Here is a 141,156-nt window from a genome sequence, read left to right as displayed (position 1 = left end):
TGGACAATATTTGTCATTGTTTTGTGTTGATAATCGATTTCCAGTAATAAATATATACATACATTTGCATAAAGCAAACATATTTGCCCACTCCCATGTTGTATTAAATACTTGACAAATCTCTCTTTAAGGTACATTTTGAACAGATACAAATTTGAGATTAATCATGATTAAATATTTTAATCGATTGACAGCCCTATACTTTGTTTACAGACTACAGTGTTTGTAGGGTGGGGCAACAGATATACTAGCATAAAGTACAGTATGGACCACTAAAATCAGGTTTACACCACAGGACTGCATATGCATCAATATTTTATGACTTTTGACCTGAAGTTATAGTGAGAAGCCCAAAAAGACATTATTTCTCACACCTCTGATGTCCATTGGTCAGTTTTTATTCAAGCATTAATTATTAATTATTCCTTAATTATTTTTTCCCCGACTTTTTTGTGACAACTTGTGGGCATCATTTAAGTAAATAAGACATATGGTAAATTAAACAAATTATTAAATCAAACTACAGTAGCTATTCCACATGTACATTACAATACTTTATTAATAATAATAAAGAGAGAGCAGGATGTCTGGGTGTTCATCCCCATCCCAGCTGCGCCCTACTGCCTTTATCATAATGAGCACCTGGAGGACACGCCCACCCGCAGCTTCCCAGCGCTCCTATTGGCTGAGCGTTTAAATATTCCGAGAGCTGTCCGGTGATTGGCTCAAATATCGCACAAGTGATTTCATAAAGCAAATCTTTTGGAAGTTGTGTAAAGGGAATAAGTGGGGAAAACCCTTGAGATAACCGCGGCATCCACCGCACAATTAACTGGCTGTCAAACACGGAGGATTTGTCGGAGTTTCGGAGCGTCTCTGCATCTGTGTGTGAGTACCTGAGTGTGAGTTTGCTTGCTGCTGCTGAAGCTGCTGAAGCTGCTGTCTGTCTCCGGCTTCAGGATGACTGTAGAGCTCCGCTGGGATCTGATGCTGATGATGCTGCAGAGAGAGATGATAGAAAGTTCATCTCCGTCCGGATTTCACTGCAACTTTCTGCTCAGAGCAAATCATGATTTAACAGATTAAGACGCTTGATAATCAGTTTTAACAGCCAGATAGCTCAGCACTGTTTTATCATCACCTGCAGTAACTGACAGGGATCAAGTAGTGCTTCACACACACAGTGGGTTCCTTTACAGGGATTCCCTTGTAAATTGTCTATTTATTGCAGCAATTGTCCCTGTTTTAAAACCATTTTTGTCACTGTTGCACATTTTTTTCCTCACAATTTCTTATTTTGAATTAGTTGCTTTTGTACTTATATTCATTTAGAGTTGTGCATTTGATCTATTTCATGTTTGAAAAATACAGAACAGTATCTATAGATAGATATATAGATATTATTATTATCTATATATTTATCTATAGTTATAATGAATAGTAATAGTAAATAATAATAATAATAATATCATATTATTATACATTATCATAAATTCAAAAGTTATTCAGTAACATGCATCATTTTGGTGATAAATTCAAGAGTGTAACTTTCTATAAAAAAACCCTCATACAACTATCAAAATGTTCTATATCAAAAACATAATGTTTAAAATGTTTTAAGCGTTAAGATCATTGTTTTTGTTGTGAAGCATTTGAGGTGTTATTGTGAGTTGTTGCTGTGTGTGTGTGTGTGTGTGTGTGTGTGTGTGTGTGTGTGTGTGTCTTTGCTGGGATGAGGTGTTTTATTGTCAGCTATCCACTGTGGTAAATGATGGATGAACTGGAGCTTAACATTAATGGCAATTGTTGATTGCTCAGAGTGATTTGTTAAGTGTAGTTCACTGGGACTGGTACAGCACTTTGTGTGTGTGTGTGTGTGTCTGTGTGTGTGTGTGTGTGTGCGTGTGTGTGTGTGTGTGTGTTCTGCAGTGAGGGTGTCCTTCACAGAGAAGAGCCTCTGGACGCCTGTGTTTGAAACTGAAGATGTTGCTGGGCTCTTTGTCGCAGTGTTATCAGGATCAGAGCCGGGCTTGAACGCACCAGAAAGCACATGCTGATGTTGCACGCTGTGGTAATGGCCTCTTAATGCCAACATAAATAACCAAATCGAAAAACATTCCTCTGCTTCAAACAACAAGTTTTTTTTTTCCAGGGCTATTTCATGGCTGTTTTACTACAAATTATTTTATTTGACGCTTCCTATTCTTATAGTGCTGTTGACCCTGCAGATGTTACATCCTAAAACCCCAAATGAGTGCATCAATTGTTGAAAAAGTCACATTGCGACTTTACTTGGGCGACTCTAGTGGGGGGTTTTTACTGCAGTGAACGTGGGGCAAAGCGACTATATGTCCTTGAATGGATAATGTAGTACCCCACCATTTTATCAGGCCGGTCCCAACTGGTTTCTATCTGTCCTTTGTCTGCATCCCTCTACTATCCAGTTATTACTTAGTATGGCTGAATTATTGGGAATATTTGACTTTTTCTCTGTTGAACTGAAATATGCTGCATGGGAATAAAGCCCTGTCTAATATTTTATCCTCATTTATATAGACATTAAAGTTCAGCTGCCCACCTGTGACCGTATTATCTAAAAGTAATTGTTTTCTCCAGGTGCATCTTCACATAAAGAATTACTTCAAAAGACCTTTTTCCACAACACTTTTCAAGTTTCCCTGTCGTTGTCTTTTTAATTTATAGCTCTCTTACCCCTATCTAACATGGAGTATATGAGCAAGTCTGTAAAGCTGCCTTCTGTAGTCTGAAACCGCTCGGCCCATTTGTCATTACATCCTGCTCTAATGGGGAGAAACTGCCTCATCCTGAGCTCCCAGTGTTGTTAATTAACCCTTGTTGCTAACAGCCACAGTCTACATCGCTATGCCAGCTCTCCAGCCAGTGTTATCGCTGCGTTGCCTGCCAGCAGGGCTAGCATTAGCCCTGGCCATATTTCTGCAGGTGTCAGCGGAGGTGCTTCCTCTCCCTGCCGACGTGCTTTTAAGAGTATAACTCAAATGGCAATGCAGGGTTTTTATCTTAAATTGAATTGTTGAGGGAGATGTTAAAGAGCCATATATCACCTGGACACTCGGAGAAGAAAGGGAGAATCTGCAAGCAGAGATGGGAACGGCTCAATGGCATTACAGATGGAATGAGCACTATGACGAGGGCCGCGCTCGTAAATCCACGGGCAGAGCAAATCAAGTTGTCAGCTTGTAAATGCCATTCAGTGTGTGTGTGTTGTGTGTGTAAAGTTTTTGCAGAGCTGTTGGTGATGAGCGTTTGATTTTAGCCTTAATGAGGTGACCTCTCTTTCCTTTCTCCCAGTCAGCCACGTTTCTCTTCCCTCTCTCTTCTCAGTTTGAGCGTCAGAAAGCCCACCTCTACCTGCCTGCACTTCACAAGTCGATTGGATCAATTCCTCCACGTTCACGTTTTAGCTACCGACCACTAAAAGGACACTTATACATCACACAGTCCTTTTATCCCCAAAAAAAGGCTTTCCCAATTTAGAGTTGGTCACTGTCTCTGAGGAAACAGCGCCTCAGGTCTGTTATGTCGGTTCATATTGGTTTCCTCCGTGTTCACTTGGCCTCTGGCTAATGCCCTGCTCCGCGTATGGATTTGCTGTCCCGTGATTCCTCAGCCCGTCTGCCTGTGATGGGTTGTTCAGATCTAACCCTGCAGAACGCTGCTGATTGCGGTGGTATATCTTCATCTTTATGTCGGAGTGTAGGAGGAAGCTCTGCCAACGATCCCATCTGATGTTTGCCTCGCGATGGATTTGGGGAATTAGCAACAAGGGCATGTGTTGCAGTTTGCAAGTGTTTGACTTACCGTTTTTATTTGATTCTCATTGGCCTCAGCTGTCAAGAGTGGTGTGTGTGGATTTGTTGTATGGGAATTGTGATGTGCTTACGAGTGAACAGAGTGTGTTTTTCTACAGATGAAAAGAATATTGTTCTACTTTTTAGTTCAGACGTATTATTACTGCACTTTTGTTCTTTGGAAAATGCATTTGAGTAAAAGTGGCAGAGGTTTTTGAAGCAGAAAAAAATGACGGTAGCCTTCCTTAAATTCAGCTGTTGCAAACTGTGTGTTTTCCCCCTTAGGTGAGGATGTTGTTGTGGCTGGTTTTGTTCCTGCCTGCCATCTCCTCGGCTCAGCGATCAGAGCCCATGTTCTCAGCTATAACCAAGACCGTCCTTCCTCCCGACTATGACAACAACCCCACCCAGCTCAACTACGGCGTGGCCGTCACCGATGTGGACGGGGACGGAGACCTGGAGATGTTTGTAGCTGGGTGAGAAAAGGGGGGAGGCAGGTTGTGTAGAACATGCCTTTTGTTACTTAAAGTTAGTTTCATTCAGGCTTCGTGAATCCTAAATCCCTAATATCCCCTTGCTCTCCTCCCAATGTTACAAGCACAGTTCTTTTTTCCATTATTGTATAATTAACTGTTGAGTGATATCTAACTCTAATTCAGGCTGAAATAAAAGTGCACTGCCATTTTCCAAAGCTAAAGGTTGAAGACAAAGGCAAAAAGACTAAAAGACGAGAGATGGTAGGGTGCCCCGAGGCTCACTCAGCTGATGAAAATTGATGTGATTGGATAGAGCGCCATTGATGGGAACAGTTTGGCAAGCCTGCCTCTATCCAGTGAAGCAGCGATGAATTTTCCAATGCTTAACAGAATATAGATGGACCAAAATGACCCTGCTTAATAAATGTCATTTAGCCAAGACACCCGATTCAGCAGGTATCCTGGACAGGAGGGCATCACTAAACCTCTGAGAGGATGTCAATTCATTGGGGATTAGAAGGATCTCAGGATAGAGGCTTTTAGTTTGTAGTACGCTGACCATCAGTGTTTAAGTATAGCATTGTAAAAGTGCATTCCTTTTACATTATTTATTATACAACAGATGAAGGCGGGACAAGTCACGTGAAGTCACTGTGGTCCCACTTTCGTTTGACTATTCACTCATAGTCAGACTGTTAACGGTCAGAACAGAGAAGAGCATTTAAAGTGTTGATAGATCAAATCTTTGTCCTGCTTGTGGCCTCTTTTCTGTGTCACTCTTATTGTTATTAATAGATTATGTCAAACATATCTCCTAGGCAGCCTGGTCTCACTCCCAGGGCGTCCAATAGATGTACTGGCGCCTGGGCAGCAGACCTGTGTGTCTGATACCAACGCACAAGGCAACCATTAGCATCTGTATGATACGCACTGGGCTTTCAACTAACCCTAATGTAAACCCATCTGTGTCATTATTAGACGCAGAGCAAGAAAGTCTGCTAAGGGTGGGAGGGAGTGGTGATGGTGGATGGGTCAAACAAACACAAGACTTACATCCAGGGTACCGACATTCATGTCCTGTGTGAGTTATTTTTACTGACGCTGTTATGTCACGTCACGCTATGTCACTGAGTCACATGAAGTTTCGTCCGTAGCGTAAGTTACGTAACAGACGTACTTATTGCAACCCAAACCACAATCTTTTTTCTAACAACCAAGCCTAAACCCAACCATGACCGCTTCACGACTTTAACCAATGTGTGACAACATTAACCGCAACCGTTTCACAACGTTAACCACGCGCGAACCTTCTGGGTCAAGATACTACGCAGAAGGCTTCTGACCGAGCGGCAAAATATGACAATTAGGGATGAGATCTTGTTGTACTATAGGGCAGAGTTTCAAAAGCTTTTGTAATGTATATCCAAATGTGTATGACATTTAAGAGGTTTTTGGAAACTAATTATATAGGCCAAATTTGATTTTGACTGCGAGCTGTCTCCTGGTGCAATAGAAGGATGATTGATTGAACTGGTATCCTGAAGAAAATCTTGACTGCGCTGTCAAATCCAGGTTATACCGATACCAATTATACAAATCTATATTGATTGTAAAACATGCAGAATGGTGGTTTTAAAGACCCTGAATACTTATTTTCCTTGCCAACTTCTCATTGTAAATGATGCTGTCCTCCATGAACACAAAATGTTCTGCTAAATGTTCTAAAGTTTTGTCTATTTTAATCACCCAAATCTGATCAAACCACACCCACTCAGTCCGGATGTAAGAGATTAGCATATACTCTTAATAAATTATACTTTTTTATTTAGATTGTTGCATATTTAGTCCTAAATATTTAAGTTATAGAGAACTACTTCAGATTATTTCACTGACTTGGCATTTTACTCCTATAGCCTAACATAACTATTTTTTTTTAAAAAAAGGAATAAAACATTAAAATTGATGCGGCAGAACCACAGGTATCATCTTTTTTACCCCATCCGTTCTTCTTTGTCAAAACAATACATTACCCATAATGCAACTCCACTGATTTACATTGTGGTGCAACAGGACTGTTGACAGTTTGTTCGTAGATTCAGAGGGACGGTTATGCTAATAGCGGCTAATGTAGCAGCGGGCTACAGAGGTCTGTAAGCTCACTCTTTTGTAACTCCAACTTCATTTTCAAACTTGTAGTCTTGTTGTGTACTAGGCATTAAACGTTTTGTGCAGTAGTACTCACCAAGACCTGTAAACCTACTTCCCCTTTAAGATTTGAAACTGAATTCTCAGGGGCTTTAAAAATCCATTTTTACAAAATTCTGCACAAGCAGAATCTCGAAAAAGCTCATCTACAAATGAAGAAGCATAAATATTGTTTTCAAGATTTTCAGAAAGTCATGAATTATAGAGCAAAAAAATGTCACTCCATGATTTAGGCCTCAAAATTCCTGCTGACAGTCTCATGTAATGAAGATGTAACAGCTGTGCCCTTGGTGCCTGTTGACAGCTACAACGGCCCAAACCTGGTGCTGAAGTATGACAAGCAGCAGAAAAGGCTCGTCAACATCGCCGTTGACAACCGTAGCTCCCCGTTCTACGCCCTGAGAGACCGCCAAGGCAACGCCATCGGAGTGACAGCGTGTGACATCGACGGGGACGGTCGGGAGGAGATTTATGTCCTCAACACCAATAACGCCTTCTCCGGTACAGTACATGCTTTTTACACTTTCACAAAAATACATTGACAAATGCATTCGCACAGGGGTTGGCCTCTTTTCTTGTACAGAGACAAAGCAGGAGAATGGGTATGCAGATATTAAGCTTATCTCATCTGAGTCTTCATCAGATAACAGATAAGCTTTGTGCTGCTATTAATCAATCTGAGAGCTACAGAGCAGAACACTGTCAAAACTACAACACCTCACCTGTATCATTTTATAAAAATGATAGAGGTCACTTTTCAGCTACAACAACCTCTTGTGTTTCCAATCACCCACGGTTCTTGTGTTGCATAACGCCTCTTTACTCTCCGCACAATCTTTGCCTCTGCTGAACTCTCTCCGCATCAAGGTCGGGCAACGTATTCTGACAAGCTGTTTAAGTTTCGTAACGGACGCTTTGAAGATCTGCTGAACGACGACATTAACGAACACAGAGATGTGGCCAACCGTATGGCTGGGCGCTCAGTGGCCTGTGTGGACAGAAAGGTACTACACGCACACACACACGTATATGCAGATCCACGCCACACACACACAAACTCCCCAGTGTGTCTTCTGCGTACATGCATGGGTGCTTCTGTTTGTTTACCAGTGATAACTCATGCCCTGCCTACGCCGCCCTTCTCAGCATGTGCTATGACAGTTCATTTGGGGGAATGGTGTGCCATTTTCTCTCCTCTGTCCATCGCACCAGTGTAATTACAGAAGCCAGGGCTCGTTTGTTTTATAGAACATCGTACGCGGGGAGGAGTGATGACTGCACACTACTGCTTTGTGCCCGTAGCATTTTCTCTCAGTCTCTTTCCCATTGTTTTCTTCCCTCTTTCCACCTCCTTTACTCCCTTTTTTTCTCTCTCTGACTGACACACTCTCTCTTTGTCTCTTATCTCGCACACACTCATACAGTTCTCACTTCCAATCAGGGGACGGGATAAAGAAAGTAATAGTGGGAAGAGGACAGTAGGGATTACAATAGATTTTTTTCTAACCACAGTCCCATCTCACTGAGCACTGATAGGTTGTGCAGCTGCCAAACCGATTGGAAAGATATCTGCTTTTAATGGCATAATGCTTTTAGAGGAAGCCAAAGCCCTGGTGTGTGTTCTTCCATGCAGACTGGCGGAGAGGACGAATACATTTTCCTATTGCTGAACAAGTTTTATTAAAACAGATTTGGCAGAAGGTTACATAGGCCAAAGCGTGTTGTAGAGTCGGCTCGGTAGCTAACGTGTCCGGTCTTGTTTACTCGTAAATAAAGTGTTATCATTCAGAAAAAAGAGGGATAATTAGTCATCCAACTGTTTCATCCCTCCAAGTCTCCTTGAAAGTGACGTCCCATCGTTAGTCTTATACAAACTGATGAAGGTGACATATTGAGGGGTCTCACTTTGAACTGATGGATCGGTTCACTTTGCACTGGCTGGCAGGATGGAGCCTCTGAAAATAAGTGGATTTTAAAGCCAGAATAATTGAAATACTTTCGATAAAAAGCCCCTTTGAAAGCAAAAATATGAAAATGCTACATTAGAGGTGGTAGCTTATTCAGGCTTCTCAGTGATCGCTGTAAAGTCTGATGTAAAGGCCAGGCAGTCTCGTATCCCCGCGCCTGCATGCACTTTGCAGGCATGCATGTCACACTATTCACAATGCCAATTCCAGTGACAGAAATTAGCCTTGGGTGAAGACTTATTGCAAAATCGTTGACTTTTAAGTTTGTTAAGTAACTGCCAGTGGCCTTCAGGTCTTTCCTTGTAGTTCATTTTGTCAAGTGTGTGTGTGTGTGTGTGTAAATGCAACCCACCCCTCCCACCGCGGCAGGCCATAATGTGACGCTTCATGACATTTACATCAACCAGACTCATTTGCTTTTCTTCGTCTTGTAAAAATACAGTAAAGTTAACGCGAATGGTGGAATGGCGTGTTTGTGTGTGCGTTTGCATATGTGCATGTGTTTGTATTGATTGAAATATGTTAGGCCTGGTGGGAAAGCTCATTGGAATCCAGTGTGTAGTCTATTAGTGTGGTTCCGTCTGTGAGTTTGTGTCTGCAGGGACTCTGACTGATAATGGAGTGTGAAATTAATCTCCAAAGGGAGGCAGAGGAGGGAGTAGGGAGAGAGGCTGAGAGAGAGGGTGTAAAGGGTAGGAAACAGGGTAAAGGGAGATAAAGTGGAAAGAAAAGGTTTGATTGGGGGAAGGTGTGCATAATATTCACGAAGATAGCCGAAGAATAAAAAAAGATGGTTCAAGGATAAATCAGGCATTACAAATAATCTATTTAATCCTGTTTTAGTTTGCTAAAAACTACAGTGCACAACTTTAGATTTGGATTTTTACTCAAAGCAGCAATAATTGAGAGATTTTTTTCAACAATGTATTAAATGACGATGTGAAAACAATGTGACAAATTTGAAAGAGGTCGCTTGTAGTGAAGAAATCATACAGAGAATTATCAAGTGAATCTGCAGGTTTAAATGAAAGAATATATTCATGCCCAGATTTACGTATTCAAGAACCAACACGCTTGAGAGCCACAGATGAGGTAGGGAAGCTGGAAAGTATTGAGAGACAAACTAACACATTATTGAGTTTGGTCTTTGTAAACAATAAGAAAAATATAAATTACTAGTGATCATCTTGCGATGGGATCACACTAACTGTGATGCATAATCGGGCCAGGGGCGTAAAGTGGTGTTGGTGGGGGGTGGGTTGGGGAGGGCAGTGGCACCTTCCCTACTTCCTACCCCCTTACTCCCGGCACCCTTGCTCGGACCACCACCCTCTTTGAACTCGGCCTTGATCTCAACTACACACCTGTAAAGTTTCGTGACTACATCTTGCGCTGTTGTGACGCTATTGCAGTGACAAAATCTGTCCGCAGACAGAAATATGAACATCTGGCAAAGTACTCAAAACCGCCTCTGTGGTAGTTCCCGCTGCAGTAAGTGTCTCCAGGACTATATTTTGCCATGATGACACACACACAGACTCACAAGGTGAAAAGAATACCAGCATCACTGTTGCGGCTGTATAAAAGCCATTGACCTCCATTGTACTGGGGTGGCAGCAGAAATCTAAGAGACTGATACATCAAAAACTTGTGCATGTGTCTAGATACCATGAAAGGGAAGTAAAAAATATGTTTTTTGTTAATTGGGCAAAGTGACCATTTAAAGCAGTAGGCAGGTAGGCAGTTTCTTTTTGGCGTCATTGGGCAAAAATTCCATAATAAACTTTCAGCACATTGTAATCTAGTTTTCTCTCAGAACACTTCTGAGAGAAAACTTCTGCACCTCCTCATGGCTCTATTTTCAGGCATTAAAAAAGAGGAGAGAGAAGAGGAGTCTTTGGCCAAACAGGTCATTTCAGAGAGAGGGCGTTCCTATTGGCTGTTCTACAAATGCAGATGCACATGCACGTCCCTTCATATGGTGAAAGCCTGATTCAACGGCGGAATATCCTGCAGGAAAAGCTACTATTCCAGCATTTGCAACAGCTGCCCACACTGGGATGCAACCCAAAAAAGGAAGACGGACTCATCAAAAGGAGTCTGACAATATCGGCGAAGTGTTTCAGAGACGGAGAGAAAATGTTGCTATTAGTTTAGCCTTCTGCTCACGGCTGCGGCTAGCAACATTTCCTCTCCGTCTCTCTAATAGTGTAGCGTTCTGTGTTACGGTTAGCAGAAGGCTAAACTATTAGCAACATTGTTTCTCTCTGTCTGAAATGCTTCGGCGATAACGTAGCTCGCTTTGAGCCTCGAGTATGTCATCTCAAAGGGCTTTATAGGCCCACAAGTTTGCAAAGAAAACAGGACGGTAGTTCTCATAGAATTAATGCTATAATTGCTGCTCGTACAGGTTACTTCATACAGTAACCTGTACAAGGTGCGTGCATATGCCCGTGCTCGTCTGGTGGGAGGGGCTTTGGACAGAGAGGGGAAAGCTCTCAAAATTCTCAAATTTGTTTTGCCTTTTCCAGAAAATTGTCTACCCTCGGGTACCACTTGAATTATAAATATGTTGAAAGGTTATTATGGAATATTTGCTCAATAATTTGCCCAAAAATAAACTGCCTACCCCAGCTTTAAGGATTTTGCTGAGTCATCAAATTATTTAACAACTCACATTTAGCTACCCATGCCGTTTGTTTGTCATTATGCTAAATATATTAAATATGTAGGTAATAAATGTAAACCTTATTTGTTTTTTCCCCCAGGGTACAGGCCGTTATGCCATCTACATAGCCAACTATGCTAGCGGCAACGTGGGTCCTCATGCTCTCATTGAAATGGATGAGGCAGCGAGTGATCTTTCACAGGGCGTCATTGCCCTCTCCAACGTGGCAGAGCAGGCCGGAGTCAACAAGTTCACTGGTAGGTATGAAGAAATTACAGTGTGTGTGTGTATGTGTGTGTATGTGTGTGAGATGTAGACCGTCATCCAGCACTACTGGACCTTCAGTCTGATTTACACAGACATCTGTAGAAGAGCATGTGCCTGCTGTACCCATGGAGTCTGAAATATAGGACTTCAGTATAGGGGGTGCAGGGAGGGAGGCGAGTAGGGTAGACCTGGAGCGGTGCCAGGTGAGAAAAAAAAAGGAAAAAGCAAGAGATGAAAGAGAACATGATGAGTGTAAGTGTGAGAGAAGAAAGAGAAAGAGAGAGAGAGAGAAGTGTTAGTGGGCTCTTTTGGCCCTGTCAGCTGTTTACTCCAGTCAAAGTCACAGGGAAGCGAAGGCGAAGGGCGACACACACATACATCAGACCGGCTCGGCGGCCCAGAGATGGCATCTATCACAGCCTGCTGTGGTTAACCCAGACTTCTGAAGGTGTGAATACAAGCACGTGGACGTCACTACAGCACGGTGCATTTTATGTGTAATCAGCTCAGTCAGTCTGATCAAAGTGTTACTATAAATGCCAGAAAGGGAGCAGAGACTGTATTTTCTGAAGAAGTTAAATGTTTTTAACGTTGACAGGAAGTTGCTGGTGTTATTTTAGAGATTTGGTCAAAGAATCACTCCTGACCTGATTGGTTTGTAAGGGAATTTAAGTGGCCAGTAAAATCACTGGTGAGAAACGGCCTTCCCTGTCGGACATTTTTAGTCGACAAATCACCCAAAAAGCCAAATCCATCTCAGCAATTTCACATCATCCTCTCTTTAAGGCTCCTGAACATCCCTCTCACATCCCACCAAAGCCTAGCACTGTATTTTATTCATATATGCTTTTGTCTCAAATGTGTTTTTGTTGTTTTTTTAAGCTGCCTTGCGGCAAAAGCTCTGCCTCTTGTGGGAAAATAAAGATCTGAACTGCCATTTAAACTGAATGGATGACCTTGAGAGAGATTTTTTACTTCACAAGCAGCACTGAAATCCATCACCGCACCTCCGCTCACTTCCCTGGCTTGGATCAACACTTCACTTAACCCTGTGATGGATACCTGTTTTGGTTTAGAAGAGGAGAACAATAAATGCCAAAATGAATGATTTCACCGTGATTTGTGTCTTTGATAATAGCGTTGCCTCTTTGATACTTTATTGTAACCACTGAAAAGTCCTTGACGCTGATGTCCAAGTAAATTTTGGAAATGGGAGACGACTTTGCATTTGAGCATAACAGAATCAATCTTCATCATCTGTGGATCTTTTTTACATGCAGGGTGTCATCTAAGCCACCAGAGGGGCAGGGTGAGCCGGCCCAGAATTGCGGTGAATGATGAACAGCGGACGGCTTTGTCATCAAACTGCCGTTAATCAGAACAGAGGGACAGGCGGTGAAGTTGTATATCTAATGGCTACATATCTCCGGAGAGACATTAGGGCTTTATGGCCATAGGGGGCGAGTGATATTTGTCTGGACTGATGGAGCGGGCCAGTAAATCAGGAGCGAGTCCTGACTCACAGCACTGACTCTGCATACTGGAAGGGCAATCAAAGCCCTTTCAACTCCATAATTAGACTCTGCTGGTCTCAGATGAGACACTTTAGGGAGACACTTCACTTTATAGAATGTCATTGGAAAATCCTGGGGTGATATTGAGAGTGTATTGAACATTCACAAAGATCTTTTCATGAGAAAATTACTGTTAGCTTTTGGTTAAGGCAAAAGATTCTCAGCGTGTCGCGTCTTTGTATTTGTTTGTGCCTAGATGTGTTTATCTGTGTGTGTGTGTGTGTGTGTAGCCCATCAGAGTCAGTGTCTGTGTCAGCAGAAAGACCTGCCCTGCTTAGAGGAAATGGCCTGGAAAGACAGTAATGATCTCTCGCCGTTCACTTTCGTTATGGCGCTGATCTCGCTCCCTCTTTTCTCATTGTTGTTTCACCTATGCTGCTTCATTTTATCTTTCTCTAACAGTCTGTTCTCCCCTTTCTACCTGACTAATTCTCTCTTACCGTTGAGCTTCGTCTCTCTGTTTGCGTTTGTGTAGGAGGGAGAGGTGTCGTGGTGGGGCCCATTGTCAGTCAAACCCTGTCCGATGTGTTTTGCGACAACGAGTACGGACCCAACTTCCTGTTCAAGAACAACGGAGATGGAACTTTTACTGATGTGGCGCAGCAGGCTGGTAAGAGGAACAAACAGATCATAGTCTTCAGTCAGTTACATCCTGCAAAAACAATACACAAGGTAGGCTTTAATTTATGATAGAGTGTATCACCATATGCTGTACCTGCAGGTGTGGAGGACCCCATGCAGCATGGCAGAGGGGTTGCTCTGGCAGACTTCAACCGTGACGGCAAGACAGACATCGTGTACGGGAACTGGAATGGACCTCATCGCCTGTATATGCAGCTGAATAACCGCAAACAGAAGTTCAAGGTGGGTCCAATGTCTTTCTGGGTGAATAACAACACTTAATGCACACAAACGCCAATAGTTACACAAAATCGCTTTCTCAGAGGTCTCAGTATGCTTCAAACAAACACGCTGATTTGATGCGTCCCAAGTGTTTATAGGTGTTCTAAATGTTCACACTTGAAGGTAAGATGAGAAGGCTGCCGTCATAGAGAGACGCAAGACAAAATGAACGAAGATATGGGCACATATTTTCGGTTGAACACACAAAAAAGTGATGGAAGTAGTTGTATGAAGAGTGATACTAGAATTACCGCCTCGCAGTTGTACGCCTCCGCCAACCAATCAAGTTGCAGTTTACATCCGTCTGTCAAAAATGTCATCACTTCATCATTTTATCCTGTTAGACATTCGTGTGAAATTGTCGTATGAATTCTTGAGTTATGGCCAGAAACGTGTTTTGTGATGTCAGTCACCTTGACCTTTGACCTCCAAAATCAAATCAGCTCATCCTTGAGTCCAAGTGGACGTTTGTGCCAAATTTGAAGAAATTTGCTCTAGGCATTCCTGAGATATCAAGAGAAAGGGACGAACATAAGGTCACAGTGACCTTGACCTTTGAGCACCAAAGTCTAATCAGTTCATCCTTGAGTCAAGATTTGAAGAAATTCCCTCCAGGAATAGGAGATATCGCGTTCACAAGAATGGACTGAATGGACGGATGGATGGACAAACTGAAAACATAATGCCTCTGTCCACGGCTGTCGCTGGCGCGGAGGCATGAAAAGGGAGCTTCAGAGGAAAGTTCAAACTCTATGAACTTTCATACCGTCGCACACCCGGCCGATTGCTGCGTAGAGCGGGCGTCGTTGTCCGATTGTTGGTTTTGGAAAGTTACAAAAATCATCAGATGCAGCCCCCCCCCCCAGATTCAGACGCCACGAAAAAGGTTTCGGGCGCTATTAAATAATCTGACAAGCACTTTGTTTGAGGCATACTGAGGCCTTTATTAACTGACAAAATGCATATGTTGTCTCATACCTCATGGAGTAGCCAACACTCATTTATAATCCACAGTCTTTGTGTCGAGTGATTCCCCCATCAGGATATCGGGCACTGCAAATGATTTAGAAGCGTTTAGGAGTGAGGTCGTGGTTCTCCCTTCTTCTCTCTCCAGAATCGATGTCTAATGAACAAGCAGCACAAAGACAAGCAAGTCTCACCTATTAACTCTGTGAATCACGAGAGTTATCAATGCTAACGGACGGCTAATGAATTAGCACGAGTCAGCGCTGGCCCCCTCTGGGATTGAGTGGGATTTAAAGACTATAGACAACTCCTGTGAGACAGCCAGCAGTGTGCATGTGTTTTGTGTAGTGCGGTTAATAGCGGCAGGCAGAGACAGAGACGGGCTCTGCTGCGTGTAAATCTGGGGAGGTTTGGTGCTCGGTGATCTATCTGTCAGCAGCTGCGACTGCATCTTTTACCAAAGAGATAAACGTCACACGAGACATCTTCATAGGGGTCAAATAAGGGGTTAATGTGTGATGCTTAGCCCACAGACAATTCCATCAGCGTGACACACACACACACACACAATGCACTCTAATACACACACAGAAGACAAATTGAATTAGCTAGCAGATGTTTTTTTTTAAACCGAGATTGTTAAATCACAAGCCCACAACACATTTAAGACCCCTTCCCCCCCACACAAGCTGACACCCCTACAAGCCGTGTTGACCTTTGGCATGTATAATGAAGCTGTTGTATCACTCCAGTAAACCGCTAATTAAATTGGGCTGAAACAGCAGCTTGCCTGGGTAGTAGAAAGTGCCGATTAGGCCTGTTTGTGCTTTAATTAAAATCCATTGCCGAGGTTTCCATTGCAGTAGGTCTAACACACACACACACACACACATATATTATATGTATTTAAAGAGATGGAAAAGGTTCCATTTTTCAGTTATTGTGTACCAAATCAGAGCAAGAATAATCCATCATTTACTTTATAAGTAAAAATACACACATTTATAATATTATTTATAATATTCATTTAACATAAAAAAAAAATCATTGTTGGCAGAAACTTAATTTTTTTTCTCCCCTCTTATAATGTAAATGTCACGTTTCTGTGCTCCATGTTTGTTTTGGTGAGAGTCCCTTTCTCTTTCCTTATGGCACATCCGTTCATCCACCTTGTAATATAGTAAATGTAGAACTGTCCCTCCCTCCCTTGTGGCCCTCAGTTGGCCATCCCCTCTCCTTCACCTGAGAAGTAGAAGGTCACCGGGAGCCCTCCCCACCCCCGGCTTTATGAGCCTTATAATTAAAACAGGGAGTAAATACTGGAGGGAGTGAAGGGCTGCTCTATAACTCTTCCCCGACTTATCACCGTGTCACTGAAGCGGGGAGATATCCGTTACTTTCTTGTGCAAAAACTCCTCTGCTGAGGAGACTTTTTTTGGGGGGCAGGAGAGCTGCAGTCTTTCTGATGTCAGAGGATGTAAAAAAAAGGGCCTTTGTTCTCATCTTTAGGCTTTGGATGACGCTCTTAGTGAGTGAGCAGATGACAGATCAGCGTCTAACTCAAGGACTAGACACTGATTATCGATGGGCATGTTATGGAGATTGAACTTGTGACCTTCAGGTTATGGAGCAGTCTCTGACTCAGCGAGCATCACTCGTCCACAAGTTGGGCTGAACGCATATAGGAGGATAGCTGTAATAACAACAGGTTCTAGTGAAAGTCCTCTGATCACTAGCGTAGCCAGAATAAAAAAAACTGTAGGTGTGCATCAGAAAAACTGGGTGTGCCACATGATCAAGGGGGCAGACTGAGACAGAATATATATACAATATATATATATATATACAGTATACAGTATATGGCTGGGTGGAAACTCACAATAGTGAAACGCAAATGTCCGAGTGCAAGTGAATGTAAATTAATTTTGTTTAATAATGGTAACTTGTTTTATAAAAGCTAAGACAACTAAAATAACTAAACAATTAGATAACTAAAAATGTATCTGATTTTTGGGTTACACCATTGCCTCTGATGCATGATAGTCTCCGTGTTCTTACACTTGGCAATCAAACATTTTTTCTGTAGATTTTCTGCAAAAATGTAGTACCCTTGAGCAAGACACTTAACCCCTGACAGATCAGACCAACAAAAGACTTCTTGTATCGACAGTAAAGACAAATGTTAGAATCACATTTTCTAGACCTTTAGAATATGCTGTCATCAGCATATAGAGAATCAAAAAGTGTCTGTATGTTTATGATGATGTTGTATTATTACTAAATAACCCTAAACCTTGCTCTAACCCCAAAGCGACAATAATAAATAATTCAATTACAACAGCATTCATTCAAAAAGGTAGAAAAAACAAGCAGTTTAGGTGTTCCATAAGTAAGAGATAATGTAGAACGAGCCAGTCATTATTGTGAAATAAACCCCGACACCACACTTCTTTGTTTTGCATCGCACTGAAGGGGTTTATTTTACAACAAAGACACGCTCGCTGTACATTATTCCGCTTATTACACAGCTACTTACTTAAGAAATCAATAATTTGACACAAAAATGGTCCTCCAGAATCCGACATTAGAACTGCACCCATAGCAACGGTCTGTTATACATAGCAACGGTCCGCTATAAAGAAATAACAGACCGCAGAACGCCGTGATTGACCAATCAGAATCGAGTATTCAACAAAGTCATGTAATAAATGTTCCTAAAATATGTGATGATGAGCGTTGCCATAAAGAAACATTTTGTAATTAATACACCTGCAGAACAGGTCAAGTCTGTGATCACAATTTGGTTATAAAAAGGCATTTTAAGCATTTCCGTTTGGCTTCATGTATGTGTGTGTGTGTTTCACTGATGTACCATGTATTTTTCAGGACATCGCATCCCAGAAGTTTTCTATGCCGTCCCCGGTTCGCACCGTCATGGTTGCTGACTTTGACAATGACAATGAGATGGAGGTCTTCTTCAATAACATCGCCTACAGGGGTCCCTCCGCCAACAGGCTCTTTAGGTACTCCCACTGAAATAACACAAGAAACACACACATGTTATCCAAGTGTGACAGTAAGTTTTAATAGCACTTTGATCATGAGCTTAATGGACTACTCGTGTGTCTTGATTTAATATTCTAAAACTGGTCTTGGAAGCTGAGGAGAATTTAAAATTCCCAGCCAAGGATACTTATCTAATCTGGCATCCCGCCTCCTCCTCCATACATGAATGAATCTTTCATTAAGACAGTTTTAGGTCTCTTTTTGGCTCACGGTTTGGCTTCCTCTCTAGATAATATTAATGAACTCAAAATGCAATATAGGAGATATCAATTGTTAGGACTTAATAGTAGAATAAACCCATCCCGCCTGAATAAAAATCTGATCTGGCATATTTTTCTGAACAGGATGCAGAAGTCATGATGAATGTTGCCAAGAGCTGCTGGGTCAATTCATACTGCATATCAATAATCAGTGCAAGCCCCAGAGATTTCCTGGATCTGAATATTCCCGCAGGCCAGGTCACTGGAGGAGAATTTGTCTTTCTGGACACGACGATGTCCGACAGGGGTCACTGCTCCACAGCCTGTGGCTCTGCTGCTTTTGTCTAGTGTGAAGATGAATCAGCTAATTTAACTCTGCTCTCTGGCACCGAAAAGCTCAAGCGATTGTGCCCAAGCTAATTAGTTCAATACAACTAATCAATATTTAGCTGAGCTGAAGGGTTTAACAGCCAGGATCAGCACATTAGTGCGCTGTAAAATGAAATTATATCTCGAGGAAACTTGGATGTAAAAATGCTTTGTCGCTAAATGTAAAGGCCCTAAAGGTAATGTGCACAATTTCTACCAATAAATGTCATTCTGAGGACCAACGTACTTCATAGAAAGATGACAATTACAATCCGATAAAACAAACACAAACATGATAATGAAAAATCAATAAGTAAATAATAAACAAATAAAAATCAATAATTATTGAACTTTAGAAGGCATATTGTATTATGTATGTGTCAACAAATACTAATAATCATATAAGAAGTGGTTCCCTTTTGTACTAAATACAAAAGGGACACAAAATAAATGTATTTCTGATGTGAAGAGTAAAGAAAATCTGGCACTATCATTTGTCAAGTATTGTTATTGCAGGCATAACTGTAAATAGGAAAGAGGAGGTTAATGAGAGGAACTTACAGTATGTAGAGTAGGGTCTTTTAAATTGTATCTATTTATTTTCCCTTTTGTGTGTCATGTTAGATGACGTTTGAGTCTTTAATACAGCAGCGGAAGAAGTATTGAGATCCTTTAATTAAAGCCTCTGAACGCCCACACAGCTGTTTGTCAGTTATTCTGGCTGATTAGATCTCTGCTCAGGTTGAAGGTGGCCGGAGCTTTGATGGGAATTTATTCGGTCACAAATCTCCATATACCAATAAGAATGATAAAGGTGTAATTTGTCCCGCCCTAAGAGGTGCAACAAAGCTAAGAGGAGACTCGGGAAGATGTCAATCAATTACATTCTATAGACTCCCACACAGTCCTGAGCAGAGGTCTAATTAACTGAAAACACCTGGCTAGGTGTACAGAGCCTTAAAGTAAAAGTGGCAATACCACAAACATATTCCATTACAAGTAAAAGTCACGAGTCAAATTTCTAAAAGTATGAAAGTATTGTCAGCAAAATATATTTAAAGTACAATATCAAAAGCAAACGGTGAATTAGGTGTTATATTATTATATATTACATTATACATTATGTAAGCAACATTTTCACGTTGTAGCTCGTCGATGTGAGCTAATTTCACCTACTTTATGTACTGGTAGTTTACCTTATAACAGTTTATATAAACTGATGTGTTAGGTACCATCTTAATCTGTAGAGTAGCTAGTTGCCAAATAAATATAGTAGGCCTACCTCAAAATTGTAAAGAACTTGAGTAAATGAACTGCTACTTTCCAACACTGGTTCTATATTTATAGTGTTCATGTCTTACAGTGTTTTGAGGGCTATTTGCTGTGATGTTGATTTGATAGGGTGAGCAGGAGAGAGCATGGAGACCCCCAGATAGAAGAGTTGAATGTCGGGGAGGCAGCAGAGCCTGAAGGACGAGGAACCGGTGAGTGCGGCAGAACAAACAGCTGTCTGACAACTATGATATCAAGAAGAAGCCTCATATCTGCTCTTCCAACATCTGGCCATTAGATGGCACCAGAGCTCCACTGGGGTTTCCGCATGTGCTTTATAAAAAAAGAAATAAAAAAAAGACTTGTTCCACATAATTAGTTCTATGACTGTTGAAACATTATGTTTCCCTGCATGAGGATCATAACTGTTATGCAGGCCGTTTCCTGAAGTGTTTAGTTGCATCATTACAGGAGCTGTAGCCACAGACTTTGATGGTGATGGGCGTCTGGAACTGCTGATATCTCACGGTGAGAGTGCAGCACAGCCGCTCTCTGTCTACAAAGTCAACCAGGTGAGTCTTTGTGAGACGTCTTAAAAGCCTGAAAATCATTTTAACGCTCTGTGTAGTGTAATCTTAACCCAAACTCTCCCTTTTCTCATTGTGTCTGTGTCTTTAGGGGACCACAAACGCCTGGCTGCGAGTGATTCCCCGGACCAAGTTTGGTGCTTTCGCCAGAGGAGCTAAAGTGGTGTTGTACACTAAAAAGAGCGGCCCACACACACGGATCATTGACGGTGGCTCAGGGTACCTGTGTGAGATGGAGCCTGTCGCCCACTTTGGCCTTGGTAAGATTTTATTTCAAGTGGGGACTGAACCTGAAACCTCTTAGTGACATCTTCAAATTGCATGTTTTGTTTAACCCACAACCTTAAACCCAATGATATTTAGTTTACAATACAAATATGGGAAAAGCAGCAAATCCTCAAATTATTTGGGTCTCTGAAACCAGCATATTTTTTGCCATTTTTGCTTGATAACAGACTTCCTGTTGTTGATTAAGTCTCTATTGATTGATTAATCGATTAATTGGCTAACCATTTCAGCACTGCTCTTTGCTACAGCTGGGTAAGGGATAGATAGACAAAGAGGAATGGACATCATTACACAGAGTAGAGAGAGAAGGAAAATGAAAGCTCCATGTGGAAAGCATTGTTTTAATACCTGCAGCCTGATTGGACACCCATGGGAGACTACATTGTCTGTGGGAGGGAGCTGGGTGGACAGAAGAGATGGCAAACAGGGGCTGCAGTTGGAAGCCAGCCTGGCTTGTGAGGAACCAGCTCTCTGTCTCCTTGTTCCCCAACAGGAGTGTCAGCTGGTCGTCATACAGGCCTGGTAGCTCAGCCACTGCTGCTTCCTGGCCCTGTTCTGTATCAGGACTGTCCAAACACAGATCAACTCACAACCACACTTGCAAAAAGCATCATTACTGGTACATACATACACTCCACACCACTAAATGAGAGGGTGTCACATGGGTGCAGAACAGGTGAAATATTCTTTGGCTCTCAGGCAGCACACCTGCTGAGCAGATCGCTGTCTGGCAAGGTAACTCCAGATCTGTTTACATTAGAAATGCCACTTTAATTAAGGGCTGCCGAGGCCCTCTGGAGAGGGGCTTTCTCTATGCCTGATTAAAGTAGTTAATGGAGAGAGGAGAGGAGAGTGCCGCTCTGTCTCTCACTGCGTCAGTGAAAAAAGAGAGGAAGGAGAAAGTTTCATGAGCCCTTGAGAATCACTAAAGGACATGTGAATGTTCCTCTGTGTGTGTGTGTTGTGTCTCTACCAGGTAAGGATGTCGCTACTAACGTGGAGGTGTACTGGCCAGACGGTCGCTCAGCGGTCCGACCCCTGGAGCCTTCAGACGTCAACACCGTGATGGAGATCCTCTATCCAAGAGATGAGGAAGAAATCACTCCTACAGTGGAAATAGAGGTACAGGTATAAAACTTAAACCTCATCATCTCAAAGATCGTTAGGCTTTGTAGAATTGGCTCAGGCTCTATGTGCAGAATTGGAGAATGTCCTTCTTTGGCGCTCCCAGCGGTAATGTCAAACAAGTAATTTAAGCATTGCACTGAGATGAACTCCGGGCTTACTTTGTGTGACCTGGTTTGTGCCAATTGAATTGAATATGTCTTTGAGAACAGGAGCACCACTGAAGCACAATAATAACTGATAGGAAAAGTGCTTCATCTGCTTTTTGCCTAATCTTTTGTTGAAGAGAATCCCAGAGTCTAGTTCAAGACCTTGATTATTGCAATTGTGTGCTTATCCATGCATATTTTGACAAGTAATTTGTGTTTAATGAAATTAAGGGGATAAGGGGATAAATTGTGGAGCTGCTCCGTAGATAATGAATGGGAGACTTTTGTGGATCCACAAAATGAGCTTTATTCTGTTGTAGTGTTGTCAGTTATGAAACAGAAAATGAACCCATATACTCAGAACACTCCCCGGGGTGCTCTCATTGTCATCTATAACATCTCTCCCAGTTCATTGTTTATTTTATTTTATTTTTTCGACTGTCTTATACTATAGGAATAACATGTATGAATTTTGAAAATGGGCATTGTTCCCCTTTAATGGCAGCTAATTTTTTCCCCCTACCAGGTTAATCTGGCCATGCACACATTCTCACTGGGATTGTCTATTTTTTCTACAAATATGCTATCACAATAAATTAAAGATGCTACGGTTGGGTGACAAATTAAAGGAAAAACCAACATAAAGTGTCTTAGTAAGGTGTTGGGCCTCTACACACCTCCAGAACAGCTTCTATATTCATTGTCTTAGATTATCAGTAAATCTACCGGAGGGATGAACTGCATTCTTCCAAATAATATTCCCTCATATGGGGTTTTGATGATGGTGGTCCAGAGTGCTGTCTAAACACATCACTCCAATGCATTGCTAGGCAACAGCTTGGGTCCATGTTTACTTCCTGTTAGCTGATGCCATTCAAATACACTGCAACAGGAAATAAACTGGGACTCATTTGGAATGTTTACATTTACAACTATGAACTGGTCTATAGGCTTTCAGTTGTGTTGAGATCTGGTGACTGCGAAGGTCATAGTATATGATTCACATAATTTCCATACTCATCAGACCATTCAGTGACCCCTCGTGTCCTGTGGATGATGAGGGCATTGTCATGCTGAAAGAGAGCACTCCCATCACGATAGAAATGTTTCATTATAGGATAAAGGTGATCACTCAGAATGACTTTGAGTTGATCAGCAATTACCCTTCTCTCTAAGGGCACAAGAGACCCTTTTCAAGGCAGCCGTTTTGACATGTCATTGTAGGGTAAAAGCAGGTGTAATTAATAACATTAATTATGGCCCTGTTCCATTTAGGTGGACAAGGAACCTGGTATTGTGCATGTTGGCTGACTGGAATAGCTTTGGCACTAAATAAAAATGGGACCATAATTAATGGTAGCATCTGCATTAGTTATGCTTCTCCACTCATTTTATCAGGTTTTTCCTTTACTGTATTTGCCACCAGTCCGTATAATCACATTAAAAAACAATCTACACATAGTGGGTTTAAAGGAGTTTTCATTCAAAAACATTCTTGTTTCTAATTGGACTGCCTGTGTCTTACAGTGCGGTCATGGCTTTGCTCTGAATGAGAATGGCCGTTGCACAGGTAAGCTGCAAATACGTATCTGTTGATCACTCTATCTATGCTTGTGTCCTTGTTTGAAATCAAGACAAAATGTGTCTTCCCTTCCCTCGCCTCACTCTCCCTCAGACAAAGATGAGTGTACCCAGTTCCCCACCGTGTGCTCCTCTGACCGCCCTGTCTGCACCAACACCTATGGCAGCTATAAGTGCCGCGCCAAGAGGAGATGCAACCAGGGCTTTGAGCCCAACGATGATGGGTCAGCCTGCGTGGGTGAGTGGTCCTGGCATAGATTTAGCTGGATTACCAAGACCAGGAGAACAAAGGAAGCACTGCCAGAGGGCTGCCTTAATTACTCTGGTTTTGAGTAAAGCCTTAGAGGTGCTAACATTCCTCTGACCGTGTCCCCTCTCTGCACCCCGCTGTCTTGCATGACTAACCCCCCCTTCATGGGAATGAGCTCTCTTTCAGCCATAAAGACGCAGATGTTGGCTAACTTTTCCCTGCCCTCTGTTTCGCCCCTTTCTCTGCAGCCCAGGTGGCTTACTTTGGGGGGACGCGGTCTTCTGGAGAACGCAAGCGTTCGGGTCTGTCTCTCTGGATGCTCCCCGTCTCTGTGCTACCACTCGTCTCTACCCATCTTCAGACTGGACGACTGTAGCCGTCACCGCCTTCTCCCCTTCCTGACTCTCGCCACTGCTACATGGGGATGTACAGAAACTCTTGGAGCGAAACTTTTCACTGAATCTTCTCCTATGTGGATCTCTGCTATCTTTTTCCATCAGTTATTTACAGCCTCGCCCCCCCCTCACCGCTGCTATGTGTCACCTCTTGGCTCCCGGCCCCCTCTGGACTATAAAGAAACACGCAGGGAGCATGCTCGCTGGGAGCTACGGGGTTCAGAACTAACTGTGTCACACCCGCCGAGCCCTCACGTCATCACCTGGCACTTATCTTAGTGGGACCTGAACTGAGGCCAAGTCAATAAGTGGAGCTGCAGCTTATAAACCGCTGCACATACAGTACATCAGACAGATCTACTGGCTCCACAGACCACATTCATTAGAGACACGCTGAGACCCCATCTGTATCTCCACAATACCACTATGTTAATCCTTACAATGCCACTCTCATTCTTAGTATGGGCTCTCTGGGATGCCGAGGAACACCAGGTCTTCACGCTTTAGGTTCTGTGTTTGTGAGTGTGTGTTTGACTGTACTGCGTCCAAAGAGGCAGTCGGGTAGAGGAACATATGCCAGACCATCTGTCTCCGACGGTACGAATAATACAACAGCACAGTGAAGAATATAAACACACGTGTCTGTGTGTGTGAGCACAAGAATAGGCAGGGACAAATTAATTTTTTTTTTAAGTACAGTAGCCCGAAAGTGAAACATAATTTACTTAAGAATTTTTGAATCATTTGCCACATAATGCAGAACTGTAAATCAGTTTACAATATTTACTGCTAATATTAATCCCTATACCCCAATATTAATCTCCATTCAAATAAAATGATGGGCAGGTGACAAGAACATGAAGACAAAAGGATTTTCATAGACAATGATTTTTTCTGAAATAAAATAATGTTCTTGAAAAAAAAAAACTAAAACAAAACTCACCAGTTCATTGTAGTTCTGGTAATGTTTCTTCATGTTTAAGCACAGTAGCTGGAAAGAATACTTGAATCCTTAGTAATTTATTTAACAATTCTTAAATCATTTGCCCCATAACATAATATTTTAAAGGATAAGGCTGGTGATGTGCATACGTTTGTTGTCTTTTGTTTGTCAGTCTCCTTAATTTCTTATAAATTATTTCCTTAAACAGCTGGGCACTGTAGATTTTAGCAAATGTGGCTCAAACAGGAGTTAATTGTGTTTTTGTTAGGAAATATATTCAGCTGCAGATTAGGTTAGTGAGGTCAATTCATTGTTGAATTTGGTCTTTTTAAGAGATTTGTAGACGGTAAGAAAAATCTAAAATACTACCTGATTTATCCTTTAAATTGTGATCATTAACTCACAATATTTAATTTTAATGATAACTTGACACCCTTTTCCATTTAAATAAATATCAAGGCAAAGACACAAAGACAAAAGGAAGAAGGTGTGGCTATTTGGGGGTCCTGTGATTTTCTGAGTTAAATTAAAACAAACCTCACTTGTCCCATCACTGTATGAGGTGATTCTTTTGTGTTGCTGTTTGTTTCATGGTGAAGCCGTAAAATGCACATGGAACAGTTAATTTTTTATTCAACACTACAGACGTCATCTTTGTCTCATTGCCACGTTTCTTGAAACTTTTCAGGAAATTAATAAATATTTTGGCAGAAAAGACGACCCAAAAGTGAAAACATTGTCCTCCAAAAGATGTTAAAAGCATGTTAACTGACAGATTTTTGCTTCCACGTTATTCAGCAATCTCACTGCAGAAACTGCGCAACACAACCATCTTATCCTAGACCGCGACCACTGTCAAAGCAGAGGATAGATTCATCAAGTATTGGCAAGTACAGTCCTCCAGAGTAGAGACTGTGTGTGTGATTCATGGATTTCTCCCTATTCACTCGCTGAGGCAAGTGTTATAATATATATTTTGGAAATATTTGGCCAAAAAACCTCACACATTCCATTAGAGAAACAGCACCAAACTGACATCAGTCCCTGAGCCTGCTAATGAGCTGGACCCAAACCACATGATGCCACCTGTAAATATCCAACATGTCAGGAGAGATTTAGAGAATGAACTTATTTCTCTCTGAGACATTTTTAATGAAAGCTAAGAGGCACCGGAGCATGAAGAACTAATAAACAAACAATGATGGACGTGTTGAAGCAATTAAAATGACTCACCGCGGATCTCTGTTGGATCAACGTCGACGATGTTGTCATGCTCTCTGTGTAAGCCAAAGACTCTGCGGAGGAGAGAGAGAGACCAAAAGGGTTCAGCGAGATCACGTCCACTCAAGTCAAACATCTGAATGTTTGCCCAGAAATGTTCACTAACAAATATGTCAAAGACGTTGCTGTAAAGATGTTATTGCAAGGACAGAACGGAAACTTTTTTGTAGTGTGAATCACACTCTTGGGTCAGACTTGAACTGTTGTGTAAGCTCTCACAGTTTGCATGAACAATAAGATCCACAAATGTTTATCAAAATTGCACGCTTTAAAAGGACATATCGGTGTTTTTAACCCTTTTGTTCACATTCTCCTACTTAGTCTCCAAAAACCAAATAACAATGTAGTCATCTTTTGTCAAAGACATGGTTGTGTGAATCCACTTTGTATCTTTTCTTATACATGTGTTGAAATGGGATGGGGCATTTCAGCTAATTCTGAAGTTTGTAAATCAAGAAAGGATGCCACTGAAGATTGTTGGCTATTGGACAACTCTTAACTGTATGTACATGTAATATGCAACCAAACATACCGTTTACAGCATTTACTGTATCTACTCTGGCCATTCAAACATACAGGGGGTCGGTCTCTGAAATCACAGGTCACTATACAAGACTCAATTCAAGATTTTAAGCTTTTCTGTGTCTAGTGGAAATGGAGTTTATTCAAAATATGAGGCCATGCTGAAGAAAATAAATGAAAACACAGTATTCACATGGATGGATTACTTCGCTCAACCACTTTAGACATGGAAGTACATAGTTTGGGGATAGAGTGGAAGTACATGACTACAGAAAGGTAGAAAAATGACACATGTTTATCAGTAACTACAATAACAGAATTGATACCACTAAGAGCAAGGTAAGCATTTCACTCTGTGATTCTTAAATTGTGTAATGTACCTCAACAGTGTCATTGAATGATGTCTAACGACCTGCAGGATGGATGCTCCGTCTGTGTGTGTGTGTGTGTGTGTGTGTGTGTGTGTGTGTGTGGGTCTGGTATGGTCACTGCCAAGGCATTGTTTGCATCCCAGAGGCTCCAGCTGTGTTTCTTTCTGCTGAAATAAAACCTAGAACACAATGCTCAGTGTGTGTGTTTCAGGGGAGTTTGGACCAGTGTGTGTGTGTGTGTGCTCCATGTGGAAAAAATAATCCAAATGCTTTTTTTTTTGCGTGCTTCAGACCACAAATCACAAAATGTCCCACAAACAGCAATTGCACAATGTACACACACCACAAAGCGTTCACAGAAAATGACAGAAGATCAGATATACATGTTAAGAAAATATTTGTACTGTACGGAAATGACCAGAAAGAAAAGGAGCGGAAGGAGACGAGAAGGAAAAGCTGTATAAACGTGGATGTATACACTGAAGTGGCCATTTCGTTTTAGCTGCAGCCAGAGAGTTTATTTTCTCTTTAGTTTTGTGAAAACGAGCTTGTCCCTGATGCAAACAACCGAACAGGCTTCTGGAGCAGTGTGCAAACTCTTGTCTCCTGTGTCTTCGGGCCAGTGCAGGCCTAATTCTAGTAATGCATTAGGGTTTGTTGCGGCCTGTGATCAAATTAATGCTTCATCATCCCTGCCTATAATTGCCTGAGCACATCTCAAGTCATTTGATTTCAATTTATTTGACTAATTCCACCATGCCGGGACACTAAAACAAGTCAATGACATTACAGATTATGCTACTTCAGCAACCACTTGAGCATGAATGGCATCACACACAACAGCTGGCTGTTAAGTAGGTCATAGGTTATTGTAATTGCTGCTAATTTCAAGCCATTTTTACAACACGTCAAAGATTATTAAATAAGTGATAACACATTCATTCCTTTTCTTTACCTACAGGGTCAACAGAGGCTGGAACAAATCTCAGTATGCAACGGGCAGAAGACAATTCAAGGAAAATTCTTATTTTTGTAGTTGCTATCATTTCCATCCATTAAAATAGCATTGTACTCTCGCTACAACAAAGTCTGATGAAGCTAGAAACATGAGTAGTCAGATGACCCGTACACAAGCAAACAGTTTGGCCATTTTATCTAAACCATCCAAAATGTTGTGAACACTCCCTCATTGCACAGAAAAACGGTGTGCCAACACAAATGTGGCAAATACAGCAGGTCTAAGTAAACCCGGGAAGTCAGTCCAGGGCTCAACAATAAGGCTTGCCCACTTGCCCGGGGAAAGTAAAATGCCACTTCGGGCTAGTAAATCTAGCAACTCACTTGCCCAATCGGGCAAAAAAGAATTAAACACATATTTTTTTCTGATGATGGAAGTAGCTAAGGAGTGAGCCATCTCGCTTCCTTCTCATCTCTGTTGAAAGCTGCACATGCGCAATACCGATCAGGCACTTGCTAGAAAATGGCGGTGGTTAAAGGCAAAGTTTATGAGCTGAAGCACAAGCGAGCATTTCAATTATCCTGGAAACAGGAGTTTAGTTGGGTGGCCTTAGACAATGTCGGCAACACTCCAGATTAATTTACTAAAATAAAGATTAAACATGACAATGCACTTTAGTCTTTTGTTGTTATTTGATAACTGCTAATAAATAAAACCATTTGTATAGGGGCAAGTCAAAATTGACTTTGGGCAAGTAGATTTCTGACTCCAACGTTGAACCCTGCAGTCTGTAATGAATATTTATAGACAGTTTGTGCCAACACAAGAGGTTGTTTTAATCCTGTGTGGTTGTCAGACCCCCGTGTTTATTGCTCTGTTGGACTTCTCTTTACAGATGTTGCTATGTTTCCACATCTCAACAGTTAACTTAGTGACTGCAATGTCAGCCTTTGTCCCTGTTTCATCCCTCTGCGCTCTGCAGGATTTCATGATCAACATTTAAAAGCAGTTAGGAGGGCAGTGACTGACCCAGCACCATTTATTTGCCTTGAGCAACAGATCTAAGAAGAACGACACACAACAACCTCTGTTTCACAATTGACCAAGCTGATCAGAAGTGACATTTTAACTGGAACCACACGTTTCCAGCTTAATGTTGTGTTTTTATGCAGGATTCTGGGCAGCACTTGGGGGAGGTCTGGTGGCAAACACAAGGGCTGTCAATCACACTGAGGTTAAATAAACTGAGTGGATATTCATGCCAAAGCCAACAGGCAGGGCAGCGGTATAGCGGGGAAAAATTAGATTTAAAGGAGAGTCTCCAAAACCGGGCTAAGCACAATAAATCAAGTGTTGCCAAAACACAGAGAGACAAATCCTGCAGTTTCCACCATGTTTTACCTCTTTGTCTCTTCAAAGAGCGACTGTGGAATTTCAAAACTAATTTTGAAAATCAGACAGTACATCCACACACATGTTGTTATGTATCCTGTTGTAACTATACTCCTCATGTACATTTCTGATGTTCCTCAGTCTGGTAAAGACAGTTTGTCTCCTAGCTGTTTGTCCCCTGTGCTGCTGATAGAACAGAGACGCTGTAACAGAGGCCAGAGCCACCGTGGATTAAATGGTAAATGGACTTGCATTTACATAGTGTCTGTCTTGTCTTCTGACCACTCAAAGCGCTTCACACTACATGTCAGCATTCACCAATTCACAGACACATTCATACACTGACGACAGAGGCTTCCCTGCAAGGTGTCAACCCGCCCATCAGGATCTAATCTAAATACTCATTCACACACTGATGGCACAGCCTTCGGGAGCAATTTGGGGTCCCGAAATGGATGTAGTTTAAACGGGTGTAGCGCTACTTCAGTAGTGCTCAATACACAGTGCTTCCGCGCCACTGACATATTACTTCTGGTGTGGATGTGGTGGGGGTTTTCCTTCACCCGAGTATTCACAATTAAATGAATGCAACTTTTAGTAAATTATCTTAATGTATGTTTGATCCCTGTAAATAATAACTCGGTAGTTGAGAAAAATTAATATGCACAGTGAACATCTCAATTCTGAATGTTCTCAACCATCAAATAGGGAGTTGGTTTAATGAAATAAATAAATCTAAATAAAAACAAATAAATAAAATGTATACAGTATACAGTATGTATATATACATTTATATATTTATGCAGATCTTTTGTTTTTATTTATTTCACTATATATATATACAGTATATTTCTGAAGATAAATGATCTTGTTTCACTTTGTTTTGATTTGAATTTTACGTATTCGTAGTTTGGGCCTTTTAAGAACACCAATCTACACACACACACACACACACACACACACACACACACACACACACACACACACACACACTTGTAACATACCACAATAGTAACATTCTAGAACTGAACTTTTAGAATCCAGTCATCTAGTTCTATGTCACAGAACCTTTGACCAGATATTGTTGACAAACCCTGCAAGATAGCAGCAGTTAACTGTCAGTCTCAGTCTATTTTAACTTCACAACAAGTTACAAAGATGTTTCCTCGGGAATCCTATTGTAGAAAGGTTTGTTTTCTAGATATACTAGCACTAGTAATTTTTTCTACTTTTAATGTGACCTTGACCTTATTTCTACTTCACAGTTCACAGTGAGACACTTTCTGTGAAGCCAGTTTATATCATCTGTGTAGATACATTATGTTTTCAACAATTTTCATATTGTTTATTATTACTCACAAGGACGAGGTGGTGAAGGTCAAAGGCCTCAGACAGGAAGAGGAGAGATGGCTCCATGCATACCAACTGAAAAGGGTTGCACCAGATCCTAGAGAGCAGAGCCCAAAGGAAAAGCACCCAAAGATGCAGCGCCACACCACCCCTCTCAAAGACGAGGTGGTGAAGGTCAAAGGCCCCAGACAGGAAGAGGAGAGATGGCTCCATTCACACCAACAGAAAAAAGTTGCACAAGATCCTATAAAGCAGAGCCCAAAGGCAAAGTACCCTGAGATGCAGCGCCACACCATCCCTCATAAGGACGAGGTGGTGAAAGTCAAAGGCCTCAGACAGGAAGAGGAGAGATGGCTCCGTTCACACCGCCAGAAAAAGGTTGCACCAGATCCTAGAGAGCAGAGCCCAAAGGCAAAGCACCCGAAGATGCAGAGCCACACCACCCCTCACAAGGACGAGGTGGTGAAGGTCAAAGGCCTAAGACAGGAAGAGGAGAGATGGCTCCATTCAAACCAACAGAAAAAAGTTGCACCAGAGCCTAGAGAGCAGAGCTCAAAGGCAAAGCACCCAAAGATGCAGCGTCAAACCATCCCTCACAAGGACGAGGTCGTGAAGGTCAAAGGCCTCAGACAGGAAGAGGAGAGATGCCTCCGTTCACACCAACAGAAAAAGGTTGCACCAGATCCTAGAGAGCAGAGCCCAAAGGCAAGGCACCCAAAGATGCAGTGCCACACCACCCCTCGCAAGGACGAGGTGGTGAAGGTCAAAGGCCTCAGACAGGAAGAGGAGAGATTGCTCCGTTCACACCAACAGAAAAAAGTTGCACCAGAGCCTAGTGAGCAGAGCCCAAAGGCAAGGCACTCGAAGATGCAGTGCCACTCCATCCCTCACAAGGACGAGGTGGTGAAGGTCAAAGTCCTCAGACAGGAAGAGGAGAGATGCCTCCGTTCACACCAACAGAAAAAGGTTGCACCAGATCCTGGAGAGCAGAGCCCAAAGGCAAGGCACCCAAAGATGCAGTGCCACACCCCCTATCACAAGGACGAGGTGGTGAAGGTCAAAGGCCTCAGACAGGAAGAGGAGAGATTGCTCCGTTCACACCAACAGAAAAAAGTTGCACCAGAGCCTAGTGAGCAGAGCCCAAAGGCAAGGCACTTGAAGATGCAGTGCCACTCCCCCTATCACAAGGACGAGGTGGTGAAAGTCAAAGGCCTCAGACAGGAAGAGGAGAGATGCCTCCGTTCACACCAACAGAAAAAGGTTGCACCAGATCCTGGAGAGCAGAGCCCAAAGGCAAGGCACCCAAAGATGCAGTGCCACACCCCCTATCACAAGGACGAGGTGGTGAAGGTCAAAGGCCTCAGACAGGAAGAGGAGAGATTGCTCCGTTCACACCAACAGAAAAAAGTTGCACCAGAGCCTAGTGAGCAGAGCCCAAAGGCAAGGCACTTGAAGATGCAGTGCCACTCCCCCTATCACAAGGACGAGGTGGTGAAAGTCAAAGTCCTCAGACAGGAAGAGGAGAGATGCCTCCGTTCACACCAACAGAAAAAGGTTGCACCAGATCCTGGAGAGCAGAGCCCAAAGGCAAGGCACCCAAAGATGCAGTGCCACACCCCCTATCACAAGGACGAGGTGGTGAAGGTCAAAGGCCTCAGACAGGAAGAGGAGAGATTGCTCCGTTCACACCAACAGAAAAAAGTTGCACCAGAGCCTAGTGAGCAGAGCCCAAAGGCAAGGCACTCGAAGATGCAGAGCCACACCACCCCTCACAAGGACGAGGTGGTGAAGGTCAAAGGCCCCAGACAGGAAGAGGAGAGATTGCTCCGTTCACACCAACAGAAAAAGGTTGCACCAGATCCTAGAGAGCAGAACCAAAAGTCAAGGCACCCGCAGATGCAGCCCCACACCACCCCTCACAAGGACGAGGTGGTGAAGGTCAAAGGCCTCAGACAGGAAGAGGAGAGATGCCTCCGTTCACACCAACAGAAAAAGGTTGCACCAGATCCTAGAGAGCAGAGCCCAAAGGCAAGGCACCCGCCGATGCAGCGCCACACCATCCCTTACAAGGACGAGGTGGTGAAGGTTAAAGTCCTCAGACCGGAAGAGAAGAGATGCCTCCGTTCACACCAACAGAAAAAGGTTGCACCAGATCCTAGAGAGCAGAGCCCAAAGGCAAGGCACCCGCAGATGCAGCGCCACACCATCCCTCACAAGGACGAGGTGGTGAAGGTCAAAGTCCTCAGACCGGAAGAGGAGAGATGCCTCCGTTCACACCAACAGAAAAAGGTTGCACCAGATCCTAGAGAGCAGAGCCCAAAGGCAAGGCACCCGCAGATGCAGCGCCACACCATCCCTCACAAGGACGAGGTGGTGAAGGTCAAAGTCTTCAGACCGGAAGAGGAGAGATGCCTCCGTTCACACCAACAGAAAAAGGTTGCACCAGATCCTAGAGAGCAGAGCCCAAAGGCAAGGCACCCGCAGATGCAGCGCCACACCATCCCTCACAAGGACGAGGTGGTGAAGGTCAAAGTCCTCAGACAGGAAGAGGAGAGATGCCTCCGTTCACACCAACAGAAAAAGGTTGCACCAGATCCTAAAGAGCAGAGCCCAAAGGCAAAGCACCCAAAGATGCAGAGCCACACCCCCTATCACAAGGACGAGGTGGTGAAGGTCAAAGGCCTCAGACAGGAAGAGGAGAGATTGCTCGGTTCACACCAACAGAAAAAGGTTGCACCAGATCCTGGAGAGCAGAGCCCAAAGGCAAAGCACCCAAAGATGCAGCGCCAAACCATCCCTCATAAGGACGAGGTGGTGAAGGTCAAAGTCCTCAGACAGGAAGAGGAGAGATGCCTCCGTTCACATCAACAGGAAAAGGTTGCACCCGATCCTGGAGAGCAGAGCCCAAAGGCAAAGTATCCAAAGATGCAATGCCACACCATCCCTCACAAAGACGAGGTGGTGAAGGACAAAGGCCTCAGAGAGGAAGAGGAGAGATGCCTCCGTTCACACCAACAGGAAAAGGTTGCACCCGATCCTGGAGAGCAGAGCCCAAAGGCAAAGCACCCGAAGATGCAATGCCACACCATCCCTCACAAGGACGAGGTGGTGAAGGACAAAGACCTCAGAGAGGAAGAGGAGAGATGCCTCCGTTCACACCAACAGGAAAAGGTTGCACCCGATCCTGGAGAGCAGAGCCCAAAGGCAAAGCACCCGAAGATGCAATGCCACACCATCCCTCACAAGGACGAGGTGGTGAAGGACAAAGACCTCAGAGAGGAAGAGGAGAGATGCCTCCGTTCACACCAACAGGAAAAGGTTGCACCCGATCCTGGAGAGCAGAGCCCAAAGGCAAAGCACCCGAAGATGCAATGCCACACCATCCCTCACAAGGACGAGGTGGTGAAGGACAAAGACCTCAGAGAGGAAGAGGAGAGATGCCTCCGTTCACACCAACAGGAAAAGGTTGCACCCGATCCTGGAGAGCAGAGCCCAAAGGCAAAGCACCCGAAGATGCAATGCCACACCATCCCTCACAAGGACGAGGTGGTGAAGGACAAAGACCTCAGAGAGGAAGAGGAGAGATGCCTCCGTTCACACCAACAGGAAAAGGTTGCACCCGATCCTGGAGAGCAGAGCCCAAAGGCAAAGCATCCAAAGATGCAATGCCACACCATCCCTCACAAAGACGAGGTGGTGAAGGACAAAGGCCTCAGAGAGGAAGAGGAGAGACGGCTGGGGGAAAACAAGACAGGTGTTCAGGCTGTGCCCGAAAAAAAGAAGGGACAAGATGCCGTCTCCCCGACTCAGACCGTCAGACAGCAGCAGATAAAGTTTCTTGGGTTAGTGTCATTTACACACACAAGAAGCAAGGCTGTATCCATCAAATCAAAGTAAAACTACTGGGAGAAAATGAGCCCCAGTTTGAGAACATGTCATTGAATAATTGATGATATTCACGTTCGTCTTGTTATGTTTGTGTGTCAGGTTCCCGAACCCAGCAGTATACTGTTATATAAACTCCACCCTGCAGAGCCTCCTGACATTGGAGGAGTTTGTAAGCGCCTTCAGCTGTCAGGAGGAGGTCTGGAATTCAATGCCTGAAGCTGCACTTCTGAGGTACAGCACCCCTCATACACAACCACTAATTTTATCTTAAAGTTGTACCCTGAACACCAAAATCGTATTGCTACAAAGTCAAGACAATTCCACTGACCCATCTTACCTTCCTCTCCAGATCATTTATGGACATCAAAAAGTGTCACTTTTCCGGGGACACCAGCCATAAAATTGACCTTCTAACTGAACTCAAGAAGACGATTTGGTCTCCGGAGTTCCAGGATCTCGACCAGAAGGTGAATGAGCTGGTTTTATGGTTTGTTGTTTCAACACTTCCTGATAGTTTCCCCTCGGCGTATGAACTCTGTATGATTGTGTGTGTGTGTTTCTGCAGGATGCTCACGAGTTCTTCACCACTGTGCTCGAGCAGATGAGATGCTTGAGCCCAAAGCTTCAGGAGATGGCTGCCAGGTTGGGCACCTCCTACAGCTGTCCAGTGGAAGATAACTTGGTGTTTAAAATGCTTAACACCAGGACCTGCAAAAGGTAAGTACACCGTTATACACATCACACACACACACACACACACACACACATTCATGTGTCTACCAGCATGTCAAAGCAGTGTGCAGCTGTATTAAAACTGTATTGTCCTTATAATGTGTAGGTGCGGCTCAGGATCCTCACGAGAGGAGGAATTTACTAACCTCTCCCTGGATCTGGTGCCTGGAGGCGGAAGCGTGGAGCAGATGCTTGAGGATTACCTGTCGGTAAGAAACACCTCTCCTCAGTCATTCACATTAGAACCGACTGATATTATGTGATCATCTGATGTATGTAGAAACACCACCACTGCTTGTGTCAGTATGTGTATGGATACGTAGTTGTTGTAAATCCAGTATAGAAGTGTAAACATGTTGGTCTTGTGCTGTTCTGCAGGAGAAGGAGTTGAAGTACAAGTGCGAGTGCGGTGGCACCAAGTCAATCCAGCGCCTGTCATTTCTGACCCTGCCAAGGTGAGTGACATCTCATCCATCACATATGACCAAACTCCTGACCACAGCGCTCCGTGGTGATACCGGTTAACCCAGTGGTATCAAACTGGGCTCCACTGACCCAAAGGAGTGACTGTGAAGTATTTAACATAGAAAATACCAATGGAAAGAGTTTGTAACGCCATATTCTTCTCTAACACCTGGTGCTCATATCTTTTCTGTCTGTCTACAGAGTGCTGGTCTTGCATCTAAAGCGCTTCAGGTTCACTCCATCCTTCCAGCTTCGAAAGCTCAATGACCCCGTCAGCCTACTCAGGGATCTGGTGGTGATGTCAGACCAGGTAAAGAAAAACTACTGTATATGACCTGATAGCAAACAGAAGCATCAGACTGGGGCTGTAATAAGTAAATGTGTGGACTGTGTGTGCACTAACTCTGATTAACTGTGTTTCTTCTTAGGCTGGTTGCTGCTACAGTCTGGTCAGCACCATTAATCACCTCGGCTCCACACCAGATAGTGGTAAGATAATCAATTATTTTACTCACATTAAATCAAGAAAAATAATCTTTCTTTCTTTGTTCAACAACTATTTTCTTACATTCTGCTACTTTTAGTCACTGTAGAAAGTCAGACACTAATATAAAATTTCCTGACTTTGATATAAACTAAATCACTGTCTGGTATCAGATCAGTTTTAATGCAGTCAATGCAACAATGCTTCCTCTCCTGTTAGGACACTACATCTGTGACGGCAGGGATCCAGATGTGGGACAGGGGGACCGAACTGACCGCTGGTTCACCTACGATGACGCAGAGGTGACCGAAACAAGCGGCGACTATGTGTGTGACACGCGGAGAAGATCCTCCTACATCCTGACATACAAACGTCATGTAAGAAGAAAACACTGTGACGTGCACTGAAGTGAAATACATCATGGAAATGATGAGGCAGAGACAGAGACAACACGAACACTGACGTTCTTTAAGTCTCCTCAGATAACACTTCAGACTGATTACAGTTGAGCAGAGGGATTTAGAAATCCAACAACGCTGTATTTATTTTAAGTGTGATTCTATTCTCAGGACTAGACGTTGGGACGCTCCTTAAGGCCATTTTGAAAACCCATTGGCAGGAGCAGCCCTGTGTGACAGGGTAAGTGTCCAGCGGTGCGTGACAAGGTAAGTGTCCAGCGGATGTACAACGAGACCACGTCCAGTGAATGGACGGTGAGCGCGTCTCGTGGCCAGGAGCAACAGCAGGTCACCCCCAACCCTCAGGAGGATGGGCTCCCCCCAGAGAGCCTGGTTCCTCCCAAGGTTTCTTCCTCCGTGAAGGAGTTTTTCCTTGCCACAGTTGCCCAAAGTCACAGCATGAGCAATGACGTATAATGCAAATTGGACGTGATGTCAAATACAGATGTGGCTTGCTCTCTGGGGAAGATGGTAAACTGAAATTGAATCATTTAATAAACTTTTTCAGTTCACCATTAAATTAAAATTAAAATTAAATAAATCATTTAAAATTATAGATTTTTTATTTTGTGGTATTTTATTTAGTCTAAGCATTAGTATGAGTATAGTTTCATCAATATGGATTGTTATAGTACCTGCAGACTCTGCAATGAAACAAATGTAAAAGGTAAGTTTGCATGGGTAAATTATACATGTATTGGTTACTCATTCAAATTTTGTTACCAGTGTAGTTATATCAAACAATATGTATCCTCACTGTTTATTAATAAAGGTTGTACACATTGTGTTGCTGCTTTTCTTTAATTTCAACTATGAGCTATTAAACATTTATTCAGTTAAATGTCCAGTGTGTACTATTTCGGGTGATATATTAGCAGAAATGGAATATAATATTCATAACTATGTTTTCATTAGTGTATAATCACCTGAAACTAAGACTCATTTGGTTTTTGTTAGCATAGAATGAGTCCTTCATAGCTACACAGGGAGCGGATCCTCTTCACAGAATCCGCCATGTTGCTCCGCCATGTTTCTACAGTAGCCCAGAACGGACAAACCAAACACTGGCTCTAAAGAGAGACTATGACTTTTTTATTTTCCCTCAAGGCCACTGCGGTAACGTGAGCTGCAGAGCGCAAAACCGTGTTACCGCCAGCCGCCGTCTGACTTCCATTGCTACTAAAGTAGTGTTATTATGGTAAGGATGGCCTCTGAGTGAGGTGAATGGCACTACCACAGTCTTAGAAAGGGAGGAGTGAGCGGAGGGGTACTCAGTTGGTTGCAATCTGCAACCACGCCACTAGATGTTACCAAATCCTACACACTGTCCCTTTAAAGCTACTTTCCATGTTGACTGAACTCAAGTAACAAATAAAACACTTTTAACTGATTGGGTTTTGGACAAGACCTCCATCACAATCTTTGGATGTCAGGCAACACACAGACTGTGATTTTAACAGTTTGAAAGCGAGTGTTTCCAACCAAACAAACCATTTCAAACCAAGAATAGAAGAGGGGAGCTCCCTGTTTTCCCATTGGTACATTCCTACACTGACCTGACATCTCTATAGTGGGCATACTGATCAAATTCACGTTTTCTAGTCAACACATCAAGCTTAGGAAGGAGACAACATAACCGAATGAGAAAGGTGGTGCTTAGGAGATACATATTAAAAAGAAAATCACTAAAGAAGTTACAACAAGTATTCAGGTGCTGTAATGGCTGAGTAAGGTGCTCTGAAATTCAATTCAATCATCGACTCTGGGGAGGGCCAGTGGTGGTGGGGAGATGGTATGATATCTCGACGGGTCTCAGTAGAGGGAGAAGAAATCAAAAATAACTACAACAAAATTAAAGCCTCTTCTACCATTAAAGTAGCCTTACATTAAAAATATATTTACATCACACTTTTGATTAAATTAATAAATGTTCTTACGTGAAACCAACCGTTGCTGCCTGTGTAGTATGTGGGACCAACGAGTTCTCATCCTGTCACATACTGGCGCTTTGTCAGACCCCTCGGTGTCACATTTCACTCGGACTAAACACGTGCTTAATGTTGTGAATTAAACAAAAACACTTGTTTAGGATTAGGCAACAAAACTATGTTTAGGAAAAAACTATATGGTTGTGAAGGAAGTGAAAATGAAACTGAACATTGTGAACACGGGACACGAACGATCAGCTGATTGTAACGTTAAAGTGAAACTCAACGCACGTGACACGCAAGATCTCCTGGATGAAAGCCCTGTGTTGTTGGACCCATCCACCACCCTGCCGCCCCACCGCGTGAGTCTGTTTTGGTCTTTAAACTACGTCATCACACTACCGGTGTACTTTCCCTGAGCGTTTACTGTTTCTGCGAATGGGTTTACATTGTAGTTAATGGAAAGCCTCAGGCATCACATACTGGCGCTAAAGGGTGCGGTGGTATCGAACACCGACAGCCTGCCCGTGAAAAAGTGTCTGTATTTGACGCCCTGGGAATGAGAACGGGCTGGTGGGACTTAAAGCTGCGTTCATGACTAAAAGGATGGATAGTAGAGATTGGAAAGACTCCCATGTGAATGACTTGTGGGCATTCATGTCATCAAGATGGTTGTATAATTACAGATTTGGTTGTGTGACGCTGGCGTGCTTATGTTATCTTTTTGATTGAGGGGGGAGTTATAGGCAGAGCAAGAAGTTTTAAGTGAATTTTTCACCTAGGCCTACATGCCTGTTGATGTGCAGAAGGAACTGTGCAGAATAATTAAGCAAAATGACACGTTTGATGTGCACATAAACACGGGGGGTTCTGTGGGTATATAACAGTCTGATGCTGGTTGCACAAAATGTAACCAGTGGATCTGCTGTGTGTAATTGTGGCTTGACGGCGCGCAACATACTCTGGTTAGACTACAGCGGGGTGCACTGTGCTGGCTCTCTGTGTATACACTTATCTTGAGCGCACAAATTAGAAAATTGAGGCCTCAAGATACAGACTATATTTTTTCTCTCTATAGCCACTCCTGGGCTCCGTAATAATGAGCGGGACAGAACATGATAAACGTCTATGTAATTACCGCCTACTATTGTTATTATTTTAATTGTGGGGAAAACCGGGACAATTTGAAGTGACTGTTGAAAACCGGGACATTTCAGTGTTTTACAGATATTTGTCGAGACTCGGAACACCCAGCTTGAAACAGGCACAATCCTGGACAAACTGGGACGTCTGGTTGCCTTAGTTTGAAGGGTCAGTGTGTGGCTGTTTTTTTTTTTGTGTACAGAATATCTGTGTTTTGAAGCGAGCAGCAGCACTGAATCTCTGTGTTTGTTACATCACAGTGGTTTAATGCACAATCATAACTCACCGTGATCTTGAATTTGGGCATGTGGATAAATGTTTGGTGAGCACAGCCAGAGTTTTGATGTCTCATGAGACTCTGCGGTACACTGCCAGAGTTAACACATTATTCTATTTGACTGAATTCCTGTTGCTTTGTTAGTTTTGTTGTTGAGGTGACTGAACTAAATGTGTATTTGTGTGTGATTCCAGTCACAGATGAGTGTCAAGAGCAGAATATAGGAGTGAACATCCTCCTCTAATGTTGCTACAGGCCTGACTTTTCTCTGATGCCAAGTGCTGCTCATGATGGGCTTCATCTTTGATGCATTACATGCAAGCACACAATTGTAGACTTTACTATAATGACTGCTCTGCGTTTGCCAGGCACCGCTGCCAGTCAAAATATTTCTGGAACACAGAGGCGGCAGTGGGGTTCTGATTTTCTGTCATTTAGAGGAATAAACATTTTAAGCAATCAATACCAGAAAGTGACTTTTTTTTCCCTTCTGGGCGTCCGTGACTCAGACTGAAAAGAAATTGTGGAAAAGGTAAAGCAGGCCACTTTTTTCCTGTTTAGAGAACAAGGAATGAAAGAGCAGGAAGGGCGTGGAGGAAGCAGAACGGACAGAGAAAGTGTCGTGCAGCCAAAGAACGAGGAATTTTAAAACTTGGAAACTCAAAACAATTGCAGCAACAACCTGTAGCAGGAGGTGGGGGAAAAAAAGATTTTCAGCAACAAAGGAGGTCTGTGTAGAGGGAGAGAGTAGCTTGTTAGCGTGAGAGTGACCTTTCCCTACAGGTGTTGAGATGTTTCTTCACTCCTCTGCTGTCTTTGAGAAAATATCAGTTCACTCTCACCGCTCTCTCCACTCCTGTGATCAACACTAAGCCTCAATATCTGCCAGAACGTTATCGCTAATTTCTAGCCTTATGAGCAGGCTATGATAGATCTACTGCACACCTCTTATACACACATGCTCACGGGTACAAAAAGCAGTTTGGACGGTCGCCACTGCAAAAAATGTTCGATGAAACAAATCTGTCCAACCTAATGAAAGTGTGGCGCTTTTTATAAACGATTTCAATCCGATACTCTGAACATAGCCTCCTCTGGAGCAAGTTAGGTGTGCAGCATAAGTTACCATGGCGATCTAGCCAGGTTAAAAGAGAGCCATCTTCATGACACTGAAAACTCTCTCTAACTTTAGGCTTAACATACCTTACCAACCCTTTAATCTTGCTTCGTAGTACAACCCTCTGGTGAATTTAAGACCGCGATCATTCTCTTTTAGTTCTGTTTTGGTCGCCACCAACTCCTGAGGGAAATATGTGTCTCTTAAGCTGCTAAATGCTCCACTACGTTGACCAGCTAGTCAATAACTGTGTCTGCCATTTGGTGCTGAGCAGGTAATGAACAGCAGAGGTTTTCCAACTGTGAGGTGGCATGGATAGAGATATATGAGGCATGGGCCACAATATCAAAAATAATACTCCTTGTCTAAGTCATAACTTAGCCAAAATACTTTTTCATAACTCCAGAACTATTTTTAAGCTTTCGTCAGTATCAAAGTAATCCAGTGATAGTTGTCTGTATGTATCCATTACAAACAGGAAGTGCTGCTGTAACAGCTAATTTGGGATGCTTTTAATGGTGCCACATTAGTGTGTACAGATGATTTTGACCTTTCGTTCTCTACAGTGTAATTAAAACCATCAGTCGCAAGGAGAAATACTCATACACATTTTAACGCTCTCCTTTGGGTTCATTAAAACTTCTACAGGCATCACATTGCCCCCACACTGAACTTAAAGAACTATTATTGTGATGAAGACGGGTTTATTAGTTATGGATAGTTGTGTATTAGTCAAACACCCGTTGCAAAATTCATCATTTGTGTAGTTAAATATTAGAAAAACCCCAAAACTGTTTTTTAAACTCAATCTTTGGTGATCCTTAAGGCTTATTCGTAGAGCATCTAAACTGGAACCAAGTTAGTCAGTCGAACATAGTGTTCGAATCCAAGCCATTCAAATTTCAGTTTTGAGCTTTAGTTATACTGCCTCCTTCAGGACACATTGAAGTAATACTGTAGCTACTGTGCTCATAACACACAGCATTCTGCTGCTTTTCATGTTCACCACATCAGCTTAAAAGGTGATATAACGTCCGTGTTGTGATTTATTTACAACTTGTTCCGCTGCCCCCATGTGGCCAAAACATCTACCTACTTTATCCCAGATGCAGATTTTTTTTTTCACTTGCTTAACAAAAATAAGATTTTAAGACTAAATAACTACATTAAATGGATATGTAGCCAAATCACTTTACATCCAAGCATAGACTGTTGTAATATTTAACCAAGAGTCATACATATACAGAGAGGAACAACCAAAGTCCGGTGGTGGAAAAAGTCTTGCATTAAAATCTTACTTAAAAAAAAGTATATAAGTATTAGCATCAAAATATAGTAGTAATAAAGTACCAAAAGTAAAAGTAGTCATTATGCAGACTGGCCCATTCCAGAATCATATAACATTATATCACTGGATTATAATTAGTGATGCATTAATGTGTATATCACTCATGTCGGCACTGGTAACGGTGTGGCTACTTGTTATATTCTATATATACTGCCGAGCTTAATCCATAATAATACTAATATAAAAATACACAATTAATTTGTTTGTTTTGTATTAATAGTCTGAATCTGTAAAGTAACTAGGAACTAATGTTGTCAAATGAATGTAGTCGAGTAAAAAGTGCAATATTTGGTTTCCAAACTGTAAGGTAGTAGAAGTATAAAGTAGCATAAAATGGAAATACTCAAGTAAAGTACAAGAAAAGCAAAATTGTACTTAAGTACAGTACTTGAGTAAATGTACTTGGTTACAATTATAAATTAGAGGCAGCTGAGGCACATGGCCCAAGAGTTTACCTTCCAGTCCCGACCACCTGGAGATCCAGCCCTCAGGTGACCCGGTCTCATTGTGGCGTTTCCTTCTGTGGACATCCAGAGAAATGTGTGTAAGAGAGACCTTGCGTTACCTCACATGAACTCAGAGCAGAGACATCAACACCGTGTATTGAACCTTGTTAGACGCCAACAGCAGCCTGCTGTCACAATAATTCTCTTCCCATCAACTCCATCAGACACTTTATTCATCTTCTTGGAGACAGTCGAAACTCTTCTCCACAGGCTTTGAATAATAATCAGCTTTGAGAAAATAAATACATGAATCCATTTCAATTAATATGTAAATAATCTGATGTAAACACATAAATAGTATCAAGATAAGATATAAATTCCTCTCTCTCAGCAGCACGACCGAGGGACTGTTGATCGGGGATTTCACTTCTTGTCATCCGGTACTCGCTTTGTTTACACACACATCATGCAGCATTAAACATCAATGCAGTTTTAGTCTCCCCGAGGACTCAAAGCAACTCAAAGAGGCTGGCACAGAGACTCTACACATCATCATTTACATTTTTAGGGAGACATCATATTGCACTGTGAGTAATCTCTCACTTGTAACAACAAAACATACAGTACAGTACTGATGACTCCACGTGTCTGACCGAACTCGCTGCACTCTCAAATACAGTACAAGATAAATATAGGACATGAGGGAATTTACATACAGAAATGGACTATACATCATCACTTGGCCCACAACTTTTATATCTCTGCCTCTCCTCTAGAGACAAGTGCTGGCACAGAGGTTATCTTGATAGTCAGCGTGATAGAGGCTCAAGGATCCAAAGTTTAATCTGCTCCGTGACAATGCACTTATATCTCAAACGCACATCTTTTTTTTTACGAGAATACATTTAATATCATAATCTTCACTCCCTCGGTTGTCTTCATTAATCAAAGAGGTCGTTCTTGAAAGAACAAGCTACATAACGCCTTGTAATATGGCAACGCAGGGCTTCTTTTTCACCTCGGCCTTAAAAGAGAGGGTCCGATTTTTTCTAGTTTACCTTAAAGGGATAGTTTGGGTGTTTTTTGAAGTGGGGTTGTATGAGGTACTTATCCGTAGTCGTGTATTACATGGTGGTCGGTGCGCGCCGAGTTTGGAGAAACAGACAGGAGTACCAGCATGGGAGCACAGCAATATAGTGCTGCGGATGGGGCCGGCAGCAAAACGTATTTTAGCCACCTAAAAGAAAGGCTCACCTAAAAAAAGGAAATATCAGTTAACATGTACATTATATTTAGAATAATTTCACTGCTTTATCTTGCCATCAGACAGTTCTATCCAACAGGGAACTGAACTTAAAGTGAAACTTATCTATGCTCTCTTAAAAGCCACCAGACTCCATTGACAAATACGGTATAGATACGTTTCACTTTCAGTTCAGTTCCCCGTCTGAAAAAAAATTCTAAATATAGCATACATACATATATATATATATTTTTTTAGATGAGCCTTTCTTTTAGGTGGCTAAAATATGTTTTGCTGCTAGCCCCGTCCACAGCACTGTATTGCTTTGCTCCTGTACCGGCACCAACTATGGATAAGTACCTCATACAACCCTACTTCAAAACCCCCAAACTATCCCTTTAATAAACCACTCACACACCCATACAGTATATTCATTGAAAGAGTCAGTGGTTGCTGTAAACATTCCTCCTGTAATTGTTCTTGCTCTTTCAATGTATATATGGCATGGGGGTACTTAAAACAAGACTAAACGTCTGGAGCATTCATCCTCTGGGCACCAAATTTTCATGTCAATCCATCCAATATTTGTTGAGATAATACAATATTATATTCATCTTATAATTATATTCGGTCTGGAAAGTGCCATCTCTAGAGCTGTGAACTTATCCTTTAAGAGCTTTAGCCTTTAAATTTGGCACATTTTAGACTTCCCCCTGAGGATCATCATCACCACCCATCTGTTTACCTCCACAATAATAACATTGTTATTATTACTAAAAATAGCATAAGCTACATTATCAATGCTATTTTGGACAAAGCTAAACGTTATCTTCATTTCACAGAAGACACTACACACACAGCAGCTCACAGCTGTACAGACGATATAGCTGCTCTGACACCTGATGCCCAAATAAGAGAGGATAAAGCATTAAAAACATATCTAGGGACTAATACTGGGCAACAGCGATGTTTTGGAATTAAATAGCATTATGGCATTTCCATCCACTTCTTTACACTTCACAAACTCAGCATGGGTAATCATTGACAAGCATGTACAGTGCAGTTCTTCTCCTGTACAGATCATACACACTCATTGTTTTTTCTTTTCTTTATACATTGTCCAATGAGCTCCTTTATCCGCTTATTGGCAGTGTTGAGTCAGTTTTTAATTGGTCAGTCCATCAGCCCCAGGTCGGGTATCCACTCCACTGGGATGAAACATGAAGGCATCGAAAAAGAACAGGAGGCTGAACACAAGCACAGCTGAACTCAACCGCTGTGGTAAACTGGCAGGTTCATCCAGGTAGTTAAACGTCGAGTTGAAATTAAACTATCCACTGAGACTGAAGCAAAACGTCTTAAATTCTGCAACGACTTTCTAGTTTTCCGGTTTAACTTCAACTTGATACTGCTCTGGTCGAAAGCACACGAGGCTGGTTGCAAGGCAGGGGCTCTGCTGAGGGTTTAGCTCAAAGCGAACTATGTGGCTAAAGAAGAGGCAAAGGGCTACACTCCCAGAGTTGATTTGGAGATCATGTTGAGGCGAGTTTAAGGACAGCACAACTGAAAATGGTGAAATAAAGAAGAAGACAGAGACTGTGGGAACAGAAATAAAATATGCAGACACTGAAACAGGGCTTTTGTTAGACGTTGTGTGGGTGTGCTGTCTACTGGCATCAACATTTTTGCTACATAATGATCATCTTTTGTGTCGTCAGGCTGCACACACACACATAAAAGCCAGACAGGATGCACTATTTCCCACAAAGAGAGCCAGAATTTATGCTCCTCTGGCTGCATTGTCTTGTGTGCACTGAAGACATTGTACTAGAAGGGAACCTGTTGGGCAGTGCAGTAGTGTGAATAAGTAGATGAATATTAGGTTTCATTAAGGAGCTAGAAACTATTTTAATCTACTATCTTCGTCTTTACTCTCAATCTACTTTAGTGATTTTACATTCAGAAGTTCAGAAGTTCCTCAGTCCGACTCTAGAGGGAGCTACGGCTGTGTGTTGACCCCGACATTTCTGATGATACAAAACTGACTAATGACAGATGGCACCAATGAACTGAAAGACTGAATTTCATATATGAAATCTTCATCCGCATCGACATCTCTCTGTATTTCTCAATGATGTTGTGTGCATGTCAAATGCCAATATGGTCTAGATGTAATTTTGCATTTTGTATAATTAGAAACAGTGCTTGAAGTGAGAAAAAAACGAGTTGCCGTGTGTATTGGCCAGTATCAGCAATCTCTTGTTCCTATTCGTTTATTTATGTATTATTTCTTTAAGCATATGATACTGTGTCAACCATAATCAGTTGTAATTGTATTATTATGTTATATACTGTACTTTGGCTACGCATCTTCTATAGTAGGCCTATAATACTCGGTTGAGGTGGTGTGTTTGTATATTTACCCATAGTGTTAATAGTTAAAGTGTTTTCCTGTGTTATTTGTAGCCTATAGTATCTCTCTATAATATATTAGAAGGCCTACAGGCTGGAATCAACAGCAGCCAGACAGGCAGGCAGGCAGGTATGTATGCAGAGCTGAGGTGTGTTAGCTGTCCATTCAGGTTTTAGGAGCAGTGGCCCTGTCAGGGTGCTCCTACATATTATACAGAGACACACTCCGAATTTCAACAGTGAATGAAAGATACTAGGATGTATTGGGTTTGGGTCCTCCCCAAGAAGATTTGAAGGTTTTTGACTTAAAACTATGCTATTTTACATAATTTTGGACCATTATTATTACTATAGATAACTCCAAAACACTTAAAATACAAAACTTACTATAGTTAATTAATTATTTTATTATTTACAGAAATCTCAGCCTTCCTCTTAATTCTTCTGGGAAAATTGTAAATGTATTTTTAGATTGTAAATTGTAAAATAATAATCAATAAAGAAAAAGAGCAAATTCCAAAAACTTTTAAATAATGTTCCATTAATTATATTTGTTCACAACAAAAAAGTTATGAAGAACAGTTCATCAATTATTCTACAATGGGGACGTGAAGGACGTAGGCTATGGTATCGATATTACAGCAACCCCATCATCATCTTATTCCCCCTACATGTGTTTTTATGTTCATACGGCTTAGTATTGGCTGCGCAAAAACGCTGCTGCTGTGCCATATGATTATGAATCTCCCAGAGAACCAGATATGGAGAGGGCAGAGAAAAGTACCGGCAGCTTGTATGAAGTGCCGGTGAGCAAGAAAAAGTCTCGGTATGCCAAAGGGTAAAATGTAGAAGTGCTGGCACTGCGTATCGGTGAGTACCGGCCCACTTCGAGCACTGATTCGAAATAATCTGCATCTACATGAGCAGCATAGACAGACTAATAGAGATTCAGGTATTGAAGTCTGTGTGCGCTGATTCTCCTATACACACCTGTATACGTAGTAGTGATACTGGTGATCGTTAAACAGCTGTAGAGATAACAACCCAAACTGATCCTTACTCTGTGACGTCTCCTTAATGATCAGCAAGCTTTCATATCACACTAGGTGAGGTTGGGACTGACGGCACAGACACATACACACCAGATACTGTACGTGTTCTCACTACCACGGAAACCAGCGCAGGCTTACAGGGCCTTAGGGGTTTGCTTGCGTTCCCAATGAGCTGAGACCACAGAGAATATTGTCTGGCCAGGTCAACTCCAACTCTGCCAGCATCTGTGTGCAGGAACGCATGGCCACTTGCCACAGGTGTGTGTACATATGCATGTGCGTGCTTGTCCCCTCGCTAGTGTCTGACTGAGTACTTGGGCACGGTTGTGTACATTTGCATGCGTGTGTGTGTAGGAGTGTGACCTACAGCTGTGATGTGGATCACTAGCATCCACTGCTGTGAATGAGAAGGATAAATAATCCAAGGTGCTCTCTGTTCCCTGTTTGATATTGAAGCCAAATGCATGTGAACAGAGCATAGAGCAGAGCCATCCCACAGTAGGTCCAATTTGCCAGCATTCAAAGCGGCTTGACCCTAACCACCCGACATGAATGCAATCATTCAGCGAGACCGGAGAACATTGGATCTCCCAAGAGGCTGGTGGTTTTCCAGATTTCAGAGCTGCTGCTGCACAGACCTAAGACTACACTGCCAATGCGCCAGCAGATAGACATTGTGACAGTGACCCCCCCCCCTGAAAACAATCAAGCATCAGTCTAATCAAGGGTAAGCCTGCTGAATCAGCTATACGACGAAGATGATGTGACTCAGACGTGATGGAATGAGAGGAAAGGTGAAAGGAAAAACTGGAACAAAAGAAATGGTGATTATTTGGGTTAGGATAGCTGTTGGAGAGTGAAAGATATTCCCTCACAGACACTCTGGATGTTGGCTTGTACATGTGTCTGCTGCCTGTGTGTGGGTTCTGTGTGTTTATTCTGTCATCCAGTGTGTTTGTGTGAGCCAGCTCCTGTTCTCGTGGTGGTACTTGGTAGGCCCGAGCAGGGAGAGTGTGAATGCTGTGGATCACCTCCTCGCCTTTTTTGCTCTCCACTTGTCTTAGAACCTGGTGCTCTCATGTTTCAGCATGCGGATGTTGGTGAGCGTCCCGCTGCCCCTGTGGTGGTACCCGTAAGCCTGGCGCTGCCCCTCCAGTCACCGAGCGGCGCTGCTGCCTGCCGACGACATGCTGCTGCTAGGACTGGAGCTGCCCGAGCCCCGGTCTTCAAACACGCTGATCTCTAGCTGAGGACACGGAGAATGTCAAGGATTATCGTGATAGACAGAGTATTAAAATACAGGGTTGAGAAAGTGCTGGCAGATACAATTCCACAATTCCCGACAACAGCCCTGGATCCTGTCATTTCCAAATCCTTTGCTCATATATGTGTAAAGCCAGAGCAGACTACAAGACTTTCTGCACTGCTCACACTACATCTTTCATCCCAAAGTGTTGTCATGTTATTGTGGGGGTGCACAACCCTAAACAACTGATCTCAGATGAGGTGTGCTCGTGAGATTTTTCCACTTGGAGAGATCAGTGGCTGCCGTGAATGTTTGCAAAATTCGACAAAAACAACCAAGAAGTCACTGTGTGTGTGTGTGTGTGTGTGTGTGTGTGTTTGCTGCTGCTTTCCTCCCTCTGCGTCCCAGGTTTCCTGTCGCTTTCTCATTGGATACTGCTCATCTCCTGTCTCACACTTGTCTCCAAGGTGCTCCGAACACAATTGCATCTTGTTTTTGTTTGATAAGGGGTGTAGAATCTGGAACAGCCGATAACAAGGTGAAGATACTGTATGTCTCAATACCACTCAAACTAGACGTGCGGATTGGCCCACTCGAGGATTTTTGAGTCAGATCTCAATGTGTCTAAAGATCAAAGTGATAGAAGTGAGACACATGCTATGCTGTTCTTTGGTAGAATAGGATCTCTTACCAGCCTTCACAAACAGAGACCATATTGTATAGAGTAGTATTGACTAATAAGTGTTGGTAATAGGTTGGCCCTGTGACTTGGAGCCTGTTCTTTGAGCCAGGTCTGTGATGGTCTACTGGACACATTCTCTCTCTCTCTCTTTCTGCCTTTTAACTCCATGAGGAACTGTGCTGGGATCAATCCACCTGACAAAGAGAGACACACATCTGGCCACTTCTGAAAACTATAAAAGAACATACTGTAAGACGAGCCAGCGTTAGAAGAGTTAGAAATATTTGAAAAGATTGAGATAGAGCACCTTATTTTGGAATGATAAAACACAACCATAGGCTGCTGACTCATCACATCACCTTGTTTCTTTTTCACCTTTTCTTATCAAAGGACATTTGACGGAGCTTGCATGCTTTTTTCAGCCCTGTCCTGCTTCAAACGTACTCCTGGGACCGACAGTTGGCCATTGAACAGCTCCTCTGCAGCAGCTGGAGTTTAAGTGCCTTGTTCAAGGGCAACGTGATGGTAATTTATGAGGAAGAGGAGGTATTTCTTATTCATTTATCCAACCCAGATGTTACTGGCAGTTCCAGTGATTCTAAGAGTGCTTTCACTTTAGGGACACGGGCCCAGATCCGAGTACACTTGACCCCAAAGTCCAGTTCGTTTGATTAGTGTGAACGCTCTGCACCGTATTCGGGCACGGTTCGTCGATCCGCATTCAAATCCACTTGAAAGGGTGGTCTTGAGTATCGTTCGCATCAGGTGTGAAAGCCGACTGTACCAAAACGCGAAGGTGGACTGCCAGTTAACGCGAGTAACGTTAGCAGCCAGCGAGTAGTTTTAAAAGTATAGGCTTTTTTCAACTCCATTAGTCTCTTCCGAAATCTGTATATATGCGCAGCATGTGCCGATGTCATCTTCTGAACTGCATGGGTGTGGGTAATAAAGCAGGAAGCTCAGCTTCTCTCTCTGTTCAGCGGGCAGAGTGTATAGTCGGAATATTTTCACATCAAACTCGGTGAAATAAGGATTTATTTCGACCAAACCAGAGTTGGTGATTGATGGAAAGACAAACGACGACGGTTTGGGGGAGTTTTATTTTGTTTCTGTCAAGTTTGAATGCTCCGCCACTAGAACAGCTGTTCTCAACATAAACAAATACACGTGGATGATGACGCAAGTGTACTCGGGTACGGAACAATTTTACGAATGTGAAAGCTGAGCATCGGGGAGTGGAGAGGGGGGGGAGGAATCGTACTCGGGCATGGTACGACTCATGGTTACGTACCTAATATGAAAACGCCCTAACTGGTGACCACTCATGAAGCTCATGAAGAACTACTGCCACCTCCTCTCAGTCCTTTATATGTCTCGGTTGGGCCTTTACCCTCTATCTATTTGCTACACACTTAAAGCAGCAGATGACAGAAGGATACAACCCTCATTCCTCTCTCTATGGGGTCTGTGAGCAGCAGACCTCTAGGAGCGTAGATCTTCTCATTCTGCTCCTGGATGTAGCCTGTTATCTTCTTCAGCACCTGGAGTAAAACAGGGGAGCGGAGCGGAGTTAGAAAAGGACAGAGCTACATTTGGAGATAATCCAGATTTGATTAGAACCATTGGGGGCATAATGAAAACATAAAAACACAAGCAGAACATGTGATCTAGCAGAAATTAATCTGAACAGACATTCCCACTGTGGATCCATTTCCTGCACATTACTTTTCACTCTGTGTTACATGTAATAACCATGTAGCTGAAAGAGGCTAAACAAGGGCAGGGCCGCAGCAACTTTAACCTCCTGTGCTGTCTTGGGTGGAAAAAATGAAAAATGGAAGAAACCAGTTTGCAGTCCTTCTGTGCATAGTTAGCATACGGCATACGATACTGACTCTCGAGTCATTGCCCGTCTTTATTTTTCCTGAACATTATAATCTAAACTCAAAGTAATTCCATTATGCTCTAAGTACGCCAGTTATTTTTATACATAGTTCCAAGCCACTCATGTCAAGCAAGGCTGTATGAATTGAATTACTAAAATTGACGAGCACGGGCTTTTCTCTTTTTGAAGTTTTCCATTTGGAAGCTTCAGTTCCTAATTCCAAAGATGGCTCTCTCAGGCTAAATGTCATGCGTTGGTTAACTGTCGGGGCAATTTGGAATCACTCTGAAATGTGAGGTGGGCAGTTTATTTGGATTGCATTGGCACTGGATTTATTTCTCAGTTTTGCAAGTGAGTATTGCATCAAATGTGCTAAAAACCGCAGAGCAGCAGTGGAGTGAAGCTGAGCACCAAGTTCAGACCGTGCCTTGGCACACTAATTCAAACAAGCATGCCTGTATACATTCTCCTACGCATTTCAACTACACGCCTGCCCTGGAGACTAGAAGTGTGTTTAAGTAAACCTAAGCACTGTGATGTAGTCCCATGACGCTGCTGATAGCAACCAAATGACTGATGAGGCTAAATGGACAGATGTTAGCTCAAATGGCATCATTAGAGCAGCTTATTCAGCCTCAGCTATGCCTCTGTGGACACCAACAATGCTGATGTGCCATGCATCTCCTAAACTCTGACTAACCATGTCAGTCAGCTAAACCACGCTCCACTGGGCCTCATGTTCACGGAGAGAGCTGTCACCACACTGAACACTGCACACTGAAAAGGAGGAGCAATCTTTAGCACATCTGCGTGTCTGTACTAAAACAACACACATTTGTATCACTCAAAGAAAAAAAAAACGAAGCATAACATACGGTTTATTCTACTCTATATTAAAAGGATTTTTTGTGGCTTTAGCATTTGTTTCTAGTTACCAAGTTAATTGTTGAGAAAATGACGACGTTGCTAAAATGAAGTGATGAGAAACATGAGCGGTCAGACAATCAGATACGTGTGAAGGAATGAGTCCTAAAACCCGGAACTGAGTTACCATTTTAGCACTTCTGGTTCCCTCGTCTTGAAGTTTTTAGTTAGATGCCTGAAATAAGGTCTGTGGTTAACACAAGCTTAAGAGATTTTAATGTTTTGTTTTACGACATAAAATACATAAGTAAATATCCCACTTGTACATTTTGAAGCCTTTATATTTCAAAAAAAGGCAGTTGCTAACAAGTGGCTAAATGAGACTGCGATAGTCATCTTGTCCTCCTTTACAGCCGCGCTGTTTACCGCGGAGTAGTTCGCTTACAGCCTAATTTTAGCTTTTTACTTCTGCCATTTGCATTCACACTTAAAATCATAAAAGTGGTGTTTGTTTGTAGAGATTATCTTGCGGAAAAAAACATGTAAGTGTCATAAACGTGTGTTTGCCACAGATCTTATTTTCTGCAATAATCCAAAACACAATGGAAAAATCCCATTGGCTTTTTGTCGAGGGAACCCGTGTGATTGTAACTTCCTGATTGGACAACAAAAATACGTCATCCCTGCAGCACTCCATCAGGATAAAAAAACTAAATTGACGGCACCTGAAAGTCTGGATAACCTAAGGATTTGTTAAAAACCTTTATAATTGTCTGACCCCTTGTCAGACTTCTTTTTAGCATTTAATTGTTAAAACTACCAAAAAAAGATCCAAGTCACAAACTATAATTATCTTTTGGAGGTATTGGGGATGTAACACTTCTGAGTCTGATTTATTGAACATGACAGATTCACTTCCTCTTTTGTGAGTTAACTAAAGGTCACTGCATCACTCAGCCTTGAGAGATTAAAACAATAGAGATGGAGCAACACACTGAGCAGCGCTCCTCTGGGATGTCAAAGGCCTGTTACAGCTGCAGGCACAGCTGCTAATATAGTGACCCCCGCTAGTGGAGACTAAACCACAGAACAATACTTATTTCTGTCTCCCACTGGAAGAAGAAGAGACTTTTCCAATGAAATGTCTGGAAAATGTTACAATCGGGGAGCAAACAAGACACGAAATTCCTCAGCGAGAAGCCATTTAAGAAGCCATCAAAAGGCAGTGGTTTGTTCTATTACACAACTTTAAATCAGTCAAATCTATGTCAAGTACACCTAAGTAGAAAGCAATCAATATTCGGCTTGGAACAATGACAGTATCTCCACAGCGCACAATACAGTCTTTTGTTATAAACTCCATCAAAGAGAACGAAGCATTATAGAGAAGAAGAGGAGACACACAGAGCCCTGACTAATAGGGTTATTGTGGTCCAGGGAAAAGGCCAATCCTTTCACTGCTAGCGAGCTCTCAGGGCAGCTCAATCCTCTTCAGTGTAACAATATGACAGTCAAGTACACAAGCTGTGCCGCTGTCGTACCGGCATGTCTGTGACAGCCCTTCTGGGAACAGCTTTGCGAGTGTGTGTACATCGCCTAAGAAGCAAAAAGGTGTCACAGTTTGTTTCACATGCATTGAACCAGTGTTTATTCCTCTGCTAGAATGAAAGTTGTTTATGTCACCGAGTGCAATATAAAGAGAATTATGTGTGTATACATGTGTCTGAGTGAGTCCCATATGTGCAGGCACATTCTTGTGAATAAAAGAAGAACAACAAATAAGAGATGGAGGGCACATAGTATGCGTGAGGGGAAGCTTTATGAATGCTTGTGTGCACATGTATCTGTTCTGACATGCTGGGAGCAATCAGCGTCCTTTGATAGGGTGAGATGTAAGCATCAAGGACTCTGGGTGCTCCGATGAATCTGCACACTGATCCGCACTCACTGGTGTGTGGCCTCTTTATCAGCACACACACACACACACACACACACACACACGTATGCGCACAAACAGCATCGACTTGGGTGGGTATATTTGATTGTCAGTCGGAACGTCATTCAGCCAAGATGATAAACTTAAACAAGTAAGTAAACAGCTCTCCTGTGGGGTTGATAGTATCTCAGCGCGTCAATGGGGCGGCACCCAGCTGACAGGGAGATGAAAGCAGCCTCAGATCGCACCGTTTTGTGCTTCAACACAAGTCCTTGTGTGCTTCTTGGTCAAGCTCCCAGTACCCCTGTACTGCTTTGATAAAGAAATGTTTACAAAATGCAACAAGACTAGGGAGATGAATGCTGTGGGTGACAGAGATCAGAACACAAAGGCATGCTGGGCCTTCACGCCACTCCAGTTTCATCTAAAACACCGGCAGGTACCCACACAGTCACAACAGGATTAATCAAACTCAACACTGTGTATGTGATTGTGATATGAATGCGTGTTCTCTTGTTCCATCTCATGTAGCAACAAGCTGCAACACAGAGGTTTAATCACCTGCCCGTTCTCAAGATGGACATCTCGGTTTTGCTGAAACGTCATGTTGCAGCTGGCGTGCTATGCCTTGCCCACCGGCACACAGGTGTGGGCTTAAGAGCGGGTTTGAAAAGCTAGTGGACGGACAGCTGAGGGGAACAAGAGAGAATCAGATCGTATCTCCTGTTTTTTTGGCTCTGCTGCCCCGTGTCAGTGGGTGAGAACATCTCTGTGTTGTGACCTCAGAGCACCATCGTGCATTAGGACACACAAATGAATGCTTTTTGTGTTTGAGAGAGAGAGAGCGTCCATAAAAATGGACGGTAAATAAGTCTTGTGGATGAGCAGTGGAGTTTATAATAACCAGCTGTAGAGTAAATGAACAACGGTTGAGCTGAAATATTCTGATGCACGCTAAGAGGATCCAGATTCATTCAATTACTTTACCTGGATATGTTTAATATATCAATATTTCAATTATTTAATGTTTGAATATATATCATGGCAGCACGGTGGCACAGTGTGGGTTCCCCCCAGGTGGTCTAGTTTCCTTGTACAGTCCAAAGACAGGATATTTAATAGGGTAGGACGTGTGGTGGCTACCTCGCTGAACTGCTGCGTCTCTCATGCATTTGGTGTCCGCACTGGAGCATTTCTGCTGCTGCGCTGCTACTGCCAGCCGATTCTTTCTACGTAGTTTCCCTTTCATAACGGCCATTTCATATTATTCTAAATGCCATTTATATTTATTTTAGACAGAAAAATGGTGTTCATTTGTAAATAATAGTAATAATCCACACTTAAAAGCCGGTATTCTAGTCATATATGGAGCCGTGCATGAAGGAATTCTGTCCGCAGAAAAAAAAAAAACAGCTAGGGCTTTTATTTTGAAGTAGAAACAGGAAGTGTTGAGATAAAAACCGCGATTAGCAGCAACCTGGGTGTTTGACGCAACTTTGTCATGGCAGGTGTGTTGCTCAAGACCCAAGGAGGCGCGATGTCGAGTGTGAAGTTTGTTTATATGAATAGTTCTCGAGAAAGCTGCAAGCAGCAAGATCACAAACCAAGCATTCAGCCCGTTCTGAACAGGCATGTTTTGAACGGGCACTGTGGTTATTTTGTGTGCTATTATTTACTGTAGGCGTGCACGGGTTTATTACCTTCTCGTAGCGTGTCTCCATGCAGAGGAAGACGATATAAGCTGTTGCACAAGCCAGACATCCCTCCAGGTACGACTGACCTCCGATCTTTTCGGCCTCTATGTAATAAGAGTTCAGGGTCTTCACCGTCTCCTCGAGCAAGGTTCGCTCAATCTACTTACAGACACAAACAAACATCCAGGTAGAGATATGGAGGCATGCACACCATAAGGACTGGGAAAGTGAAAAGTGTTCTGGCAGAGCTGTGGGAGCAAGCTGTTCAGCTATAAAACAGCCTGCCAAACATACCAGCCGCATTCTGCTCAACCCAGCATACTCCTACTTTGTCAAACGATTTATCAACACACCTCAATTGACGAAGAAGAAGATGAAGAAGAAGAAACTTGAGGCTAAAATGGAAAATTATTACTCATAAGTGTGACAGCAATGGGTAGTGGTTTGAGCATCTGACAGAGAACATTTATATTTAAAATGTTTACTAATGGTCCCTCTGCACTGACTCCCTCTGTGTTCCTCTGTTTCTTTCTTGCACTGTGTGTGTGGACTGTCTGAATCAGATGCTAATTGCTAGACAAATCTACAATAATGCCCTTGCATAACATCATTCACAGATGCTAATACAGCAAAGGAAAAAAGAGCAAATAAACAGCACATTCTCTCCCGGTGCCTAAAGTAAAAGTGTGGGAATAAAAGCCTGAGGGTTTCTTTAGCTTCACCTTTCTTCTGAGCACACACAGAAGATTTTTAATATAGTCGTAATACTTACTTATTCTGCTTTTGTCTGCACAGTGAGAACTGCAGGGTATTAGAGGTCATAATGCGAAGGTTTGGAAAGACTGTGTGCATTTACTTACAAGTTTAAGTTAATGCACAAGCAAATATCCATTATTCACATGTGTTCTGTCATCCAGGGGGCACATTGTAGTAATCTTATTAAGCTATATTGAACCATCACTCTCTGTGTCAGAGAGTGTGGGTGTTCTTTCAGGTAATTTGGGGATTTTGCCAACAGATTACGTTTGCCTGGATGTGTATATGTGAGTGTGTGTTTGTATTTGTGCTCACCCTGTTGTCGAGCTCTGAGGGGAACTTGGTCTGGAAGCGGCAGACGGTTCCTTCGCTGTAGTCTCTCTGTACGAACACCTTCGTCACCAGCGATGCACTGTGCCTCAGCTCCTGAAGGTTATGAAACTGAGCAGTTACACAACAGAGGAAAAGAACACATGTTAAAGTTGTGGTCCAAAATGCATTTATATACATGCAGGTACAAGAGTAGCAGGTCTCTTGGTCTGTGTGTGGAGTGTTTTTTGAGATCTGGTGCTATACTGTGTGTGGCTCCACACCAGAAACAGAGAATTTAAATTTTCCTTAAATCAAATTCCAGTAGGGGTGGGGAAAAAATCGATACAGCACAGTATCATAATATTTTGCGTGGCAATATTATCGATACACGGACATCTAGTATTGAGCTTTTATTATATAAACTATTAACCTCTTAATAATCTGCCAACCTGCAACCGGCCTGGCCCTATTCTGTCTTTCAGAGGTTCAGTCTTAAAGCCAGAAGATACAGGTATCATATGACACTAGAAATCCTAAGGAATCCATTGGTACCATGTCATATTAGCTTGTTGGGAAGAACGCTAAGTAACGCTTTAAAGTTATGCTTAATTTTGCTGAGGAAAATAAACTGGCATGGCCATTTTCAAAGGGGTCCCTTGACCTCTGACCTCAAGATATGTGAATGATAACTCCGAGATGAATGCAATATATATCGCAATGTATCTTATTGCAATACTCAGCATATCGTAAACATTTAAAAAATGTTTAAAATTGCAATCTGACCAAAAAATTACAGTCTGACCAAAAAACATCTCACTACATGTTATCAAATATTTCCTGCTAGTTTTGAGTTGTGATTTACCTGACAACACAGGTGCAACAGGGCTACACAGTGAGAGAATGGTATTATGTTACAACGTCAACAGCAGCGCAGGCGTAGTAAGCGCTCTCGCTGCTTTCCTCCAGCATCAACAGGCCCAATTGCAGTATTAATGAACACTTTGAAAGACAGCCCTTTACAGCACTTTGGTGCTGAGTGGTATGTTTTACACCCAAACAGTTGTTCCCTTGAGAAGAATACAGCAGCATGCAAGTGGCCTAGCTTAACTTACCCCCTGCTGATCTAAATTACTCGCCTCAAGAGGATGGTAATTAGAGATACAGTAGGAGTGTAAAGGGAGGGAGAGAGGGATGAACAATAAATGGGCGAAAAACAGAAAGAGAGGCATGTTTTCATTTCAGAGCCGCAAATAATATTATAACAACTACACATTTGACAGAATGGGTTTAACATTTGTGCAGTTATATTCACTACATTTTATTCTATGGATATCACAGCCATTGAGCTACTGCATTGTTGTTATAATTGAAAGCAAGCAGAGCCTCTGTTTATGAGGTGACCTGCATGTGCGAGCCAGAGAGAGTCATTTCCAAGTAAGCAGACATAGTACAGTGCCAGCCTTTCATCTCTATACAGGGTATATCACTCACAACCAAGAATAGCATCCAAGCTGCTATTTTTGTCAGCCAAAAGCCAAAATCATCTCACAGCCACTAGATCTTTCTGTCAGAGCTTTTAATATCCTTCTTTTTTCCTTCTCCGTCTCTCTAACACTGCCCCCCCGCCTCCGCCCCCTCACGCTATCTTTGGGCCATCATGATGAACAACAAGTCACTCTATTAATAGAAGCCATTATCAGCACACGATTGAGAATCATTTATCCAAATTAGAATCAGTTGGCTGAGAGTTAGATTCATTAAGATTAAACAGGTTCGTCACTGTGAGAATGTGTGTGGGTGGATGTGACTGTATGTACGCACAAAGGACACATTTTTCCCTGAATAGGTTAAACTGTTTTACTTCAAACTGATATTAGTAGTTAAAAAGTACTCAAGTATCCAAAGTAAGAGTTTCGTTTTGCTGTCAGATTTAAACCTCATATGTCTAGTTTTGTGGGTTATGGTTCATGCTTTCTGGTTTGTTAAAAAAGAAAATATGGGATAATGGAAGGGATGGAAAGAGAGCCAGAAAGAAGGACGGAAAGTATGATGGAAAGAAAATTAGATTAAAAGCATTGGAAGAAAAGACATGGGGAAATATGGAGGTAACTAAGGGAGGAAAGAGGGAAATAAGTAAGATAGATAAGGAAAGAAATAAGGAAAATGTAAGGAAAGGTAGGCAGGAAAGAAAAAAAGAAGAAGTAAAAAGAAGAATGATATAAGGACAGAGAAGAAAACCAGAAAGGAAGAAGTGGAAGAAAGAAGAAAGAATGCAGACGTTTTAGTTGACAGGAGTCCAGTCCAGAGGCATCGCAGTGTCACATGCGCTGCATTCAGGCCAGTGGGACACCACGGTGTGTTTTGGCTTGTTGTAGACCTACTGACCTCCGTCTTACATCTCTGTGCTACATGTAGCTCACAGCTGAGCAAAGCCAAGCAGGCAGGAGTCATGTGTCTCTGCGGAGTCCATTTATTTGTCCAAACACACGATCTCAGAGGACAGCTCTCCCACCACCACTCCCCTGATTTTAATCCACTTGGAAACTTGTGTTCTGGAGTTTAAACTGATTGGTCTAATGGGGATGTCGTGGTTAAAGGTCAAAACTGATACATCTTAAAAAATGGTGTGCCAGTCAGTGTATTCTGCATCATTCCACATCATGTTCTGATTGGGTGGTTTGTAGATGTGGGTCGTAGCAGTTACATAGAGTGGTGCAGGAATGAGTCCTAAAACCCGGAAATGTGTTAGCATTTTAACACTTCCGGTTCCCCCATCTCAAAGTCGATGGGTTTTTATGAAATAAAGTCTCTGGTTAACACAAGCTGAAGAGATTTTGACGTTTTGTTCTACGATATAAAATACGTCAGTAAATATCCCACTCCCACTTTTGAAGCTTTTACATGTCTTAAAAAAGGCGGTTGCTAACAAGTGACTAAATGAGACTACTAAACGTCATCACGTCGTCTTGTCCGCCGTTTCAGCCTCGCTCTGTATACTCGCACTCATGCGACCGTGGTGTAGATCATTTATAGCCTAACGTTAGATTTTTACTTCTTTACACTTCAAAATTCATAAAAGCGATGTTTGTTTGTGAAGATTACCTTGCTGAAAATCATAACGTGTTCACGTTATCATAAACGTGTGTTTGCCAGAGTTTATTTTCTGCAATAATCCCAAAACCCAATGAAACAATTCCATTGGCTTTTGTCGAGGGAACCAGGGCGATGTTAACTTCTGGGTTGTCCTACAAAAAAAACGTCATCGCTGCACCACTCTATTGTGACAATTTGGTCCTAAATTTCTGACACTGTAAGAAAATTTGCCGCAGGCTGTCTTTGGTCACAAAAGTTCCAAAGCTGTTGGTGGACATGTCTCACAGTACGATATAGGACCACCATTATGGATTGACAACCGAAGATTTTACCACGTTTCCGACAGTGTCTCAAACAGACCAAAATTGCAATAAACGGCTTATACTAACGTAATCACACCTACAAACACATAACCTCTCACACACACACACAACAACACATTACATTTACATATTGATCAGGGTTGGTTTTAACATCCCATTCATTGTTCTTTGCTCATGAATTGCCAGAGGGAGGAGAGAAGTGCCTCGTGTGGTACTTCCTCCCAATCAAACATGCACTTAATGTCAATCGACCTCCCTCTGAATAACCAGGAAGCTTCTACCCCCTTTACAAGTAACTGCCAAAACCCTCCAACAGTTATTCTGCTTTGATACTAGAGCACTCCATAAAAATATTTCTTTCATCACGTGGTGTTGATGTTACTGGCGGAGCGGTCTTGTCCATTCCGGCCTTTAAGATAAATGTTTTCTGTTGGCAGAGCGCTGATGTTTACTTTCCTGCGTGGGAGATCAGAGTTCAAATCCAGTCTATTACTGTGTCTAAATATAGTGCACAAGCAGACAGCAATGTTAAAATGTCACACTGATCACACAGGACTCTGTTAAGAGGCTCTGCATCATGCAGCGCTGTCTGACTTCTCCTTCCACCCACACATCTATTACTTTTAGTTTGGTTTATATTTGTTTGCACATTGATTGAACACAGAAGAAGTGAAATAAGGACAGTGAAAACTAGTTAAAGAAGCCAGTTAAGAGGCTTATAACAACATATTGCATGATGCAAACACAAGAAACAAATGAAAAGCAAAGCACAAAGCAGTGATGCATTACATATTTTATGAGCGGCAAAAGCCACTGGCTGACCAGACAAATAAAAGGTGAAGAACCAAACTACTCTACGTCAATTCAAGCCAGAGGTAAAAGATGAAACATGATGCATTAATGATCGCTCATGACCAAGGATGTCGCTAAAATAAATGAAATTCCATTTTAACATATTTTTTTTGTCATTCCTACTCTGATATCCTCCCCTCGATATACTGTAGTTCCTCCAGCTTGGATCTGTGGGTCTATGTTACTCTCATTGCCACGACATGTTTGGTAGTCTAGTCACTCCGACTCAAGGAACACATAGCGACAACACGGGTGAGTGCTGCCGGTGGGCAGACATCACAAAGGGCACGCACACAATTACAGCACGCACAGTAAATACAACTCAGAGTCATTCTCGTCTCTCTTTCGGCATTCTTTCTTTTCATCTCTGCATAATAGTTTTCTGCCATTGGGAGCATCATTTTTCATGTTTCGCTGCCAAGCTGGGCGAGCCAGAGGTCTATAAATCATTGAAGTTTAGACAGTGTTGACAAAACAGTCAAATTTCCATGACATCTAGGTGGGAGATCAGTGACTGTGGGGCCAAAGCTGGAAGAGGGAAATCTCCTTTGAATAAAAGGCGGAGCATTGTTTCCGTAGAGACCTGAGCCCGAGCCAGCCTCTGAGATGATTACGGTGCTTCAACACATGATTCGTCAACAGCGTAATACTGGAGCCAGTGCTAGCCTACAGACAGGGGAGGAGGATCTGGCAGTAGTGGACTTGACGGATCCAGAGACCGTCCATGCAGCACAAACAGTCTGCAGTACGAGCTGAGAGTCACTTAACGTATTCATTCGCTGACTTGGCACACCATTAATGTCATAGAATGAGTTCTAATATAATATGAGACAGAGACAGAGAGGGGCAGGTGGATAAAAGCATGGACAGGAAGTGCTGCTCATCTCAAACTCCAATCACTGATGGTTACAAACTGCAGCAGCCTGTTAGCATTTAAAATGCCATAGATAATTGATGGACCATAGACATCAAATCTGTCCTGGCTGCACACACTTGGATGTGTTGCGTGCATGTACACTGTATGTTGTGTGCATTGCATGTGTATGTGTGTGTGTGTGTGTGTGTGTGTGTGTGTGTGTGTGTGTGTGTAGTTGATGGATGGGGCTTGGACGGAGATACTGGCAGACCACCAAGGGAAATCAGGGCCACTCTGCCAAAAGTCCTGCAGGCTCAGAAATCATGAATACTGCCCAGCTCACTGTCCACTGCACCTTCACCTGCAGCACCATTAAGCTTGAATTACAACTTCACTCATTCATAGATTGGATGCTTTCAGGTGTATCCAAATACATATGAAAACACACGCACAAACACTCATGCATGCACATATTGCTTACACAAACTTGCAAAGTAACGTCTGTCTCCTCTAGGGAGATCATTATTATGATAACTAAGGCAGCTATGTCTTCGGCATTATGGTGACATCACCAAGGACACAAAGGGGGGGAGGAAGACTGCTGGCCTGAGAGCTACCAGGCATTACTGAGGCTAAAAATACACCAGCAAACACTGTTGGTGCTGTTTGGACTAACTGGTTGTACTAATGTGACACTTGCCTTGAACAATGCAATTTCTATCATAGAGTCTGTGCTTTCCCTCTGCTGTATAGAGTTGCCAATCATGTTGACTACATTTATTGCAGGCATGAAGAGAGTCCAGTATGGAAAAGCTGATTCACTATGTGGCTCATTTCTAATATGCAAGGACAAAAGCCGTGTCAAGCTAATTTCAAAGTGTGACAGAGGAGAAAGACAGAGAGGAGAGAGAAACTGTCCCTGTCCATGGTGCTGACTGCTCCATCATCATCACCACCACCACTCTCATCATCAGGCTGCTCCAATCTGAGCCCACTGGATACCTCAATCACACTGGCTTCTGTTTGTGCATGACAATTTGTTTATGATAAATAGAAAAGGATCAAATCTGCCTTCAATTACAGAGCTCATAAAGTGTGATGAAAGTAAGTGAAATTGAAGCTCCTGGATGAAACACATATTCCCATGCGTGAGGATAACGTGACATGACTCTCTATTCGACTTCACAATCCCAATAAGCCATGTCCAGAATTAAGATTCAACATGCACCTTGATAAAGCACAGAGATGGGAGGCACAACAAGCAAAGACATTCAGTTATAAGACTGCATTCCTCAACCTGCATTTAGAAGAAAAAAAAGAAAAAAAGAAGAAGAACAAACGGGAGCATATTTGGGCTTTTGTTCCTAAATGACTAAAAGAATAAAAAGGGCTGGATGTCTTACCTCTGTCGCCATGTTGCAGTGAGACGGTGGGACAGGGGAATCTGTCCCGGGCTCAAAACGACAACCGTTTGCTCGCGCTGTGGGACAACGCGACTACAGAGAGCTCTGGCAGGGAGGCTGGAGGAGGCACGAGCGCGCGCGTGCATGTGCGTGCGTGACTGAGCGCGCACCCTGCGAGTGTTATCGCGGGATGGGGATGGGGATGGGGAAGGAAGGGGGGGGGGGGGGGGGGGGGGGGGGGGGGAGGTTATGATAATTACATCCGATTTTTTATTAATGCATAGTCCTCATGGTAAGGCTTTCAAAACACAAATTAGTGAGTTTCAAAGGATTCCAGGTTCATTTTAGGCTAGTGTTTCCTTTTTGTGGGTTATTAATAATTTCATTGATTATCAATAATTCAAATAAAGTGCCTTGGTTTCCGTTTCCATTTGCGACCAGTCCAAGCCCAACAACAACAACAACTCACATTCATTCACTAAAAGGCAAGAGATTGATGGAGTGTCCATTAAAGCTTCAATAGGCAGAATGTTTTTGGCATCATTGGGCAAAAAATTCCATAAAAACCTTTCAGCATATTGTAATTCAAGTGTTCTGAGAGAAAACTAGACTTCTGCATCTCCTCATGGGTCTGTTTTCAGGCTTTAGAAAATTCTAGCCTGAGATGGGAGACTTTGACCAATCACAGGTCATTTCAGAGAGAGAGAGCGTTCCTATTGGCTGTTCATTCAACGGAGGCAGCTGTCAATCACTTGTGAACTCCGATCAAACGGTCAAGCTAGGCAGCTCTGATCAAACATGAATCAATATTCTGTTACTGAAATGCCTATTTCTAGCCTCAAATGTTTTCAGAAACATCTTGTAGTGTACTGTTTAGCTGTAAAATGAAAAAGTTTGCTCCGGCTGGTGGGCGGTGCTTAGTATTTCCTCAACATGATCTCAACATGGCTGCCAGGTCACAAACAGTACACTACAAGATGTTTCTGAAAACATTTGAGGAGAGAAATAGGCATTACAGTGACAGAATGTTGATTCATAATTGATCGGAGTTCGTGAGTGATTGACAGCTTCTCAGAGACGACAGGCTCCAGCTCGGCTCTGATTGGTTGTTTTCCTCCGGTTTGTGAAATCTCGCAGATGCCATTACGAGCACCATTGGACACCGGAGGACACAGAGGAACATGAGTTTTCCAGATTACCTGTCTCATGCACTACTGTTTTTTTTTTTATAAAAATAACTTTTTTTAATCAAATTTGCTCCATTTCTACCCACTGCAGCTTTAATGTTGAGCTTTATAATAACTTTTGTAATAGTATCAGAGCAAAGCTTTACGTAAGAATACAGAAGTGCTGATACCCATGAGATGAAAGACATATCAGATCATTATTAAGTCACCAGAGAGTGACAATGTGAGTTCCAAGGGAAATATTACAGTGAATTTATTCTTAAGCATGAATCACTTGTTACTGCCGGCATGCAGTCAATCTCAAATGTATTCCAATTGAAGCCTGTTTTCATATGAAGACCATGCTGTACAGCCATCCAGTAGTTTACTGTAGCCAACACTGCTCTCCTTTGGTTCTGGTGCAAAGTGGTCATGCTGGGGTGACTCATACTCTAGCTCATATGTTTAATGCACCATTATTAAACATTCATCAGAGCCCACTAGGGCGTTCTTTATTGCCACTTTTTTTTCCCTTTCAAGAAAAGCAAATTCTTCCAGTTCACAAGCAAATCAAGGTCCTGGTTTGAATTTTTTACGAGGTTGACTTAAAATTCACAAAAAAGGAATGTAGCAGCCAAGATAAAAGCTCACGTTTTTGTGCACTTAACGCTCCCAAGGACAGGAAATGTTTTTGATTAGATAAAGGAGTTGGGAGAAAGACAGCGAGTGAAATCACTATGATGAGGCTATTTTTGGGTTAAAACTCGTATTATTTCTTTTTTTACTTGTTTGACATCATGAGTCATGACACGTGCTCAAATTAGCCACTTTCTCCATCAGTACAATACGCATTCCCCGAGGTATGCTTAGATCACATTTCTGGCAGAGACGCTCAAATGCACACACAAATACATTCACAAAGACGCGGCAGCATCCAACTCTTGTGAATGGAAACAGAATCCAAAAATAAGATGGATGAGCTTTAACAAAATGAGAATTATGCAGAACTAATATTATTTGCCAGGATCCTGCTGCTCGCTCCAGATTGCTTGAAAAGATGCGTATCTAATCACACGCTGGCAGAGATTCCTTTGGGGTGAGTGTATTTATACTCACATTCACGTGTTTTTGTATGCATGTGTGTGTGTGTGTATTCCCCATTCGGGAATCTCTAGTGTATTTTCTCCTCAAGGCTTTCAGTCACACATACACACACACACATGCAGAGTACACACTCACCACATCACACAAACCTAAGCCTATCCTGTTCAGCAGAGAGCTCATTATCACTGTTCATATGTGCATAATGTGTAAGAAGTGGAAATAAAATATCTAGCAATCATATGAGGCTGTAATGCTCGTTACACACAAGAAAACCAAACTACTGGATTGATGTTAAAGAGTAAGCTTAGATTCTCAGCACTAGTGGGGCTAAAACAAGTCCTAAAACAAAATATGTTTTTTTCATGTCCTTCCAAAAAGACCAATATGAATGTGTTCTGATCTGACGTCCATATCAGCAGGACGACATCTTCGTTCGTTACAAATGACCGTCTTGAAAATGAGTGTTTACTGATCAGTCACCACCAGGTTAAGGTTTGGTTAGCATAATCTCTGTAAACAGATTCTGGCATTCACATGTTGAAACTGTAGGCAACGGCACATGATTTTGGTATCAACAAACATTCTGGTTTCTGTTTGTAGTCCTTTCGAGCAAGCTTTGGTTGAATGCAGGTAAACAGTTCGAGTGGAGAGCCAAAGAGGCGGAACGCATTGGCCGAAATGCAATCTCGGAACCCGCTGGCTGTCGTCTGACGATATTTTTATTGGTTCAAAATGAGCTTGTAAACTGGCTACTTGTGAAACAATCCGGTCGAACACGTTGTTTCTCAACTCATAATCCAGTCTTGTGTCTTAAATTGCTAATCTGACTGAAAACAATGAGCAGCGCACGGAAGTGGTAGTCTTGGCCCGGATATCTGCTGGCTACACCGGAACCCCAGAAATATAGCCCCTTCATCCCTTATCTGTCATTAGACCGAAAGCCAATGGGTTCCGAGATTGAGTGAGGTACAACAATTATTTGGTTACGGTTAGGAAATCTTTGTCGTCATTGTCACCAAAGAAGATCTAATTGAGCGACGCTAGTTCAGGCAGTCAACTCGAGCTGCACTGCTACATACACATGTGACATGTGTCACTCTCAATACCATAAACCAAACGCACCCTCCCAATTGGGCGGCCTATTTAAGCTGCAAAATTCCCTGTCTCTCCCCTGCACGAGTACTGCTGCTGCCTGCTCTTTCAGCCCCACCACCACCCCAGCATCCACCTGCAGGCTCCGACGGGGGAAAATAAGGTTAATCATCACTCCCAATATCTCATGTAATGATATCTGCAGGGAGTGATGAGGTCGGAGTCTGAACCACAAGCTCTAACAATGTTCTGCTGTTGAAATAAACATTTCAAACGTGAGTTGTCTGATTGAACTTAGTTTAGTTTTGTGAAGAAGAAACCCCAACCCCGTATTCCCAACTCGTCACATACAGGTGTTTGGTCAGGACCCCTTGGCGTCACGTTTTGACACACTGGGTGCCCCTTGGTGTCACTTTTAGGATTTAGGCAACAAAACTACTTGGTTAGGTTTAGTAAAAGATTGTGAAAATAAAGTATATTTTAAATTAAGTATGCTTGTTACGTAGCTTTCATTATGCACATGACGCAGGTTAAGTACTTCACTAACGTACGTATGTAACTTAAAATAAGTCAACATTGACTTCTGGTTTCACACGGGACATGAACAGCGGTCTCCTGGGTGATAGTCCTGTGTTTGTTTGACCCAAACATTCCCCCTGACGTCCTCCCTACCCAGACTTTGTTGCTCTTTATACTACGTCACCCGACTTTTGTTTCAAGTTACTTGAAAGCCCGGTGCATCTCATACAGATGCTAAAGGACTCCTCGTGCGTTTTATCAGACGCCGAGGGCCGTGACAAAATGCTGGTATTTGCCGCACAGGGAATGAGACTGGGCTGGAAACCCACGTTGACTGTTGGTAGGAAACCAAATGTGTGGTGTACCGTGTAAAAGCCACACGCTTTGTTGACCCATCTTTCCCCGACCGCCTCCCTACAAGGTTTTGCAGCGGTATGATGTCATGCTACATCTGCCTTTGCTCCTGTCAAACAGACTAATCATTCACACAGCCACTAGTAGCTTCAGCTAGTTAGTCTGTATGCGTGTGTCTGTGTGTGTGTGTGTGTGTGTGTGTGTGTGTGTGTGTGTGTGTGTGTGTGTGCCTGTAGGGTTGTCACAGATATTTATATTTGGTCACAAGATTGACACAAATGTGTATTTGGTTATACAGTATGTCGACTGAAATAGGGAAGATATTGGGTCTTGGTTTTGGGTTGATTGTCTTTTGGGTTTCCAGCGGAAGCAGCAGACTGAAGAAAATTACTGGGTTGTTCCATTCAAGCTTCCATCATGGCTCAACATATGCATTCCTATTCATATTGAGAATGTAATGAAAGAAGATGCCTTCATATTACATCTCATTCTGGTCTTCCAGTGTGTCTGAATCTGCACTTCAGCAGAAAATAATAACTTTGCCGCAGCCTTAAATTATCATAATGACCCATAGCACTGCGCACACACACACACACACACTCACACACAGCACATAAATATTGCCATTTTCACATTTCATACTTCATGAAATATTTATTTCAGCAAAACAGTCTTGGTTTTCGTTTCACTCCAAAAACTGCCAGTTTCTATTTGAAGCTTGTGCTGTGAAATGTTTAAGATGGTGATACTGACCCTGCAATAAAAAGGAAAAAAGAACTAAAGAAAACACCAACTATGACTGTGGTTTCTCTGCTCTCGTGTCCTTAGACTTGCAGTGTTAAAGGTCGCATTAAGTCATGGTTTCTTGGTTAATATGGTTTTGATTTGTCAGGTTAATCAAATCACCACCTGTGCTGTGTCCTTACATTTAATAAAACCTTTTGTTTGACTTTAGTCTTGCTTCCATTTAAGGCTGTTGCAGTAACCGCAATAGTGCAACACTGCGCTATTGACAAGCCAACCGCAAGGGGATGGCAAGCAACCGCCACAACCTCTATGTTCCTGTTTTTTCTTTTTTTAATTCTTTGCAATGGGAGTGCCGCATAGTTACACTATGCTACAAACACCAGCAGCATGACGAGGCGTTAACCGTCTATTCTGCACGTTTGGTGTGTTTGTTCTGGTCGCTGAGAGTTGGAAAATGTTCAACTTTGGGTAAAACACTACGCTCGTCACTTTCACGTTTTTACCCAGTTGTCCAATCAGAGGGGCGGGACAAATAACATAAAGACTAACCGTCACATCCTACATGTAAAAGTGCTAAACAACAACAACAGAGGAGAAATGAATACACACAGACCGAGTCCAACCTATGGATGTACAGTATACAGTAGGTCCATCTTCTCTCCCAACGTGCGTCAGCCTTCCCTTCAGAGTAAGCACTCTACCTTGTGCCAAATATTTACTTCTGCGGATATTCCATATTACAGCAACCAGACGCAACCAAAGCATCTCAGCTGAAAAAAAAGTTGCGCCTGATTTCCCTTCTGTGTTCTGCATATAACAATAAACAAGTATTTCATTTAAACTGTTTTTAAACTGTCATCTTTGGCATTTAAAAAGCAAAAATATATCTAATAATAGCCTAACAATAAGAGGAGGCAATAAGAGGCAATGATATTGCATATCGTGCCGTTGAGCCAATCATTATCACCGCAGGGGTAATTCCTTCACTGCAACAGCCCTCGTTCCATCCTCAGATATTTTATTCAGAACTTCTAGGGTACTATTGATAACTACTTGCATTTTTCTTAGCTTTTAATTAAAGTCAGATACTCTTAATAAGAAAAATACTCTTTTTTTTCTATATTTGAGGACTTTGGTTTGTGTTTCTGTTTGCAGGAAACTTTTATAAATAAAACCACATGTGCTAATAAAAATATGAGGCTATTATATTCCTGTTCCGAGTCAGTATCAGTTTTGTTCTAGTTGTTTGTGACCATGCAGAACAACAAATCCCAGATATTTATTTTAGTGGAGACATTGAGACAGCTGGTGGTCACCCGCAGTTTAAATGACATGACAATGAAATGTGTGAATGTGTCTGCGTGTCCCTTCATGTATCTGTATGTGTGTGTTTGTTAGATATTCAGAAATGATTGCACTGTGATCTTTGACATTCCCCGCAATAACATCAATGTGTTTGTGTGTTTGGTTGTCGTCATGAAAACTCTTTGTGTCTCCGTGTGTGACTGTGCCGTCCTGGAATGTTGACCTGTCCCTCTTCTTGGCCATCAAATCAGAGCTGAAAAAGTTTAGAGCGGATTGTATTTCCTGGAAGGTTTGCCGACAGTCTGAACGATCCTCTGCTGGCGACATCGGAGCACTGGAGCAGATTTTGTTTATGTAGTGCAGCTGGTATATGTCTTACAGTGTCATCGGTTTCTACTTTTGCATGCACATGCTACCTGTACAAGGGGAGTGATGCATGAGATTTGTGTTCATGCATGCCGTGTTTTCTATCTCCAAGTTGTCTGGGCGTTGTGCCATAGCAAACACCCTTCTCCTATTGACTTAACCACAAGTTGAGAATCTCTCTCACACACAAATACACAGACACTGTCAGAGGAGCACATTGAAAGAGATCTTGTTCTCTTCCAACATGACAGGAAATGAGAACTCACTAACCAAAAAAATGTATTAACTTGGAATCTTTAAAAGCAAATAAACATCTCCTCAAATGCCTTCCAACATTTTGGATACCAAAGTCGAACTAAATAGAAGTCCACAAGTCATCAGTGTGTCTGCCACACATCCTCCGTCTTTCTTAAATACAGGCTGGATTATTTGGTGTCTGTTTGTGTGTCTGTGTGGCCTGTCAACAGTTGGCCTGGTTGTCCTGCAGGAATGTTGATCTGTCCCTCGTGATGGCAATCGAATCTGAGTCGAAGACTTTTCATTTTAAAGCCAGCGGATGTTCTCGTATCTGATATCAATGCTGGCTTGACACATGTTACATGCCAGCTGGAATATGAGTTTGCATGGGACACAAAGCAACTTCATCATCTCGATTCACACGTCATTACAGGAAGAAACCTCTGAGAAGAAACGAGAGGAAGACATTTTGGAAGAGAATAATCTGCTCGTACTGACTGAACTGAAGAGCCACGTTCACAGCTGCAAAGAACAGTTCAAGAAAATAAGTTGATGAAAAGGATGAACAGATGGCAAGAAAGAAAGAAAGAAGTAGCCTAATTATAAGATATTTGAAAGAGCAAGGAGTGTAGGACGCCCGCAGAGATGAGGAAGACCTGTGTTCATTAAGGAGTTACATAAAAGTGAAACAGTGCACATTTGAGTGCTTGTTGGAGGAATAACAGGGAAGAGTTGGCTGAAGCTACGGCAGACAGATAAACAGAAGAGGCTGTATATGTTCCCTATTATGTCTTACATGGGCCAAAACACAATCAGAAGTGATGAAAAACTTCCTCTTTGTAGTAATTCACACATGATTTCACAACTGCTCTCCAATAACAGCTGAAAAGTAAAAATTAGGCACAAAAAGGACAATCCCTACTGAACTGTGTACTAATCCAGCTGTATAGAAACATGTATTCATTCCAAGCCAGGCTAGGAAATATTACAATGCAATTGAATAGGACAGCTGGGATGGCAGAGTGACACCCCGGAGGCAAACAGATCTTCCTCTAATAGATTTCAGATCAAGTAAGAGACATCAGCAGGATTTAGATCCTCTGGGCTATCACAGGCAGGAAGAAAAAACGGGGGGAGAATGGGAAAAAGAGAGATAAAAACGTAAATATAGAAAGACAGAGAGGATGCGATTTGCGTGCACGTAATCCCTCGTGAGCGACGATATTGTTAATTTGGTGGTGGGTAGGATAATAACATGCAACAAATGAAATCCCCCTGCCAGTCTGAGGTGGTTTGCAACTCCAGGAGGAAGTGACATAATGCAAATGTTTGTAGGAATAAATAAAGTAGATTAAGAATAAAAATGATTTAAATGGTTTTGTCATGAACTGACCTCAGTTATAGAAATATGACTTTGGCGCTTGCCGCGCATTGCACCATGAAGGCGTGATTTATAAGCTTGGCATTCTCCCTTTAATAATGACAAATGACGAGCACTGGTTATGGCTATATTTCTATAGAGACTGACACAAACACTTCATCTTCTTCCCACTTTAAAAACGCCACCCATCTTATTCTTGCAATCCCATTAAAGTGATGGTTCCCAGGCTTTTCACTGTCTTACTGAATAATAATGTTCTCAGTGTATGCTGTGGTGACAACTGTGGTCCTTCGGTATACCTACTGCCAGAGGGACGGGGAAGAGAGAAATGAGATGAGCCAACGGATTCCTGCCGAGATGGTTCATATGCACACACGGCTTCACTGCCATATAAAGACACATTTAGATTTGTTTAAAAGAGACACAGAAAGAGAATAGCTGCCCCTCCCTGCTGAAACACACAGACACAATGTTAACATGCGAGTCTTGGCTCATCATTATTCAGTGCCTGTGTTTATCCAGCTTCAATCTGGAGCTTTGTAAAATCATGAAGCTAGATTTGTAAACAAGCTTCCAGTAGAGAGAAACCCCAGTTCCACAGGGCTTGTTTAGGTACCAATTAAATGATGACCTCGCTATAGCTGCAGAGATGATAGGACGTTCAGAAAACGGCTCTGTAAAATGGTCGACAGGTTTGAGATGGACACATGTGTGGAAAGGCTTTTATAGCAGAGAAAACATCCCAGTGTGCTCACATAGCTTCCCCCTGAGCTAGTGGAACTCACAGCAGGCTTACATACGTATATGTCTGGTTTGTTGCCATGGTTTCACTCACCTTAGCGCCTTCTACTGTGTCTTGTAAAAAAAAGAAAAGTCCTAAAAATAAAAGTTATTACTGAGGCATGAGGGGAGTTTTCCCTTTAAAAATAGTTCCTATTGCAGTGGAAATATATTTATGAATAATCAATGAGCTAACTTTCTCAGAAAAACATTCCCTGTTGCTCTGCGACTTTACACAGTGGTTCTGTCTTGTTGTCTGTTATGTTACATTATTTTCAGCACCGTTTGATTCGAGCCATAAGAACTAAAATAAACTCTTTGTGTCTGTGCTGTCTTTGCCCGTGTAGTGCTGTTTGATCTGATGCTACACCAACGTCCCTCAGAGCCAAGCATCAAAGCTGCCGTGCATGATAATTAAACAGCAGCCATGGGCTCACAAAGAGCCATATTAATGGCCATATTGCAGGGATGTGATTTCATGCTTTTGGTTGGGGGATTCTTAAGCTTGAGAGCTAATTGAGGATTCAGCTGAATTTTATTTTTTTGCGTTCCACACGGATGATGATGGTTAAATCTGCTTTACATTTACAAAGCAATCTGAAGAAGTTGTTGTATTGCAATTAGTCACGTTGGATCGTTTTGAATTTCTACGTCGTTTCTTCTGGATCAGAGAACAGAGATAATAAAGAGTTGGGTTCAAGAAACCAAAAAATAATATGGAGAAAGATTTGTGAAACATAGCACAACGAAATACAGCTTGCTACGCTGTTACTGTATCAATACGAATCGTTTCCCTCTGGAATTTTGTTTTTTCTTTTCAATGACTTTACAAATTAAAAGGCACATATGAATAATTTCAATAGAGCTAAAACTGAGTTTCCATGAACACTATATCTACCATTTTCTGCCTGCTGGTATTAACCATAGATTGTAAACAGTATAAAGATGGATGACGTGACAGCTCCCCAAAAGTGAAGCCAAAACATCTCGATCTCCCCCTGGTGGCTGGCTGCAGTATAGGTCATAAATCCCACCCCCCCCATGTTAGTGGATGGGACATGGGCCAAAATAAAAAGTCAAAGTATATAAGGTACATGCCAAATTAATTTTCCCAAAGATGGTTTCTGTCATTTTAGGTAGTGTTTATCACACTGATGTATGTTCAAGTGCTAATTTTTCTGATAAGTTTGTTTTTAATGAGTTATTTGATGCTATAAAAAGAGGGTGAGACGTCATGATTGACAGCTGCTCTGAGGGAAGTAGTCTCAGCCGGAGGCTCGGGAATATACAAGAGAGGAGATATAACTGTAACTTTCCATAACCATCATCAGTCTGTGTAATAGAACATGTGTCAAATTGATCATAAATGTAATTATAGAGATATTATGGTTAGTTGTTGTGTCTTTCTAGTCAAACAGCTACCGTGGTGCTAACGTAGCAGCTAGGTGGCTCACGCTAACAAGCGGTAGCCGTGCTTGGCTCGTGATTGGCTCGGGCGGATGTGTGGGCGGGACCTCGATACCGCAGCTCCAGCCCATGGATGTATTAAGAGAACTGGATACAGCTTTGGAGGCGGGGCCCCGTTCATTCCTATTAAAGTTGCTCAGTGGCGCATGAAGCCAAATGAAGCCGGATCTTGGACACAAGATAGTAGCGTCCGCTTGGTCACATGACTCGGTCACGGGGTCCCAACGTCAAGCCGTCGTTACGGCTTGCGCTCCAGCCTCGGTCTGGGTCTCATTCACATGAACGGAGGAAGGGAAATAACTCTGGATTTGGCTATTAGTTCATTTTACAACTTTAAAAACTTAATTTTTTTAATTTGGGTTATTTAGGTGTTTGTACTGGGAAGTTGATTCACCTCTAAAAAAATTATCTGAGTTACAGACGTCTCTTTCCCAATGTAAGTCTATGTGAAAAAGTATTTTTGGGCCCAATGCTTCACGTGACTGACAAAGGAAGTTGCTGTACCGCCATTTGACCACTATGAAAGTTGGAATCGACGACCGGCACTCTCCCTGGGGGCTTTCTCCAGCCCCCCCCCCCCCTCCCCCTGATGACTACTGCGCTCCAAATGACGTCAAAATCTCAAGATGGCAGCTCCCATATCCAGGATATTTTGGCTTCACTTTTGTACAGTGGGAGGAAGTAGAGACACGTCGTCCATCTTTATATACAGTCTATGGTATTAACCCAGATTATGCTCAGCAGTACTGATTATGATGAGAGGAAGTGAGTCAATTATGCAGTTACACACACACACACACACACACACACACACACACACACACACACACACACACACACACACACACACACACACACACAGAAACACACAGCTCCACTCACATAGCAGTGAAAACATGACTGGAAAAAAGGCCCTTATTCCAATAATGAGGAGAGAGGGTCCTGCCAGGAGGCAGATGACGCTGCATTAGTCTTCACTGCCAGGAAGGAGAGATGGGGGAGAGAGAGAGAGAGAGAGAGAGAGAGAGAGAGAGAGAGAGAGAGAGAGAGAGGGAGGGAGAAATAGAGAGAAGACTCTGTTCTTCTTACATAATAGGTGATTTTAAGAGTTTTGAGACTCCCATGTCCAGTCCATCTTGAATAGAAGCTGGGGTGAACAGAGGACACAGAAACTGAAATAAAAGAGTTCTCACTGGGTTGATGACAGTCGTAGCTTTAAAGCATTTTGTGTACATAAGGCTCCTGTCCTGGTATGGTGCTCTGAAAATATTGGCAGCACACAGCGAGACTCCAGACACAAAAGGTTGACTTGTTAAACATACAGAATTTATGAGCTTTCAGGACTTTGCACAGTAAAGCCCCGTCAGTGATACTGACAGCAACGAGTGTGAAAGCTGTTGGGTTGAGCCCCGTGATAGAGTGCTCTGTAATGTAGTGGAGTGTAATGATACCACCACCAGCAGTCGTCCTACTGAGAGAAGAAAAATGAGCCTGTCAGGGGGAAAGAAAAGAAAAAGACAGAAGAAAAAAGAAAAATCCCCCCTCAAAGTTCTGTTTGGCTATAGACGTGGTTTTCACAGCCAAGTCTCTGCACAGATTAAAATGCACTTATTCCATCAAACATCCATAGCGAAGCAGCCTGCCAGATATGTGGCTGCTGTTTGTTTACAGGGCGGAAGGATCCAGCTCTTTACGAACGAGGGCTGAGAGCGTGCAACAAGAAACACCAGGTGTACAGCTGGTAGAACAGAAGACATCTTTTATTACCGTCACGGTAATGTTCCTTTCACTAAACGAGCCTCATAATTGCACGTAATCAAGTTCCAGAGAAATAGACTAATGCATGTCTCCTACATTAAATCAGACAGCAACAACTCTCTCACTCTGACCATATGAAAATGACTGTAATCATAAATGAAAGTGAGGGTTCGGGCCGTACGCCAAGTGTGCCTTGTTGTAGCCCATAGTGCGAGCAGAATTTCAGGCTGTTGGGGAGCTTATTTCTTGCTGTGGCTGCAGTACAGAGCAGGCTGGTGGAGGCTATAATAGAAGGTAAGATGAAGCCAGCCAGCTTCCTGCCTTCAGATGGCAGAGCAGATGGCGAGAGTCCCGAGGGCCGATACGGCCTGTCACCCAACTATCAACAGCACTCACTTCCTTGTCATTTAGTGGTAGCAGGTATGATGACTTAACGTTGATTACATAGAGTGGAGGGTTTTTTCTGATTAAAAATACACACAAAAACACATATGGCAGCTGTCGGGGTCGGTTCGCTTCCCAAAGCACCAGGCATGATAATTAAATTCCGTCAGTAAATCCCTTCCACTGTTTCACTGCAATATAATTTAGCATTATAAGAAAGAGTCGCACACCTGAGATCCGAGCAGGACAGGTCAACCAGTGGGCAAAGATCAACTGTGTCCACTGCCCCCTCTAGTGGACATCCACAGTTAAAGGTAGAGTCATGAAAATGTCCAAAAGTTGGAAAAGGAGGACAAGAGGATACAATAAATGCAAGTTTATCCTATTTCCTCAGAGCAACACTAATATTTAGAGCTGTGGTTTGCGTGTTTGTTTAAACAATTGTTCAGATAAAGAGAAACTTAATCAGTGATTGAAGATCTGATACACAATATCTTTAGTTCTTTTTCCGTGCGTCAGTCTTTGGGAAATGAGCAACATGAAAAGAGCAGAACTTGAGACTAATCACGGAAAGAACAGAAGGGCTCATATTATTCTATCATTCTGGGCAAAAATGCAGGAACTTAATATATCCAACAGGATTGTTTATGTCTGCTTTTAATAAACCGCCATCTTTTGTTTCAGTGCCACAATTAATAATTTAATGATTTAATGATTTAATCAAAACATACATTTTGGACAATTAAAGGGGAACGGCAGAGCATGTGAGCCAAGGATACTGAACACCTTTGACGCATTTGTGTTATCAAAACTTCTGAAAGGAAACTGGGATGGTAGATTTGGACTTTTGTTCTGTTGTACACCTGCATGGAGAGACACTACCTACCTACCCTGAGGAAGCTCTGATTAAATCAGTCAGAAAAAGGGATGGACAACAACACAACAGATAAAGGATGCATCCTCAGTCTCTTAATTGCTTCCACGTTTGCATCTAAGTCCCTCCCACTGGGGATGAATGGAGGGATGCAAGGAAACCATGTGAGAGAGGAAATGTGTTTTTAGAGGAATTTCCTCTGACGCGTCACGTGAAGCGACGTCCGATGACAGCAGCAGCTGATCACAGCTGGATCAGCTGATCACAGCTGTCAGTCGGATTTAACAGCTGTAGAGACTTTTGATGGAGTTTGTGTCTGAACTGCACTAATACTAATAAAGTCACACAGTTATCACTGCCAGAACAGCAGTGTTTTCTCTCTGTTGACTGTTACCTGTCTAACACACACCTGCAAATGAATAACAGCTGCAGTCTGTATTTGTATAACACACAGTATGTGTTCTGTGTTCTGCTTAGAGGTACAGGAACCATTTCTACTGGCACAATGCCTTCATATTATTTATTCATCATTTGCGTCTGTATTTATTGATATTCTGATTGTGAATTCATTATTTAATAACCCAGAATATGATTATGGTGTCTTTTGAACACTGGAAATTATTTATTTTATTTGAAATGATGTAACTCATATCAAACCTGACGCTCAGGAATTATCAGCCTCACATGTGACTGAATGGAAATGACGATAAATGATGTAAAAAGTGGTTCTTGCTTCAAGATGGCAGACCAGAACGACTTCCGGTTCAAGCGAGGATCGAAAGGAGCGAGCAAATATCAAATAAGAGACTTGGGATGCATCCAAAGACTCGCCCACCTCTCATCCAAGATAACAGGGAAAAAACAAAAGTGAGAACCGAAGATGACAAGCACAATAACAGCAGCTCCCAGCAGCTTGCAGGCTTTTAAAGATGAAATAATGAAGACTAGCTGCACTTCTGAATGTCAGGCCTCATTACACTGACACACACACACACACACACACACACACACACACACACACACAAACACAAGCTTGTGAGCACAAAGGAGTGAATGCACACAGACACAATAACGCACACATGAACAGGGTTTGAATTATCACAGATACTTGGAAGCAGCCACACAGGGCAGAGCACTGCCCACTGCTTCCCAGAACTGCTGGCTACTTTATTTGAGCTCAATCAGAGGGAGCTCAAGTGTGCGAGTGTGTGAGACAGACAGAAGGACAGACGTGCATTAACGGTAATTTCAGTCATTTCTTAAAATCGTCTACAGACACAAGAATAATTTGCCAGAAAGCTTCCCCTAATCATAGGAACATCAATTCTCAGAGAGCACATGTTATGTAAAGAAACACGATAAGACCTTCAGCATGCGATGCGTTCAACCTCTCCTTCTTTCTCTCTCTGGAGGGCAATTTAGACAGATATTCTTCTTCCCTTCTTTCTCCCTCTCCCTCTCTATCTCCCCCGTCATCTTGCTGTCTTTGCCACTCTTCTGTTGCTTTGAAGTGCTTTGTGTTTCCCACAGTGAGACAGCCTTCCTGCCCTGTGCTGAGCTCTGGCCCGGGTCTGACAGGGAAGGGCCAAATGCAGACATGCTGCTAATTACACCAGTGTGTGTGTGTGTGTGTGTGTAGCTTCACATGTGCATAATCATCAATTCCCCAGCCTCTTTACGTCTAATTACACCATGTCATGTCTTCTCCTGTCACTCCCCACTCCTTGTTATTCCTGGATCATCCTAGAAATGTATTTTAACATTCTTAGTATGCCATATTCATCTCTTTTTTTTCAGGGGTGGCTCTATTATGATGATCCATAAACTTGGCCGTCCTAGTGTTCCACGGTCTACCCGCCGAGCTCCACACGGTGGCCCCAACACCAGATCACTGAATTTCTTGGCTCAGGTACCTTTAATCAAGCAGTCATTTATTTTTTAGAGCCCACCTCAGGAAATTACACCTTCTCCTGTTCTCCGACTCAAAGGAACATGAGCTCTGACTGTCCTCCAAACATCCCATCACCTCCCAACACTGATGGAGACAAACTAGGGCACAAGTCAGCCATCAGCAGAAAATCTATTTGACATTTTCAGGGGAGTAAATGAAGGGGAAGAGAGGTGAGCCCACAGTGGGAGTGAGAGGGTGAGAGTAGAAAAGGAAGGGATGAGGAGGAGACAGATTTGTGCTACAGTGTTTTGGCAGCACAGCGTCAGTACACACATGTTAGAAAAGATGGTTTGCATTTTTTTTAAGAGGAGCCGGATTATGCTTACAAACTATGGGATGCTGTTGGAGCCAACACTGCGATCATTTCATGTGGAAGCACAGACGCACACAGAGACCTTAATAAATTAGTCTGCAGAATATGAAAAGAGGTTATTGAATGTGGTTCTGTAGCTGTGCAGGCGTTCACATTCTGCCAGGACTCCACTTTAAAAGGTCTGCAGAGAAAGAAGTTGAGTTTTTATGGAGGGGAGAGAATGCTCCAGTAGTGATGATCGATCTAATCGATGAAGTTTTCCAGACAGTTGTCAAAACCAAATCGTCTTTTTTGGGGTTTGTGCAACTGCAAAACAAGAAAAAGAACCCATATTCAAATTTATTTCTGGTTTATTTCCAGGTAGAAAAGTTTTCGCTTTGATTTATTAATGGGTATATTTGGTTCTGAACATATGAAATGTTGTCAAGTAAAAGCAGGACAAAGTGGTTACTGTATATTCATAGCTCCACAGTACCATGGCTAATGTATAATATACCGCATCCAATGGAAACAATTAGCGCTATAAAAAAGCCATACATACAGCGTGACAAGCAGTCCGGTACAGGAAGGGAGGAGTCTGTTTTCTGGAAAATTATAACTGTCAAATGGCACAAAGTGTAACCAGACTGCAACAATAATCAGAACAGTGACCCAGGAAATGAACGAGGAGACAGAGACAATCACAGAAGGGTGAGGTCGGGGGATGAAGGTGAAGAGAAAGATCAAGAGAGCGCTTCGGCACCTGACAAGAGAAAAGGACGGAGAGAGTATCTGTCAGCACCCGGAGTGGACCTGAACATATGGAGGGAGGAGAACAGCTGTCTTGTGACTCAAACCTACTGTCACGAGAAGGACACTTCTCCTGTAACTAAAAAGAAAGAGAGGCTGAGAGAAAAAACCCAAAGGATACAGCGTCTAATAGCTCTTCCTTGTAGTACATGAAACTGAAACCATTCCCCATCTGGATGGATTTAGATTAATTACAGTAAGTACAGAGTTTAGCCTGCTAATCTAAAATGACACGGCACAGAGAGACACAGAGAGAGATTCTTAAACTTTTGTCTGGGAAATGCCAGCAGTGCCACAATAAAAGCTATATTGTAATTCCGTCCAAAACCAGCTTCATTTGTATGATTTTTGGCGCTTTAGAGAGTCTGTTCTACTGTAGAAGAAACCACAGCTGCTCAGGTTGTTTTCTCACCTCCCTGAGACAGGTCTGTTTACAACCAGGACTTCTGGCGCACACACATTAAATCTACACACTCTGTCTGTATGCACACACTGTGGTGACGTTCATGACTGTGGCTGCAGGGACAGATCATCACACAGTGTGGGGGTCAGGTTAAATCAACGCACACACACGGTACATGCATGCAGAAATATTTTCATGCGTGCAAAAACACAGATTTTCTTGCCAAGCTAAATTGTTTTCATTTTGTTTTAGGTGGTTATTCTTTGTGTTCCTGACTTATTCAGGTCACCCATGATGCAGATCAAAATGAGTTGGGGAGAGGAAAATGTTAGTGTGTCTGTCTGTATGAGGATCTGTGTTTGCTCACAAAAAAAAGGGGATTCCCACCCTGACAGTGGGCAGTATGAGTCACAGGACACAATATGGTATAAAGTCATTGTTACCACACAATAAAAGTAAATAAATAAAAATTTGAATGCAAATATGTTAAGAAAGTTTTGTGTGGCAATAATTTGTAAACAGACAGACCACTGATCAGCCACATGGAGGGCATCATAAAAATCAAGATCTCATAACATTTACTGAAATAAACTCTAATATGAAAGGCAGATTTTTGTATATGGTAACTGGACTGCATTTATATAATGTCTTTTTAGTCTTCCGACTACTTAAAGCGCTTTACACTACTATGTCAACATTCACCCATTCACACACACATTCATACACTGATGACAGGGTACACTGCCATACAAGGTGCCAACCTGCTCATCAGGATGCTAATGCTCATTCACCTACCGATGGCACAGCCTTCGGGAGCAATTTGAGGTTCAGTATCTTGGACACATTTCGACATGCGAACTGGAGGAGCCGGGGATCGAACCACCAATCTTCTGATTAGTGGACGACCCTTAAAGTATGTGCAGAGTAAGTTCCTGCAACAATAGCACAAACTGGACAGGAAGGCTATATAATATTTTTGGCAGAGAAAAACATTTTTCACATCCAGCAGTATCTGGAGTCGTGTTTCTGGTCACCTGACAAAGTCCAACATTCACTCTCTTTTATCTCTGTTTCGGTCTCTACCAACTGCTGAGGGAAATATCTGTCTCTTTAGCTGCTAAATGTTCCACCGTGTTCACCAGCTAGTCACTACCTGTGTCTGTCTGCTGTTTGGTGCTGAGTAGGTAATGTACAGTTTTTAGAGGTTTTTCACTGAAGACAGCTGCCTCCTGCGACCAAAAACGACACACTGAGAGCAGCGAGAGTGAACCATAACAGTAAAGTTACGGGTCGGACAGCTAAACAATGAACCTAAACTCACTATAAAGCTCCATAAGGCTGAGGGGAGCTGCAGATTCAGGTGATAATTCTCTGTAGGTTTGTCAGTATGAGCGACCCCTTTCACATTTTTTTCACATTGAGATTTCACACGTTGTTGTTATTGCCAAAATGTTAACTAAACCATCAATATTTTTATAATAATTTGACTATGGCTAAGGAAATGTTTGGTCATTGTAAAATAAGCAAAACTACGGCTGCAAAATAAACTTTATTTGTAGTTAAAATTTTCTTACAAATAACAGACATCTGCACCCACCGACATCTTTCCACAATACAATAACAGACCTGTTGCAACTGTGATTTCTTTATGTGGTGGGAAATTTCATGAAATTCTAGAGGTCCAAAACGTCAAAAAATACATTTTTAATAATGTGGGGTTTCCAAAGTCTGAGACTGTGGGCCTCCCCTCAGACAAAGCTTGGCAAAAGCTTTTGATAAGTAATGTAATATTTTCACTTCCATTCACTGAGCCTCCCCTGAAACTGTTTGGAGCCCACCTGGGGAGGCCCACCTCCCACTTTGAAAACCTCTGATATAATAAAATGTTATTTCGATGGAAATATAATAAATAACTATTTCTATTTTACTTCTCTGTTAAAACACAGTTTCCTGTTAGTGCCTATATGGCAGAAGTATAAGTATATCTATGACAGAAGTATAAGTATATCAGGGGGCCGTTGAGTGGAAAAGTTTAAGAACCCCTGATGTACTTTATTGCTTTTTCATACTCGACACAACAGCTCTTGGGCTTGTAAAATAGACCTTTCCGCGCTGCTGAACTCACCCAAAGATCATCTGAACAGGGCAATAATGTTTCGAGTTCTTCTTGTTACACATTTTTGCACCTGTGAAATTGGTTGGTTTGGTGTAGATTACATTGAATGGGACTTCAGTGAGCGGCGCAGCAGGCACTGCCCTGGAGCCAGCCCAACACATGCCTGTCTAATGGCTGTGATATGCGAGTGGGACAGAGCACGCTCTACACACTGCGCCTCATTGATGAAGACGGGAAGATTTTCCTCCGACCAGGCATGGAATAGCCAGGTGGTCTGCCCTTGACATTTTTCATCTGTGCAAATTGGTATGTGTGGGGTAAATGTGCATGAAGAGAGAGAGACACAGTGAGTAAGTGAGTAAGTGAGAAAGAGAGAGAGAGAGAGAGGAGAGAATTATGCTTTTCCTTTTCCAAAGTTTGTGTTGTCCAAAACTAGCATAGGTGTATGGTAACCACACTGGAAGAGGACAGATGAAGTGGTTTGGAACGGCGGCCTCGCTGCCAATGTGAGACTGCTGTTCTTCCATTAACACAGTACAGTAGCATGTCTGCCCACTGCATTAGTGAAAAGCACCATTGTACCTAACAATTAACTAGTTTGTTCTTACCTTCATTTATCTGGGCAGAGTTTATTCAGGACACATGGTGTTACGCAATATGTCACATTCTTTCAGTTATGCCCAGTTCACTCGTACTTCAGTCGTCTACTGCTGCTGGCCTCTTAACAGCTACAATTATGTGCTTTGCTCAAGGACAGCTAAAATATACAGTAGTTGCTATGGAAGAACATTAGTAATGGATTAATCCCAGTCTGGGTCGCCCACTGTCTAAATAATGGGCATGTTATTTTTACTATTCACACATTAGACTTCTGTAATATAAAAAAAAATGGTAACACTTTTGATAAATGTATTAACTGTGTGCAAATCATTCAGGTTCATTTAAAACATTTATAAATGGACCTAAAAAATACTGAAGACATACAGTATGGCTTTATAATCACAAGTATATTATAGTGTGAGTGGGCTGTGTATTGGCAAGAATCTGGCAATAAGATATGTATCATGATACAAGGGTTACGATTCTATATATTTCCATATATTGTAATACTGTAAGCAAGGTAATATTGCGATTTTTTTAATCTAATTTTAAGAAAACTGTCATAGTATAAAGAACGCACCACCATATGTATAAAGTCTGAGTTTTTTTAAATCTTTTTTTACTGTTTTAATGCAATCAGGACAGTGAGATCTGCATTTACATTTATCACAGTCCCAGTAACATCAACATCATAACACTACTTTGTGAGGGCACATATCTTTGCAAATTAAATATAGTAATGACTGAGTTAATCTTTGCAAATAAACTATTAATTAAAGATCGATAGCGCTTTTAAGAATCGATACAGTATCTCAAAACACAATATCGCGATATTCACTATTTTCGATATTTTCGATATTTTCCTACACCCCTAGATGAAACATCCCTGAGTTGAAAGCAGCAGTGGGTTGAAATGGAGCAAATGTGATTAAAAAAAATATATTTTTATCAAACAGTCACTATATCCAGACAGTAGTGCATGAGACAGATAATCTGAAAAAAATCATGTTCCTCTGTGTCCTCTGGTGCTCCTAATGGCATCTGCAAGATTTCACAGACGGAAAACAACCAATCAGAGCCCAGCTGGAGCCTCAGAGCCGTCAATGGGCAGCTGTCAATCACTCAAATGATCAAACTAGGCAGGCTATTTCTCACCTCTCACCACTACAAGATGTTTCTGAGTACATTTGAGGCAAGAAACAGGCATTACAGTAACAGCATATGGATTCATATTTGATCAGCGCTGCCTAGTTTGACCGTTTGATCAGAGCTCTCTCTGAAATGACCTGTGATTGGTCAAAGTCTCCCGTCATGGACTAGATTTTTTAAAGCCTGAAAACAGAGCCATGAGGAGGTGCAGAAGTCTAGTTATCTCTCAGAACATTTGAATTACAATATGCTGAAAGGTTATTATGGAATGCTTGCCCAATGATGCCAAAAACATTGTGCCTCCTGCAGCTTTAACTGTTTATACACCACTTATAAATGCTTTATATTTGGAGTTATAGTTGTTGTCTTATCATGTTACGCTGCTTTGGACAAAAGCATCTGCCAAATGAATGTAAAGTATTATATACATGGTTTATATGCTGCTTATAAATGCTAAATAAAAGGGGGTTATTAATTAGTTTATATTTTACATCTACGGTAATTGAGCTTCATTTCATTGACATTTTGACCTAGCATAACCCAGAGTGCTGTCACTGTGTTAATAAAATTGATTACTAGAGAACGTCTGAATTTTTATCGCGATGGCAACATATAAAGGGCCTTCATGCTCTTGTTTTTCACTTTGTGTCAGAATTGTTCACATCGATAAATGTGGAAGGTTTGTGAAAATAACCTCATTAGGGCTGCTCTGCAGATGACAATTGAAACAACAAACTACTCATAAAACAGTGCAGGAGGAACACAATGTCACTGCTCTGGACAATGCATCAGACAAGACGGTGTTGTCAAAGGAAACCATTACAATTCATACTCGGTTAAGTAAGTGATGCTACAGTTTGAGCCAAGTTTGTTAAACCACATGAAACTCATTTCAACCACCAGCTTTGTAACACCAGACGCATTTAGAAGGTGTCTCTCAATAGTTGCAGCTCATTCAGGAAAGAGACCATTACTATGGGTGCACAGACGAGACTATAAACCTCATCTATCATACAAAAGAATTCAAACTGTGATGTGTGTTTGGCTTTCAGTAGGCCAGACATTTCTAAATAATTTAAAATAATGACTGCTGACATTAATGCCAAGAGCTTTTTTTCCCGTCAGCCAAATATGTTATCATGTGATCTTTCACTGAGATATGGGAAAATCCTTCCTTGTTTGTTGAAACTGCTATCTCTCTATTTCTCAACAGAGGTGAGGTCTGATCCTTAACTGATGACCCCGGCCATTACAGAGGGGTGAGCGGATAGGGCATGTGGACACACACTCAGAAAAAGATGAAGAGATAGTGTGAAGAGGAAAATGGGTTCCCACTGTCCTCGCTGACATATTTGGGATTATATGTTGAAAGACGAGCAGATGGATCGATAAACACACGCACGTACACACAAACAGCAAACAGATCGAGTGACGGGAAAGTGTTTAACAATGAAGTCCACGGCTCATAAATCACAGCAGCGGTCTAAACACACACAACTTACTCACACTTGGGTTCACGTTACGGACAGTAACACTTGGAACGGCACCAAAGACTAAGAGCTGTGCTAAAATACTCCACTATTACAGTAGCTCGCATGCAGGTTGTGAGTGAAACGGAGGGGGTCAAAGAGGAACCTGGAGAGCTTCAAAATACTCCACATCCTTTATTTAAATAAATTATCGTTTCAAAAAGCCCCTCATTTATTTATTCTGCATATTCAATTATGTGAATGTAGCTGGAAATGCCGGGGCTCAGCCTGACCTGTGGTCGCTTTGAGCATTTAGGTTAATTCCCCTCCCAAATAAAACCCTCTATTACAGCACAGTGAGGTTTCACTGAGGCTGTGTTCAATCTTCAAAACTAAATCAAATCTCTACTTTAAACTGATCCTTTCCCATTTTCTTAAAAATACGCAGATCAAATAGTAAAAACGTCACGGAGGAAAGGTTGCTATCAACTTTGTCCAGCTTGTAATGAAGTTAGTGTAATCAGTCAAAAAGAGTTTCCGGTTCTTGACAAGTAAAGTGGACTAAATTGTCAAGAGATCTGTGAAAAATAATTTTCTTCAGGGGATGTACTTTCGCCGTTATTGTTCTTTTAACCTCTTTCACCTTCTCTCCTGTTCTCCTCTCCCATCTCATTTCCTGTCACACTAGCTGACTACGCACTTAAGTACGTGCATCCGTCCCTGCTTGAAATGAGCCGACTGACGAGACCGAAGCTGACGCTTACATACCCCCGGTTGGAGGAAACACATTTTTTCCCCATGTAGAGATATTGAACTGGATATGCAAGCGTGCTCAGTTTACACACATCTACCAATTGTGTGAATTCTAGCACTGTGGTGTAGCAAGTTTGACTCAAAATGCTGACGAGAGCCATCATCTCTGGCTCCGTTACAATAACAGTCTGTTGGAGGTACAGTATGCTGCTGCTTATAAATGCATGTACATGTGTGTCACGAGATTCAGAGAGGGTCTCCCATCACTCAGAGGCTTTTACTGGAAGCTGACTGGCCACACACACATACACACACACTGAAAAAGAAGCCCTCGGCCCCAGTTTGGGTATCCCTTTCTCTTCTCTGTCTCATTACATTGGGTTCCATGACGGTGATCTGGTCAAAGCGTCTTTACAAAGACTGCGATTGGGGGAAGCTAAGTGAGGGTTTAAGTTGACAGTGAAGGGAGGTGTGAGTGAGTGTGTGTTTCTGTGCCTGAGTGTGTGTGGCGGGCAGGCAGAGGGAGGAGAAGTTGTCACATTGTCTGATTGTGTGACCGAATGTACCTTCTGACCCCGTGTGTTAGCCCCTGACGTCTAAAGGACAAGCATCCAACGCTGGAACAAGAACAGAAGAGAGAGTGAAGATGGAGACAGACAGAGAAAAAGAGCAAAGTATCAAACCAAAAAAAAAAACCTTGAGGTGATGGTGAAGACAAGAGAGGAGAGAGCAAACACTTGTCAGCATATCTCTTCACCACTGCCCGCTGTGACAGGCATCTACGGGTTTACGACTATGTGACTGTGTGGTGGTATTTCAGCAACTACGTGCAACAGTCGCCACTGACGAAGTCATTCCTGGCCTAAAGCTAAGTGAACAAGCTGAACTGAGGCAGAAATCAGTCACACCATATAAACCTGATATTTCCTGGTGGCACACAAGCTGCCAGCTTTTGTGCAAGTCTGTGACATTTTTGGAGAACTAAAGCTGGCTGATTCATTTTATTTTGCAGTCTGTGGACTGACTGACCCTTCTAACACTGTTTTCAAAACAAGCAGGATAAGGGCGCAGATTACCCAACAAGCCTTAATCGCTCATGGATTGCGTACTAGATTTCAGATCACAGATTTTGCAGATAATACAGCTCATTTTGAGAACTAGAACTATTAATGAAACCAAACTGTTTTGACCGTAAGGTTTCCGTTTCTTTGCCATGCACAGTTTGAGGCGTCAAAGCAAGTTTAATAATAAAGCAAGGCTGTGTGTCTGTCTGACCCTCCCTCTGTGTGTTATTTGCATATCTCGAGAACCGCTCCTCTGATCTACTTTACACTTGGCGGGTGTATTGCTCAGGACCCAATGGAGTGCAGTGTCAAGTGTGGTGCAATTTGGGTACATGGCGCTCTAACAATTAACTTTACATTTTGCCTGTAACTTTTGAACTGTAAGTCTCAAGTATATATATTTTTTCCTGGATTTTGTGGGTCCAGACAAATCTGTCCATATAAGCCACGCCCATTTGCATCTAGACTGATTTTCCGCCATTTCGATTTTTGTCCACATCTGACGTTTTGCCGCTCCTCCTGCAAATTTTGAGCAATCGTCACCAAATTTGGTACAGAACATCTCTGGACCAAGCCGGAAAAGGTTATTTTTTGGATTGTTGATGTTGCATACACTTTTGCAATAGCTTATATTACAAAAAATGTCATCTCTCCTGAACGCTTTGTGCTATTGTGACCACATTTGGTGGACCTCTGTAGATGTGATGTTTGAGTGACCATGGCAAATGTGGTGCCATTTGACCAATAGGTGGCGCTGTAGCAGCATCATCTAACTATAAAAGAAGTATTCTCTGTGTGTATGTATGTATGACTGCCCTTATATCTCAAGAACCATTCATCCAATCAACTTCACACTTGGTGGGTACAAGCAGCCTTAGTGGTTCTCGACAACGCTGCAAGCAGAACTTCTGGGGGCCAAGCAATCGGCTCGTTCCAGACGGTCATGCGCTACGAACAGGCATTGCACTAGATGCTTAAAAGTAGAAGGGAAGAATAAAACAGTGGAAGTTACTTTTAGGTGTTTCTCACCTTGTATTCATCCTGAATTAATGATCCTCTAATAGGGCTCCATGAGAGATAAAAACCGAGTCTTACTTACTGCACTTCACAGACTATAAAACTGTTACTTTTGCAGCTTGAAAAACGATCAGACTAATTAAAATTTCCAAATAAATCCTCTTGTGGCATATTGAAGTGTCTTCTTCAGTGGTTCTGCCTGTGTGTGTGTGTGTGTGTGTGTGTGTGTGTGTGTGTGAGAGAGACAGAGAGAGAGAGAGAGAGAGAGAGAGAGAGAGAGAGAGAGAGAGAGAGAAAGAGGAAAAGAAAGAAAAAGTATTTGTGGGAGATACTGGTCTGTGTGTTTCACACATGTTTTGACAGTTCTGCCAGCTAATCCCTATTGTTGCTTTGCGAGGCTGGGAGGTGTGTGTGAGTGTGTGTGAGTGTGTGTGGTGAGGAGGAGGTGGGGGTTTACTCTTGGGGAGCAGGAAACCTGTTACTGGCATGGATAAAGTCTCTTCCACAACTCCTTCATTTTCTTGTTGTACACTTTAGTTACATAACTTTGCATAGATATGTCTACTATGTATTTTAAATCTCAATCCATTCTATATTCTGCTCATTGCAATTAGTTTCTTTTAAAAGCATCGGCACTATACTGCATCTAATAAACATTTCACTTAAGTTTATATTTTCTCTGACTTGAGTAAAATAGAAGTAATAGATTACTGAGAATACACAGTAGGTCATACGGTATGTATATACTGTATTTTCTGTACTTGCTGCAGTTTGACTACTACTACGAGTCCAGTCAGAGAAAGACGTGCAACATGTGGATGTGTCTGTTGTCGTTCACATCATCCCCTCCATCTTCTTGTGTGGTTTGGAATTCAAACTCAGCTTGGAGGGCATATCTGGGCGTCTGGCCACCTCACCCACACCCTCCAGCCTTTCCTCTTTACAATCTCCCTGACACACACACAACCGCTCGTACCCACCACCACCACCACCATCTCCAAACACACACTCACTCATACAATTGCTGAGACACTCTTTTCAAACCATGCTAAACCTTTAGGCCCAACAATACAGGCTGGACCTAATCTTATAGCCCTCGTCCAATCAGAGGGCTGGAAACTGAAGAGAGGAATTGATTGGCCGGTGGCCACAGGGGCCAGTTAGGGGAAGGAGAACAAGAGGAGACAACCATTGTTGATTGATTACCATGAAAGACACTTTTGTTACCGACTTGAAGGCAGTACACTGTGCCTGTATCAAGAGGAAACGCTATAGCAGTCTTAAAATAGGTCACCACTGAACTAACGTGTATACAGAGCACGTCACAGAGATAGTGAGGTGTGCACAAGACAATCTCAACACCCATTCAGGAAAGAGTAAGGTCCACAGATTATTAGCTGTGAGTTATATTGATTAGCTGTGGTGCAAAGGTTAGCGGAGTAGTTTCTATCCATGAATAACAAAACAGATTGAAAGCAAAAGCTGAGCGATGGAAGAGAGGAGGTGAGGAAATGTAGTCAATTAGCTTTGGCTACGAACGTATCAAACCAAAACAGCTCTTTATATCCACTCACCGATGATGACGGCATTTTAGGGACAACTTCAGCTCTCCGCCATCTCATCTTTCCACATTGCAGGTTATGAAAACTGCTCCAAGAGGAGATTGAGCTTGTTTGTTCTGCCGGCAGCTTTTCAATTCCCAGAAAAATCACTCGGCAGCATCTGCAACACACCAATAAGTCAACAGGGATTTAAACTGTAGCTGGGGAAGATAAGGTTGAACCACGTTCAACTCCATTCTCAAGTTAAAAAAATGATTAGATGCAGTAATCTTATTCACAATCCCCTGCCTTTGGAAATAAATGTGGTCAGGATACTGTAAAACTATATGGATAATGTGGAGGGTTCTATTGATGTGCCTGGTCTCTTGATATTGATCTTTATCTATTTGATTTCATCTTATTGAATTAGATTTTATAGACTGACTGCTGTTTCTGGAATTTGCTCTTCTACGCTGCAGGCAAAGAACAATACTGTCTCTCATTCTCATCCAAGTACACCTCCGACTGTTTTTCCAAGTCTCCTTGTTTGTTCTGCCGCATACAGATAATAATAATAATCCAAAATCTCGTGTCTTTTTACTTCATCTCAGTGTCAGCGGTATCCAGCCGCAGTATTGTGTCCTGACAATCCTTCTATATCATGATAAAAACACGCCAGCAAACAAACTTTTTACTATCATTTGTATGAACCTGCATTCGCAGCCCATTCACATGAGTGAACGCATTAATGCGTGACGCAGATCAAATGCAAGATGCGAGAACACCCTCCGTGTGAGCCACCGATCCCACATCCTGCTCACACGGCTACGGCCCTTTGAGTCTGAATGTGAAACCCTTCTAGTGAATTCGCTGCCAAGGCGAAGGCCCTCACTGTGTCAGTGGCACTGATAGAAAGAGACAGAGGGGCAGCGTGCCTCTATTCACAGCCAACATACACATTAGCATAACTCCCATAGCGCGGGTAAACCACCTAGCCACCTGTAGCTGCACAGCCCACACTCAGTAACCTCACTGCAGCTCTCTCCCACCCACTTCATTCACTTTCTCCTCCTGGATTTCTCGCACATCTATTTGCGCTTGTGCGAGTACGTTTTCTCACTGTTGACGCCAGCAGAAGCCCGTTAACGCCCAACTGTTTCGAGCTAATGAAGTGTGTAGGCATGAATGGTAAGACATCATTTGTTATGTGCAGGGAGCTTGTTGAGTAAATGTAGAAAGTTTATAAATGTATGAGAAAAACAGTATGACTAAGAGGGTGACAATGCCTGCTATGAGTGTTTTATGGGTGTGTTTCTGACCAAAAGAATCTTGTGCATATTAGAGGGATGAATGTAAAAAAAAAATCTGCAATAGTGTGTTCTCTCTCTCTCTCTCTCTTTCTCTCTCATGTTAACTTGTTGTAGAGGAGGGGTTTTGTGGAGGACAAGGGGTAGGAGGAGTGTCCTGGAGGCCGCTGAGAGCCTCCCCCTGGGTTGTGATTGGCCGAGGCTGTCGTGAGTGAGCGCAGGGTGGGCCAGTAGGAAGGTGAGCGGTCTGGGAGCCTGCTAGGGGGCAGGCAGCCACAGAGAGCAGCTACCACTGCCTCTTAAAACCTAAGGTACTCCTCAGTATAGCTACAGACTGATAGACAGAGAGCAGGGGAGGGCTGGAGACAGTTCTATAAGAGAGGGAGAGGGAAGGAGAGTGAGAAATCAGGGAAAGTTAGAAAGTAAGCAGTCCTGTGCTCACCCTTCCTTGACTGCTGCCTCCCCACGCCACTACCTGAGGCACACACACATGCACACACATACACACAGGGAGGTGTTGCAGGGAGGCTTAGAGGGCCGACTCTCCAGGGAAGAAGGGAATTAAACACTTTGTTTTCAACCCACGGCGTCCGTACTCAGGACAAAAAAAAGGGATTACAGCTTGTACGCTTGCCCCACTTGTTGCTCTCTTCTCTCTGCGTTTTGTCTTCACTGAGTCACTTTGGAGACTTTGGATACAACCTTCTTGAATTGTTGGTTTCGGGCTCAGAGAGGCATGGCACACGGACAAAAGAGCCCCAGGTGGGCATTAACCCAGGGCTCCTTCAGCTTGGCACTGGGCCTGTCGCTCTTCTCCCTCCTCCTCCTCCTCCTCACCGTCTCGGCCGCAGATGAGTACGACTACTACAGCTGGCAGTCGGACAACTTCCACAATGGCCGCTTCTACACCAAGCAGCCCCAGTGTGTGGACATACCAGCTGACCTGCGCCTGTGCCACAACGTGGGCTACAAGAAGATGAGGCTGCCCAACCTCCTGGACCACGAGACCATGCCAGAGGTCAAGCAGCAGGCGGGCAGCTGGGTGCCCCTCCTGGCCAAACGGTGCCATGCTGATACCCAGGTCTTCCTGTGCTCGCTGTTTGCACCGGTGTGCCTGGACAGACCCATCTATCCCTGCCGCTCGCTGTGTGAGGCCGTGAGGGACAGCTGTGCTCCGGTGATGGAGACCTACGGCTTCCCCTGGCCAGAGATGCTGACCTGTGATAAGTTTCCCATTGATAACGACCTCTGCATCCCCATGCAGTTCACTGGGAACCAGGCGACCCAGCCACCAGGTAGGGCAGCTAAGTGCACACGTGCACCAACACACACCCTCATTATATGTATATATATCACACACAAAATCATCTACGCACACATACAAGATAAAGGTCGACAAGAGTGTCAATAACTTTCATTCTAGTATGGATCCTAAAGAAGTTGAGTGAGCTGAGTTTGAGCTAACTTGACATTTTGCACAAACTCTATTTAAATGTCCTCTCAAAATATAAAATGTCATGTGACGAGCTAATTATAATCAATTCAAGTTGAATAAATCAATAAATAATTTCAAAATAAAACTTTTCCAGCACAAAAAGCATGCAGTAGCTTGTTAATATTCTGTCTAAAACTGTTTTTAATGAGGTATGAAGTGCATTTTAGTAAGAAATATTAATACACACATTCGCAGGTATTTAAAATGGCTTAAAAAATGAAATAATTGTAATTAAAAAGATGAAATTCTTGCTACACTATGACTCATGTTGTGCAGACACAAATCCAAAAATAAGACACTATAGTTTGTCTTTGCGTTGTAAATTCCAGGACTCCCGCTAACAACATTACTAAGACAGATGAGTGTTCAAGAGCCTGCAAAGTCAGAAACAGCGAGAAGCCCGAACACGGCTGTGAGGCTCATGTGGTTTCCCCGCGCTGCAATGATGACAGATGGAACTTTAAGTGAGAGACTATCCAGAGTCGGTGAGAGAGACGAGAGCAGGAAGAAGCTACAGGGGAAAGCAGTAAGTGGACAGTTGAGGACGGCTGCCATCTCCGTACGCCTCAGGGAGGGACAGAGACAGACTGAGAGAGAGAAAGAGACAGACAGGAGACTGTGAGAGACTCCGACGGCCAGATCGCTCACTGAGTTAAGATTAATGGACTGAGATGTAAAAACACATCCTAACCGAAAAGGTGACACGCACTCACATGCAGAAACACACACACACACCTTTATCAGCAGACATCCAGCAAACAGCTCATCCATCAATCTAACTGAGTGAATGTCTTATTTCAAAGCTGTCATGCATGCAACTCACAAAGCTGGTCTGCAGAGTGTCAATAAATGAACAAATAAGAAGGAAAATTACTACTCTGGGGAGAAAAATGGAAAATATTATATCATTTTTTCACAGGCAAGGAGTAAGAGGGCAGACAGATGGGCCAATAGTGAGCTGTGAGAGGGCGAGTGGGAACTAAATAGAGAGAAAAAGGTGTGTGCATGTGTGTGTGTGTGTGTGTGTGTGTGTGCATGTGTGTGTGCACCGCGACTACTTAAGCAGCCTCTTCACAAAGGCAGTCAGTGCTGAGAGGGGGAGAGAGGGAGTTGATGAGAGTCTTTAGACAGTGAAGGGGGACAGTCCCCACTGTGTCCCAGCCTGCTATAGGCCTTTGTTGGGTCTGGCAGCCAGCGGGCCAATTAGCTAGAAGGCCAATTACTGAGCTCCCACTAATTAGTCGACATGACAGGACAAGAGAGGCAGGCAGAGAATGGGAATGGCTAAAGTGTGATTGTCCCTGAGAGAGCCCAATGGAGCGGAGTGAAAGGAGAGGGAAGCGGGAGAGTAAAGAGAGGCAGACAGAGTGGAGAATGGGGAAAAAAGCTGCTTCCTGCAGCACAAAAAAGTGTCTGCCTCTCTGCTTTCAATAAGGACTCGAAGGAAAACGCTTTATTATTCTCATTATTCCACTTCTTGCCTTTAACCGTTTATCGCCATTCCTCATCTACTCTGGGTTCCTGTGTGTTGATATTTCACTTGATATGCACAGTAAATGTGTTTTCCTCAACTTGATTATGCTGATTCACCAAAGCACTAAAAATGAAAGCCAACAATGCCAAAACATAATTTTAGTCCTGTCAATCACAACAATATATGTGACATATCTGTGCTTTTTATCAATAATGTTTTGCAGCACACTGATATCTGACTATCTAGATCGTTTCAAGATCCTCTGGTGAATTCATGCGGAGCTGACTTATTCCATTAGGAGAAATGGCTGTGCTGTTTTTGTAGGACGAGTATCAACTATGTGACACTTTGGCTTTGCAGAGCCATAACTCTTTCTCTTACATGTTCCCTGAGAGAGAGGCGGCTTCGACTTCGTCCGTCACCTCCTCAAACAGGCAACTGTTTGTTGATCCTATCTAATCAAATAATGATCGGACGCGGCTAGATTACAAAGAGCGGTGCGAGATCAGCAAATGTGTACAGGGGTCTTAGTTAAAAAAGACGACATATGTTGAGTTAAATCTTTTAAGAATAAATCAAAAATGGAATATTGGTGGAGTTAAACAATTAGATTTGAGTATGTGCTTGCGTACGTGTGGGTGTGAGTGTGTGTGTGTGTGTGTGTGTGTGTGTGTCAGAGTGTGAAAGTGTGTGTGTTTGAAACTGAGAGTGAACCCATATCACTTCTAGCCTGAAGGCTCAGTCACTGACATTTTGTTAAGAACCAGAGATTCTCAGATGTGCCGATGAGGCCATCCTGAGGACAAGAATTTGGCTCTAAAAACACACACACACACACACACACACACACACACACACACACACACACTCACACTCACTCACACACACACACACACAGCCAGCAATAATAAAAAGGAATTTCAGCAAAGAAGTGAGTATCCCAGGAACCCTCTATGTCAAAGGACATAGATGATTTTCTTCGCGCAGGATCATATGAGGACTCTTGCGGTAATCCAGGTGAATCTCTGGGAGTTGGATCAATCGCAGGAATTAAGTGACTGTTCTACCTGCTGCTCTCCCTGTCCGGGAGGCCCCGATGCTATCTGAGCTATTCTGCAATTACATGATATAGCACGGTTCGAGGGCTCCTGTGGAAACTAACAGTACAGAGTCAGATTCACTTTCCACCTCTCTATCATAGCCAAAACTGAGAGGAACACCACCGGCACCTGAGCTCAGGTTGTGTGTGTGTGGATTATTTTTTTTTTGCATGTGTGTGTAACAGAGGCCCATGGGGTGTGATTATGTGAAACACAAGTCTGTAGATATTATACCAGGGAAGACAAGCAGACTGCTGACAAAAGAGAGCCCAGGCATCCAGGGAGCAAAAAAGGCCAGCTGAGCCCAGTCTGTCTGGCAGGGCATAGTTAATGCCGCCCATCAACTCCACCTTATTTAACGATGCTACCGTTAGCTGCTGTCAGCATCAGCAAATCAACAGGTGTGATAGGTGGGATTCTGCACCGTCTGTTTAAGTGCATACATGGGGTAAACTCCGTAACTCAAATGGCCGCAAGAAAATGCTCTTCAAGACAATATGCACGTTGTCCGGTGAAAGTCGTTGAAATTGCATGGTGTGAAAGATATTGTCTGTCCTCGCCGTACTCATTGATGCGGCTAGTGTAAGTTACAACCGTGCTAAAGGAGACAGGCAGCGCTGTCAGGTCCCCAGCAGCACAATGGGCGCTACTCATGTGGCCCTGGCTGCTATATGAAAGGGAAAATGTGATCCAATGCTCCGTGCATGGAAGACTGCCTCGGCCTTTTGAGAATGTATTTTCTCTTCTGTATAGGATTCCTACAGATGCAAGGAGCGTGCTGTGTTTTAGGGGCCCCGGGGGCTGCCTGTGGGCCGCGTTTAAGTCCTCCTCTGTCCGTCTGCATGCCGCATTTAAACAGATGTTAGGCCCTCCGACATAAATCACACGCTGCATTTCATCTCCGGCACAGTACCGTTTTATGTCATAAGTGTTGCTGCTCGTAACTTAAAGGGCCCAAATGAGGCATGAGATAGTGACCCGCACATACTTTACATGGAACGTTCTTCCCATAAAAGTCGCCGTGATGCTCAGGCTGCAGGGGACGAGGCACAAGACACGGCCGGGGATCGGATGGCGATATCGTTGGATCTGGTTATCTTTTGTGTGAGGATATGTGTGTGTGAAAGAGACGGGCTGTAAAATTTTAAGCAAATTTGTGAAATGTTGCAAACATAAAATGTGATATGAATGTAATCAGGGTTGTCCAGAATACCATTTTTTGGGCTTCGAAGCTTCAGTGAGAAATACTTGAAGGTATTCGAAGCTTCGTAGCGCGGTGCAGAGCAGCAGGCAGACATGTTTTTGTGTCCGTCTGTCTCCATCTCCCCCATTTCAGTACTCGGGATAGTGTCGCTGCCGCACTACTGTACACACACGCACCTCTACACACGGCAAACAGCGATATCCGTCTGAGAATAACTAATAATAATTAATGTTGAATATGAATAATGTCGTGGGATTATTGCTTATTTCATGGGCTATTTTGGGGATTTAGATATTATTATTACAAAAGAAACAAAAAAAACAAAGCATTGGAATGATTTGGAGGTCGATTACCATGGCAATGGACGAAGCTTTGAAGCTTCTAAGCATTCGGGTCAGCCCTAAATGTAACGTAATGACAAATGGTTGGACTCAAGGCGTTTCTGCTCTTTTAGTCACTTAGTGATGATACGAAATTAAATAATTGCACAGCAATTTCCTACTGCACCAACTAATTAGAAGAAAATTATGATGATGATATGATTGAAGGTCACATGGACAAATATTTTAGAGACAACATTTCACATAGGTGCACAATGGCACTTCTTTATGGGGCCTTTTATTCCAAAAGTATGTCATTATTTGACAAATGACTTTTCACATCTTTATCATTAACATCAAAAGTTTATTAGGCTAATTTAAGAAGTTTATTCTGATATTGAGGAGATTTTGTTGCATTTTCAATCAGCCTCTCTAATTTGTTAAAAAATACTAAATCAGGTTATGTGAAAGAGAGGAGAAAAGGAGTGAGAGGGGGGACAAGAGACAAAAGAAAAGAAAGCAAGGGAGGGAGACTGAAATGGAGAAAGTGATATTAACCTCAGAGCTATGACTAAGTGAAGTTGTGCAGTTAAATTGCTGGACTCTTGCCGTAAATCATTTCCACTCTGGCTTGCTGCTTGAAGATTAACAGCAGGGCTTTCCAACAGACCACCTCCCTACTCACCCTACTCCCATCATCCCTTTCCTCTTACCCTCAATCATCAACTCCCAACGTCCTCATCTTCCAGAACAACAGCTCTGAGAGACAATATTATAACATTCGTCACCGTGAATGGAAACATATAAGTTTCTGTGATTAATTCTATGACCCAGCAGCACGTAGATGACGAAAAGCAGCACACAAGAGGCAGTCGAGTCCAAAGTCAACCAAAGCGAGAACATCATTTTCACAATTCAATCACATGGTAAAAAAAATTCCTAAACTGCTTTGAGATGATGGCAAAATACATGAATGACCTAATGTCAAAATATTTGCTGAGTAGAAATGCGTCCAGGAAAAAAAAACACGCCGAGCCACGCAGCAGTGAATCCCATCAGAACATGACGGTGACTCCCTCGACGGAGAGCAGAACATGATGAGGGCAGTCGTCGCTTAATTGATTTCTCAGCGGCGTCCAAATGGTGGTTTTCGGTCCAAGCTCAACTAAGTTTCGTGGAGGGGCTGCTTTCTCCTGACACATGCTCTGGCATCAACGCGACTGGGCCTCCTGCCAACATACCACCCCTGTGAAACCAGAATGAATTACCGCCGAGTCTGAATAAGACGTAACAGCTACAAGGGAATCATTCAAAACAGACATCTCTTGATCCGTGTGTGTGTGCGCGTGTTTGCGTGCACTTGTCCCAGTCTTCATGTCAGCACCAGACAATTAAGAGGCCTGACTCTGTAGGCCTCGCAGGTCTCCTGCCCGTGAATGCATGGGAACCCTCAGAGGAGGAAAAACTGGCAGTTACTCTACAAGAACATGGCTCAATTCCCTCCGACACACACATACATCCACTCAGTGGCGGTTAGGGGGTTCACCTCCCCACGACCCGAGCAGCCAAGCATGCTAAACTTTGACCTCTCTCATTATCTGCCCAGACGCTGAGGTTTGGGTTGGGGTGATAACCTTTGAACCCTGACTTTTGACCCAGGGGCCTGCGCTGGACTGTGCTAGAATAATCGTGTGTGTGTTTGTAAGTGTGAGACACACAGGAAAACAGAGAGGGGGGTAGAGATCTGGACATATTTTGGATATTGTGGTGAGTGAATGAGAGAAACATTTAGCTCCCCTATAAGCAGACGTCCCAAAAAAAGGGCTGCTTATGATATTTAACTGCCCTGTAGGTGTATATATGTGGTGTGGGAACGACTTCTATACCACATCCTTCTCTCCCTGGCCATTTCTAATATTATACCTTGTTCTCTCGAGTGGCCCAAGGCTCTGTTTTGTGGATGAGTGGACTGATGTATTGCTACAACCAGCCCTTCAGAGATTACATGGAGTTTATGTAGTAATTGTCATAATAAAATTTTATATTGAAGAGCCTTTGGAGAAAATTGCAAGGCGGTATGAAGCCTGTCTGAGTGTGTTTGTGTGTCTGAGAAAGAAGAGATTGAGTTAAGTGGCAGATAGAAGATGTTTAAGTCAAAATGTCATGATAATGAATTATATTTCCATACTTTTGTCATTTTTTTCTGCTGTAGAAACAAGCACGATTTTTGCAGTAAACAAATAAAAAAGACTTCATGTAGGTCCTGTACTACTCTCTCATGTTGTATGGGTGCACAATAACAACAATCAAGTCCCAAATCAAAGTTAGTGAGGCTAAACATGCTTTAGAGCAAAGCAGGCATGACCATAAATTTTGAGTTCAAAATAAACTGAACTTGTTGCTTCGGTTTCCCCTCGCTGTTTCACAATGTGTGGTTGCTGTGTGGCCTAAGTGCTGGCTGCGTCTGTGTACTGAATCACTTTTCACCATGCTCAGCTGCTCCCGCTGCAGCGCCGTTTACCTTTCTGTACAGCCAAGACCACGCCTGCACCACCAAAATATACAAGGGCCAGAGTAAAAACATTTTGTCCAGTGTAATTGCAGGGCAAACATCAGTCAGCTTGCTGGACTGTGTACTCGCATCCGCAGCAAATAGCCTCTGACAAGAAGAGGAGGGGGGGGGGCTGCAAATAAGTTCCTCAAAAGTGCTCAGGGCTTAACAATTTCATACCGACACGGCTTTGGTTTTGCTGAATGCACTTGACTAACAATGACCTCAACTCAGTCGTTAGATATTAGCTAATCTGGCCTTAATAGAACCTTTATGAAATGTGCTTATGTGTAGTTGCTAATGGCAAATTGTTTTTCTGTCCCCTCAGTGTCGAAGGTGTGCCCTCCGTGTGACAACGAGCTGAAAGCAGACAACATAATGGAGCATTACTGCGCCAGTGACTTTGGTAAGTAACATCAATTAAAGAGTGAGAGCTGCATACAGTACAGAGACGCATATACAGGACAGTACCAGGGAGAAGGGGCAGTTGAATGCACAGCAGGGCTGGTCTTGTCTTTGTGGGGCCCTAAACAGAAAAAAAAAACTACAGCTGTAACACCCATTGCCTGCAGGTGGCACAAACATTAAAACTGCAGCGGATATTGTCTTCTTTACCTATAGTTGGCGACATCGACTGCTAAACTGCTGCTGCAACTTTTCTTTCCTATAAGTGGCACCGGTGGGCAACCTCCAGGCCTGAGAAGTGAAGCCAATGCGGAAGTGCCTTAAACTTGCATTCTTTCAAACAGCCAGCAGGGGGCGACTCCTCTGGTTGCAAAAAGAAGTCTGATTGTATAGAAGTCTATGAGAAAATGAGCCTACTTCTCACTTGATTTATTACCTCAGTAAACATTGTAAACATGAGTTTATGGTATCATTCGCTAGTTTCAAGTCTTCTTCTGGTCTCAACTCCCAGACTATTTTTGTCTTAGAAATTTAACCTTTTCACAGTGTTTTTCTTCTTGAAGTTCTTGAAAGTTAATTATAACATTTCGGTCACCTAAAAATGTCTTATTCGGTTGTACTTAGCTCCACCCTCTAGTGTCACTGTCAACGGCAGTCCACAAACCAATGGGTGATGTCAGAGTGACTATGCCCACTTCTTATATACAGTCTATGAGCGGCACCAGTTAGCTAAAGGTTAGGTTGAACTAACTTATATCTCATACACATGTACATTACTGTCAATAAAAGCATCTATCAACATTAAAATATAATCAACACAGTCCTTTATTACTGTAAAAACATTTGCATTTAAAAAGCCTTAGTTTATGTTTATGTATGTTTAATGAAACCAGAACCAACCACACTTAAAGTACTTTGTTGGTGGACATAAAAATAATAAGCTTTGATTTTTTTTCATTACATATTTGTTTCAGTCTGTTTCGATAAACCACATGTTTGCGGGTAATAGAAAATAGTCAGAATGAGCACAGACTCCCTCTGCTAGCATAACCCTTTTCTTTTCATAAATTGATAAATTATTATAACAACTTCCAGTCCCTGATGTCCATTCAACGCCATTTTCTAAACTTTCTACTTTCCAGCATTCCAGTTTCACCACAGTAATGACCTGCACACGGAGCCAGAAAATAATGATTCCATTATTTCTGCTCATCGAGGCTTTTGGCCCATCATACTCCACAGCAGCTGAATTTCTGCTTGCATGGACTATTGGCTCAGTCTTTAGAGTTAATGATATACTGCTCTCTATTTTCTCTGGTCATAAGATTCTGAACTAGAAATGGTGACAAAAAAAACTCATAACCTTGGGAGACTCATGAACATGGCTTATGTTTCTGAACAGATTAGTGAGAATGGTGTAATTGCAAATGAAATGTGGCCAGACTGGTGCTGAAAAACATATTTCTATGCTGTCGTGTCCCACAGAGGAAATATCTGCAGAGACCAAGTTTTGTAAACTATCACCCACACCTACGAAATGGCCAGAATATACAGAACACGACCCATTATAAATCATAAGTTAATAAACGCCCTTCACATCGCATCCAACAGCAACAACAAAATACGTCTTTGCGCACATCGCTCACACTCTGAGCTGCGGCCAAAACATAGGCTCATCCCCCATAATCGTTCATGACACTACCGAATCACAGATATTTATTTGTCTGATTAATTTCAGGATTACACATCTCAATCTTCCCACATGAGGGGATCAGATTCTTTCGGTTCATTAGAATGAAACATGTGAACGCAGATAGCGAGCCAAAGACGGACATTTTATTGGCTATTAATGTATGTGACGGGATGGGGATGAGTAGAGAAGTCGAGATAACCGTGACGCATGGATCTGGAGATCAAGGCAAGAATGACTCGACGGTGTTATTCTATAGGGCGAAGGCTGATTACAGCTTGATCTCACGCCTCGTGAATGTTGTTACCTATTCATCTTCGGACAATGTTCGCCCCTCGGAGAATATTGTACTCGGTGTTTTATTACAGTCTACTTTTGATGTCTGATCTCTCCGCATTCCTTGCTGTACCATCCTGCAGCCTAGCCCAAATGACAAGAGTAGAATAGAAAGGGGGAGGGAAGTGAGTCTGGCAGGGCACGGACATGAAGTCTACACCTGGCCGGCTGGTAGAAGAGGTTGCTTGCTTTAACTTATAGAAAACCTGTTTCTCCTCAAATTGACAGCCCACTTCTCTCCCCTTCTATTTCTACGTCTACGCCCCTTCTGCTCACTTTAAAGTAAGTGAGTTTGTATAAAGACGTGGGCACAGCTTGTCACAAGGACACTGGCCAGGTTGCACAGTGGGCCCCACTGCATCACTTAAGACTGAATATGAGTGGGCATTCAAAGTGAAGCATGGAGGGAAATTATTTTATCTTTCCCATGTGTACTGCACACACACACATACACATGAATGCATTCATTCACAAACACACACCCTCAGTGAAGTGCTGGATGTGAATTAGGATGCAGATGAGAGGGCGACTCAACACACACATTCCTTTTCTTCTGGAACATGCTATCGCTTCGCATGTGCTGTATACGTATCAGAGTGTACCGAGGGATGTTTATGCAGGCGAGAAGTGAAATGGCGATCTTCCAACAGGCTTGGGTACATAGCGATGCTTCATACCGACCCCGCGCTCTTTGCAAGGCCCATGATTAATTTCACCTGTCAAAATGTTCACCCAGAGAATTCCTCTCTCAAATGCTTGGCAGTTCAATTTTAATCCCTCCACACGTGAAAACTTATAAACACGAGGCTCGACGGGAGATACAAGTCAGTACTTCATTATGTTGATAAACCGGAGTTTGCTGTAACCAAACTCTGCGTATGTTAAAGACAGTGGTTATCTGTAATCTTTGGTTGTACAAATATAAGGTCCAAAAAATGAGGACTTGGACTTGACTGCTGTGAGACTTCACTTACTTTAGACCTAACTCCCTAAAGGCTTGACTTGAGTTCTCAAACACTATTCATAGCTATACCTATGAAAAAATAATGCAGTGTAATTCGCATATATCCCATGAAATCAATTCATACGTAATTGTGAACCAGGAAGTATAAAGAACGCCGCGTAGGGAGGACGTCAGGGTGGATGGATGGCTCAAAAAACACCGGACTTCCGCCCAGGAGTCCGATGTCCATACCCTGTGTGAAACCAGAAGTCAACGTTGATTTATTTCTCACGTAACTTCCATACTTAAGTTACGCCACTTCCGGAGTTATATTAACCCGAACCATGATTTTTTCCTATAACTTACTAAGTAGTTTACGTAACTTCCGTACTTAAGTTACACCACTTCCGGAGTTATTTTACCCAAACCACGTTTTGTTTCCTTAACCTAACTAAGTAGTTCTGCTGCCTAAACCTAACAAAGTCTATCTTTTTCTAAACCTAAAGACGGATGTTTATTTTGAAAAGACAAAGAGACAAAGAAAAATGAGTAATAACTTCTCATAAGACATCATACAAAAGAGGATACGTTGCTTGACTTGAGAAGCAAAAACATGCATGTCCCAAGATTTGACATGGTAAAATCCTGCAACAATAAAAATGTTATGTAAAAAACATGTTTAACCCAGTTGTGAAAGGAAAATGTTTAATTGCCATACATGTGATTTAAGGGTCAGCATTCAGAGATTTGCATCTTGACTTGCAATTTGCCTTTAACGACTTGTGACTTAGACTCACCCTCAAGGGCTTAAGACTCGACTTGAACTTGCATCAAAAAGAGTTTGTAACTCCAAAAACATGTCCTCCTTTTTCATTTATGGGTTTTCCCTAAGTCAGACACACACAAACATACACACACAGGATGCAGTTTTTATACGCTGCAGGAGAGTTTAAATGATGATACTCAGGAGAGGTGTAAAATAGCTGCTTCTCTGGCAGGACAGCACAGAGCTCAGTGCTGGTGCTTGCAGGAAGAAGAAAATGTCACAGCTGCTCAAAGTAGAAAGGAACTGGGGAATCCGAGTGACACACTAACAGCTTCTGGATGTAAATATCTGTTTTATCCGATAGAGTTAAAATGTCTCTCCCTCTCTTCTCCCTCAGCCCTCAAGATGAAAATCAAGGAGGTGAAGAAGGAGAAGGGCGACCGGAAGCTGATCGCAGCGCAAAAGAAGAAGAAAGTGTTGAAGCAGGGCGTTCTAAGGAAGAAGGACCTGAAGAAGCTGACCCTGTACATCAAGAATGGCGCCAACTGCCCGTGTGCCCAGCTGGACAGCCTGGGCTCCAACTTCCTCATCATGGGGCGCAAAGTGGACCAGCAACTGCTGCTCATGTCCATTCACAAGTGGGACAAGAAGAGCAAGGAGCTCAAGTTCGCCATCAAGTATATGAAGTCCCATCAGTGTCCCACCTACCACACCGTCTTCCAGTGACGCGGCTCGCTGCGCCGTTCGCACAATACGAGTTCGCCCGCTACATTCCACCCTGTTCCACAAAGTAGATCCCAATTCTGCGTCCCTGAACCCCAGATCCCTGCAAAATCTGTTACCAGCCCGCAACATAGGGGTCGCAGGGCAGCCAAGCTTTTATTTTCTCAGCTTTAACATGAATCAGGTTGTCAAGGGGGTCGTCCTGATCTGCTTAGATGAATCAGACATGTTAATGTTGGAGAGGGGAATAGCTGCGTACTCTGCAGCTCCCTCCTAATAATAAAAGCCCCAAAGAAACCACAGATTTTATAACAATTTGAAGGAAACATTTTGATCCACCCCAGCCCTCCTGTGATTTAATAGAATCTTCCCTAACAATTCTACTTTCCTCTTGTGATATAGCAGAACAAATCATTTGTACAATATATTTTACAGCAACTTTATCAAGACATTAAGAAATGGGAGCCTAAAGATTTGAGGCAACTATCAGAGGGAAAACATGTTTGATAATGTAATGATTACAGACAGACAGAGTGGGAAGGCAGGGTTTGTTTCAGTGTAAAAAGAGCTGAGAGAAATGATACGCTACAGTACATGTGGGCTGTGCAGTGGGCCAGAGCTCCCAGGAACAACATCAAAGCAGAGACATGTAGATGATCCACTTAACTGTATGTTTTAATAATGTAAAAAGTAGGTAATTCAGATGAATACTAGATGATTAGAAGACTGGGCTTTTTTTCTTTAATCCTTGCTGGGAAAGAAGATCGATGGAACGAGACAGACTGGCGGATTGGAGGATGCTTCCACTGACTTTGTACAGTTTTTTGTGGCCTGAAAGAGGGAAACTTGAATATTTTTTTTTGCTTTTTTCAATTGGAGAGAGAAGGAGGTTAAGAGCAGAGAAGACATCTTCCTGAAAACAAGTGGAGAAAGAAAGAGAGAGAGAAAGAGACTCTGGACAGAACCAACAATGTTGGGTTGATAAGTCTCTGGTACTTGCTGTTTTTCACTATCACTCTTCAAATGTTTATTTGTTTTGTACTTACCTGTTTTTGAATTTGCTTCAGTTAAACTTCTATTGTATGAAAGCAGAAATCATACATACAGACATAGCACCTGAATTCACTGTTGCCGTAGCAGTAAAAGATGAAAATTTAACTTTGACAATATTTTCTAATCAGTTAACCTGTAAGTAGTTCTGTTACTGAAATACATCTTTGTTTTACAAAAAAAAGTAAATGAATAAAATATATTTGAAATTTTTATAAAGAATATTTCTTTGAAATGTGCCATTTCTTTCATTATTATGATTAAACCACAAAGTACACACTCATCCATCTTTTTCTGACTTTGTCACAAAATGTTTGCTTGGCTGAGAAAACACAAAAGTGCATCCTTACACACACACTAAAATAATGGCTGGTTCAGCCTACACAATATCAGCCTACTTTTAGCCCGACACGGCCGTCGTATGGTGTCGACTTGGATCGGGAATGACAATGATTTGTGTGCGACAATCAATTGTTTAATCCCATGTAGTGTGTCATAGTAGACCACGCCTCCTGACAGAAAGTCGTAGCATGTTTGATTTATTCTTGCCTTCCACGATGTGTTCTATCACGTCTGTAAGCGCACAGCTGTAAACAATGGTAAAGCGAAAGAGGAACAATGTTGCCGTGAGGTGGAATTGTGAAATGGGGGAAAGAAAGATTTGTGAAACTATGGCAACAACACCCCAGCCTTTTTGATATTTTCTCGAGTGACTACCACGACAGGGTGAAAAAAGAAAAAAGATGGCGTGAAATAGCAGAGGCAATTCAGCAACCCCGTGAGTAGGCTACCGCCATTAGAATCAAGCTTTCTTCCTGATGATATCACGCACGTTGTGAAAGACGACCAGCCGTGATTGATCGGGGACCGACGTGTAGTCTGTCATCTCTCTTGGCCAAGTCACAACAAGAATTTATGACTCTCAATCTCCTAATCTGACATGGTAAACATCGTAGCTCTTGTGTCGTCTGAACCAGGCATAGGAAATTCAGCTCTCATTTGATTCCATACAGAGCTACGTACTCTCCCGGGTCTGTGCAATGCTTAATACTTTAATTTTTCCATTTAAAAATAGAAAAGTAATAGAAAATATTCTGCATTTTCACGTTTGACGGATTCAATTTTTCCCATCGGCCAATCAGATGCAGTCAAGCCACGGCATGGATAGAAAAGGAAACTACTCCCATTTTTTATTTTCCATTTATCAATCCAACAGTCCAAACAAACAAAAAAACTAGTTCTTTTATTTCAATTTTACATTGATCTGATGAACAATAAATACTGACAGTTTCATTTACTTTGAAAATGTTCTCATCTAAGTTGAGTTGGGTACATAAAGGACTGAGAGCGCACATGGCCTGCCATGCACCTTCATTTCGCCTTTCAAAGGGAAAAAAAAAAGAGGTGAAACCTCAGTTACGCTTCGTGCAATGCCAAAATCTTCCAGATCCACACTGGGCACAGCTTTACACAAAGCCTGAGCTCCAAAAGTACCAGTATTTAATGTTAAAGACTGAAGGGGTGACGCAGACAGACAGCAGGCTGCAATGTAACCGACCAACTTTATCAAAACCACTCAGACCTTAATCACTCCAGACGCACACAACTAATTCACTGCAATAAAACCATTTGGCGTGTTTGTTCTCCAAAATACACGATGGATCAACTGTGACACTGTAAAACGTTTATTGTCTTCCGCCCATATTTCCCGAAATGTGGAGACTTTTGGAGATGGCTCGAAGCGTGAACGCCAGTAGAGTGATGCCCTATTTCCAGCTGATTGTGTAGATAGTGCACACTCTGTCTCCAGACTGTGGAATGACAGAAACAAGAGGGGGAACGGGTGAACGCATGTTGGATGGGACTGCCTTCATTGGAGAATTCAAAACCTACAAATACTCCAGTGAGCGATCAAACACGATAAGCACTGAGCTAGAAATTAAAATGTTTCCATACAGGTGGAGAAGACTTTGTTGGAGTGTTACACGCAGTTTTCATAAAACAACATATGGTAACTCAACATGAAGGAAGACAAAAAGAGGGAAGGTGAAAAAGGAGACGGGGGAGAAACTTGGCCGGGTCCCACAGACGCCCATCAGCACCTCCTCAAAGGTCACTTAGTGGAGTTAATAAGGGCCTGATGAGGGACCATCGACACACACACACACACACACACACACACACACACACACACACACAAAAGACACACATGTTGGGAAAAATATGACTACAAGCTCCCATTGTCTCGCTTTCCTCCAATGAGACCTCCATTTAAACATACGTGCATGCACTATAGAACACTGATTGGCTACAGAAAAGTAGTGCAGAAAGGGCATCACCAAACACACACACACACACACACGCACACACACACACACTGTAGAAGAATGGACACATTGTCTGTTTTTATTGCAGTGCGCTGATAAGCAGCACCTTTTTCACAGTTGAATAGTGGCCGTCTGTCTGGCTGTCCTGACCTGCACACACACACACACACACCTCAACGGTCACTCACACACTGTAAAAAACATTCATCTTAACACATTATCATACCGCTCATTCCAGGAGTTCATGTTTTGCATTTAACTTTCCCGCATCCACCCACTGGTTCTACTTATGTTGGTGATTTTCTACATTTTCCGCAACTTCTTCTGACGAAACCCAGAGAGACGGGTGTGTGTAATCGACTTACGATCGACTTTCTTCAGCTTTTGAGAAAATCTGTTTCTACTGTGCTGAAGTTCATTTGGGAAATGAGCTAATGAAGCCTGAATGTGTGTACTGTACCAGAAACCAGTGGCTGTAAAACACTGATCTCTTCCAGTAATCTCAAATGTCTTTATCAATGAGGTTTTGTTCAATTTCCTTATAAGTCATGGACAACGAAAGAACAACAGATATCCAGTAATCCAATATTCAATATTAGATTTTGTAACACTAGTTTTCAGGATGGGTGGAGAGAGTCTGGAAGAAAGCCCTCGCTCTTTGATTCTGGGCAACAATGGACAAAAAAAAACCTGACATTTACTGCTGATGTTTTGAACTTCATTGTCTTTGGACGAGGCGTTATGCATTGGCAACATATTACATTCTTCTTAAAACGAGTACAAAGGCTATAAAATACTGAAATTGTTACCAGTTCGTTTATAAAAAAACAAGCTAGATTCAGAAGATCATTTTATTACTCTCTAGGTGATGTTTATTTATCAGGACAAGTTAGTATGATTCTTTTAACTTAAACACAAACACACGCTCGCACACACTAATCAGATTTGACTAGTCTACCTCAACAGAAAGAGACCATTATATAACGTTCTGGAGGGTCAGAAGAATTTCTATTAGTTGCAGGATGCCTCTTCTCTACCCACCACACAAAGTACCATTAAAACAGCATTAGACAGTAAGCCAACATGGTTCTGGTCTGAACCACCAGACCACCTGTCTACAGGAAGAGAGGACGGAGAGAGTTGTACATTCATTTAGAAGAAAAGAGAGAGAGAGAGAGAGAGAGAGAGAGAGAGAGAGAGAGGGTGGAAAGAGCAGGACATGGACAGGAGGTCTGTACTGGCTCCGAGCCTTGGCCTGCCTTGCTCAGTAAAATGCATTAAAGATGTTGCGTTTCGTTGTGTGTGTGTGTGTTTGTTTGCTGAAATGCATAACTGTGCCGTGTAGACTCACTTTAAAAGGCCCAGAGCAAGCCAGGGAATCATTTTCTCCCTATAATAAAGTCAGAGAAACTTTCTACATGTGGTACACACACACAATGAGAAGGCCGCTTTCCATAATATTGCTCTCATTTGCATTCTTGCCCGAGCTAAAAAAGCCAGTTTCATCTAGCTGAGTCATTTTCTCAGTCATGATGAATATGAATTATAATAAAGCAATGTCATTTCAAAACCAGTGCGACGGCGAGTTTTGACGATGCGCGTGGAATATGAAATCACTTCTTTTCAGAGTCCGAGTGATAATTTGCTGCTCTCTGTGACACCCTCACATTATTCATTTTACGTGTTATTATTTTATACTGATAACTGAATGAGGGAGTGAGTGCTTTCCTTTCTGCAAATGACGCTTCCTCCCTTCCTCACTCCGTTTTCACACCCGATCGCTATATAATCGACTATAGATGTGGGTCATTAGGGGCCTGCTACGCTTACTAGGCTGAAAAGTGAAAGCGACACTTAAAAGCAACACATTCTAAGTTGTAAAACTGAGTGAAACATTTTGTTTTGAACACAAACCAAACAGCTTCTTTAGGTTTAGGCAACAAAACTACAACCCCTTTAGGTTTAGGTAACAAAAACACTTAGGACTTAGTTTAGGATTTAGGGAAAAACACAGTGTTTTGACTTAAAATAACTTTATTTCAGAAGTGAAAGTGAAATTTAACACTTATGCAAACCCCAGTCTTCTGGGTAGAAACCCTGTGTTTTGTGTCCCATCCAATCTCCACCCCATATGGAGTTTCACGCAGTCTATACTACAGCGCCTGACTTCCCCTTCTGCTCCTGTCATAATTACTACGGTCACTAAAGGACGATGTTGTGTTCTTTTATAGCTTCTTTCGGTGATCTACCATATGAATAGATGATAAAACCTATTGGGTGTAGTATAGGCCCCTATTGTCCCACATCTATGGTGCTTAAAGCGGCTGATAACGCCTATTTAATAGGCTGACAACAGTCTAACAGGCTGATTTTTCAGCCTCCGACAGGTAAAATTGAACGACCGCCGTCATCGAGGATGTTCCAATGGGGCTTTGACTGTGGAACCGCAGGTGAGAGTGAGACAAATTGTAATCTGACTGCTTCAACCAAGCCTGAGCAATCTGATTTTGCAACCACCTCTCAAGTTGGTTGGAGCAATCGAAGTGCAATCCCTCTCTAATACCTCTTGGCTGCACTGACACTTTTCGATCCCGTCTATCAAAGACGCATGAAGTGTGAAAGGAGTAATATGTGACAGCCTTTCCTCTTCTTGGTACCGATCTGACTCAATGACACAATGACGCTGTGACAATGACATTCAAAGCCTGTCAGCTGGCCTGTTGCACTAGGGGGATAAGGTTAGATCCACAGAGCACACACACCACCACCACCACCAACCTGAGGAAAAGAGGGCAGGGAGACAGAAGAGGCTAGAGGGAAAGAATGAGGGGGGAGAAGGGACTGGAGAAGAAAACACCCAAGCTGCTCTCGAGGGACTTTGGCTCTCGGAAACAATCACATTGGCCTCAGTGTCTCCTCTGCAGTGGAAAATGAATAAATTAATAGGTGGAGTAGAAGGCCTCCCATGGGCAGGGTCCTGAAGCCATCTGTGAAGGCCATCAGTGTGTCCCAAACCTGCTGTTTCCCTACTGAAGCAACATGTCAGTCTGGAGATTTACAGCCGCCCGGAAAGCACAAGCACACACGCCCACGCACCGACACCCTCGCACACACAAACATCAAAGAGGATATATTCATAGGTGCAGCCAAACCATCCATGTGTATTTATACAGAGAAGAGTGCCAGGATGCAAATGCACAGACAAAACAAATATTGGCACAAATGCATAAGCGGAAACAAAAAGTTCACACTCTTCACACACCCACATGCACAAACAAACAATTGGCCCGACGCGCAAATTTACACCCATTTGGAAACAGAAGCATCAGCCAATAAATAAATGTGTTTCCCTGGAGACCTGTTGACCTCCCTCTCTCTCTTTTGTCACACACACACAACGGCAGAGGTCAAGGTCAGGCAGGGATGAGCGGAGGGTCAGAGGGAGGTGAAAGTGTGTTGGTGTGTGTGGGCATGCAGGCTGATAAAGCTGTGCACAGAGTCAAAGCCCTCCTCTGTGGCCGGGGGTTTGCAGCCTCCGTGTTTTGGCAGTCGGGTCGTGAACTCTGACCCTGTCAGACCCCGAGAGGCGAGGCGGTCTCGTCAGGTGGGACAGTGGCCACTAATTAGACATAATCTCCCATCTCCTCCTTGTCAGCGTCTTTTCAAACCGACCAGGATAATCAGTGTGGCTCAGGGAAGGCTGTGTTTGGGTGGCATTCTGCTATTGTTAGGTGGAAATAGTCCCTGTGCCCTTGCGAGCTCTGCTATCAAGTGTCCTCTTTCTTCTCCTTCTGCCCTAGAGACATGAAAACAATGGGCTCTTAAAAGATACACGGATCCACTGTTTGGGTCTTAAAGGAACAGTGTGTAGCATTTCGGGGGGATCTACTGGCAGAAATGGAATATAATATCAATATGTATGTTTTCTTTAGTGTATAATCACCTGAAAATGAGAATTGTTGTGTTTTCGTTACCTGAGAATGAGCCGTTTATATCTACATGCAGAGCGGGTCCTCTCTTCATGGAGCTGGCCACCATGTTTCTACAGAAGCCCAGAATGGACTAACCAAACACTGTTAACTTTTCCTGTTTGGGCCGGAGTCGATAACGTAACGATCACTCTGGAATTAACCCCGTCACTCCACTAAGCCGCTGGGAAACAAGATGCGAGAAACCTCTGCTGGTCTTGAGGAGCTGCATGTATTTCTGCAAAAACGGCAACTTCCACTGGACATTCTCTTGATATTCTCAAAGCTAAACTAACTCTGTCTTCTGCTCCACGCTCCACTGCACACATTCACTGCCGCTGTCTCTCTCTCTCTCTCGTGTTTCACCACTCACTTCCCATATACACACATCACACAGCAGTGTGTCTATTCTCTAAATGACCAACGCTATTCTTACAACAACTGGTTCTAGAAAGAGCCATTCCTGTTTTCACATCTTCACTAGATGTTGCCAGATCTTACACATTGGACCTTTAAATGATTTTTATTCTGAAATTTATAGAAGTGAATCTGTTGGTTAGGGTATATCCCAACCAGATATCATGCCAAAGCGTGTAATAGACCCGCCTGTCCACCAGAGGATAGCGTGTCAGTGCCCACGTTTTGCCTTGTTGAGGCGTGAATATTACACGTGTGTAGGAAGGTGCAGTACCAGCAAAAGGCAACAAAACCACTTAGTTAGGCTTAGGAAAAATGTACGGAAACAACGTACCATCAGTACGGAAAACACGTCACATACGTCCCTCCAAAACAAGAAGAAAACGCCACTGACGTAACTTACGAAACAAAACACTGGACTCCTGATTGAAAGTCCTGTGTTTGTTGGACATTACATTTTACCTTTCGCATTATTGTGTCATTAACACACCTTTTCGTGCAACCGGGCTGTGTCCGATGCAATCAGGACCAATGGTGTATGCAGATTATCCTGCAGTGACAAACAACATTTGTTGAAAACAAAATACTTTGGTCCCCTTAACAACTCTAGAACAATTGGGAACATGTTCTCAATGTGTTGGATCTGGACAGGCCAACTGTGGGGAGGCTTGCGTAGTGTGTCGTAGTCCAACACTTACCCAAACTGACATGCGTGTGCTGGCAAAAACTACAGAGAAGTCACTTTAAAAATGCAAATAAATGAAAAAAAGAAAACAATGAAATAATAAGGTTGTATCTGATTTGTAGGCAGACAATGCACTAAGGTGTTGGGAACTTTGCAACTGAGTCAGTTTGTTTTGCCTGTCAGTAATTGATGGATCCACTAATAGTTTCAGCACTACACACTATTATGACAGAAAAGCTGGATTAACTTACACAAGTGTTGCATCTTAATTGGCCAAGGCGTAGTTCATGCTTTATTCACTCTCACTCTCAGACAATAACTTCTCTCATTGTTTCATTATCTCTGACCCCTATCTGCACCTCGCCACATCTCCTCTGCCAGGCTTCTCTTATAATAAATCCCCATGGTATCATCACATAGGCCACTGAGATGACAAAACATGCATTTGTTCTGAAACTACAGGACCTCAGTAATATCGCTTGAAAAATAATATGCTTATTTGGCACAGAGACTGAAATGATGCGATTACTTCTGTCTTTCAGGTTGACAAAACATGGAAATGAGGTTTTAATGATTTGGTGCAAGCACAGCTCCATATCTGTAGTGATGACGCAGGATGTCTCCACACTGTGTTTGGAATTTTTAATATGACTCATTGAAGTTTACAATATATCAGAAAGAATTTTTACAATAAAACAGTATACGGCAATAAATATTCACGCAAATCTGCAATAACCAAAGTCCTTAAATGTCCCCCGCTGGTATTAGTCCATGGTGTGAATGCAGACTGCACAGGCTTAATTATCTGATTCCTTTCCATGAGCAGATCGCTCGTCCAAAAAAACGGTCTGTACTTTCCCCCACTGCCTAAAACAATAACCCCACCAAATGCAGCTCCAGCCAGCCAGCTTTGGAGCAATCGTTCTTCAGCGTTTGAAGTGTTTATGGACATTAATGATCCAACGTTTCAAAAGAGCAGCACATGTTTGGCATAGCGGAGCACTTGGGCAGGAGGAGAAAGCATGTTTCAATGGAAAATGTTTCATCAGAAGTGTGGGATGTGAGGGTTGTGTGGTCTGGGTCGGGTGAGTTCCCCTGAGATGTCAAAACATCAACTGTCCGACCGCAGAGACATCCAAGACGTACAATGAAAAACAGTTGTTTAAGAAGAAGCAAGAGCATCTTAGCTGTGAATACAGACGTCAGGTTAACAGATGCCATGCTATGCTCCTGTTAGACCTGCATGACACACGCCTGCTCCTTCAGCAATCATCAAGTGAATCAACAAAAATTTGGATAAATTGTTTAAGTCATTTGCCACACAAAAATGCCCAAAAGGTGCAAACAGATAAATCGATAATGAAAATAATTAGGACCGTTAGAACGTTAACGCGATAATAACGCGATAATTCATTTAACGCCACAAATTTCTTTAACGCATTAATGCAATTTGCGATTTTAAGGTTGTAGCGGGCTCAGTTTTAAAGCTAGATGACATCATATAAAACTACAAAACCTAAGAAATCCATTGGTACCAACCATGTCATACTAGCTTATTGTCAAGGAGGTTAAATAACGCTCCAAACTTGACTGTCATGGCCATTTTCAAAAAGGGTTCCCTTGACCTCTGACCTCAAGATATGTGAATGAAAATGGGTTCTATGGGTACCCACGAATCTCCCCTTTACAGACATGCCCACTTTATGATAATCACATGCAGTTTGGGGCAAATCATAGTCAAGTCAGCACACTGACACACTGACAGCTGCTGTTGCCTGTTGGGCTGCAGTTTGCCATGTTATGATTTGAGTATATTTTTTTATGCTAAATGCAGTACCTGAGAGGGTTTCTGGACAATATCTGTCATTGTATTGTGTTGTTAATTGATTTCCACTCCCATGTTGATAAGAGTATTAAACACTTAACTAAACACAGATAAAAAAGTGTGTGATTAATTTCTGATTAATTATGGACAATCGTGCTATTAATCGTGATTCATTATTTTAAATTGATTGACAGCCCTGGACATAATCATTTGTAGACATAGAAGGACGGAGAGTATGCGGACGGGTAAACAGATACAAACAGCAGTTTAGGGAAAACACAGCTCTGTATTCCACCACAGAGCTCTTGTGGCCGTCTAGCAGGACCGAGCCACATGTAAATGATTTATGCTGCTGTTTTTTTTGTTCTCCGCTCAGCTTACATGATTTTGGAAACTTGTGATCCTCTCGAACATGTACTGAATGAAGGGAACGAACCATGCACACTATCTACCATAAAGTATGTTTCTCACATGTTCTGCATACTGATCTCTGGCCAAGATGAGCACAAGGTCAGTCAGTTCAGCGCGCCGATGCACTATCCATCGAACATCATTTTACTCTATAAGGTTACCTTTATTTATTTTTCTCTCTCAGTCTCTCTCTCTTTTTGTCTCATCTAAACTCTCAACTGCAATCTGTTTATCTATGCATCATCTGTGTCTCTGTTTCAGAGATCAGAGTTAAAGGGATGACAGACACGGAGCAGAGCTTCCTGGAGACCTTTAGGACAGACAGTGAGGACACAGGAACACATCAGTCAGCCTCCATGAGGCCACGCTGCAACTATGTGAGAGCCGGAGCTTCTATTTCAAACATTCAAAAGTCACGCAACGTCTGTTTGTGAACGATGCAGTGCAAGCTATTTTTTTTTTTTTTACATAAATATAATCAAAATGGGGCATAAAAGACAATAAAATAAACAAACAGGGAGACAGCTGAGAGGATACACCCTGACCTCTAGGTTTGTGGTGTCTCATGTCCAAGCATGTTTCAGTGATGATGCACATTGACATAGCAGGAGATCAGAGGGTCACCTTCATTTAAAAAAAAAACACATATTTATATAAATTTCTTGAGATTTCTTTAAAACACACCAGATGAAACTAATATGGTGGAACAGACCCTCAGCATGTCCACACGTTTCATGTGTACATACAGTGAAGACAAGGTGCAGCTGAAAGCACTTATATCAATCATATACTGATGAAGTCATTGCTCTGGATTGCTTAAATGACTTCAATGACATGCAAAAGCATTGAAGTTGGCACACGGTGACGCAGTCATTTCATGTCAGGATGAAGAAAAAGGTTCTCTAGTCATTGGAGGTACTTCAACATGTTGCAATCTCCCGTAATAAGTCACTTAAATCACCATGCAGCATTTTAACTAACACCATGCTTCTGAGTTTTGGGGTACCACATCATAGTATTGTGTCTTCAGGTAGGTCGGGATGAAGCTAAATTGGCAGCCGGGATTTTGTAGCTCATATGCAGTGAAGATATGAAGCCTTGAAGGCCAGGTACAGTATATTGATGTGTCTTTTCTTGATGACCGTGTCTCCTTTTTCCTCTCCTTAATATATATTTCATTATGCTGCATGGTATAGATTTCTCTCCCTCTCACTCACAGTGTCTGCATCCCACCCCTCCTCCTCCTCAGAGGGATGAAGTATTTGTTTAGACAGACTCAGTGAGATCACTGAGTGAGGGACATTACACTGCTTTTTAATTATACTGCCCCCACACAAAGTCTGATGGATCCAAACACGTCCTATAGCCATGTGCTATATGACTGCAGTTTTTTTTTTTTTTTGCAGGACAGGAGCAGGTTTATTCATCATGTAGAGAAACAGTAAATATGACAGAGAGAGCTCAAAGGGCAGCAAACAACTTCCTTACATACAGAATGGGAAACTTTCCACTAAGTGGAATCCAAGTGGTGTGTTAGTGCGAGTGCCAGAAGGTGCACATGTATCAGTATGTGTGGTCGCCACGTACAAATGACATCAACTGCTATGTCATATGTCGTTGATATTTCAGTAAGAGAAACAGCCTTGCTTTCAGGTGGACCACCATGCAACTTAGTGGTTTTTCTAAAGGTCTTAAAGGGTGCTATGAGCCCGAGGGATCACGGGATCAACATGATCCAGTGATCTTTTGAAAAGCCATACGACAGACTATATAATCCCTCTACTTGCATAATGTATATGACAGTATGAGGCTAGCTTCTGCTCCCCCTTTGTTAGAACTGTAAAGAGTACCTCCTGTGCAATGTTTTAAACTGATCCTTTGACCAAAAAAAAGTCATGAAAAATGTGCAAATCCAGATTAAGAGTTAGCATTCCAACCTTCAGTGGCTCACACACTTTCATGCATGCTGCCTGCTAGCAGCTACTTCACAGTAAAAGCCTCTCAGCCACTGAGAGCAAAACTAATGTCATTACCTAGGGATGCTTTTTTTTTTTTATTGGTAACATTTTATAATAAACATCATTTGTAAATGGGAAATTGATAGTTAATTAAATGATAAAGTTTATCAATTATCAGTAATGCTATAATTTCTGTTATTTTATCATTAGTTTGTGTAATATGAAATAATTAGTTTATAAATTATATATTGAATCATAGCTGATAAGAGACGATAACAATGACATTCTGATTACATTAATAAACTATTAACCGTTTACTGTTGTTATATACTATATTAAGTATGTGTTAATGATGTTCAAAAGATTGGTAAACTTTTAAGAAATTGTCTGTAAAACATTCATAAACATTACATAGATCGATGGACCGGCAACCAATTATTAACCATTGACAAAGTATTAACTATCTAAATAATGTTTATAGATGCTTTACAAGTTATTTATTAACCATTTAACAAGGTATTATAATCACCAGATTATAATAGTCATCCAAATAATGTTTATGGACAGTTTACAAACCAATTATTATGCATTAACAATGTGTTACAAATATCTGGTCCATCTTTCTATGTAATGTTTATAGAAAGGTATGTATAGTATATAGTATATAAAAGGTTATAATGTGTGCAACAATAAACTGTTAAAATAACATAAATCATAGCATTACTAATAAATAGTAAACATTATTAATTATATTTGAGTTGTTTATTAGCAGTAAAAATAACTATTAACTAAGTTTAATTAACTATCGATTTACCATTTATAAATGATGGTTATTATAAAGTGTTATCGGAATAATAATGTTGTATGCCGGAGTGTATATTACAGCGCTACACCGTGAGGAAGAGCACAGTCATCTTCTGGTCAGTGCAGTCGATATATGAGTGAGTGATGATGAAACCCTTGGTAGTTTTGACCTTCGGCTATCTGAAAGAGCTCCCCTGGCTCCTTCATCACACTCTACACAACCTCTGTCTCTGCCTGTCGACACCAGCTTATAAAGAAAGAGGCGTCGCTGTCCGACAGCACACACAAACATACACACATTTGCAGACACACATGGCGATGCCTTACCACGCGAGACACGAGCAGTTAGCTCAGCAGTAACTGAGTGGATATCTGTAGCTACAGCCGAACGGTACCGTTTTTCAAGTAGCACACTTTGCTTTGATGCATACAGCGGCTGGCAGAAACAAAAGGGAAGATTCCTGAGCTATGAATGTGTGATGCCAGTAAAAGAGGACTGAATCCACACTACCAGCCCGACACCTCATCCCTTCTTGTCCTGTATTGTCCCTGAAAACCCTTTTCCTGGAAGCACACCCTCCTCCTAACACACACACATTCATCAACTCCATCCTTCCACCTTTAAACTCATCACTCTGACCACCGGGCACTGACCAGTAAGTCCCTGTTTACTCACCACCCCATGTCTTTGATGAGCTGTCCTTGCTGGATGTGTCATTGGCGCTACACAGGGGAACAACCCTTTGCCTGGAAGGCATGGCGTCAGGTTTTGATCCACACTCACCGCTCAAATATTCAGATGCTGTGACCCTATTCTTAGAAATTTCACGCACGAGAAGCTTCTTTCACGTGTTTCAAGTTTTTTTTGTGAATCACACTTTACAGTTTGGTGAAGTAAATCTTTGTCTCACAAACTTTGGAAACTGTTGAAAATATGGAAAAGTTCTAACACTTACTGTGTGCAAAGTTGTTGAAAAGAGAGGGTAGAATAATATTACACAGCGTATGGCACAGCGGTGCAAGATATTTCAAAAATGGAATGAATCTTAAATTCCCATAAGTGATTGGAAAGAAGAGAATGGACGATGAGACTCAATCCTTTGAATTAATCCACAGCATGAGCCTTTGCAGTGTTGGAACAATCGGTTAACTGACAGATTATTAAATTGATGACCGTTTGATAATGGATTAAATGCCCAACATTTTCAAGTTCCAGCTTCAAATGTGAGGATGCTGCTTTTTGATCGCACAAAGCAAGCCATTTTAAGTCGATATTTTGTGCTCTCAAAATTGTGGTGGGCATTTTTTTGCTATCTGAGTTATGGTTGCATGATTGGACTAATATATCGTCTGTCGGCAATTGGCTGAGTACATCACCGGTTGTTTTTTCTGGACGATTTTTTGGCTGATGTTTGTCATTTTATTTTGCTAATTAAATGGTCTGCCTCCGAAGAACGAGAGCCACTCAGCTGCTGCTCAGCGGGCAGAGAGAGAGGCTACATACCTACAGACTATCAGACGAGGCACGGGAAGAACATTATTATCATACTGTCTGTGATGTGTCCGTGTTTTTGTTCAGTTAAGCTTGGTGTCGGCGGTATGGAGGTCCCTGGGGACCGCCGGTAGACAATAACCTTATATTTTTATATTAATAAAGCGTACCCAAAATCACGATATGTAGGATATTACTACTGAGATTCCTGTATCTTACGTCGTAACGTCTGCTGTATTCCCATGTGTTTACTACGTGTTCATTTGCATAAACAGCGGTCACTCAGGGCCAGAGATACAGCGGGGGAGAACAACGTGCAGACCCGGCATCTAACTCGGTGAAATAAGTGTTTATTTCGACCAAACCAGAGTTGGTGATTGTCGGAAAAATGAACCATGACGGTTTTGGTGAGTATTATTTTGTTTCTGTTGAGTTTGAATGAAGTGTGTTTTACGATGCTCTGCCGCTAGAACAGCTGATCTCCCCACCTGAATGTGTACATATACAGTGTGTGCATACATCCTCAGGTCACAGTTTGCAGGAGAATAATATGATCAGTTAGGAGCCAGTCCAGCCTGCATGGCCCTCACCTTCTCTTCTCCTCTATAGCTGACTGTAGATCTACTGCTGGCAACTCTGTTGACGTAGAGGGACGAGTCAACAAATCAACGGCTTCCGATGCCAAACCCGTCACACAACGCTCAAACTGTGCTCATCCACACCTAGACAGATATAGACAGGAGTTTGCACACATACATGTACATACCTGCAGCACAAACACATACATGCACTGTGATTAACCCTCACGATTACACATGAAACACACAGGTTTGTCACTGATGTGTGTTTGTCTATGTTTACCGGGCGCTAACATGATACAGTCACTCAGTTCACAGCCAGCAGCTTCGCGGCTTCCTGATTTAATTTTTCAAAGGCTAAGAATAGACTTTTACAGGTTTCCCCCATGCCAAAGCAAACACCAACACATTTTCACAACAACAACAGAGTCAGTCAGATCAGCCGGAGACGGCGCCCCAGAAGAGGCCAGAGCGAGCTGAATCAGTTTCTATAAGAGCAAGCAGAGAGATTCATAAAGACAAATAACATACACTTCTCTTTATCGTCTGTTAACTGCATTGCTCTCTGAAATGTAAAATGTAGTAAAGCGTGAAACAAACTCCAGTTAGGGGAACAGCAGCAGCCGACTCCCACAAAGCAACCCCTCTATAATGTGGTGTGTAAATGTCTGATGTATTTAATCAGAGGGCAGCACATGCAACCGCTCATGTTTTATTAGCCAAGCCAAATGTTTGAAGAAAACTCCCGAGTACATTTTTTCCAAGGATTAAAAATACTTACATAAGAGTATTTGAAAAGGAAAAGTATGCATGTACCATAAAAAGCCAGTAACGATAAAGGCTTGTTGCAGGCCTTAAGGGTAAAAACTGGGTCATGTCTTTGTCAAAGTAACTCCAAGAGAGATGGATGTGTGTATTCAGCGAGACAGAGACAGAACGGCTGCAATAATTCATCCCGGCCCTCCAGCAAATGATGGCTTTATTGGCTTGCTGTCAACATGCAATGTCTTTGGAGAAGATACCTTATCAGTTTGTGCATGTATATGTGTTTGTGTGTTGTGACCGGTCATGGTCAACGACAAATAGCAATCAATTAAGGTGTGTGCTGCCGGGTAAAGGTTCTTTCTCCTAGACAAGGTCAAAAACATAAGACAAATATACGGCAGGTGTCACAAATCATCGGATTACAATGAACTTTCCGAGAAATGGATGGGTATAAAGGATGAAATGCCTCTCATTCTCTGACATTTCTGGCTGAAATAATATCAAAGACTCCAATGCGGTGAAGCATTTTAGGCCTAACCTTGAAGAATAGCCTGTGCTGTGTCACCTTAGTGTGCGTAGGTGTGTGTGAGTGAGAGCAGGGGCCTCTCAGAGCACTAATGACAGCTGATGATAGGCTGAGAAGAACAGCTCTATGACTGATGAAAGCTGCTGCGGCGCTGAGGCGGAGAGAGGGGTCAGATTGTGGACCACGGCGCACAAAAGATAACGCTAATGACACAGCTATTCCACCATTTAACACTTGCTTGGCCAACACGCTGACAGTGAGGGTGGCTGTTAAAGGAAAAGTCGCACCAGACTGAATTTGATTTGAAAAACCCTGAAAATCTATTTTCTGAATGAGCTTCTTACTGGAAGTGCTGGGATCCGACCTGATAGGACCCAGATTAGCTGAGTTTTGACTTTTTTTCTTTTTTTTCTTCCAAGAAACATAAACAATACAAAGAAAAAAAATAAAATAAGAGTACATTAAAACAACAATATAAAACAGAAATAAAATAAATAAATAATATTAAATAATAATAATAATAATTATTATTATTATTATTATTATTATTGTTATTATTATTATTATTATTATTATTATTATTATTATTATTATAATAAATATACTAATATGTTAAAATTAAAAAATTAAAAATAAAATAAAAAAAGGTTCTCCAAATCACCAATTTCCAATTTTATCCCACCATACAGTCAGCATAAAGCAAGCTATGGCTTCCATGAATTTGACTTTCAAATGCTTATTAAATAAAGCCTAACTTTGTGGTTTATGTAGTAATGAATATTTAATGTTATTGCAAAATACCATAATTATTTTCAAACCAACTCTTCAGGGGCTTTAAAAGGCAGCTCTCGTAGCGTGCATTTGTCATGTTTTACATCCATTGAGTTGCTACAGATCATGGGAAATATCAATAAATGCAACGCCAATCTGGGCGATCCTACTTGTCCCATGAGTTGACGGGAGTGGTTGTCTGCAGGAAGACATTAGCCGTAACCATCGGGCCCTGGTTGGATGAGCACAGACATGATGCGAACCATATGGCGTGGCCATGTAAGTCACGTCTTATTAAACCGGGACATTTTGGATTGGCGCCTGAAGCCGTGCTTTCCAACAACTACCAACAGCAATTAAAATCCCAATAATGTAATCCCTCCTGGAAGAACACTGTTATATCCTTCGAGCAGAGCGGTAGACACTCATGGAATAAAAGAGTTTAAACTGTTCAGATGGCTCAGGAGCGGTCCAACAGAGTAATAAAGCTTAATATTAGTTCTTCTTTGTATTTTGGCTACCTGCATAGCACTTGGTTTTAATAGCGTAGCTTATAAAATACTTATTAGAGGACCAGGACCAAAATGAGTTGGATCTACAACCAGAAAAATACTTAAACTCCTGAAGCATGTTGTAGGACGGCTGAAACAAGGCTGTGACTGATGACGGCTGACTCCATCAACAAAGAACTTCAAAGGCCAGGAGAGTCTCTACTGTATAGCCTCGGGCAGACTACTCATCAATCTGGAGACAGCACTGAGGTGGTGCTATACATCCAGTAGATAGCATCATACATCAAACAAACTCTGGAAATACTACCCTGCTCTTCTGGCTGCTGCAGAAAGCTATCTGGTTTTAGCCCACACACGGCCTCACATGGAAACATACTCAAGGAATGCTTATAAACACTAACAATTTGGTGCTTTTTTTAACATTTTGGACTTACATTATCAAAATAAGTGCTACAATTTCACTTCACCATCAACACACTGGACCTACCTATTGGTTTTAAACTCATGTTACAGAGTTATACTGTAAAATAACACTTGACAGTTGATCCTTCTTTACATTCAAGGGTCAAATGTGCACCTGGTGATGCTGGACTATGAATAAATATATGAAAAATGTAATACTCCCCTATTTTGATATGTTTTTATCCACTCATTCCATTGCTGAATAGTTGGAGAGCTTGTTAGAAGGGAGTAGGTGCTACACCCAAAAAAGTGGGTGAGAGCAGGATGGTCAGTCTCTTAATCAATTACACCTGATAAGAGCTGATCTGTCAGAACTTATCTGATGTTATAAAAAAAACATAAACCTCGGCAAAGCGTGGTTTGGACGCAGAGACACGTACACATGATCCGTTATAGATAGAAGAGCCGTGGAGTTGATTGGAGACACAGAGCTGTACTCTCCAACCACACTAATCTCTCTTCAAACTCATTACTAAGTGAAATACAGCTCCGCTATTACTGTCCATACAGAGAGCGCTGTGTACAGTAGGTGACAGCATACAGATACTCTGTTGATACAGTATACACAGACAGCAGACACATCCTGTATGCATTATAGAGGACATGGCACCAGCGAGCCCACACACCACACACAGAGTCTTCAGCCTTCGGGGCTGAAAGCAAAAGAAGCCTCCACGGTGAAATGCTGTAATTGCAGCTTAACTGTCTAAAACAAACACAAACAATTTGGTCATTTCCTGCACAGATGCAAACAAACAAAGGAAGGGGAAGAAGAATGCGTCGGCATCATTAAATATCCGATGCGGTCATTACAACTACGACTTTCTAGTGATAGTATTACATCAGTCCGCTTGTACTTTTACAGACATTTACAGTAGAATAAATAAGGAAGAACTGCAGACAATAACATACTCGATTGCAGACGGGACTATTAGCAGAATTATGAAAGAAGCAATAGTAAGAAGCAAAGGAATGAAAGTGGACTAAAAGTGTAGAGAAGTGAGGAAGAAAGAGAGAGGGGGTGAGACCAAACAGAGGAGAAACGGGAGGGAGAAGGGCAACGTCTGAGTGTAGGAGACCCAGGAATGTTAATCCTCTTTGTATGTCTCCCAGCAATGATTAAACTTTTCTAATATCAGGCATGACAAGAAAAAACAGGTCATATATGGGTCAGCTGTGGGAGAAGAGGAAAGAACAAGACCAGTGGTTATGCTCACAGCTTTAAAATCACACAATGCAAAGCCACGAACGAGTCGGCGTTACCGCCTGCAGGGCCTGCGTGTACAGCAACGGAACCGAAGCCTGTTGTTAGTTAGCGTGTCTCATGTCTACATCAGTGGTAAAGCGGACATGCATATTTGCACCCTGAATGAAAGCAAGCTACATTGAACTGTAACATGCTGGCCTGGTTATCCATTCACCACAATAGCCGGGGCCACGTGACATATGAAATACATCACGCCTGCTGCTACTGTGTGAAAATGGCCCGAGAAGCTGGCAGGACGAGTGGAGGAGTCACAGAGAACCACTTAGCGGCTACGCTAGGCTAATCAGAGGTGAGAGGTCAGTGCCAAACCTTGTGTGCTTAACCCCTGCGCTTCCTGGAAAACTGTGCTCCCTGGAGGAGGATGAAGGAGACGACGAGCGCACATTTTCCACAGCTCGGGATTCCCTGAAGCTCTGGGGACTGGACGTATCCCCTCCTTTTCTCTTCATTCTTTTCCTCCCGGTCTCTCTCTCTCCCCCCTGCTCTCACCACTTTCAATGAGCTGCATCATTACCAGCAGATTTAAACACAGGGTAGATGAAGAGCAACACAGGGAAAGTGAGGGGGCACGGGTGGGTTAAGGGGAAGGGGGGGGCATGTTTGTGTCTGTTACGCACTGGTGTCAGCAGGGAGACAGATTGGTGAAGTATTTCCTTGCCTGTCAAGAGGAAAGGCCCTCTCACAGGAGGGCTCAGACATCATAAATCCTCTGTGATTCTTTCCATGCCTCTCTCTCTCTCTCTCTCTCTCTCTCTCTCTTTCTCTTTCTCTGAGCCCAAGTTCTAGTTGTAGTGTCGAAAACAATCTGATTCATAATTTCCCCTGAGTCGCTCTCTGAATTAGCCCCTCACACAGCTGAGCAGGCCTCACTTTCACACGGTCTCGATTCATCAGCGTCTGTGGTCTCACACTCCAAACCTGCAGTAACTTCCAAGCCTGTCCGGCACCCAGAGCAGACACACTGGACTGTCTCCGCTGATACTTCATTAGGCTCTTACCGTGCCATTTATCTCTGCAATTCTGTCATGTATTACTATGTGAAGTATTATGTTTGAGTACTGTTTTATGGGGCCTTTATTGTGAAATACCATAGACACCCATACACCCACTTAGGCTCTTTCACACGCTCTCACTTGGCTCTATATATATTCTTCCATCGAAAGCAGCACAGCCCCTGATCATTAACATTCTTACATTGAAGGGGCAGTTTTATCACTCCAACCACACGAAGCAGCCGCCCCCTTTGAAGTCGAGTTACAGTCGGCATCGGCTCTCGTGCTAGCTGCGCGTCTATCTGCAGGATGTCCAACTAGCGCTAATCCAGTGAGAACTCCCTTCGCCGTGTGAAGTAGCCACACGCATTGGACTCTGTCCAACGAGCATGGGCAAAAATAGTCCAATCTGGTTGTTTGAGAGCGAGAGAGCCACTGTGTATCTGCTAAGTATCTGACAGAAGGATTTTCACCCTCACCTCTGGACCAGTTCACTCATCGGGCCATACGGGTTCTTCAGATTCTTTGCTGGATGGGGAAAACCCGCTGCATGAAGCCCTCCCGCAGAAGACATAATGTACAAGTACTGTTCACACAAACAGACACATAAGACAAAATAAGACACTAAATATAAAAAGAGATCCATGGGTGTCAGCCAATATTCATTTATCCTGCACATGACTGCCCTCTTCTGGTCTTAGTCATTTTAAGTGAATCCCAAAGTGTAATGCTTAATGTGTTTTCATTTCTAAGCATAAAAGGCAGAATTTTGCATGTTGTTATCTCTGTAATTTTTTGTATTAGAATTTCTTCACAGTTTGTAGTGATAGGTAGTGGCAAATTTTGTTGGTCCAACCACGAACTAGACATTTCTCAGTTTGTTGTGATGAGGTGTCATGAGGATTTGGATTTTTTGAGAGGGAAGACGTGAACTGAGTTTATCAGGCCTAAAACAACAACAGCAACTGCTCTGACTGCACGGAGGCATTCACTGACACCCCAGCTCATACAAATGTGGGCATCCTACAAATCCCATTTTTCACTGCAGCCACTGCATGAAACAGTGCACTGGTGCTCTGCAGATCTGTGCTGTTGCTCCACTCCCAACAGGAAATGTTTTGAATTTTAAAATGTTTTTTTTCCCTCTCTGCCATCAGAGGGCACGGCGCTAACACAACTCAGCTGTAGGCTACAGCGCTTTGGAACACATAAGTAAGAAGAAGCCAGTGCATTACACAGTGCACAGTTACAGTTTGGGGATGATGTAAGGCTAAACGGGCTTGTGACCTGTGTATGTCATACATAACAAACATTTCAGGTGTACTTAAAAGGTCAGGTGGTACGGAAAAGTGCTGGGGTTCCGCTTGTGGACTTATTGCCCTTTGGTTCCCCCCTTGTTTGACTTCCTCTCTTCACAGGTGCCGGCAGAAGCAGAGAGGGTCCCGTGTGTTCGCTCATCTGTCCCTCGACACACATTCCCTAAACAAGCACTCTCCAAAACACTGCTGGTTGCCATGGTAGTGCTACTGGCCTGAGTAAATAAGGGGGGAATAATGTCCTTAGAGGAAGGGAGTGCTGGATGTGGTGGGGGCAGTAATGTGTGTGTGTGTGTGTGTGTGTGTGTGTGTGTGTGTGTGTGTGTGTCGTTGCCACTGTACTGCCTCCATGGGAGAGCTGCCTGGCGGAGTCATTACGGCCTGTGCAAACACATACTGACGTCTCGACTTAAGTCAGCCCCGCCACACACGAACATGCACACAAACACATTTTGCAAGTGTCCATCACAGTTAATTGGTGTCAGTGTTATGCAGATGCTCAATACTGGCCGCTGTAGCTGAGCCACATGTGCTCATTATTTTAATTGCATATTTCCTCATGTTTGTTTACAGAGTGGCTATTTGTATCTGGAATAAACCACAGCTACCAACTCGGTCGCTTTATCTTGTTTAGTCTGAGGGACACATGCAAACACGCAGGTAAAGCGTGTTTAGTCTGCCTCATTATTTTCCCTTTAATTTCCTCTAAATGCGACGTAACTTAAACTAAAGGGAGCTCGAAGCGTCCACTTGCCCCAAACCAGGTTATGAGTCAGCGTTAGGTAATGAGACACACACACATACCCATGGACATTAGCACATTGCTAGTCTGAGGCACTGCTATTGAGATTTCAGGTGAGCACATTTGTTGTGAAATTATCTTGAGGGTGAGGTAACGCAGCAGCGTGCACACAGAGGTACGTTTACACAAACACACACGTGATGGTGTCCCTCATTTAAGGTGCTCTATACGATATCCAGAGCATTAATATAGCATCAAACAACTATTTGCTATGTAAGGATATAAAGGAGTAATGTCTACCTGAGCAGAGAATTAAGTCTCTCTCCCTCTGTGTGTGTTGTAATACGAGCTTCTCCATGCTTTGCTGAAATACCTTGGCCGGCCATGCATGTTTTTAATGCATGTGAGCTCACGGCTGCCGCTCTGCACTGCTCTTATACAGCTGATAACACCGTCCCGACCAAGAGTGCTGTCGCAGAAGCGTAGCACCCACCCTCCGGTCAGCAATTTTGTCTTTGTTTTAACTGTTAGCAACGTTACCTACGCGTCGCCAGCTCAGCTGTAGCCATGTTGAGAGCCGCGCGAAGCTAATAGAAATGCTCCGAATCTCTTATTTAGCAGCTTTAAGAAAAATTCTAGTTAGGTATGGCCAAAATCTATACCAAAAATATCCCCACTCTTGAGATCTAAACCTCAAACTGGTCCTCACAAAGACACACACACACACACACACACACACACACAGATCACCACTGAAGCAGCTAAATGCCAATTAGATGTCGATGAGAGACATGAATGGGGGAATGTAAGACGAAGTGAAAATTTAGTCCTTGCTTGTCCAAAGTCCACTGTGGGTTACATTTTTCAATCTCAGACTTGGAGAACCTACTGGAACCTGCAGACCCTCCTGCTAGCCCGCAACCCCACTGGTTGCATATCACAGAGTCCAGCAGTAAATCTTACTGGGTGGGGTTTCTTGATGTATCCCTGTTTTAGTTGGCACTGCTCTATGTGTATGTACGTGCATGCACATGCACTTATATTCCTGCGTGAGTGCACTATGGTGCAGTGTGATTGTGTGGTGCACGAGCATACTTGTCCGCGCACTCCTGGCTTTGTTATTGCATAAATAAAGCAGTGATTAATGGAACTCAGCACTGCAGATGAAAATAAAAATGTCTCCGGTCTTTTAGGGATTTAGTTCATTTGCGATGTTGCAGTATGAAAGCATTCTGCCAGATACTAAGGTTTCAGCCGAAATAATCTTTGATTCAGTTTGGCCTACTTTTCAAACTCTTTATTTCAGTTCTCGTAATCCCCGCAATTTTCTAAAGTCCCAGTTCTTATGCCAGCTGTCTTTAAACTTACATGAATATCATGTAATTTAAAAATGTCAGTTTCATCAAAGTACAGGAATGATGACAAAGAACACCTTTAAGAGATTTAAGAGACTTTTGCAGCACATGTGAGCTGCCTGTGAAGTTTTTCTTTCCATGTACGGCATCCGAACGAAAACAGAAAGAAAAGGCTTGAAATGAAGTTAACTAGTTCCTTGGTTACCACTAGGTAGCTTAAAAACAATCCATAAAACACACCTCAGTGCACTTAATAAAGCATGGCTGGAACACCCATCGGACCGATTCACTTGCATGGCAGAACTACCCATTGCATCATCATAAAGCAATGACACCCTGGTCTATCTAAATCACATGACCCCGCCCAGCCCTCACTTCTGGCCCAGAGGGGGCCCCTGGGCAGGCACTAGCCAAATCCAGTTGGCCCTCCATCACGTACCTAATCATCCGGGGTCCAGAGACCACATCTGGAGCTAACCAAGACCTCCAGGCCTGAGGCGAGCCAGCAGAGTGCAGCCTGTCATGGTCAACACATGCTGCGGCAGAACAGCTAAAGCACCTGGGCTCTTGATAGTCCAAAGCCTGCAGGGGCAGGACACGGCACAGAGTGATGTTTCAATCTGCATCTCAGATTGGTAACAATATAATTGTCCATCTGCAGCTAATCATTTTCTAAAATACAAAATATATGTCAACCCTCCCTGTTCCTGTCGGTTCATTAAGGATGTGTTAGTGTTGTGTAGACAGGAGAATGGCAAGGCTGTCTTTTCTAAGCATTTGGGGAAAAAGGTGTTTCTTTGTGTGTGGTCATATGTGAAAGTTGTATATTTGCATGCACATGAGTACACTATCTATGTATGTATGTATGTATGTATGTATTGGCCTTCGTATTGTATGTGTGTGTGTTGGGAAGCTCTTGTCTATAAGTGTTTATGATTATTCTTTATCTCCAAGCCTTCATGAGCATTAGCAACATGAGTAAGGATTGTGTCAGTCTCAGCACCCCATAAATCTCCTCCCCCACCCTGTCCCTGGCTGATGACACATGTCTCTGTCTCGCTAAACATCTTGTTCCAAAACGTTACTTGTTCCAAATGCCACGTCAGTAAGGAACACACTTTCATTAGCGTAACCAGAACACACACATAGCTTAAATATATATACAGTATACCCACGCACAGAACAGGCCCATGTGCTGAGAACACACACACAATACAGGGAAACAAAGCATAATAGGCGCAATCCGAAAATCCCTTCGTTATGTAATCAACTTTTTACAGAAGTTGCTACACAGTAGTCCCACAGTTAGAGGAAACTTCAGAGTGGACAGGCACATGAGGCTATGTTATATAAAACATATTGAGGACAGCCTGAGACGGGCAGATGTGAAGCAACAGGACGCACAGCAGCTGCCAAGCGGAGAGTGCTTGTGTGACAGTGTGGTCAGCACTCTGCTGCGTGATGGATCTCCACGTGCAATTAAGCAAACAGCCCGTTATCAGCAGCTATGATGGATGTACAGTACAGTAGCAGGAACGCAGGCCCTTTCCCCTGGACGCCTTAAATCCACACTTAACTGAAAGACATCATTGAAGCATAACCAGATCTCTGCATCATCTGACATTTTTTCCCCAGGATGCTTAAATGTGTATCCACCTGAGATACATAAATCACTGACACAAGACTTATTGAGCAAGGGCCAAACACAAAACACACATCAGAGAGAACCCACCTTGGCACAGCTGTCAATCACGTCTTGGCAAAAACACACCAGAACTGGAGGAGAAAACTGTAGGAAATGATGGATATTGAATTTGCGGAATAACAAACAGACATAGTAACATACATAACACAAAGTAAATAAACACTACAGTTAGGTTAGTGTGGCCCTCGCAGGTAGTTCTGATTGATGGCTTTAACAAGTCACCACTTCCATTTCTCTCAGACTGTCTGTTTAAACACTTGTAGTGTTATCAGCGGGCAACTCCGGGGTCTGAAAAGTGATGTCAAAGCGTAAACTGGCCTTCTTTCTAACAGCCAGCAGGGGGCAACTCCTCTGGTTGCAAAAATAAGTCTGATTGTATAGAAGTCGATGAGAAAATGAGCCTACTTCTCTCTTGATTTATTACCTCAGTAAACATTGTAAACATGAGTTTATGGTCTCAATCGCTAGTTTAAAGTCTTCTTCAATACAGCATGATGTTCATTTAGTAAATTATGGTCCCATTTAGTGAAAAATAGACCATGAAGCAGGGTATGCTTTAGGGCGTGGCTACCTTGTGCTACTTTGTGTACCTGTGTTTTTGTCTTACAACTTTCACAGTGTGTTTTCAGTTCATGAAAGTTAATTATAACCTTTTTGGTTGCCTGAAAATGTCTGATTCCGCATTTGGTTGTACTTAGCTCCAGCCTCTAGTGTCACTTCTGGATTCAAAGCACCAAGATAGAGACGGCCAAAAACCAAGATAGCAACAGCCAAAATGCAGAACTTGAGGCTTCAAAACGTCAGTCCACAAACCAATGGGTGACGTCACGGTGACTACATCCACTTCTTGTATACATGTACAGTCTATGAGTATATATAATTTTCCAAATTGGCCATTTGGCTAAACTATAGGATCAAGTTAAGAAGTATCCACCGCATATCCCAATGTGCACAGCAGCAGGGTGGAGTACTCTTCAGAAGTGATATTGTCACATTTACAGTATGAATTTTTGAGGAGTGATGGGCGAAGAAAGACTGAGTGTTTGTAATTAAAATAGATTCTGAATTTCCCTGCATGGAACATATTTTGGTGTTAACACAGCAGTTCTTTTAGCACCTTCAATCGAGAGTTCATTTCAGTCTGCCTGTGTGTCTAACACATTTCAACATATTAAATCCCTTCAATTTTTCCTGATTTGACCCAGGCATCAACATAGGGGAAATAAGCATATGAAATGCTTTTACTTGGCCTACCCACAGACATATGTTCAGATGTGCAGCCAAATAATTTGTCCAATCACAAGCAAAGGGATTGGCAGCAAATTTGCTATTTCTTTGTGATGCTTTTCCTGGTAATGATCAATATTGGAGCACAGAGATTGATTTGTAGCCAATAGCACTTCATCTTCAGAGTCTAAATGGACAAGGAGATGAGGCAAATAAATATAATAAATATACTGTAAAGTCAGTCTTTCTATGCCTCCGCGCCCACAACAACGTGGCCACAGGCGTTATGTTTTCAGGTTTTCTGTCCGTCAGTCTGTCAGTCCTTCTCTCCCATTCTGGTGAACGCGGTTTCTCTTTCTTCTGGGGAACACCTTGAGGGAATTTCTTCACATTTAGCACAAATGTCCACTCGGACTCATGGATGAACTGATCACATTTTGATGGTCAAAGGTCACTGTGACCTCACAACTTAAGAATTCATATGCTAATTGTGACAATTTCACACAAATGTCTAATAAGATGAACTGATGAAGTGATGACATTACGGACAGACATGGATGCAAACTGCAACTTGACTAGTTGGCGGAAGCATACAACCAAGTTTGCTATAACTGATCTGAAAAGCCCCTGATCCAGATGAGCAGGAAGATTCACAAAATTCACCAAAATCAATATTGTTCACAATTAACCCTTTGCTAAGTCCCACCCCCTAGAACGCTGGCCAATCATAGCGTAGCATCTGCCTGCTCCGAACAGGGTACAACAACTATATGGCTTTGCCCCATAGACTCTCATGCAATCGTTTCAGATTGTCTTCATTTTCAGGCAGATTACGAGCTAGTCATGGTTAAACGTTGTGCCTGGGGCATGTGTAATAGTGGTACTCGTTTTCTATCATGGTTTTAACGTTGTGTAATGGTGATAATCGTTACCTAGAGAGGTTGGAAGGAGATATACGTTTCTATATAAAAACCTGTGGAGCTAGCATTAACAGAGTATGTTAGTACATCATTAACTAGCGTCAGCACTTCTATGCTACACAAGCTACTGAAGGTATGCTTTTTTTATTGACTTTTTCCACTGTATTGTTGTAATTTAGATTACAAAAGTTTCCCCCCTGATACACACACACACACTCGGTCCCTGGGAGCCCTGGTGAGGGCCCCAGGTAGACCCTCAAACCACTGCTTTAATCTCATCATCTACTGGACTAAGAGACTGCCGGAGAGGGGATGTTGAGCACAGGTCAAAACCTCAACAAACACTCAGAAACGAACACGCACACACGCACACACACGCACGCACACACACACGCACACATGAACACGTACACGGTTGTGACTGCGCAGAGACCCTTCAGTCCCTGTAAATGTTTTTGTTCAGCTCCGACCACAAGACCATGAGTTCAGTCTCGTTAGCTGGAAAGCTGAGTCTCTTTTGTTTAGAAGAAAGAGAATAATGGCTTGTTGGAAAGGGTTACCCTGCTTCACTTTCATGCCGGTGGTTGTTACGGATTTCTGGGGATTTAGAATAAAGCCTTGTGAGGATCATGTCATTGTTCGGAGCGGCATGGATACACGGGGAATGGAAATTCACAGAACTTAGGTAGAGCTTGCAGTTCAACATGTTTGGAAATTATGATGGAGAGATTAATGTGTAAAGTCAACTGAAGGCATGCCTATTGTACCATGCAAAGACATTCAATGTGTGTGCGTGCGTGCATATGGACATTTTTATAATCTGATGCTTGTGGGAAAATGTATAGCCTCAATGCTGCACTGCTTAAATATACCAAAGAGATCTAAATAAGATCCTCTGGAGCGAAGGGAAAATGTGGGAGTGAGAGTGGAAGGCTGGGATGTATGGAAGTAGAAAGAGGGGTTTATGGGATTAGGATGACCCCACCTCCCAATAAGAGCCTGAGAGGAGCTCAATCATATAAATTGTTGGCCAGGGAGCAAAGTACTATACGTGGCTGAGAATATTAGTGACACACTGCAAAAGCATGCTCAGCAACCAGCACGGAGAAGAACACAAACCACACACAGAATGTAAATGCATGCATGTACTTCTGTAACGTGATTAGATTCCTCCAGACACACACACACACAAGCACAAGCACAGGCAGATGCACAGTGAGTCAACTCAAGTGTTTAAATTCCAGGGAGACATCTGTAATGAGGACTGAGTCATTTGGATCTAATTATGGGTAACCAAGTGGAAAAGTTGGGAGTAAATCAACTCAAAGTGATTTCAGTAAAGAAAACTCAATTCCAGAGTGTAAACTCAATTCGCCATAAATGTAATTAATGTCGGTTTAAATGGAGGCACTCAGCTGATTGTGCGTCATAAAACATTGCTGAGGTTTGGGCTTCACTCTCCCTGTCTCTCTCTCGCGCTCTCTCATTTGTCTTTCCTCTTCTCACAACCCAACGAGTATGGAGGGAAGGAGCAGTGCTCTAGTGCCATCTTGTGTCTTCTTCTGCATCCCACAACAGGCGAGAAAGACCTCAATTCTGTATATTACTATATTGAACCATGCTGAATAACCTATTCAAAAATGTACAGAATTTTTTGGATAATGATGATAATTAGGTTAATCCAATATTAATATGCTGTAAGAACCCATCTATGCATAACACATATCTTACTTTGTGTTTCTGTGTTACTGAAATCCAAAGCTGTTTCCAACTTGGGGCAGTTACCTGCTGAAGTAAACACCATTATATGGAGGTCAGGACCCCTCCAAGGGGTTGTCATGAGATACATTTAAGGGGTTGCAAGATGATTCAAAGATTGTAAATAGGAAAAGACTTCTTTTTGCTACACAAAAATATGTTTCTTTTATCTTTTATGGCATTTCACAGGCCATAGTCCATTTGGCGAGTCAGAATCAGAATTAAATTGATACTTTTGGAACGTTTTCTATTTAGTCTGGTTTGGTTTCACAGTGTAAAAGTTAAAGCGGACCAAATAAAAACAATTAATTTGCTGAGGAGCATGTATGAAGAAGCAAATTTATCTTTTTTGTCTCAAGAGCTGCCACTTCTACGCAGGGAATCGTGGACTTTGATATATTGCTGTCGAAGTTCTTTCACTCATCAACTGTGCGCACAAAATCCTTCTCCTACAGCTTACCTCGAATGACTTACGTTACTATTTTTGCGGACTTTATTTAGCATATTCGGCCCAGATGTCAAGCAAACATCGGACTTCCTCTCCCACTCATGTTAATCTGTCATTTACCTGCATCCATCTCAACAAATGCTTGCTCAGGCAGCCTACGTTTTGGTTCGCTTGGAAACAGTCCGAGACCACCTCTCATGAGCGGTCTTGGACCAGTTGTTTTGGTCCGCACCAGAGTACAAATACTACATTAACAACTGCCCAAACGAACCGCACCAGAATTTGATTAAAATAGACTAAATGTTGGCTTGTTAAAGTAAGTACCTTTAATCTTTTTTTCTTGTAAATTACTGGTTAGTTTCCCCTCTTCTGGCCTCTAAAAATATTCAAATAGAACAATCTGAGAGGGAGGTGTCACATATAACACAACTTGTAGAAATATGTAACCTGTAACAAGAGATTGCAAGTAGACATAGCTGTCTTTAAGGGGGTCACAAGCTAATAGAGTTTGGGAACCATTGGTAAAAGGCCCACTGGTGGAAATTGCACTGTGCTCATTTCTCCTCTAGATGGCCATAGCTACCAACTGCAGACCAGAGGGTCGGAGAAAGGAGGACATTATCTGCAGCGCAGCGGGAGACATTATATGTTCATGGTGGTCAACAACAGTCATCACTCTCCAAAAGCAGCATCCTATTGATTTTATCCTCATGAGGAAACAACAGCATTCAAATGGTTGTAACTGCAGATTTGTGCACGCTATTGTGTGAAGGGAAAGTAAAATGATTTAGAAAAAAAAGTAAAGAACATATACTTCATGTGTCTGTGACAAATGTTGCCATGAAACATGCAAAGTTTGAATTATAATCAAGTTATCAAGACATCAATTCACAACTCTCCAAATAAATTGTTCCTCACACATCAACCACATGACAGACTCTCATGCATATTCCAATCCTGCAAGTGTTATTAGTGTAAAAATACAGCTCCAGACATCTGATGACAAGTATCATGTTTGTACAGTGGGGCTGACATCGATCTGTCTGCCACCTCGCTGTGAATCACATTAAGCAGTTAGAGTTGTGTGAAAATGGAGAGGTTAAAAGCTAATGACTTGAGAAATGAATGAATTTAATACTGGTGGGGTTTGCATAAATTAAGCGACATGGTTGGTGGAATGAAATTTAGTTTAAGGAGAGCTGTTCATGAATAAAAATGGTCCATAATTTTACTTATGTAAGGCATAAGGCACATACATTTACTGCAATCTTTGCAATGAAAAAAAAGCAGGGCTTTTATGTTCAGGTTGCTATAATAAGTGGTGGATAATAAAGGAAGAAGACATGAATCACAAGGGTGAATTTGTGTTGGAGTTGACAGTGCAGGTATCAATTACTCTTCCGTCCTCACTCTTTCTTCTTCGTCTGGTGTTCAGGGTGGTGACAGGATCACATTAATTTTGATTTAGCTCCTTCTGTACGCTCTCAGTGTCAGCTGTACTATATATATATGGCTGTTTGTAAGTGATCTGAGCTGTAAGTGTAAGAGTTGCTGATGCTCCTGAAATCAAATCCCCTATCTCTGGATTACCCCTCACCTGTTTCCAATAAACACTTTATTGGAGAGAACATGGACCCATATTTGTCTGTATCCTCTTCGTTCTATGTTCTCCTCATTCATTGCAGGCACTGCACTCCACACACACACACACACATTGTGTCTCAGCAGTTGGTGTCTATTTCTGTGTCTCTGACCATATCAGTTTTGTAAATACTTTTGGGACCACGATTCTTGGAGCTGGCCTTACTTCTTAGTTTTTTTAACAACTACAATGAGCAACCCAGCCCGCTTGGGCTTGCCACCAACTGGCAGAGCCAGCAGGCTGCCCCCGGACCTTGGAGCATTATCAAGTAGACCGGGCCAGTATCCCAGCCGCCAGAACCCAACAGATGCACCGCACTGAAGCCGACATCACAAAATCAGGGGACTAACATTTGAAATGTTCTCCCTCACACATAAACACATATCTATTCACATCTAAATATAAACACTCCGCCAGCTAAGGAGGTAGTGGATGAGTGGAAAAAAAATCTGGTGTATCAATCTAATCTCCACTGATTTCTTTTTGCCTTTGTAGTATTTGTTTCTGCATTGCTTTACTCTTCCACCAAAAGTTGAATTTGTAATGTAGTAGATGAGGGTCCTGCCAGTACTAAAGGATGCACCGATACAACTTTTTTAGTACCGATAGCTATAGTGATACCTGGGCTTTGGGTATCGGCCTATACCGAGTACCGATTCGATACCAGTGATACTGTGTGGAAGTGACTGGGATAATTCTATTATGTGTGACATCAGGCTTGACTTAAATATTGCTTTCCTAACAAATAAATACATAGATATACATTAACTGAATTGTTATTAATTTTCAAAATAATAATAAACCGTACGCCCGCAACCAAAATAATCTTCAAAATGAACAGGAATTATAATTGAAATGTAAACCTTTTTAATGCAGCAACACATTTGTCAAAACTTAAACAGGAATTAAAAATTCCAGTATAAAAATGTATACATAGAATTGAATTGAATAGATCCGCTCCATTGTCACGGATACCCGATCCAGTTATTTGAGTCATTATCGGCCCAATATCCGATCGGGTATCAGTATCAGTGCATCCCTACCAGGACTGTACCAGTTTATATTCTATGCAAGTATGAGAGGCATTGCAGTATGCTTATTATTAATAATTCAGTATATACTAAAGATTTTTTTTCTTGTCTGCAAATCATTGTGATCCAGATCCACCACACCAATTCTGCAGCATGGGAAATCTGGACAAATTAATTTATGAAAATCAATTATTAATTTACAAAAAAAAAAAATCAATGGTTAAGTAAGTGAATGAATGATTGAAATGTCAAAAGAGAATTAAATGTCATTGCATACAGTTTTGCTGTAGCTGTCATCCAGGAAGAGCCCCCATCATGTCTCTATCCAATATTTCAATACTGGCTAATATCAGCTCTGTCATCTGTCACTGTCAAATATCAACTTCTAAATCAAATTAGATTTTGTTTTTTCTCCTTTGTGTCTGTCTCTACGTCTCCCTCTCTCCTTAGAAAGACAGTTTCAAGACTATACTCAACAACATCCCACAACTGATCAATGCCATGCAGCGAGGACACAACAGTGTGCTGTGCCAACCCTGTGAGATGTTCAGAGAGAATATATACAAATGTTAGACACATTTTGGTGCCATTCTTTTTTTTATTTGAACTCAACCTCTTTCCAAGCTCTGCCCTGTGCCTTCTCCGAAAGCTCTGTCATGCAACTCTAATAGTGGATTAGTTTGGGCTTGTAAATGCTGTAAAGCTCTGAGAATGAACATTGATCTTGCAGTTTAATGAGAAGTAACATGGGAACCTTCCCTCTCTTTTGCTCTCCATCTCTTTTTAACAAACCAACACACACACTTTCTCTTCTTCACTCCAAAGCACCTGACAATCTCAAGAACTATAAATTCTCTTGTCCACGTCAGCTAGCATCAGCGTTAAAGGTGATGCATTTTACTTGGGAAAATTACCCAAAGGCAAAAGTGAATGTTATGTTAGGAGGAACGACTTAACTGTCAAGGCAAAGGGGAAAAAAATAAAAAGTTAAACACACACTCACACAGGCACATCCTGCCCTCTTTCTCCAGACCAATGCTGGCACTATACGTCCTCGGGCCTGCCTTGGCTGGTGGTTTGATAAATTGGCCCTTTCATCTCGTCGATGTGCATTGTGTCAGTGGGTTCGTGTGCATTTGGATCTGTGAGTGCCTGCTTGTGTGCGCATGTGTGTGTGTGCGTGTCTGCCTGGGTACATTGTCTGAGCTGTGAAGTGTTTGGCTTCCTCACTGAGGGCTGCTGTCACAGCCTCTGAAAGCGTGTAATAGCCGCCCATTCTGCCGGAATGAATGCACATCCATACACTGGCGAGAAAATGTGGCATTTCAAAAAGACTTGAGATAATCGAACAGAAAAATTAGAAAAAGGGGCAGAGCAATGTCATTCTTTTCAGCTAAGCTCTAAATTTGGTGCATATGATTGCTTTGGGTGTGTGTTTGCGGACCACAGTGAATTGACGCCATTTTTGATAGATCAAGGGTGGTTATTGTTGGCTGTGCAAAGCTCCAAAAACAGGGAATCTGTGAGTTGGACTGTGATTCATGGCTGTGTAATGGTGTCTTGGTTTGATTGGGAGTTAGTTTATTCAAATTCCTTAGAAATACTTCCTCCTGGAATATGGGTTCATTTGCAATACTTTGGTTTTGCTGAGATAATGATTTGCAAAATCGGCCAGTTTTAAACCCGAGTGTGTTCTGTTTCAGTGGATCTGCAGAATTAGACCTACAGCTAAACACCGCAATCATCCTCTCATTGTAGCTTGTCTGCTGACCACTCAGCCTCTTGCTTTCAGGTCCTCAGCATAATAATGTCTGCAGAAAAATGCAGTATGAAGAAGAGAAATTGAAGCCAATGGAAAGTGAACAACTGTGGAAATATTCATACAGCTTTGGGAGCATTTTGGCACTTGGCTTTTGGTATAGTACAATAAGGTGGGGCTGGGGCTCTTTTTAAAAATTTGATTAACAAATTGTTAAGTCTATTAAAAAAATCCAGTAAATAGAAGGATATGGCCATCACAAGTTCCCAAAGTTTTGTCTGACTAACAGTGTTTCAGCACAACAAAGTCTCCTCCCTTTCCAAGACTGCGGTAACGTGAGCCGCCGAGAACTATGGTGGCCTTCAGGAAACGTGAAAGACTCTCCATAGAGCCAGTGTTTGGTTTGTTTCTTAGTTTCAGGTGATTCTACACTAATGAAAACATAGTTATTAATGTTATATTCCATTTATGCTAATAGAGCCCCTGAAATGTTACACACTGTTCCTTTAACAATTAATTGTACCGTTGACAATTATTCATCTAAATCCTTGTAGGAGTATCACAGGAATCCCTGGCAACCTGTCCAGGACGCTGCCCTGTTTTCAGTCAAATGCATGCTGGGAAAACAGTGCAGAAAATCACAATACCTACATCACCCCATCCAAAAAGAAGCATGGCTGAGGAATGAGCCTATTCACAGAGGTTCTTAACCTATGTTTTAAAAAGCTTGCTGTAAAACGTAGCATAACTTACCACCCGTCCTAACAGGTTGAATTATGTATGTGGGCCGTATGCAATGTGACCAAAGAGTCATTTGCCTTCCTGGTCTGTTTGAATAGTTTATAATGTATGACAAGAAAACAGCAAAGTTTATAGAGCTGAAAATAGTTTTGTGTAGCAGGAGTAAAGAATAATAACATATTTCTAAATTATTAAACCTCGTGCCACACGTCAGAGGGGTGCATGGTCCTGACCCCAGGGTTGGAAGGTACCCCTAAGCACTCACATAATGCTGAGAAAACAGCACTGAAAATGCCTTCGTATTCCTTCTCATTATCCAATTTTGTCTGTAGGCCAGCAGATGTCATATTTTAAATTGGTTTTATTGTGTGTATATATATATATATATATATATATATATATAGTATTTAGGGCTGTCGATAATAACGCGTTAACACAAATTTGTTTTAACGCCACTATTTTCTTTAACACATTAACGTAATCGATCTTTCAGAGATTGTAGCGGACTCAAGTTTAAAGCTAGAGCAAAGACATTAGTATCATGTAAAACTAAAACCATGTTATACTAGCAGGAAGGAGGTTAAATAACGCTCAAAACTTGCGCTAAATTTTGGCGAGGAAAAACTGTCGTGGCCATTTTCAAAGGGGTCCCTTGACCTCTGACCTCCAGATATGCGAATTAAAATGGGTTCTATGGGTACCCACGAGTCTCCCCTTTACAGACATGCCCACTTTATGATGATCACATGCAGTTTGGGGCAAGTCATAGTCAAGTCAGCACACTGACACACTGACAGCTGTTGTTGCCTGTTGGGCTTCAGTTTGACATGTTATGATTT

General features: G+C 42.4%; 4 protein-coding genes across 10 annotated transcripts; 3 read left to right on the top strand and 1 right to left on the bottom strand.

The window, feature by feature from the left end:
• Positions 1 to 4,121: 4,121 nt before the first annotated feature.
• Positions 4,122 to 27,445, top strand: crtac1b (cartilage acidic protein 1b). Its single transcript, XM_037783283.1, has 14 exons — positions 4,122 to 4,306; positions 6,816 to 7,012; positions 7,379 to 7,515; positions 11,247 to 11,403; positions 13,463 to 13,597; positions 13,709 to 13,851; positions 17,743 to 17,879; positions 19,893 to 19,975; positions 20,235 to 20,335; positions 20,442 to 20,610; positions 21,615 to 21,760; positions 23,440 to 23,482; positions 23,588 to 23,731; positions 23,992 to 27,445. The coding sequence occupies exons 1-14, from the start codon at positions 4,122 to 4,124 to the stop codon at positions 24,117 to 24,119; spliced, it is 1,905 nt and encodes a 634-aa protein (XP_037639211.1). The 3' UTR covers positions 24,120 to 27,445.
• Positions 27,446 to 30,686: 3,241 nt separating this feature from the next.
• On the top strand, positions 30,687 to 37,538 carry LOC119496165 (trichohyalin-like). 4 transcript variants are annotated; one of them, XM_037783281.1, is made up of 13 exons: positions 30,715 to 30,793; positions 30,968 to 31,423; positions 31,571 to 31,717; positions 31,865 to 34,797; positions 34,943 to 35,074; positions 35,193 to 35,310; positions 35,409 to 35,560; positions 35,682 to 35,784; positions 35,954 to 36,030; positions 36,242 to 36,350; positions 36,469 to 36,529; positions 36,744 to 36,901; positions 37,094 to 37,538. In XM_037783281.1, the coding sequence occupies exons 1-13, from the start codon at positions 30,764 to 30,766 to the stop codon at positions 37,097 to 37,099; spliced, it is 4,482 nt and encodes a 1,493-aa protein (XP_037639209.1). In that variant the 5' UTR covers positions 30,715 to 30,763; the 3' UTR covers positions 37,100 to 37,538. The 4 variants fall into 4 exon arrangements, with proteins under 4 accessions (XP_037639208.1, XP_037639210.1, XP_037639206.1 ...); XM_037783280.1 differs by having other exon boundaries at positions 30,687 to 30,794; positions 31,116 to 31,423; positions 31,571 to 34,797; XM_037783282.1 differs by having other exon boundaries at positions 30,694 to 30,793; positions 31,262 to 31,423; positions 31,571 to 34,797.
• Positions 37,539 to 45,517: 7,979 nt separating this feature from the next.
• golga7bb (golgin A7 family, member Bb) lies at positions 45,518 to 90,725 on the bottom strand. 4 transcript variants are annotated; one of them, XM_037783300.1, is made up of 5 exons: positions 90,583 to 90,725; positions 57,327 to 57,452; positions 56,262 to 56,414; positions 51,357 to 51,417; positions 45,518 to 49,194 (listed from the first exon to the last, which is right to left on the bottom strand). In XM_037783300.1, exons 1-5 carry the CDS (start codon positions 90,628 to 90,630, stop codon positions 49,175 to 49,177), a joined length of 408 nt encoding a protein of 135 aa, XP_037639228.1. In that variant the 5' UTR covers positions 90,631 to 90,725; the 3' UTR covers positions 45,518 to 49,174. The 4 variants fall into 4 exon arrangements, with proteins under 4 accessions (XP_037639228.1, XP_037639225.1, XP_037639226.1 ...); XM_037783297.1 differs by having other exon boundaries at positions 51,316 to 51,417; positions 90,583 to 90,719; XM_037783298.1 differs by lacking the exon at positions 90,583 to 90,725 and adding an exon at positions 63,851 to 63,986 and having other exon boundaries at positions 51,316 to 51,417.
• Positions 90,726 to 92,155: 1,430 nt separating this feature from the next.
• Positions 92,156 to 106,137, top strand: sfrp5 (secreted frizzled-related protein 5). Its single transcript, XM_037783294.1, has 3 exons — positions 92,156 to 93,151; positions 100,329 to 100,406; positions 104,538 to 106,137. The coding sequence occupies exons 1-3, from the start codon at positions 92,593 to 92,595 to the stop codon at positions 104,864 to 104,866; spliced, it is 966 nt and encodes a 321-aa protein (XP_037639222.1). The 5' UTR covers positions 92,156 to 92,592; the 3' UTR covers positions 104,867 to 106,137.
• The last annotated feature ends 35,019 nt before the right edge of the window (positions 106,138 to 141,156 follow it).

The sequence above is a fragment of the Sebastes umbrosus genome, chromosome 10 (genome assembly GCF_015220745.1).
Source record: "Sebastes umbrosus isolate fSebUmb1 chromosome 10, fSebUmb1.pri, whole genome shotgun sequence".
NCBI lineage: Eukaryota > Metazoa > Chordata > Actinopteri > Perciformes > Sebastidae > Sebastes > Sebastes umbrosus.
Note: the sequence above shows the minus strand (reverse complement) of the source record. Positions and strands in the feature narration are given on the sequence as shown.

Bases quoted from the DNA above. Each gene is read 5' to 3' on its own strand.
- crtac1b (XM_037783283.1), top strand. From the start codon at position 4,122: ATGTTGTTGTGGCTGGTTTTGTTCCTGCCTGCCATCTCCTCGGCTCAG. The intron at 20,611-21,614 runs GTAAGATTTTAT...TGTCTCTACCAG, and splicing joins TGTCGCCCACTTTGGCCTTG to GTAAGGATGTCGCTACTAAC. The intron at 21,761-23,439 runs GTACAGGTATAA...TGTGTCTTACAG, and splicing joins CTCCTACAGTGGAAATAGAG to TGCGGTCATGGCTTTGCTCT.
- LOC119496165 (XM_037783278.1), top strand. From the start codon at position 30,764: ATGTTTCCTCGGGAATCCTATTGTAGAAAG. The intron at 34,798-34,942 runs GTTAGTGTCATT...TTTGTGTGTCAG, and splicing joins CAGCAGATAAAGTTTCTTGG to GTTCCCGAACCCAGCAGTAT. The intron at 35,785-35,953 runs GTAAGAAACACC...GCTGTTCTGCAG, and splicing joins TGCTTGAGGATTACCTGTCG to GAGAAGGAGTTGAAGTACAA.
- golga7bb (XM_037783297.1), bottom strand. From the start codon at position 90,630: ATGAGATGGCGGAGAGCTGAAGTTGTCCCTAAAATGCCGTCATCATCG. The intron at 56,415-57,326 runs GTGAGCACAAAT...GTCTGTAAGTAG, and splicing joins CCTCAGAGCTCGACAACAGG to ATTGAGCGAACCTTGCTCGA. The intron at 51,418-56,261 runs GTAATAAACCCG...GTTTTACTCCAG, and splicing joins TGGAGACACGCTACGAGAAG to GTGCTGAAGAAGATAACAGG.
- sfrp5 (XM_037783294.1), top strand. From the start codon at position 92,593: ATGGCACACGGACAAAAGAGCCCCAGGTGGGCATTAACCCAGGGCTCC. The intron at 93,152-100,328 runs GTAGGGCAGCTA...CTGTCCCCTCAG, and splicing joins CCAGGCGACCCAGCCACCAG to TGTCGAAGGTGTGCCCTCCG. The intron at 100,407-104,537 runs GTAAGTAACATC...CTTCTCCCTCAG, and splicing joins TTACTGCGCCAGTGACTTTG to CCCTCAAGATGAAAATCAAG.